This window comes from Danio aesculapii, chromosome 12, assembly GCF_903798145.1.
Source record: "Danio aesculapii chromosome 12, fDanAes4.1, whole genome shotgun sequence".
Taxonomy (NCBI): Eukaryota; Metazoa; Chordata; class Actinopteri; order Cypriniformes; family Danionidae; genus Danio; species Danio aesculapii.
In genome coordinates, this window is record NC_079446.1 from 32,209,303 (window position 1) to 32,353,481 (window position 144,179).

The window sequence follows — 144,179 nt, forward strand, 5'->3', positions numbered from 1 at the left end:
TGGAAGGGCATCCGCTGCATAAAACAGATGCTGGATAAGTTGGCGGTTCATTCCGCTGTGGCGACCCCAGATTGATGAAGGGACTAAGCCAAAAATGAATGAATGAATGAATGAAATGTCAACAATCCTGTGTTTTTCTGTCAATATGGGGTGCTGTATGTACATTGAGAAAAAAATGAACTTAAACAATTTTAACAAATGGCTGCAATATAACAAAGAATGAAAAATGTAAGGGGGTCTGAATACTTTCCCACTGTAAATATATTTGAACATATATTATAAAAGCCAGGGCGGCAAGGTGGGTAGCACTGTCACCTCACAACAAGAAGGTCGCTGGTTTGAGCCTCGGCTGGGTCAGTTCACATTTCTGTGTGGAGTTTGTAAATTGTCTGTAGTGTATGTGTGTATGTCCTGATTCTCCAGGTTGGTGGTTGATCGTTGGGCTAACGTCCCAACTTGTAAAAAGTTAGATGTTACGAAACACGAACATGGTGCTGCTAAATATTATATATATATATGTATATGTATATGTATATGTGTGTGTGTGTGTGTGTGTGTGTGTGTGTGTGTGTGTGTGTGTGTGTGTGTGTAAAATGTGCAGTTTTAGTTTTTTCCCATTATCTGTTCATTAATCTATCTAATTTTTGATGAAATTGGTATTGACATAGTTTTGCTTTAGAAACTGATTCACCTCCAGAGCAAATGTGGCTCTTGGCTATTTGTTTGAAAAATATTTTATTACAGCTAATAAAAGTTCTCCACTTTTTTCCTTTCAGTCTTCATTTATGATTAGTACCTCTGAACCAGAGCTGTGGTCAGTGCCCCAAACTCACCCTGCTATTACACACAACTGCAGAATGCCAATTTGCCGGCTCACCCTCGCTTTCAATGAGGGCTTATTCTGAAGAGTTCTTCTTTAAACACAGACATATGTTTATCTGTAAAGTGTATATTTAGAAAGTGAACTTTACATGGCAGGACTAAATCGCTGGCATGGTCTAGTGTGCTCAGAGTTATGAAGATCCTAAATTATTACAGACAATTTGCTACTTTTATGGCTTTAACCCTTTGAGTAAACGTAAAGGTTTTTCTGATTGCTTTAAAACTCTAATGACCTTTGATCCCTAACAAGCTTTCAAGTGTTTTGACAGCTCTCTCAAATTTCCCAAAGGGCCGCACACCATAAATTGGCACCACGAGGCTGGGACTACCCACGTTGCATTACTCAGGAAATCTGATCTGAGAAGTCTAAAATCATGATATTTCCTGTTTCGCTCTGTTTGCCTGTTCCCATTTAAGGATGACTTTATGTTTAATATGAGAGTGTTGTTTTCCTCTGTCTGATTATTTCCAGATAACCAACATGACTGTAGGTAGATCAAGCAACTTCATGCGGACTAACGGAAGGAGATTGAGAAGACTGACAGAGAACTGTAAGATTGACTTCTTAAAAATATCCCCAAGCAATGGTTTTTGATGTGCAAATCCTGTTTGATTGATTGTCTTACAATGCTTCACATGATAATTCAGTGATTTGAATTGCAAATGTTCTCCTGGAGCAGAATAAAAGTATGCAGGATGACTGTTTAGCATATGTCATGCAATGCGCATGCAGTCTGTCTGTCAGGGGATTTGTATTTCTGTGAATTCAACTCAGCCTCCAATTCGAGTTCAGCTGTAATAATTCTTCATTCGGCTCACTGAGAGTCTCTGTGGTCTCTGTTTTATTCATTACTGATACCGAGAGTTTGTCCCAAGCCAGAACTAGTATGCCAGCACCTTAGCCATGCATGGTACGAGGATAATTGCAAACACAGATTGTGGACTGATGTGATCCCCTTCAGAGTGTAGATGAGCCAAGCCAAATCAAACGCTTTGATATACCCAGGGTTGAAAGTCCTGAAGCATATGTAGGTCATTTTCGTTTGCCCTGGTAATAAATTGGACTGTGGAATCAAGTGCTTATGAGTTTTATGTCTTTTGTAATATCTGTCACTGTTCTTGTGTAATGTAACATAATATTTTCTTAGAGTCATTAGGCCTTATACTGCGTTTATTTCATAGCCTACCATAGTTTCAAGATGGCAACACATGATATTCTGTTCTGAGCTGTTCATGTCCTCCACATTGTTTCTTGATTCACTATCCTTATGAAAACGAACCTTTTATCAGCTGTAGAAATGACATGGCATGTATTCTTATATTCACTAATACTATGTAAACAACTATCCAAAAATTCTCTCCACCATTAGGTTAACTCCAGTATGTGTGGTACTGGTTTATGCTACATTGTCAAAACCATGCCAATTACAAGACACACACACCAAGGCCTGCAGGTTTAGTGTTTTGCCTGGGTTAGGAGAAAATGTTTGGTCAGTATATCAATAGGCTATGGCGTGACCACACAATTCACAGAAACCTGTGTTTGTGCGTGCGTGTGTGTGCACAGCAAATTATATTTTCTCACAGTTTTGTTTTGTTTCTTGTCCAAATATAAATCAGAAAACAATTTTCTAAACATGTATTCTTTTGTATTGTTTTAGAAAAAAAAGAAGCCAAAATTACGTGGGTTATTCCTTAAAACATGCAAAATAGTGTGTTGAATTATTATTTGCAGCGCATGTGTGTGTGTGTTTGATTTGGACCTATGTTCAGGCATTCTATAGTCTCTGTCAACAGCGCCTCCATCTTTGAAACGGTAAACTGGAAACATTAGATGACACCGCCAGCTGAAGCTGATTCCCAATGCCATGACATTCATTTTAAAGAATACGAGGACGACAGGTGGGAGTAATTTACACCCCTCTCATTTTAGCAAAACACGATCGAAAATACATCTTGAGGCACGTTTTAAGTTAATTTGAGGCAACTATCATGGATTATGTGAAAGAAAATAGGAAACATTGCACTGTTAACTACAGTATATAGTGCAGCATATATTTTCATTTAGCGCTGTTAGCATAACATGGTTAAATAGTCAATGGTTAGAAAATACATATGAGCTTTAAATGTAGCCCGTCAAATATGTGTAATCAATGTTTTGTAAGTATAATCAATATATATGATACAATTTACATGCTGAAAATGACAAAAAACCCTCTAAAATCAGGCTGGTCGTCCAATTAGCCTAGGCTGGTTTAAGCTGTTTTTTTCACCAGAATTAGTATCTGGTGTGTGAGATATGCAGTCTGCGTTAGTGAATGCACTTTCAACATTATAAAATTGACCTTTTTTGTATAACTTTGTTGGTTCTCAAGCATGTAGTGTATGATACTAAATTATAACGTCCTTTAACTCTTTACTGTGAAAACACACAGTCCAAACACAAATATTTGTACATTGTGAATATTTTATAAGAATTAAATAAAGATAAAAAAGTGTATCTATGTTATAAAGTAAATGTATTGCTTTTATATTTATCCAAGTTTATACTGAAATAGGTTATGTTCCAAAATTTAACTTGATATCACAAAAATTTTGGCTCACGTTAGATTTTTTTAGGCGCTATTCCAAAAAACAAAAAAAGAGTAGGATCTTTTTATATAGACACATGTATGTATTTAAGCATACAATAAAGTGCAACACAGTCTTCTATTAAAAAAGAAAAATAAACAATAAAATTCTTAGGACTTTGACTATTATATATACTTATGGCTAGGTCTTTCTGTTTGTACAAACTGCCAAACCAAGAAAGACGAACTTCACAGAAGATTTCCGGGGAGACTAGAGAGTTCCACAAGACACTGACAGGCTAATTTGAACTTATCAAGGGAACTCTTTTTGGATCAATTCTAGTTCAGTTGTCTTCATATTTCACAACACAATTGCTCTAGAGGAAAATCATTATTGCACACTATTTCCATATCGGGGCTTTAAAAAGAGCTATGTTGTGGAGATTTTCCTGACCACAGATGTTCACAGCTACTGCTGCCCTGGATGGATATTCTGGAATGTCTTAAATGGTCACTTGACAGGACAAAAGCAAACCGTGTGGACAGAACTGAGTAAGTAAAAGAAAGTCTGCTTTTGTGTGTCTATAGCTGCTGCAAATAAATCTCACCTCATTGTTTTTTTCTCACATTAACCTATTAGCCTTATTAGTGCAATTCACTCTTTCTGTGGTGTCAGAGCTTGCAATGACAGATGGATGACCCTGTCTGTGATATGTTATCCCAGTGTCAACTCCAGGATGACGCTGTATTCAGCAGAGCCAAAATGGAAAACACCTGTGGTGATCCTGGTGATGCTTTGTCTGCTAGGAAAACGTCTCAACATCTGGTTTCATCTGAAGTCCGCAGATGATTCCTCGTCCTTTTCTCTCACAATCCAGTATCCTTCATTTCTTTGCCCTCCCTTTTTTATTCAAATATCATATGGAAAATTTCTCTTCTCCCCAAAGTCCAGAAGAAAAAAACCCTACTCGTCTGGATTCTTCCACAGCAGCAGCGGTGATTGATAGAGATGTAGCTGTTTTCATCTTTTAAAGTTGGACAAAACAAATATCTATAAATCTTTCTGTGCGCAAACAGGGAGACAGTGGCCCGGGAGAAAGCAGGGAAGATCGCTGAGAGAATTTTATGGCAGCAACAACGTTAATGACAGCTCTGGATGATTCCAGAGGCCCAGCAGAATCAGACTCAAAGTGCTGATGCCAGTAAATGGTGATTTCATTCATCTCCCTTAACAGATTGATTTCTCTTTAAGTAAAAGCCGTAATTCCAGTCTGGCATACCAGAATGCTTACATATTGATATAGCGCATTCAACACATGTTTGGGTCATCATAGGATTGTTTTATTTATTTATTTCTTCTCCAGATTCAAGCAAATAAGTGTCCAGTCTAAACACGGTCTGCAGTTTATTTGGTTTGTACCATCTTAAATGTTTCAGAACAGTGTGTGAGTGATTACGTGCATGTGTGTTCCTCTGGCAAGTAGCATCTGAAGTCGGCTAAAGAGAAATGAATTTATTTCTGTGTGGAAAACATGACGCATCGCTCTCACTTCCACAGGTGCAGAACAGGATGGGGACATCTTGTATTTTTCCTCCAGCTTCCTAATATTCAAATCATCCAGTCGTCGGGATTTATCCTTCCCTTGAGAGGACACAATTGAGACACAACAAACCAGGTTTAGCTTGTCGGTCAACGTTTTTTCACCAAAATATGATGGTAGTCCACCCAGAAGATGAAATTGATCTGTTGCTGGCAGGTGGAATTTTTTTTTGATGAAATATGACCTGAGGATGATGTTATTAATGTACCATTTCGATTTGTTGGCACTTCACTTTGACAACTAATCAGATTATTATTGAAGAAAAGCAAGGTAGACTTTAAAGGGAATGTTGGAACTTTCCAAGGCTGCTCCTGGAACTCTCCGCTTCCACCGAGGGCTTTGATTTTAATGATATCTCAAGGCCTATCGTCTCCTGTGTTGTTTGGATGGAGATGAACACAGTCTTGTGAGATGACCTCACAGGTTCAGAATAAGTAGCAATCCTTTGCGATGATCCGACCCAAAGGTCCAAGAGAACGGAAAAGACCTCTAATGGTTTTTTATTTATTGTGTTAAGCTCCCACACTCAGAGACCGACACTAGAAAGATAACATTTCCTATTGTTTATATCTGACAGTAATGTCTTGCAGATGTGTATTCCATTCAATTGTGTGTTAAAAAAACTTGTGTAAAGTTAGTGAGTGGTGTATGTGCTCTGACTTTTTTGCCACTTTATTAATTCATCAGGGTCTAAACTGGCTATAAAATGATCAGTCATTTATATTTTAAGTTTTCCAGTCAGGTTGTCCATCCTAAAGTGGGTTATGCTATTATTATTATTATTATTATTTATTTATTTATTTATTTTTGGTCATTTAAAAATCTTTTCCAGGGATTTCCGGGAGCAAAAAAACCTGCTACACAAGTATATAACTCCTGAATAATGATAATGGACAACATAAGTATTATTCATTCATTAAATTTCCTTTGGCTTAGTCTTTATTTCAGACATTGCCACAGCGGAATGAACCGTCAACTATTATACAACTCAGTACTGGGAAACACCCATACGATCATTCACACACACACACACACACACACACACACACACACGCACGCACACACGCACACACTCATACACTAAGTCAAATTTATTTATAAACTAATTTCGAGAGGAGCACATGCCTATGATTGAACACAGCTGGTTTTCATTACCCACTTCATGATACACCAATCACCAATCAGACGATTCCTAAGTCAATGTAAATGCCTTAAGTTCCATATAACAGCCATCTTCATTTTGTAGAATCCCGCCCTTCCACCTCAACCCTCCACCTTTCCTAGATGGGTGGCACAGTGGCCCAGTGTCACTGTTGCCTCACAGCAAGAACGTCACTGGTTCCAGTCCTTACCAAGCCAGCCGACATTTCTGTGCGAAGTTTACACATTCTCCCCGTGTTCAAGTGGGTTTTCCCCGGGTCCCCCAGTTTCCTCCCACCACCCAAAAACTTGCAATTTAAGTTAATTGACTAAATCTGCACCATATACATGCTACTAGTTGGTAGCTATCTCTTAAGAGCAACACCCATCTGTTCATTCGCTACTACAGCAGGGGAATTTCGCGATCTACCTGAGCTCAAGCTCCCCTCTTGCCCTGCAACGGGAGCGAGCCCTGGGTTTGAGGATCTTATGAGCTCAGGGTTCTCTCCCGGGACAGCATGCCAAACATGCTTTATAATCAATCATCAGCTTGTGTGAACTCTTGAAGGCCAATTTAGTTTATTCAATTCACCTATACTGCACGTCTTTGGACTGTGGAGGAAACCGTAGCACCTGGAGGAAACCAAGCAAACACGTGGAGAACATGCTAACTCCACATAGCAATGCAAACTGGTCCAGCTGGGATTCAAACCAGCGACCTTCTTGCTGTGAGACGACATTATTTTTATTATTATTATTGAAGTATGCTTTTATTGAGGATATGGCTTGATCATCTGTATGATCTGGAACTTCACTGTGTTGTATATTTTAAGGTACAAAATAATAAATGAAGAAACTCAGTATAGATGAGCGAACTCTAATGGATACAGATATTTACATTCCACATTTAAAAATATCATAGGTGGAAATTTCAAAGCAGGCATAATAACTTTTGGCCCATACATGTTCACAGACTGAAATTATAAATATGAAGTCTACTGTATATGTGATTGAACAGCTGGATTATTTTCTTTCAAATGAGAGCTGGAAAAATATAAAAATGATAAAAATGTTTATTGTCAATAGGAACAAGATCACTGGATATGCTAAAATAAACAATAAGAGACAGATTATGCTTCGTACTACAAAGCATCAAGTTTTCATCCCAAAAGGAATCAAACCAAAAACGAGGCAATGGAGCAGAAGAAAAAAGTTGTTTTCCTGAGTCACCAATGCTTGAGTTTTGCTGTCTTGTTTCCTCCCCTGTACTGGACAAAGTGCTTTTCAAGAGGGGGTTGGACTCCCAGCATGTTAAAGTAATCATATTCTGCTGGTGGACCTCACCACAGCCTTGGGAGTTTTCTCCAGGGCTTCTCCTGAGTCACTGGATCTGGGGCAAAGTTGCAGCCGCTCGACAAGCATCTCCATCGTGCCTCTTAAACCTGTCTGCCTGTCAGCTGGAAAAAAATCCATCCTCGTGTCCTGTTGTAGAGTGTTCTGTACCTAAAACTGCATGTTTAGAGACTATCCTCCTTTAAACAACTTAAAGCTTGTATCATTTCTGAGCTCATTGAGTTTTGTTTAATGTGAAGAAACATTCTTGAAAATTATACTTTTTTCAGTATCTCAAAGACTGGAAGAGGGAATTTGCTTGAACTTTGCTCTAAAATACCTTGCAAAAATGTTGATGATTTGGCCCCTGAGAGCTGGAGAATTTGTGATCATAAAGGGACTGCCTGCAGTCTGCGAACGTGCCGACATGGCTGTCGTCCCCCGTTGGTGGAAGCTCAATTTAAAAGCAAGCCAAGCTAAATAAATGTTTATCCAGCATAAACCCTTTCTAGAATCCAAACAGATGTCAGTGCCAGCTCTAGCAGAATTATCAGCTACTGAGGATTGTTTTACACTGAATCATTCCCTTTTTTTCAAGTGTAATTTAGAAGATATTTTAATATATTAATGATTATTTCCCTTTTTATCATTCAGATTACCATTTTCATCATAGAATTGCCATTTAAAGTGACCGTTCTCCCAAAAATGTATATTTTTCTCACCATTTAGTAACCAGTGTTTCCAAACCTTCATCCATTTCTTTTTTCTGTCAAATAGAAAACAAGATATTTTGAAAAGGGTTGTAAATTGGTAACCATTGGCCTCCTATCTTGGCATATAGGCCATTTTCCTATAATGGCCAATTTTCTATATGTCACATTTATTAAAAACCTATATCAAAATCTATATTAAAACATAAATGCTTATATAGGTTTTTAAAAACATTTAGTACGGTAGCTACCATCAAATGTGATCAGGAAATATTTGAATGAGATTCACTAATTAGGTTTATGTTAGGTGTAGCATAGGTCAGCTTTCAATATTTGCCATAGTTAAATTCCATAACATGCCAATTACTTGTGACACCAATTTAAAGTGTTCACATGTTTTTTGCATTATTATTTTTTTTAGTTCTTAGTTATTGTCTTGATAATAGAAATTATGACAGTTGCCATGTATGATAGTTGCCAAAGTGAGATATGTGATATATAGAATACATATCTTGACATATCTAGAAGACCTATGTGGCCTGTATACATCTATGCACTTCAATTTTGCCTATATGTGGGGTATATGTGCATATATGCAGCATATATATTATCATATATGTGCATATATACTGCATTTAGGTTTCATATATGCGCATACATCCTCACATAGGTTCTTTCCATGTAAGCCATACTGTTGAAGGAGGAAAAAATGCATATCAATGGCAACTGGATTCCAATATTCTTCAAAAATTTCCATTGTGTTCAACAAAAATAACAAAAGGATTCAAACAAGTTTGAAGACAGAGTAATTAGAGTAAATATATGTTTTGTTTTTAGCATTTTAAAGTTAATTCTTAAAATGCACAAACAAAAAGGTAATATTAGGTACAAAGTAGAACAATTCTCAAAATGAAAACCTGCTTTTTACTGTTGTGATGCTTAAAATTGCATAAATGTGTAGCATATACATTAGATTTTCAGGTGTTGTATAGTTTGGTTATAGATGTGTCCTTTTTCATTAAATGATAAATCACAATATCAACTATTACAAGAGGATGGTGTAAGGTTTTGGGAGGAATTTGTTCAGGTCAGAGTCCCTGATTTAGTGTTTGATTACTAGAGCAACAAAATTGATTGACCAGTCAAGATGATGTTGAAAAGATGTGGAACTGGAGCCAGGGTAACCAATGAGATGATTAAAAAGTCAAAGCACATCAAACTGATTGGAAAATGGAAATGTTTTTATAAAGCTGCAGTTACGTTTCTTTGCCAGGTCTTCCTTTTGAACAAACATCTGGATGATTACATAAAAAGAGACTGAGAACAAACAGACAATGGCTAACAGTAAATCGCAAACTATCTTGTCCAGATTGTAACATGCAACACCCTTTTTTCCATTTTTTCTCCAATTTTGCTTTTTTTTTTTTTTTTTTACAGGTGTGCACCATTTCAGGATTCTCCTCTTGGACATTTACGGCGTCAGAGATAAAAGAAAAAGCTGGTAGGTCATACATTTTTCATTCTTCATGCCTCAGACCTACATTGTCTGAGAATCTCTGTAAGAGCAGTAAGAACTAGACTTGCAGATTAAGACTTGGCTTTGTCGCTCTGAAATACAAGTTTTCCAACTATCAATCATAAAAGAAGATTCTCACCAATACAGATTTATTATGTGCGTTAGTTTTAACCCAGATTACATGTGCAGTTTGACCCAAAGAGTAAACTTTTCATACAAGTATAGACTCCATCAGATACTGACAATGTCTCTTTGTTGATATTTGGACCTTTCATCGTAGGCTAATGAGCCTGTGACCTTCAGGGACCTGCTTATTTGTAAATACGCAAGCTTAAAGTATTTCTAAGCTTGTAAATCTGTTAGTAACAATTTGTGCATGCTAACAGTACCCAAATGGCTCTAGATTGCTGAACATTTGATAAGTCTGGTCTATTAATCACTTCATAAATTTAGATGTTTTGGGCTCATGAATTACAAAAACAGCCAAGTTTGAGAAAAAGTAATGAAGAGCAAATTCTTGCAACTTTAGAAGCCGTTTCAGTTGGCTTTGATGGGATTCCGAACTGCAAAAGTATTGATGGTTTTATGTAGGCTCTAAAACACAGTCCGCAAGACAGAACAGAAGGTCCCAGCCATGTTCCAATTAGGAATGCAAAGAGACGGTCTAGACACAAGGCATCCTGGAGAAGTCTGAAAAGCCGTTTTTCATTATCTTGACAGGCGCATCCCGTGGGCTGCATCACCTCCATAAGACACAACTGTCCACACATGTTCTGCAGGTTTCTGAATGTGTGACGCTCTCAGAATTCCTCACAGTTAATTTATTAGATACATTGGGGTAATTTTGGGGGTTCCTTACAGCACTGTTATAGTAGCAGGTAATATTTTGAATTAAAAAACGCAGGTCAAGATGATCTGCTGCAGTTCAAACTGAGCATCAGAATGGAGAAGAAAGGGGATTTAATTGACTTTGAACGTGGCATGGTTGTTGGTGCCAGATCGATCGGCTGGTCAGAGTATTTCAGAAATTGCTGATCTATTGAAAGTTTCCTGCACAACCATCTCTATGGTTTACAGAGAATTGTCTGAAAAAGAGAAAATATCCAGTAAGCGGCAGTTCTGTGGGCGCAAATGCCTTGTTGATGCCAGAGGTCAGAGGAGAATGGCCAAACTGGTTCGAGCTGATAAAAAAGGCAACAGTAATTCAAATAACCACTCGGTACAACTGAGGTATGCAGAAGAGCATCTCTGAATGCACAACACATCAAACCTTGAGGTGAGATGGGCTACAGCAGCAGAAGACCACACCAGGTGCTACTCCTGTCAGCTAAGAACAGGAAACTGAGGCTACAAAATTGGACAGCAGATGATTGGAAAAACATTGCCTGGTCTAATACGTCAACTACATGAAAGCAGGGATCCATCCTGCCTTGTATCAATGGTTCAGGCTGGGGGTACTGGTGTAATGGTATGGGGTATATTTTCTTGGCACACTTTGGGCCCATTAGTACCAATTGAGCATTGTGTTAATGCCACAGCCTACCTGAGTATTGTTGCTGATCATGTCCATCCCTTTATGACCACAGTGTACCCATCTTCTCACTTCCAGCAGGATAACGTGCCATGTCATAAAGTGTGAATCACCTCAGACTGGTTTCTTGAACATGACATTGAATTCACTGTACTCAAAAGGTCTCTACGGTCACCAGATCCTCAATCCAAAAGAGGACCTTTGGGATGTGGTGGAACGGGAGATTCGCATCATGGATTTGCAACTGCGTGATGCTATCATGTCAATATGGCCAAAATCTCTGAGGAATATTTCCAGTACCTTGTTTAATCTATGCCATGAAGGATTAAGGCAGTACTGTAGGCAAAAGGGGGTCCAATTCGGTACTAGTAAGGTGTACCTTATAAAGTGACCGGAGAGTGTAGCTCTAATTTGAAAGTACAGTAACACAGCAACATTCATAAATAAGTAGGTTGAATAAGTATATATTTATTTATGTCCATCAATATTTATCTTGGATACAAACTGCACAGTTTTAGCCCTGATACTGACACATTAGGGGGAATGTTGGTGTCGTATTGTATATTATCAAAGATGCAATTTACTCAAAAACAGGAGTGATACTTCCAATTTGTAACCAAAGAGGAGCCGAGGATTCGCCTACAGTTTTGTTAATAAGAGTAATCAGGCAGGCAATGGTCAATAGGTACAAATAGGAGCATAAGGGCAATCCAGAAGCACAGTCGAGATCATAGGCAAAGAGGTCAATACAGGCAGCAGACAACATAAACAAGGGAACAAGGCAAAGGTCAAACACAGAAAGACTAAACAAGAAGAATGCGTCGTAATGTTACAGGTAGAAACCAACAACAAGACTGTATGTGGGAATGTGAGCAGTGTCTGTGTAGTAAGTCTTTGATCAGCTTCCAGCAGCTGTGTGTGTGTAATCATCGGTGATCCGGAACAGGAGGTGCATGATGGGATTTGTAGTTTATAAAGTGACAGAATTGTAGCTCGGGTGATGGTGCATGTTTACCAGCGATCTGCAAGCCTGGATCGCTGGTGTTCGTGACTTTCATGATTTTTTTCACACTTTTTATGTACTTATTTGAAAGGCTATATATTGTGGATATAAGAAACCATTTTGGCCTCAGTGCGGATCTAAGTGTTGCTCTATCACAAAATAAATGTAACAACTTACGATGAATGTTATAGCGTAAACTCTACCTAATTTGATTTAGCTTTCAGCTACCAAAACCATTTCAGCCTCGTTTAACACATTATATTTAAATCCATTCCACAGAGCCTAACAGATTTTCTGCTCAATTTGCAGCCTTTTGTTTGGTTTAATGAGATTGACTTGTTGGAGAAACCCTAATGTTAGGATATTCCATTAGATAATAAGATTCCTGGTAGTGATTTAGTCGTGTCTCTCAGAGTAGAGTTCACAGCTTTCTGGCTAAGTGTGCTAAAGGGGCACATTTGCGGAACAAACCATAGAGCTGGGCCTCTGATTTCCTTTATTTGTGGTGGAGCCCTGGAGGGAGAGCTGTCACTCAAAATATGCAGAGACTTGGGTATCACCACAGGAAGCTGGTGCTGATTATGTGCAATGGAGACTGATTTCATATTTGGCCTGAGCAGACATATACTTAAGGTAGAGGCCAGAGCAAAAGGCCTCTAAAAAGTGAATGGAATATTAAAGCTCCATTGCTTGTGTCTATTTATCTACCCCTTGAGCTATATGTTTAGAACTGATGCTATCAATCATTCGATGCACGTTTAAATGTATGATCTGTTGTACCAATAACCTCTGACAGGAGGATTAAGAGCATATTGAAAATCATTTCTCTCTTGGTCTACGCAGCCGTTTTCCACTCTCTGAACGTGCCTATATGGTGGCTAGTCATTTGGGTGCGTCAGGCTGTGAAAGTCATGACTCACCATCTCCAGTGCTTCTCCACAGGAATGTTCCTCTACCTCTCCGTGAGGCTGAATTCACATCTGGATTTGGAGATGGAGCTTGATTCAATTGGATCTTAGTGAGGGAACCCTTTTCTGTGTGATCAGCTGTTAAAACCTGGTAAACCAAATGTTCACCTGTTTTTCCCCTTTTGACAGTTTAAAGGTCTCAAGAAATGGAGTGTTAACATGGGTACAGCACTTAATAAGTGGATAATTTTTTTTTCTCATCAAGGTCACACATGGAAGCATTCTTAAGTAATTGACGCTGTTTTCTGAAAAGCTTACAGTATGAATATGCCAATCAATTAGGAAAAAGATAGTATTTATACAGATTGTTATATTTTTGTGGAACACGACAGTGTTGTATGAGTTTCTTCCTTTTAAATCAAAGAAGTTGTTTTGTAAAAGTGTTGGTAACTGAAAAGTTGATGTTCACCTTTGACTGTAACATGAAATGGTCGCTGACAAAGGGAGTTAAGAATCCAGGTGCAGGGTTTATTATACAGAGATGGTCAGGTGAGCACTGGTCAACACAGAGGCAAACAAATGTGTACAGGCAATCCAGAGTCGAAGTCAAATAAACAGGCAGATGGTCAAAAGGCAGGCAGCAGACAGGAATAAACAAACAAAACAAGGCTAGAGTCTAAAACACGGCAGGACAAGGCAAGGGAAAATGCGTTGTAATGTTTACTATACAGTTTACAAGATTCAGCCCAGATATGTGTGTGAGTGCTCTATAAATAAATAAATGAATCAGTCTGTGAGCAGCATCAGCTGTGTGAGTCTAATCAACAGAGATTTGGAGTGGGTGTGTATGTGTGTGTTGCATGACTGGATGTTGTAGTCCATATAATGGTGGATTTGTAGTCTGTTGTGATCTGCATGCTTACCAGTGATCTGCACAGGCTGGATTGCTGATAATCATAACAAGTAGAATAGTAGAAAGGATGCACCAAATATTTGGCCACTGGAAATTATCGGCCTAAAATGGCATTTTCGGATTTCGTCCTAAAGAGAAAAATGGCCAAAATTATGAGCTGAAAAAAGGTTAGAAACCAGCAATGTTCAGTGTGCTGGTTTCGCTCTTTCTCCATCTTTGGTCATTGCACAGAGTGAAGCGACTTTCACACAAAATGCGGAAAGCGATGCATTATGAAAGCCATTCATTTTGTTGTGCTATGCACTATGCATAGGCAAAGTGTAAGAGCAGCAGAGCATGCGGCATGTTCAAACTTCAAAAGCTACATTTTCTGCTCTGTGGATATTCTGTACATGAACCCATACTTATATGCATCCACAATGTCTGTTCAAATAGTGTGCTGACAGGACATTTCTATGTAGTAATTATTCCTGCTGCTTGCAATAATCTCATCTCATCCACTGTCAATATAGTGAGGTTATTTTATTGTCTTGTGCTTTGTAAAGTCAGTTATAATTATTCATTCATTAATTTTCCTTCAGTTGAGTCCCTCATTTATCAACCCATCTCTGGGAAACACCCATACCTTCACACATTCACATCCACACTTGGACTGTGGGTGAAACCGGAGAACCCGGCGGAAACCCACGCGGACACGGGGAGAACATGCAAACTCCACACAGAAATACCAACTGGCCCAGCCGGAACTCGAACCAGCGACTTTCTTGCTGTAAACCGACAGTGCTAACCACTGAGCCATCGTGCCACCCTAAGTTACAATTAATTAAAGATAAAATTAAAAGGTCTTACAAAATGATATTATTTAAGAAAATAATAAATAATTATTACAAAGTATTTTCATTTTTGGTTTTCTGCCAAGTGCCTCCAGAATTTTCCAATTCAGTTTTGGCAAAATGGATTTGTGCGACTTTTTTTTTTTTTTTTTTTTTGAGTTTGAATTTCAGCTTTCTCATACAGGGTATGGTAAAAACTCACTGGGAATCACATACATTTCTGACATACAGTAAATTGTTACTTTGCTTGTATAGCATGCAATCTAGTTGTATATTTTGAGTTGGTACCTTGCTGAAATCTCACATAAGCCACACTGTATTTTTCCTTTGAAAATAGCAAGTTGTGTATGTGAGCAGCTCAATGTTATCAGTGTTATGAACCAAATTGCCATAACACTTATACTGGGTAAATGCTCTCGCAACCTTTTTGTTTCTGTTTAGACATATTTCATGTACGAGAAAAGAAATTGCCTCAGCTATATACTCTTGGGTCTGGGTTAGTAAAAGGAAAGTTGAGTATTTTATCGTTTGTGAAAAAAAAATCCTGTTTTATTTCATCTGAATTAAATCAGTCATCTAACATCAGATCAAGTGTGTGTGGAGGGATCAAAGGTTTGGCTGAAGGTCGTCAGGTTCAAATTCCTCCATGAGGACTTTGACAAATGAAACCCTGGGATAAAGCAATGACTTCTACTGACCCCATTTACCATCAGAAATCTGATCTTATCATGAAGAAATGTCTGGCTACATTTCTGACATAGAAAAAAAATATCTGACTTCAGCAATAGTTGATGTGAAGTGAGTCACTACACGCACACACAATACGCCTCGTGTATTATTGAGCAGGGTGATAACTTTAAATGAAACAAATAAATACAGAATTTCAAAATCCTCAAAACTCAGACACAAGTCTAGTAAACAGCCAGGAGCAAGTGAACCACTGAACCACTTTTGAGAAACTATTTTAGGAGCCCAAGGGTAAGGCTAGGAATGCATGCACACAGTTAGGAGGTAAAATAAGCAAAACAAGGGGTAGTACAATGTACCAGTTCGTCTGTCAGTCTCACTGCTGTTCTGAGTACCTTTGAAAAGTGGAGTGACTGCCTCTCCTGCTGTTTATCCATTTCCTTTGCTGTCTCAGTTGTTATGTGGTCCAAAAGTCTAAGACCAGATAAACAAAATTCCCAAATCTTATGGTAATAAACAGCAAAAATTCACAATTATGGTCTTATTTAAGTCATTAATCATAAAAGCAAATTCATTCATTCATTTTCTTGTCGACTTAGTCCCTTTATTAATCCGAGGTCGCCACAGCGGAATGAACCGCCAACTTATCCAGCACGCTTTACGCAGCGGATGCCCTTCCAGCTGCAACCCATCTCTGGGAAACATCCATACACAGTCAACATAAAAGCAAATTGTAACATTTATTATGCAATTTTTATATTTTTTTTGCAAAAGGTTGTGTAAATCTTTTTTTAAAGGGCCATGAAACCTCTGCATTTCTCGGTAACTTAGATGCACTCGGTAAGTGTGGAGAATAGCATCAGAAAGCCGTGTGTGTATTGACTATCCTGTCACAAATTGCGGCGAAAATCAGACACGATGGTAATCGTTTGATTAAGGTGTTTACATTCGGAGAGCAGCATTTAAAGCGGATCTTTCAGTCTATAATTTTTCCAGATATTCACCACTCACCATTTCCAGATGAGTGAGTCCAGCTGCACTCTCATAGCAGGGAACTGAAAACAAAACCTTCATTGCAGCACATTTATAAACGCAACACTGATGACCCATGTCTCCAAACAATTCTTCTTTCACTTGTTTTAATTACTATTGGCAACACAACGTGGCATCTCTCTGCCGTCTTTGAAGCTATTATGCATATTAATGAAGTTGCACCTCATACACAATAGAGGGCGCTGATTGGTTTGAACAAAGTCTATCGCTTGAATCTGATGACAAATTAATATCTCTTGAGTTAATGAAAACTCAAATATGTCACATTGTATCCGCCGATACAGACATCCAATGTCCACGCTGGAATTGACACGAGGATCTAATCGCCGTGAAGTAGCTTCAAAATTTCTTTTTAAACCGGAAGAACAAATTTGCTCGAAATAACACAAAAACAACCAATTTTCACTTTTTTTGTGAACTATATGTGTCCTTATGGTGTTTTTTTTAGCAGCGTGGGACATATATATAAGTAAATTTTTAACTCAAATTGTGCAGAATTGTGCACTGTACATTATTAAAAATAAAGGTGCCGGGAAGATCTTAAACAGGGTCTTCATGGGGATGTCACAGATTTAGGTTCCCCAAATATCCCTTTAAAGAGCAATTTCTCATAAATTTTTTTTTCTCATGGAGTCTTTTGTGGAATGAAAAGTTTCCAAAGACTGTTAATGGTTCTTTGTGAAACCATTAATGGCAATAAAGAACCTTTATTTTTAAGTATATATTAAAGCTACAGTATAATGCTTTTTACACTTTAAATGTTCTGTAGTGGTTTATGTTAGTGTTTGAGCATGAACAAATCTTGCAAAGTTAAAAAGCCCAAAGGGTACTTTGAAATTTGTGTTTTTCTCCATACAGTAATCACTGTTTCTAAATTCGCTCAAATATCTGAATTCTTGTCCTGAGTACACGTTGAAACCTGAAATAATTTTGAAAAATCAAGAGGTTTTGAGTTGTATGCTGTCGTCATGTCCAAGAGATGCTTTTTTATATATTCATTAAAACTGACGAGCCTTTAAAATACATATTGCCATTTTGTTTGTTGTTGTCGGGGCAATCGAGGCACAAGCTGTATTGGCACAGACCTCTTTTCGTAAAGGACAGGAAAAAATGATTTGCAATTGTAGAGACACCCACAGTAAAACTAAATAGTTTTTTGAAATAGGCATATACAGCATGCATTCAATAAATGATCTGTGACGTGTTTTGAGCTTGATACTGAACAGACACCACCTCAGAGTGGTTTATATTATGTTTTATAATATAGTTTAATATTCCTGCAAAAAATCCTCCAAGTCTACTTTTGCATCTTTATTTTGAAATAGCAACCTAGAGAATATCAATCCAGTATGTTTACAAGCTTATGTGGCTCATAAATAGATGTTGGCTAAAATAGAGTTAAATTAAGAATAAAAGACAACAAAACCGATCCAATCTATGAAATCATTTCAGTGGCCTACATATTTTAAAATAATCTACACTGAAAAAAATTGCTGTAAAATTTACAGTATTACTGGCAAGTTTGACTGTAAAACTACAGCACAATTGTAATTGTTAATTTACAGTGCACTTGCAAAATAACACCAACCAAAACTGCTAGTAATACTGTACATTTTACAAATATGTTTTACAGTGTAGGAATGGTTACTGGTTTATCCAAGCACTGCAGAGTAAGTTATTTTTAAGCGCTAGCTCAGATGTCTCTTTATAGCTAATAACTGCACATTTATATTTATAGAGTGCAATACATGTCCAGAGAAAATCATTTGAGTGATTAAGCGATATTTCCTAAGATTTCCTTTGATATTTATGGTTAATTTAGGGCAGGGTTTCTTAACCGCACCAGTGTTTTAAAAGCTCCTTGCTGGTCAAATCTGCAGAATTTAGAAACGTCTAAATATAAATGAATCGCCACAGGCCACACTTTTCCACTTTAGCAGGAAAACCAGATTTATCTTACCGACTGAACCAATGACATCATCTCTCTTTTCCTGACAAAGAATTATTAACCCACAAGCCTGATTTATAGATGTTGCCTGTCAGGGGACTAAAAATAAGTCAGTGCTTTCTGTTATAAACAGGAAACAGTCGGTGGTGAAGATTTGTTTACTGGACATCTCAATATTTTATATTGCTGCATAACATACTACCGTTTGACTAAAATGCAATAGTCTCCCTACTATTTAAAATAACAAAATATGCCAAGCTATTATTTGTCACACATTAAAAAATGCAGGGTTTCACACAATCCATTCATGTTGTCTCAACACAAATTTAAGGGGTGGTCTACTACGATATTATAGTTTAAACTTTAGTTCATGTGTAAAGTAGTTGTGTGAATATAAACAACATCTCTGAATGTAAGACACTCAAAGTTCAATGCAAAGGGAGACATTGGCTTTTACAGAGTTTACAGAGCTTAGCAAAGCCTAGAGTGAACGAAGTTTTAAACAATACATCCAGGCTAGTGAGATCACAAACACGCATACACTCTGCGCAGCGAAGGGACGTGGCCATAGGCACTGTAATGTTATAGCAGAGAAAGCTAAAATGCCGTCCAAATGCTACTATTTCCACAGAGCTTGCTATGTTCTGTATGTGGGCTCCCAAAGGACATGGCACAAAGAGAGAAGTGCTTACAATTTTATTTTAATTATGTTCCAGAGAATTATGAAATATACAGCTAGCATTTGACAAAGGAGAACTTTCCCAGTATCTCTCCCAGTTCAGTGCTGGATTTGGCCAAAAACTCCTCAAAGAGGGAGCAGCTCCAACCATAATAGACAAAGCTATTTTTATTTGTTTAAATCGATCTATTCCATGCATAGGGTCTAGCGTTAACGGTATGTTGTATCGAGGACATAAACAAATAAGCTCAAATAAGAAACTCACAAAAGATATGTGAATGCTTCATAGTACTTACACATGCTAATTCAGAACATATATGAAAGACACTTGTATAGATTTTAATTAAGAGAGCAGACGTGAGAGTCAGCTGTGTCCTCTTCATTTTCTGTCTGATTCAGGCTAAAACTGCTACGGTTAACAGCTACACTGATGGTATTTACACAGCAGAGGCAAAGCACGTGCTAGTAGAATGTAACGTAGATGCTGAGGTGGCGTTAGAATCCATTTGCGGAAGTTTAATGAAAGGCTTGCAGAGAGACATAAACGTGATAACAGGCAGTGTGTCAAAATCAGATAAGCAGTCCCAATCTTTTGACATACACTTCCCAGGTAGCAAAGAATTCTGGCCCAGATTTGGCATAAGATATGGCCCAGATATGGTCCATGTTTAGTCCTTGTCTGGAAGCCAGACTTGGTCCAGTCATGTACCGTAATTCACTGCGGCATGTGGGCCAAGCGAAAGATAATTGTGTGGGCCAGAGCTAGGACAGAGATATTTTGCTATGTGGGTTGGGAAATCCAAAAGGTGTGAGTAATAAGGCAATAGGTCAAGGCAATAACAAATAGTCCAAAACAAAGCAATAGGGCAAAACCATAGGAATGTATGTGAGGTAAACAGGCCAGGTCATACACAGGAAAACAGTAAGGAAGTAAAGTAAGGCTGGTGTGGTGTATCATAGATAGGCCTATATGAAAAAAATTTATTTTTTTTTTACGAATGAAGCGTGAGTACACATAAAAATAAATTCTGGACCACCGCTTTAAGTTAACTAACAAATTTGAGTGAATTGAAAATAAAACAGTTAACAGTTGTCCTAACAAATCTCAATAATTATGCCGTTTCAATGCAATTTAAAGAAGTAATTTGAACAAGCAAGAAAAAAAAAGTTTTTTGAGTGAATTTAGTTAAATAGTAAAGGGAAAAGCCAACTTTTTTTCTCCATAAACAACAACAACAGAATTAATTCAATAATTCAGAACAAAATGGAACCGTTCAGGAGAATTTGACTTCCACATCTAAGGACATTTGGTCTCTCTTTCACTTCACATCACTTCAAAAAATGAAATCACACGTGCATACCCGTTTCTGACTTTTACAAGATTGGAAACTGTGTAAATTGCTCATGCGGAAAGGAACATAAAAAATAAATTGGTAACAAAGTGAGAGAAACAAAGAAATATATTATAACAATAAAAAAAGGATTCCAGGGGATTTAGACGTAAAATGGCTAGATAAAATGGGAACTCTATGGACTTGGTCTAGCATTCCCTCATTGTTAGCTCACAGAGTGTCAGTCTGGAAGTCATTAGCTAAATGTTCCATTTTAATGACAGATATATGAATACTTTGGGAGGTGAAGAGAGGGGAAGGCGATCTGCTTATTATGTAATACGGGCATTGGATTCTGTGATGTAAGGAGGATTTTCTATAAATTTTGACTAGTTTATAAGCCGTGGTCTCTATGGAGCTGGACTTTGGATGGATAAAGAGCTATATGATTTAAAGGAATAGTTCACCTGAAAAAAAAGACTAAATTTGGTGTTAATTTACTCACCATCAGACTAAGGTTTTTTGTTTAGTAGCACATAAAGAAATAAACCATAGTCTTTAAAGGAATAGTTCACCAAAAAACTTTTTATAAATGTCTTTCCTCTGTTGAAAACAAAACAAGATATTCTGAAATTGACTTGCATATTAGGAACAAAAAATACTATAGAAGTCAATTGGTGTTTTTTCCCAACATTCTTCAGCATATGTATTCAGTATCTTCCTTTCTGGTCAACAGAAGAAAGAAACCCAAACAGGTTTGGAACAAGTGGACAATTAGTAAATGAAGACAGAATTTAGATTTTGGGGTGAACTATTCATTTATTTATTCATCCATTTATTTTCCTTCGTCTTATTCATCCAGCCGATTTGAATGTTCTCACTCGATTAAATGAGTGTTATCAGTAGTTATCAGCTGATAGATATGGGCCAGTAGAGGCCTTCTGCGCCTACTAGTAGGCTCAGAAGGCTGTTATTATCCATCCACAGGGTTAATCAGCCATAGATCACAAACAGCTGTGGCCGGAAGTTCATGAAAATTATTTATATTATTTATTAAATTTCCTAATAATTGTATTTTATTAACGTCTACCCCAACCCTAAACCCAACCATCACAGTAATGTAAAAACAGATCTGGATCTGGACTCTTCTCTATTAGTACAGCTGATTAAGCATGTGGATGGATGATTAACCATGTGGATGATAACAGCCTTCAGAGCTTACCAGTAGGGGCACAGTATAGACAAACATTTGTGAGCTTCTTCTAGTTATGACCTTTCCGTTATATAATGACATAAGTGTGGAGATCTTAAGGGGGTCGCACACCGGATGCGCCACTCAGCACACAGCGCAATGAATTTTTAAAAATTCTAAACATAAGTTTCTGTCAGTGTAGGCACACTGGCGCTGCAAGTCGGCGGCTGTCTGCAGCGCCGAGCTATGACTCAGGACACTGTTTATATTTCTGGCGCGCAACAGATCGCCATCTGAATAGTTTCAAGTTAAATAACATTCAAATGTGCGCGTTTGGTGTGTGATACTTTTAACTGTCATGTGCGTGCCATGTCGTGGCACATCTGGTGTGCGACCCGCTTTAGAGTTTGAGGATGAATAAATTATCTGCAGATTTACATTTTTTTGCATGGATTGTTAAACGCTATCTCACGGCAATTTGTAACTTTTTGATTTAGTGGCTAATTCTTATGAAATCAAATGATCTCATTCGTACAATTTAGTACGATTTGCTTATCCCCCAATGACGGTTGGGTTTAGGGGTGGGGTTGGGTGCCATGCCTCCTTTTAAAAATTGTACATTTTCATGTGACTGAACTAACCACTAAACTGACAAAACGTAAAATAGTTACTTACCTTGTAAGATCAGGCTGGATTGTTTGGAAATGTTAATCAAAATTGGTACAGGTAAAGCTTTTGAAATTAACTTAGAGATTAGAATTAACAGGAGATGCATTCTTCCTCAATTTATGTTGAACTCCTGCTCATATACAGTATATGCGATATATCGGTTTGTTTATATATATTTTTTGCATTATTTTAGTACAGGGTATCGGCGAGGTCTTAAAATTTTAGGCTTTAAAAAGTCTTAAATTGTAACATGGAGGCTGAGACAGTATTAGAATACATGTGCGGAAGTTTATTAAGGGGCTTAAGTAGACAGGCAGATAGTCTGCAACATGTCAGCAGTCCAAACCAATCAACATACACAGGGGCAAATCCAGAAGACGTAGTGATAGTGCAGGCAGAAGTTCAGTGTAACAACAATCAGTCCAAAACAGATCAAGAGGGCAAAGACAGAACGTACATGACCAAGGCAGGCAGGGTCATACACAGGTTAGCAGTCATGAAAGTCACTTGGAACAATGCTTGGTAAGGCAGGTAAACTGGCGATACTTCGCAAAGAAGCATGGCCTGAGCTCTCGCTGAAATACAGCACAAACAGGAAGTGAGTGCAGAGGGAGCGGAGCTGAGTCAGTAGTCGGGCGAGGGCTCCTTCTGCTGGCGTGGCGTTACATAACTTTGCTGAAACATTGTGTTGTAGGTCTTAAATCTTTTTTAAACAGGTCTTAATTTTCCTTTGTTCATGTATAGCTACTCAGTCTGGCCATCACTAACATTCCACCTCAATAAAACTCATAACTTTTTATTAAAATTTTTTTAAAACTCTATTCACCATAATGTTTTGATTATTTTCCTTACAATAACATTTGTTTAATAGTTCTCCATGTATTTACTGCTGAGGACACTGACCTGGACAGATATTTGTGCAAATAATTGCCCATTCTTTCTAACAGCTATTTATTGTTTGCACAAGAGGTGGTCAAAAGGCAACAGGGAAAAAAGAGACTAATGACAAAGGCTTTCCTGAAGATTTGCTTTGAAGTCTGAAATATTGGACCAAAAGCAATCCGGTAAGCTTCCCAGTCACCCCATGAGAACATACTATCAGTCAAATGTCCGTCTGGCTAAGTTTTTTGTTAGGTATAAATTACCTCCCACAGTCATCAGGATTTGTTTATCGAGCAGCTCAGAAAACGTATTTTGCAATGACATGACCTTTCCTCCACATCAAAATACTAATGAACTTAAAGAAGCCATTATAAAATTTAATGAAAGTTTTTAATGTTACAGTTGTCTTTAAAAGCAAAGCCAGGAGTGTAAGTTATAGCTAAACATAAAAAGGTAAGCTCATGATCATATGATGAATGTGCTTTGGCAGGCAACCTTGTTTTGTGTGCATTATGTAATTAACAAGGAACTTTTGTCAAGAGCTGATTATAAAACAAACATCTTGGCAAAACAGCACCAGAAACTGTTTGAAAACCTAGAACTGTAATTTAAACTCAATGGACACATCATTTCACTCAGAGGAAGGAAGAATTATTATTGTGCTCACTCTAATCAGGCACTTAAAAGAGGGCAGGACTCACGGGAATACTCTCTCATTTCAGACATACACAGGATATAATGTCATTTCCAGCATATAGTAGTGAAATATACAATGATGTCAGCCTTTAACCCTCTGCTGAGGCCAGGTTTTGCAAGAGCTTGCTCTGATTTGTTTCACCTAACGCATATTGTAAACATGTACATCATCTGTCTCATCTGCTGTAGTATATCTACACTTTATGTGCTTCTCGGAGATGTTCCCACTCAACAGACTTTGATGGAATGTCTACCTTTGTGTTTTCAGACAGGGATGGAGCATATTTTCAAAGGAATGTAACGGTCTTGAGAGAGCAGGTCAGATTAAAGTCATACATCTTATATGGTGAATGCCACGTTGTGCTGTTCATTATGACTACTCAGTAATTAAAAATGGATCTATTCATGTCTATTATGAGGCGCATTTGATATTACATAGGTAATAACATAGTTATTCTGTTTGTCTGTCTGTCTGTCTGTCTGTAATCTATCTATCTGTCTGTCTGTCTGTCCGTCCGTCCGTCCGTCCGTCCGACCGTCCGTCCGTCCGTCTATCTATCCGTCCGTCCGTTTCTCCGTCTATCTATCTATCTATCTATCTATCTATCTATCTATCTATCTATCTATCTATCTATCTATCTATCTATCTATCTATCTATCTATCTATCTATCTTTATTCTGTTTGTCTGTCTGTCTGTCTGTCTGTAATCTATCTATCTGTCTGTCTGTCTGTCTGTCTGTCTGTCCGTCCGTCCGTCCGTCCGTCCGTCCGTCCGTCCATCCATCCATCCATCCATCCGCCCTATCTGTCTATTGGTCTGTCTGTCTGTCTGTCTGTCTGTCTGTCTGTCTGTCTGTCTGTCTGTCTGTCTGTCTGTCTATCTCTAGTAGTTAATATTGGCTTATAGAAATACAGGAGGGAAATAATAATAATAATAATAATAATAATAATAATAATAATGTGATAACACTGCATAGTTAATTTTTTTCTTTTGAAGTATCTGGCACTTTTCCAACAACACTTCTTTTCTATTTCTTTTCAATATAAACTTGACCTCATTCTTAGTCTTCTCACATACCTATCCACATTTAGGTCTTCACCCTCACCCCAACAGCCCGCGGCTGCATTAGCTGATGAAAACTGTCCTGACGTGCTGTCACATCAACAACCCAAACCTCTCCAGTCCAGCGCAACCCGCCTCCAGCCTCGCCAAACCCTCCCATCTGAAACCAAATATGCGCGCCCCTCTTGATAAAATTCAAGAGAGATCAGTTATGAGGAGGGAGCCCGTGAGTCCGGCATCACCTGGATTTATCACGTAGCAGCTTTTGGAACATAAAGACATTGTTCAGTAACACCTCATGATTGACTGCAGTTCCCTGTGAACCGCGTAACCAGCTTCATGCGCGAATTTTTAAACTTCGCGCCTGGAGGACCCGTGGCATCTCCAAGTTTTACGCAATGAATTTCTGATCATTGGCGTGGGTTTACCATTGTGGAACTGACTGAGGAGTAAAGCGTCTTTTTCATCTTGTATATATATATTTATAGTTTTTCTATAATACCGGTGGGCACCTTTGATTCGGGTAAGTGGGATGCTCGTCACTTTTGCTTCTTTATGTAGAGTCAAAACCAATGTGATATTGCGTTCTGACAAATAGGTGTTATATTGTGTTCGAATAGCGTTAGAGTTTTTATTGATCGTTTTCACGACCTCAAAAGTTATATTACATTTTGTTAAGAGTGTGGCAGAGCGTTGACGAGGTAACCATAGCAGCACGTGCCGTGGATAGATTGCTCATTCTTCAGTATAGTACATTTAGCCTACAAACCATTATACTGTAAGTGATTTGCATATCACAAAAGCGTTATTAATATAAGCTGACTGAATCTAGGGTGCCAAAAGACAATTGTGGCTGTAGGATGTGAATGATGGAAGTCCTTAATATGAGAACTTTTCATTTCAATACCTTTACCTAAAACATAATGCGTATGTATTGATTTATAGCCTAACAAAGTCGTTCAGACTTTAAAGCAGAGTTCTCGATGGTGCGTGTTTGGCAATGTGATATATTATTAGTAGTGGTTGGTCTGGGGGTACGAGTAGGCTAATATTAATGTATTTTAATTGTAGGTGTTGAGCCGCCGTGATATATGTATTTTTAACGTCAAACAAACAATATTTGTGATCCACAGAAGAATGATTCTTCGAAGATGTTTCCGATTGTTGGCCCTTTTGCTTCTGTTCACCTTCTGCGTAAAATCTCAAGGTAATACTGTATGTCATTAGAAATATTTATTTGATATCGAAATCCTGTTACAATGTATGATTGTGTTGTATGTTGTATGCTATTTTTTACACCATATTTTACTATAGCAGCCCTATAATCTGGTTTAGACCAAAGTACAGATAGTTGACTAATAAAATATCAACATTAATTTACATTTTTATACAGTGCGTACAAGGAAAAGGGTGTTTTGTGTTCTGTGCACAGCTTTCAGTTCATACAGTGCTCAGCATATATAAGTACACCTCTCACAAATCTATCTTTTAAATTAATATTTTTTTAATAGGAAGCTATACAATATTATATTTGTGCAAATACATTAGATTAGTCAGTACTGAAGCCAAATCTGGAGCTTATCTAACAAAATAACTTACGATAACAGTCCAAAAACTAGAACACCCAAATGTATATGTTATAGAAAAATATTAAATACAAATTTTAAAAGAGGAAAAATCAAGAGAGACAAAAAAATTTTTTTGTAGGTTGCAATTTTTTTGCTATATTTTACTTGAATTTAATTGTATTATCTTTCAATTTCTAAATATGCTTGGTGACTAAAATATTATTTTAATAACTATATCTGTTTAATAAATCTGTTTTGTTTAAATACACCAAAACACATTGCCTATATTCACTGAGAAATGGATAAAAATATTCATTTTCAAAATGGGGTGTACTTAATTATGCCGAGCACTGTATTTAGCATCATTTTTATTAACAAATACATGTACAGTAAATATATTCTATTTAGCTCAGTAAATATAGACTCAGAGTTCATGTCATTTTCATGTACCATAATGTATACCTAGTGTCAATATAATATTTAATTACCCATGTAAATCATGTACTTTTTTTAGATGCACAATTGGAAGATGAGACCATCTTTGACTTATTTGAATCCAGTGGGATCACACGCAAGACCATCGGAGTGAAGCTTTTTAAGGGTCTGGACAGCGATGCTCCAGCATATCGCTTCATCCGGTTTGACCAGCTGCCCTCTGTCAGCTCCACAGCGCTACAACAACTTCTTTTGCAAATACAAAACAATGAAGGCTTCATCCTGACAGCCACTCTGCGTCAGGACCGTACATCTCGTGGCACCATTCTTGCACTGGAAGGCCCCGGAGAGCGCAGGCAGCTTGAGATTGTTTCAGACGGCAGAACCAACACTCTAGATTTGGTGTACTGGTGGGCCGATGGCTCACGCAACGTGATCTCCTTTGAGGAAGTAGACCTCTCGGATTCACAATGGAAGAATATAACACTCTATGTGCATGGGGAGACAGCAACATTGTACATTGGTTGTGGACTCATTGATAGCTTCATTCTTGATGAACCTTTCTATGAGTACCTGAGTGCAACGGGCGCCAGTATGTTCGTGGCCAAAGGGTCCACAAGAGAAAGCCATTTTAGGGTAGGTTTGATGTCGCATTATTCAGAAAAGTTCATGCAGTGGATTTTAAAGTCAAGCTAGAACAGTAACTAATACATTTTTGCTCAATTTTGTCAGCATTAGTTGTTGCAGAGAGTTGTTGCAGAGAGTTGCTGGAAACTGTGTATTAAATTACCACTGATCCTCTAGTGTTCTGTTAATTCAACCCAACTTCCCAGTGCTGGGAGATATATGTGAATGGTTGAAAATTGGCAAGGTTAGCCTAACAGCAGCTGTTGTTTCTTTCAGGGCTTGCTACAGAATGTACGTTTTATCTTTGACACCCAGCTTGAGGACATTCTGGAGAGCAGGGGATGTGATCTTGGAAACCCAGGTAGGAGGAGCTTTTGAGCTTTAACATTCTTTAACACTTTCAGCCAGCCAGCTAAAAAAAAAAAAAAAGATTTGTGGGATTAAGATGGAGTTCCTGTTTAATGGGAACTGCTGTACGAAATGTATAACTCACAGAAAGGGAGGGGTTCCTTCTCAGGTGAAAAAGAAGTGCTCTTGAATATATTACAAATGTACTTGAAATGTAGATAGTATATTTAAAACACGATTAGCACAATAATAACATACTTAAAGTGCATTCTAAATGTATTTGGTTGTATTTTTATGTATGTATTATAAAGTACACTACAAGTACTTATGCTTAAAAAATGCTTAATTGCACTTTTAAAAGAATATGCTATAACTCAAGCATACTATTTATGCATTTAAAACACTAATATTATTCTTTCTTAAAGTATGTTTTCTGTGTACTTTGTTTAAGAACGTTGTGAAACGGTGCCAGTTTGAGTGTGTTTAAAGTATATGCATGTTATTTATAATTGTTTTAGATAGGTACTGTATGTCCAGATCCGATCACATGATCAGAAATTGGGCCTGATCACACGGTTTCAGACTCGATAGAAATTGGACGTTATCTCCCGATCAGGACTAGAACATACAGTTGAAGTCAGAATTATTAGCCTCCCTTAGAATTCTAAATTCTTAGAATTTTTCTTTTTTAAATATTTCCTAAATGATGTTTAACAGAGCAAGGAAATTTTCACAGTATATCTGATAATGTCTTTTTCTTTTGGAGTAAGTCTTATTTGCTTTATTTCAGCTAGAATAAAAGCATTTTTTAATTAAAAAAAAAATATTTTAATGACAAAATTATTAGCCCCTTAAAGCTTTATTTTTTTCGATAGTCTACAAAACAACCACTGTTATACAATAACTTGCCTAATTACCCTATCCTGCCTAGTTAACCTAATTAACCTAGTTAAACCTTTAAATGTTACTTTAAGCTGTATAGAAGAGTCTTGAAAAATATTTAGTAAAATATTATTTTACTGTCATCATGGCAAAGATCAAATAAATCAGTTATTAGAAATGAGTTATTAAAACTATTATGTTTAGAAATGTGCTAAAAAAATCTTCTTACCGTTAAACAGAAATTGGGGATAAAAATAAACAGGGGGGCTAATAATTCTCTGACTTCAACTGTGTATATATATATATATATATATATATATATATATATATATATATATATATATATATATATATATATATATATATATATATATATATATATATATATATTCTACATTACTTTTTTAACAGTGGAGGCACAGAGTTAGATCTCTTTCTTCACTTCACACAGAAACAGCAACACGTGCGGCATGACATCATTTTGTTGCAGAGACACTATTGGTTAAATGCCGGCAAAGTAGAACACAGAAGCAGCTTGAAGTGGCAAGTGCAAGTATGTCTGTGGTCTGAAGGTAGTATAAAGTTGATGACAACATTGTCATAGCAAACTGTGAGATATGTAAACTTGGGATTGCAAGAGGTGGAAAGAAAAAGGCTACGTTTAACACAACAAACCTGATAAGGCACCACAAAAACAAACACCCGACACAATACAGCAAGTACAACCAAATACACAATACAACAATACACGCAACCCAACCAAAGACGAGTCAGCTCACGCAGCAGGAGAGTTTGAAGAGGACAGAAAAAATGACAACACGAAGGCACAGGACCTCACAGCCAAGATAGCACAAATGATCTCAATGAGTGACCTGCTATTCGCCTTTGTAGATAACCCTGGATTTCTTACGCTTATGGAGCACGTAGAACCACAATTAAAAAAAAATAATTATTATAGAAGTATCGGATCGGTTTCGGGATCGGTATCGGTAGATACTTAAGATCAAATGACTCGGACTCGAGGGCAAAAAAACCTGATCGGGACATCCCTGGTTTTAGACATAATGAAACATATTTTAAACACTGCGAATGAGCGTGTGCTTCAGCCTGTATTTCACAATATAGAAATATTTAAAATATGTTTTGCAAAGTATAATAATTCACTCAAACCATGAACATAACCTATTATTCAAAATGAAGATATATTTAAGTATTTCAGATATTTTGTAAAGTATAATAAGTCAAACATACATGTATTATAGAAGTAAAATTCATATGTAAATATATTAAGCTATTGATGTTTAGCAATGAAACTTTAAAATCAATATATTATGAAATTATACATGTGTGTACTTGGAAAAATAGATACTTTTGCACTTCAAGTAGATCAAGTCAGTTTGCCAAAAATACTATACTTATTTATATATTAGTTTATATATTAGGCAATATATCTAACATATTTCAACACTTTATAGTGCATTACAATACAGTCAGTTTGAACAATCCACTTTTAAAACTCACATCAGTTACATAAAACATAGTAATAAGGTCCTCTTTAGTCTTATGTTGCATCTAAATTCCTTTTATGCCAACAAAAATCATTCGAATATTAAAAAAAAAATCATATTTAATGAATATTTATAATATTTCCCACTGTAAGTATTTAAAAATTGTTTTGATTAGAATTATTCATTGCTAAGCACTTTATAGTGACCATTTCATTGGTGATTTTCTCAATTTAGATTTTTTGAACCCTCAGATACCAGATTTTTATAATCTCTGCCAAATATTGACCTATCCTAACTAAGTTTGTAGACGTATTCATCTAAATAAAAAATACACTTATGACTTGGTTTTGTGGTCCAGGGTCACATTTTGTGTGTAGTTCTTTTCTTTAGTGTCAGCTATATGCTGGCAGTAGAAGAGTGGGTTCTTGAACGGCAGGCTTTTGACATCCGTTGCTCAGGGGAAGGATTTTTGCCTCTTGACAGCTTTATATATAAACATGCTTTAAGGAACTTGTGCTTGTGGAGACCTGTGTGCACTCACCCAGACTAGCAGTAACCGACCTGACTAAAGAAGTTATTAGATTAGAGTTATTGCCATAGTGTGCATGTATTACAAGCTTGTTTTTGTCTAAATAGGCCATCCATCAGTCTGACCTGACTTTGTGTATGTGTTGTCAGAGCTCATTTAGTTTAAAGATTAGTATGTTTCTGTAACTAAACACGTATAGCATGGATTTAAATAAATTGACCTTATTATATGCATTGGGGTCATGTGTGTGAAAGGGAAGTTAAAGTTACACGAGTGAAATCACATACAGAAACACACTTTTATCCTCTTGAGGATTAAATTACTTCTAAAGATGTTGAAAAAAGTTCAGCGTACTACATAGTGTGTGGCATGACACAGTTACATAAGCTGCGTCCCAAATGGCACACTATACACTATGCACTTACGCACTATATACTATGTACTTATGCATTTCCACGCTCAACAGCATAGCATATGTATGCAGTGTTTACTAAGCAGATATTCAAACTGTTTCCCTGATTACGTTTGACGGTTGCCAAATTAGTGGAATAAATGACCAAACTACCAAATAATACCTGCCATGACTATAACTATGAGTGGTAAAATCACTGTCATAAGAGAACTTTGCTTTCACAATCCAAAATAAATAAAGTAATCCAACATCAGTGCCTGAAAGCTCCGCTCCTTCTTCTGCGTGAGCAAAGATGTGGCCGTTGAGTGTGTGAAGTGTCCAACAGTCCACACTTTATTTTAACAGTTGAATAAGTGCATCATACGGGTATTTAAAGTGCACTTATTATTTTTTAGAATTTCAGTGTTAATGCACTACTTGCGCTATTTATGCTACAAAATGGCGTATAATAGTGCATAAGTATGTGATTTGGGATGCACCTATAGATACATTCACCAAATAACTCTGTAAACAGTGGGATAATTAACATGTTCAAAAGTTACGTAGCTAACATTGATACTATTTGACCTTTATTATGTGTAAAAATCAAGGGAAAAATTAATGGATGCAATATGTAGAGTTTAGAAACTCTTGTTTTCAGTATTCATGCTAGCAAGATTGAACATGATTTAATATCTCAGTATACTTAGAGATAAACTATTTTTGTTCTTTGATTAGAAACAGAAATATGTGGCAAATTCTGTGACAGAAAGTTAACCAACATCGAGAACTCATCCTTGCTGTGAGAGAGCTGTTTAAATTAATAGAATAATAAGAGCTGTGGAAAAAAAAATCTTTTGAGAAATCAATGGGCTATATGCACACAGACTTTTAATTTTCAGCCAGACAACCCCAGGGCTTCTGGTGAACTTTCCATTACAAAAATGTCTTTCCATTACAAAAATGCCTGATAGATATACGATATGAAGTGGGTGTCAGATCGGACAAAAAGCACTGCATTAAATTCCATATCCCGCCGTCATGTCTTTAAAATATGACAGCTTATTTTAACCCAGTATTTTCAATGGAATTTCTGTGCTAACCTGTTGGCACTGACGGCGCTAGTGGTTACAACAGTCTTTCATCTCGTTTTACGCTTGAACAACTAAATGAATGCTTAAGTCTGTTTAACGGAATGCATTGTAATTACATTACAACATTGATGATGTAAAAACAACCTTGTGACATTGAAAATAGTCACATTAAGTTTATCGTTGACTTTAAAACTCTAGCTGTGCATAGAGCCTATTCTATGATTTTCTGTAGGCTTTTTAAACAGCCAAACAGTTACTTTTGCTTTGCATCCACTTCCTTACAAATACCACTTAAACATAAAAATGATAATTAATAAAGTTAGCAAAGGTTTAAGCGGATTACAAGCTCATAGAGTGCTGTATTTACATAAATCTTGTGACATTAAAGTCAACTTATCTACAGTAAATGCCTCAGCCAAACACACATCTCTTCCACTTGAGCATTTGAATGTGTGGGTAAAAACTAGCCTATAAAGTGCCATCTGCTATTAAAAATTAAACTCAAAATTTATTCAAGAGCGAATGGCAATGCATTTTGAAGATCTTAAAAAAAAAAAAAAAATTCACCACAGCTCAAATAAATATGTTCTGTGCACCTCTCTTTCAATAACAAAATAAAAACACGGGACAATGGTAAGAAAATTGCAGTTAAGAAAGCATTTGATTATCAAAGCTCTGCCGGGGTGAAACCATTTTGAAAACTGTATGTTTTAAATTTGATGTGAACTGACTATATGTAGAAAGTGAAATAGTTTTATGTTAGTTTCTAATAATAGTTAACTGGGGTAACTGAAGCTACTGCTCCACCCAGACATTAAAATTAAACTATATTCTTTCTGAACAACTTAAAAATAACCTCAAAAATGGTGCTTCTAAAGGATTGCTGAGGTAGGTCTGTGTGCCTAGAAATAGTTTGCTTGTGGTTACATGTGTGTTACATCACAGGAGCCTATGAAACGTTTTAATTTGGCTTCCTATTACAATCTTCAAGCGCCTGAGTGTCGTGTATAAAGAGGCTTTATTGCAAACAGGTTTAGTCGTCATGCTGTGAGATACCCAGTGTCTGCATTCTCTGTCTTCATACTTGCCTTAAAGGTGAAGTGTATCATTTTCCCAACACTGAAAGACTTTCTCTAAACCCACTGTGCTAAAACAATTAAAAGGAAGCCATTTCAAGTTGATTTCTCACAAAAGTGTAACTGTTTCTCTGGGGTAGGGCTGAACAGTTTATCATTTAAACATCGATATCGCAATGTGTGCATCTGCAAAAGTGGAAATCATGTTTTTCCAGCCTGATCTCACGAGAAAACTTAAGTATTTTATGTTTGTCAGTTAAGTGGCTAATTCGTACGAATTTGTACAAGTTCAGTCGTACGAAATTGTACGATTTTAAAAAGGAGGTGTGGCACCTAACCCCACCCCTAAACCCAACCGTCATTGGGGGATGAGCAAATTATAATAAATTGTACGAATTAGATCGTACAAATTCATATGAATTAGTCACTAAATCAAAAAGTTATGAGTTGACGGGAGATTGTGTTGGTTTTTCTGCAGGGCTAGGGCTGAACAATTTATTGTTTGAGCATCGATACCGCAATGTGTGCATCTGCAGTAGTCACATTGCAGGATTAAATTATTTATTAAAGATTAAACAATAAAGATTAAAAAAAAAATTTGTTTATGCAATGATGACCATGTTATTTTGTTATTTGACCATTTCAGTTCCCCTGAAATCCCAGAAATCCATCCACTTAGCTTTCCTGAAACTACTTTCTCCAGTTTTAACATACTCACTATTGACATTATATTGAAAATAGTGAATGCAATGAACACAACAACTTGCATTCTCGACCCAATGCCAACATCTGTTGTAAAGGGAAGTCCCTCTTCTACATGTCCACTCATTTTAAACATTGTTAATACCTCCCTTACCACTAGCACTGTCCCAAAAGCCCTCAAGGTTGCAGCTATTACACCATTCACTAAAAAGCCTGGATGTGATAAGTCAGATCTGGCTAATTACAGGCCTCAATCACAAATTTACCCTTTCTTTCTAAGGTCTTGGAGTGGGTTGTTGTGGCGCAACTCCAATAACACTTGTCACCCAACAAGCTATACGAACTTTTCCAGACAGGGTTCAGAAAGGGACACAGCACAGAGACAGCCTTGGTTCGTGTCATGAATGACCTGCTTCTCTCTGCTGACTCTGGAGCATCTACTATCTTGGTCTTACTAGATCTCACTGCAGCTTTTGACACATGCATGTCACTCTATATTGTTAAATAGGCTGGAGAAATGGTTTGGTATCACTGGGACTGTGCATAACAGGTTTAAATCTTATTTTTTGGATCATTTTCGATTAGTGGTCATGGGAAATAATCAATCTGATATCAGACGGGTCTGCCATGGTGTCCCTCAGGGGTAGGACTTAGGTCCCATACTTTTTAGCATTTACATGCTTCCACTGGAGCATATCATCATCAAATATGGACTGGGATATCACTTTTATGCTGATGATACCCAAATTTATATCAGCCCAAAATCCAATCTGTCTGTTATTGCCTCAATCCTCTCAGGGTGTGCAGGAAATTAAAATGTGAATGCACCAAATTTTCTAAAATTGAATTGTTCCAAAACAGAGCTACTCCTTATTGGCACACCAGCAGCCACTCTCAAAGATAGCGAGTTTAAATTGAATTTGGATAATGCTGCCGTCTGTCCATCTACCAAAGCACGTAACCTTGGTGTGATTTTTGATACTCATCTATCACTAGACTCACACATCAAGAGCATTACAAAATCTGCTTTTCATCATCTGAGGAATATTGCAAAAATTAGATCTTACCTCACTAAACCAGATGCTGAAAGACTCATTAATGCATTTGTCACTTCCAGGATTGACTATTGTAATGCACTCTTTGTTGGTTTACCTGCTAAATTAATCAAACGGCTGCAGTATATTCAAAACTCAGCAGCACACACTCCACCACGGCAGCACATTACTGGTGTGCTTTATAGCTTGCATTGGCTCCCAGTTCAGTCCCGTATCATTTTTAAGAGTCTCACACTTGCATATAAAGCTCTACATGGTACAGCTCCTTCCTATATCTGTGACATTGTCTCTCAGTACACACCTTCTCATTCCTTACCGTCTGCTGATACTCTCACCCTTCAACAGCCACCCTGTAGACTAAAATCAATGGGGAAGATATCCTTCTCTGTTGCTGCATCCAGGTTTTGGAATGCTCTCCCTTATTCTGTAAGAAATGCTTCAACATTAGCTAGTTTTAAGAAGATGCTAAAAACTCATCCTTTTAAGACTGCATTTTTAGATTCTTGATTATTCTGTGTTTATATTTTAAAACTTTTTTTTATCTATACTTTTTATATTTTTCTGTTTTTGTAGCGCTTTGGGTCTTAGAAAAATTGTATTATAAATAAAATGTGTTATTATTATTATTATTATTATTATTATTATTATTATTATTATTATTATTATTATTATTATTATTATTATTACTTTATCTTTTACTAAGCTGTAGCAACTGTTAGTAATATATATTTTTATATTGATGGCAGAGGTCAGAGTAGATGTTAATAACATTCATATCCATCATTAACCATATACGGTGTTCCCTGGCCTAGGTCATGTGGCGGGGATTGTGTGTTCTGAAACATGTGTGGGTCTGTAGCTAGATATATCTCACTTATCTTGGTTTATTAATCCAATTTCTACTGTAGGTTTGATTCAAATTTCTGCTGTCTTTCCCCAGTGGAGGCGAATAAAGTCAGTGAGAGCGCAGAGGTTGTGGAGGTTCCTTCTTCAATCGCCACCAATGTAATTGCCCAGAATACAGACGTTCCAGCAACCAGCTCCTCAGAACTTATGTGTGAACGCTCCTGCGAAGAACTGGCCAACCTCTTCCAGGAGCTGAAGGGTCTCAGAGTTGTCGTCAGCAACCTCATAGATGGCCTGCAGAAAGTGGTGAGTCCTCTTGTGTTTTTTTTTGATGCATCCACATATAAATCGTGCAAAATTGACTATGAAAATTTAATATTCACTCATACAGCATATCATATTGTCAATGTTAACCAATTGTGTCAGATGTTTAAAAAACTGAGCTCACTAGTGAGGCCATTTTTGTTTGTGGGCACACGAACAGGATAGTCAGACCATAATTTTGTATCTGCCCACATAACTGTGGCAGGAATGTAAGCTCTGTAAATCACTGTGTCAGACGTTTTCTCTTGGAAAACATCTAATGTTCTCAATGCATGGAGATGTATGGTTATGCTTGAATGTGTGGAAAGCCTGAATGACGCAGCATGAAGATAGACAGCTGTTTAATTCATTTCAACACATATTTTTTTAGACAGAAGAAAACACGGCAATGAAGGAGGCTCTAAACAAGATGCAGAGTCTTTCAGAGCAGAGTATGTGTTGGCAAGATGGCCGTATGTTTGAGGACAAGGAGGACTGGATTGTGGATAGCTGCACTAAATGTACCTGCCAAGAAGGAAAAGTTGTTTGTCGACAGATCACGTGTCCTCCAGTGGCATGTGCCAATCCATCCTTCATTGATGGTGAATGCTGTCCAGTTTGCCTTCGTAAGTGCATGAAAATGCTTTTGTTTTGTTTTTTTTAAACTATGTTTTGGTAACCAAAACTTAAATTATGTATTATTATAAAAACTACAAATATAATTGATAATGATAATGGTATATTTTTTAAAAAAGTTATTAAATTATCTAAGTTTCCCAGTACCGGGTTGCAGCTGGAAGGGCATCCGCTGTGTAAAACATATGCTGGATAATTGGCGGTTCATTCTGCTGGGGTGACCCCTGATGAATAAAGGAACTAAGCCAAAGCAAAATTAATGAATGAACGAATCAATAAAATACCAATGTTTTCACTTTTCAAAGTTAAGGAAGCAGAATTTTTGGGAAAAACGTAGATTTTTAATGACAACAAATGGAGAGATTTGTTATTCTCTGACATATTTTCATTAAAAAAATGACAATATTTTTTTAATTTGGAGTAACTCTTATCAGACCTTTTATAGAATAAACAACTATTAATATTTTACACAAACACATACCTAATTAATGTTGTAAATCCAGAGTAATTAAACTTTCTATTTATCAAGGAATCATTAAATGTTGTATCATGGTTTCCCCAAAAGGGGGTTTCTTTTGCATATGAATGACTTTGAAATCTTAAGCTTTTGAGATATTCTGCATTTCAAATACCAAAAAAATAAATAAATAAAAAAATTAGAAAAGTATTCTAAATAAAAAAGTCATGCCATAAGATTATGAATAACTCAGTTTTGAACAATTTCAGAAAGAACCCCATAATTCCAAGGTGACAAAAAGTTTATTTAGCAAATTAGTGTATAACAATGATCATCTGATGCTGAAAACTGTATTAATAATTCATCTTTGATCACAAGAATAGATGTATAAAATGGTGTTTAATGTTTTTATAGTCCCAAAACCAGGCAACAAGTCATTTGTACATTTCCTAATGATGTATTATAAATCTTCATGTAGCAATGGACAGTGAGGATGGCTGGTCTCCGTGGTCAGAATGGACTCAATGCACAGTCACATGTGGGAGTGGGACTCAACAGAGGGGGCGCTCTTGTGACGACACAAGCAACACATGTTCTGGACCATCGATTCAGACACGCAAGTGCAGTTTGGGAAAGTGTGACCGCAGAGGTACAAACACTTTTTTTTATGTGTGAAGGCTGGCTGTCAGTTATTGTAGCACTCTTACAGTAACTTTGTGTTTTACATTTGCAGTTCGTCAGGACGGTGGCTGGAGCTTATGGTCTCCCTGGTCATCCTGCTCAGTAACATGTGGGGAAGGACTGATCACACGTATCCGTCACTGCAATGCTCCTGTTCCACAAAGAGGTGGCAAAGACTGTGAAGGTGAAGGACGAGAGACACAGAGCTGCCACACAGAACCCTGTCCCAGTGAGTATTACTAGCCAGTGAAGAAACAGTTATCGTTGTCGAATGTTGTTGATTTAACACAGAATTCTGAAAAACCTTATTTTCAGTTTGGGTTTGGACTTTTTGGGAAACTGGTATCATATCGGTGTCAAACAGTAAGGGTCACAAAACAATGTAAGTTGATAATACAGACTGTGTTTTTATAGAGAACAAAATCTGTAAATTGAACAATGTGACAAATTACACCTAATATAAAAACATAAGTAATTAAAGAGACACAGCAAATTCACAATAATACCTAAGCCACCTAATACAATTACAATAATTTATTACTAAATAACTAATAATAATAACTAATAATTATAGTAATAAGAACGGCAAAGTATTCTTGGTATGCCTGAAACCAGATTCAAATTCAAAAAGAAATATTACCTTATTTTTCTGGCAAAATATGACACCTCGTTTGATTTATGGCATGACTTGCACAATCATAAGATTGAGCTATAAATATTACATTTTGACAGAATAGTTATAAGCATAACATCTTACCTCCTATAAGATTTTTAACATTTTAACATGTCCTAACTTGCCGTGTCTGTGCTTTTTCCCAAAAGTTGCAATTGATAAAAATGTTTTTGTACTTGTTTAAAGTATATCCATTAGTATATTCATTATTCCCACACATGCACTTGTTAGCTCATTGCATTTATGGTTATTGGTGTCTTCAGTGTTGTTGCCTGGATTAACACAGGCATCTTTGGCACAAAAACAGTAGTACATAAAAGATTCAAAACACATGTGCAAGCAGCTCTTACATTGTATGTAACAGTTAGGAAAATCAGGCTGCAAACAGTATGCAGATTTAACAATAATTGCAAATTACAGTTGTACTACTACTGGCTGCACGGTGGCGCAGTGGGTAGCATGATCGCCTCACAGCAAAAAGGTCGCTGGTTCGAGCCTCAGCTGGGTCAGTTGCCATTTCTGTGAGGAGTTTGCATGTTCTCCCCGTATTCGCGTGGGTTTCCTCCGGGTGCTTCGTTTTTCCCCCACAAGTCCAAAGACATTGGTGAATTGGTCCGTAGTGTATGTGTGTGAATAAGTGTGTATGGATGTTTCCTAGTGATGGGTTGCAGCGGGAAGGGCATCCGCTGCGTAAAACATATGCTGGTTAAGTTGGTGGTTCATTCCGCTGATTCCCAGATTAATAAAGGGACTAAGCTGAAATGAAAATGAATAAATGAATGAGTTGTACTATTTATGGATTATTAGGGCTGGGCAATAAACCTTTAGCACATGCTTTTAGATGGAACAGAATTTACTACACAGTTCAGAAAATCAGAATAATAATCAGACAATAATTACATCAAGATTATCATTCTGGGATAATGACAGCTGTTTTCATAGCTTCTCAGTGAACTACGACTCTCTGTGTAGTAATGGCTGTACATGAAAATACCATACAGTTGAAGTCCGAATTATTAGCCCCCCTTTGAATTTTTTCAAAACCAGTCTGTTGACTGGCGACAATAAATGGGTTGCTCTCACAAATGTGCATCTTCGCTTCATCTCTAATCGGATAGTCTTTGGTCGGTCAGCACTTAGATTAAAATTCTATGGTGAAGAGCTACTAAAAGCCACCCATTATTTCAGTTATTTCTTTACAGTTCTTTTACAGTTGAAGTCAGAATTATTAGCCACCCTGAATTATTAGCCCCCTGTTTATTTTTTCCCCCAATTTCTGTTTAACGGAGAGATTTTTTCAACACATTTCTAGACATAATAGTTTTAATAACTCATTTCTAATAACTGATTTATTTTATTTTGCCATGATGACAGTACAAAATATTTGACTACATATTTTTCAAGGCACTTCTCTACAGCTTAAAGTGACATTTAAAGGCTTAACTAGGTTTATTAGGTTAACTAGGCAGGTTAGGGTAATTAGGCAAGTTATTGTATAACGATGGTTTAGACTATTGAAAAAAAATTAGCTTAAAGGGACTAATAATTTTCTAGCTGAAATAAAACAAATAAGACTTTCTCCAGAAGAAAAAACATTATCAGACATACTGTGAAAATTTCCTTGCTTTGTTAAACATCATTTGGGAAATATTTAAAAAAAGAAAAAAAATTCAAAGGGGGCTAATAATTCTGACTTCAACTGTATATGAAATGTCTTACATGTTCATCAAATTCACTGAATTTAGCATCGCACTGCAAAAAACTGTGTTAATGGCATTTCAAAAAATGTAACTCTGTTTTACATTAACTTGACAGCCCTTCAAAATTTAATGCTCAACCTCAAATTGAGCCCAACCACAAACATGCTCATATAGAAACCATCTCGTCCACCCGTCTGGGAAGATGATTGGGGAAGTCCTTTCCAGGACTTATATTTTCATCAGCAATTTTACACATATTTGGTCAAGTTCTTCGTCTCAGGATTTTGCTGAATATGCTTATGACATACTCAAGGAATGCTTGGCCATTTCTGGTTTTTGAATGTTCAGGAATGTGCAGTTTCATTGAACAGCAATGCCAGAAATGGGAGAGCTACGTGCTCATTGCCTTCTTATTCCAGGCGTTTATGTGTTATTTCCACATTAGCAGAGAATGTGCTAGCACACAGATTGCGATATTGGATTGCATAACATAACATGTGGTACAAAATGAAATGCATGCTAATGCCTACCTAAAAATGGAATGTAGCTAGTCTAATTAGTTATTTTCATTACTTCACTATTAGTTCTTTGAAGTCAGCTCTACAAAATCACTGCTTTGTTTTCTCTTAAAATTGCGTAAGTCGAACAACGGCGAATATAAAAGTAAATAACAACCGGTATAATGCAAAACAAAACTAAATAACAAGCAGATGGATTTTGTCACATTAAAAACACAGACAAGTATATTTTGAAAAGTCATTTTTGAAAAGTTGTTTTGAAAAGATTTATTAACTAAAAAGTTGGGCTGGGGTATCTAACTCTATTTTGTGCCTGTTTGTCCATTTAGTTGATGGTGGCTGGGGCCCATGGTCTCCCTGGGCAGCGTGTTCAGCTACATGTGGAGGCGGCCTGAAGAGTCGTGTCAGAGAGTGCAACAGCCCTGAACCACAGCATGGAGGAAGGAAGTGTCTTGGAGACTCCATTGAAAATGAAGTATGCAACCGACTGGAGTGTCCTATTGGTAAGAAAAACATTTCCCATTAAATTTTTAGAAATGTTCTATTGTTCCTTAGTGTTAGAGATTAGATTTAAATAAGACAGAATGTTTTATTTAAAAATGAGTGCTCTTTTGGCAACACAGTGGCTAGCACTGTCGCCTCACAGCAAGAAGTTTGCTGGTTCGAGTCCCAGCTGGATCAGTTGGTATTTCTGTGTGGAGTTTGCATGTTCTCCCCGTGTTGGCGTGGGTTTCCTCCAGGTGCTCCAGTTTCCCCCACAGTACAAAGACATGTAGTAGAGGTGAATTTAATAAACTAAATTGGCTGCGGCAGGTTATTCCACTGTGGCGACCCTAGCTTATTAAAGGGACTAAGCCTAAAAGAAAATAAATGAATGAAATTGGCTATAGTGTATGTTTGTGAATGAGTATGTATGGATGTTTCCCAGTACTGGGTTGCAGCTGGAAGGGCATCCGCTGTGTAAAACATATGTTGGATAAGTTGGCGGTTCATTCCACTGTGGCGACCCCTGATGAATAAAGGAACTAAGTCGAAGGAAAATGAATGAATGAATGAATGAATGAATGAATGAATGAATGAGTGCTCTGTTGATTTTACAGATGGCTGCCTCTCCAACCCATGCTTCTCTGGAGTCGAGTGTAACACAGCTTCTGATGGATCCTGGGAATGTGGACCCTGCCCGAATGGTTATCGGGGCAATGGAACTTCCTGTGAAGATGTCAACGAGGTAACCAATCAGACTAACTAGAACGAAATATACTTTTAAACAAAGCTGTAACCCTTAAGGTTGTTTCAGACAGCAGTTCAAAACACTTAAAGGGATAGTTCACTTAAAATTTTTAAATCTTGTCATCATTTACTCACCCTCTACTTGTTGCAAACCTGTTTGTGTTTCTGGTAACAGTTTATTTTGAGGGTCCAGTATTAGTAGACTGTCTGCTTAATATCTTTTGATACTGCTGCTAAACAGACATTCAACTGGCTATAAGAAACTTTGCAAGTACATGTCAATTAACACTACCCTTAACCCTAACCTAACAGTCTACTTATAATCTAATGAGAATTAGTTGGCATGTAGATGCAATGTAACTTAAATTTAACAAACGCACTAACAAAATAAAGTGTGACCATGTTTCTTTCTTATGTTGAGCACACAAGAAGATATTTTGAAGAATGTTGGAAACCAGTAACCATTTTAATAATGTTTTTTTTTTTGGTCTGGCTACCAGTTTCCAACATTATTTTGAATATTCTCTTTTGTATTTAACACAAAAATAAACTCAATATGAGGCAAATTGACTTCATTTAAGCCACAAAAATATATGTAAGTACGCAGTGATTTTGAACAAATATAATGTAATTTAATGAAAAATGTGTGTGCTGTGGCAGGACTTTTAGATGCTGGGTGGTACACACTCATAAAAAAACCCTAAGTATTACAATTGGCATGCTAAAGTGCAGTAACATCTGAAGATAAAATAAGAACTTTTAATTATAGCCAGTAGTGTAATGATGCATGAAACAGCTCACACAAGACTCATTTAGCCACATTTTAATACCTCCTGCTTACTTATGCAGCAGACTTTATGCCATGATTAATGATGTCCCACATAGCAAAATATCTCTGGCCCAGCTCTGGCTCACACAATCAGCTTTTGCTTGGCCCACGTCGCAATGAATTACGGTACATGACTGGACCAAGTCTGGCTTCCAGACCAGGGCCAAACACCCACCATATCTGGGCCAGGTGTCAGCCAAGTTAATAAATCATAACTGGGCCAGATATGTTGATGTGTCACATCTGCAATGAAATTGATAAACCCATGAATCATTGCGCTTTAGGCATGCTATTGGCGTGCTTTTTCTCAAAGCAACCTGATTGGTAGAATTCTTTTTTTTTATTTCAAAATAATATTTAAATGTCAAGATTGGCCAAAATGACATGGCCCACATACCAAATTATTAACATCTGGGCCAAACACTACATTTTACACCTTGCCCAAGTATTGTGTGCCACCTAATAGACAGTGCCACCTCTTCCAAACCAGGGCCATATTTTGCCCACATGCTGTATGCCAGTGCCGGATGAATGCCTGCTGTGCCAGATTTATGCCAAATCTGGGCCAACATTCTTTGCTATCTGGGGTGAATCATTGTAAAAATAAATGATTTGTTCAGAAATAATTAAACAGGACACATACTAATGTACTGTATGAAACACATGTATTGTTTTTATGCCTGAAAACCTCTTATCAGGGTCTCTTAGTGCTTTATATGTTTTAATAAGTACAGGTCAGAATAAGTATCCTGTTTCATTTCACATAAACATATCTGTAAGACTGAATGACTGGATGATGAAACACTATTCATTCATTCATTTTCTATTCGGATTAGTCCCTTTATTAATCTGGGGTCGCCACAGCGGAATGAACCGCCAACTTAACCAGCATATGTTTTTGCCCAGCGGATGCCCTTCCAGCTGCAACCCATCACTAGGAAACACCCAAACACTTCATTCACACACATACACTACAGACAATTTAGCTTGCCCAATTCAACTATAGCACACCTATAACCGGAGGAAAACCCACGTGAACATGGGGAGAACATGCAAACTCCACACAGAAATGCCAACTGACCCAGCCGAGGCTCGAACCAGCGACCTTCTTGGTGTGAAGCGAGAGTGCTACCCACTGCGCCACTGTGCTGCCCAATGAAACACTACTTCACCCATATTTTGACATTTTGCTTTACACAGACACACTAAATTACACACTTCAACTGCATTTAATCAGCCTTCTATGCATAGCAAATCACTTTCCCAAATAAATCTGTTACGGACACTTAAATATTTTTGACCCGTCTGCATAGCAATGCTTGGTACCTCGGCAATGAGCTCAGCAGGAGCAAGAATGCATCAGTATGTATATTCAATCTGACAACCCTGATCTTTATACCCCTTTTCTTTTTCCCTTGTTATATTTTCGTTTGCGGTGTGCACTGTGCAGTGTAATATGGTGTCAGATCTATGTCATAAAGTGGGTGGCCTACAGCAGTGTGTGAACACAGACCCCGGATTCCACTGTCTCCCCTGCCCCCCTCTCTACAAAGGGACTCAGCCCTACGGCATGGGAGTGGAGTCAGCTAAAACCAACAAACAGGTCAGTCACACACACATCACCTCACATACCGAATAATTTACGTCTAGGTCTCCTGGTTCTGGTTCACATATATTTAAATAGACAAAGCTTCAGTATCTGTTTTTTTTTTACTCATGAATAGGTTTGTGAACCCTACAACCCCTGCAAAGACAACAGCCACAGCTGTCACAAGTTTGCCGAATGCATCTTCCTCAGTCACTTCACTGACCCGATGTACAAGTGTGAGTGCCGGATTGGTTATGCTGGAGACGGCATCATCTGTGGAGAGGATTTTGATCTGGATGGGTGGCCCAACCAGGATCTTGTGTGTGGAGCAAATGCCACCTATCACTGCAAAAAGGTACTACATTACTTTTTGGCCTAGTTTCCACATTATATTAAAATGTTTTTAGTGATCAGATCACAATCAGTCAGATGAGATGCATTTACAATTCCACCAGATATTAAAGCATTAGTTCAACCCAAAATTAAAATTCTGTTATTAATTACACCATGTCTAAAAATGTTAATCATCTGGACACAAATGAAGATATTACAGATTAAATTCAGAGATGCCAAAAGTACACACATACAGTTGAAGTCAGAATTATTAGGCCCCCTGAATTATTAGGCCCCGTTTAATTTTTTCCTCAATTTCTGTTTAAGGTAGAACACATTTCTAAACATAATAGTTTAAATAACTCATTTCTAATAAGGAAAAAAAATTCCTTGCTTTGTGAAACATTATTTGGGACATATTTGAAAAAATAAAAAAAAATAAATCAAAGAGGTGCTAATAATTCTGACTTCAACTGTACTTTACCCAAGTAGAAGTACAGAAACTCAAATTTAAAACAACTCTGGTAAAAGTTAAAGTACTGACTACGCTTTTGTACTCAAGAAAATGTAAAGAACGGCCTGAAATATGTACTTAAGTAAAAAGTATCCATTACTACTTACCGTTTTAGTTTCACACCGCCAACTAGACCTCACATCATATCGATAGATTTATACAAAATAACTTAAATTTCTGATTTTGATGTAAAAATTGTTGCTAATTTTCAACAGGAAAGTAGCCAAGCAACATCACACTCTGCAATATTGCAAAGCAACACTGCTTAAAAATCTGTGTATCATCATCCTGACACAAACTCACAGCATTTAGCATGTAGTTTTGCTGCTTTTAAATCAAGAACAACAGCCGCCATTAATGTCTATTCATATACTAAAAAATAAATTGAGGCCTATACCTTTACAAATTATAAACATCTTCAATACACACTTAATTTTGTTGACTATAATAAATACTTTATTTGACTATTTTGGGCATTTGGCTAAAGCTGCTTCTGTATCTTCAAAACTAAAATCAAAATATCCTGTGTTTTCAGTGTTTCAGTGTCTTTGTTTGTCTGAAATTTTTTTTCATGGATGTAGTCATTAATCCTGTTAATACATTTACCCAGGCGCAATTACAGCCTCCAAAACTTTTTGCATGAACTTTTATTTTCACGTGATAAATTCCTGATTTTCATAAATCACCCAGTGTGAATAATTTGATGTTAAAATATTTGTTAAACTAATTTAAATGAAGACTGAAAAGGGTTGAATAGGCACGCAGACATGCAATGAAAAAAAATAGATTTACTAAATCAAAAAGTAGTTTAATTTGCGCAATGACAAAAAAATGATATAGATCATGACACTAAACACATGAAAACTAAAGTAACGAGCGTGGGTTAAAAATTTAGAAAGTACAGATATTTGTGTAAAAATGTAAGGAGTAAAAGTAAAAAGTTGTCGTATTTGTACTTCGTTACTGTCATGATTACCAGCGATCTAACCACCAGAGATCGCTGGAAAACATTCACCCTCACATGAACTACAAATCCGCCATGTTATGGACTCCAACACCCAGTCATGCCACACACACACACACACAACCGGTTCCATATCCAGACTGATTACACTCTCAGAGCTGAAGCTGCTCACACACTTATTATTTGGACCATTTAAACCCCTCTGTTCCACACACATGTTGCTGAGTATTGTGAAGCTGTTGCTGTCCGTACGTAAGCGGTTCTCTTTGTTTCCTGTGTTTTTGATCTTGGACTGTTTATTGCGTTTTGACCCTTTGCTGCCTGCCCTGAACCTATCACCTGTTTTTGGATTTTGCTTTTAGATTTTCAACTACACTGTTTATGCTGGTATTTGACCCCTGCCTGATTGACCATTCTCATAATAAAGCTGCATTTGGAACTACCCCGGTTTGCATGGCATCCATACACAACAGTTACTTTCCATCTCAGATTAAATCTGAGAGCTCCCTCATCCTCCATAGACACCAGCAAATCCAAGACATTCAAAGTTCAGAATTTTCATAACAATAGCTCCTTTCACACAGTGATGCTGGTAAATATACAGAAAATTTCCAGAACAACTTTACTGGTAAATTTAAAAAAGCACTGTTCACACAGGCAAGGATATTCACACATCCATTCCAAAAAACAGGTAAATTCTGACATCGTTAACCAAAAAGGACCTCTAAACGGCCGCGCTTGTATTAAACATGAGGGAGGGTCAGTATTTTTGTTAATGGTTTCACTTTTATTTAAAACTTTAGCATTCATGTAGCTGCTTTGGTCCCTGAGATGGACCAAATAACCAGGGAAAAAATCTGCTAATGTTGTCAACTAAAGGCAGAAGTGCTAAAATAGCTTTGTTTACACATTTGACAACATAACTGATGGATATTGTGAACAACTTTAGTGAACATATATCGAGGAACTGACCCGGGAGAGAATACAAATTAAAATAGTTTTTTAGTGCACCAAAGCGTTTTACAGTTTAACCACTGAAGTCACATGGAATGCTTTAACCATATTTTGGTTCCTTTTTTGGACGTCTGCTGTCTGTAGAGGATGAGAGAGCTCTTGGATATCATCTACGATATCTTAATTTGGGTTCCAAAGATAGACAATGGTCTCGAGGAGTTGAAACAACATTAGTTTGAGTAATTGATAATAGAATATACGTTTTGGATGAACTAATCTTTTAACATGCAGGACGGTAACCAGAGATGTAACGTATAGTAACGAAGTAGAACTACTTCTTACTTAAGTACTAAAAGGCTGTATCTGTACTTTACTGGAGTATTGTTTTTTCTCCTACTTCTACTTTTATTTCAGTACATATTTTTGATGAGTTTATTACTTTTACTCGGTGAACAGCACTTTCATTTCTAAAGCCGATCGCAGCCCTTTCTGTTGAGCAGGTGAAGACAATAAACAATCATAGGGGTGAAAGACCTTTGTCAGTGCTCAAAAAGCAAGCGGGATAATTTTTACATTAGTTTATTTGCTATAAATGCTCATGCTGTCTTCTGTGCATGTATTGGAATTTTGTTTGATACATTCAGAAAGAGTGTTTTCTCTGAGCAGGTCAAATTATGGGTACAGTTCATAAATCTTACTGCTTAATACAACAGTAAGATTTAAGAACAAAATTGTATTACAAATAATAAATAAATATATTTAGATTTTAATAAAAAAAAATTCTTGTGCTGTGAAGAAAAAATCTAATTATGTATGGAAAGCATCGTCAGTGCACCGAGATATCAAATTGTGCCGAATTGATGGCGTGATAATTGTAAATGAACCAAACTGTGAGACCAGTGTAAAATCACACCCCTACTCGTTACATTTATAGACCTTTTTCTTGGCTACTGCATGGAGGGCACTTTGAAAGGTGTGTGTTAAAGCTGTTATAATCTGTCAGATCCGTGATTCAAGCGCGAGAGAAAAACAGTATGGTAAGCCATGTTTCTTTTTGTTCTGCTTAATCACGTGCCTCAAAAAGATATTTAAAATAAACAAAACAATATGATGTCTTTTGACTGCTTTCTTTAATAACTACATTACACAATACTTGAGTAGCAAATTTTGAAATAAACCACTTGCAATACTTAAGTACAAAAAATGTTGAATACTTTAGTACTTCCACTTAAGTATGGTGCTTAAAGAGCACTTCAACTTCTACTCAAGTCACTTTTTGATAGAGCACTTGTAATTTTACTTAAGTCTGGGTCTCTAGTACTTTATACATCTCTGACGGTAACAGGAGTGATGGTTGTGCGGTCAAGTGTTTAAGATGTATATCTCCCAATCTTGCTTCAAAACCATGGTGAAGTTACTAGTACTCATAATAAATCCATGTAAATCCAGCCTTCTCTGACTCTAACAGTGTTTCACTAAATTCAAGCCCTTTTCAATATGAAACCTATCCATATTGAAATAAATCAGCACCATTAAATTCCACTTTCTAACATGTATTGAACACATTATTGTTTTATCAAGAGACAATTACATAGTGATGATTATCGTATTCCTCACCCATTCCTAAGCAGCATCTTGCCCTCCACTTAGGACCAGATGTCAGTTTAATAGGAAAAATGTAGATAATATTCAAGTATATTGAAGTCATTATAAAATGATATATTGAAGCCTTTCTAAAGCAGTGTTCTCTGCATTGGTTTATTGATTTTTGTTTTAATTTAATGCAAGACAGACCTAAAGGTTTAGCCATTGACTGCTATGAGAAAGTTTCTAGGGCATATAAAATGGAAAGAAATATTGTTTCACCTTAATAAACCCCAAAGGACAATGGCATCAAGTCAGGCAGGGGGCCCAATGGCCGTGAACTAGAGGAATGTTTTGATTTGGCCCAGTGTTTACTGTCTATTGTGCCGTTTGGAATCGTATATTTTATATCCTTTAAATGTCTTTGTGCTGAAGTGTTTTGCCAAAGGGAGAGAGAGCAGAAGTAATAATTACATCATTCTTCTCCTGTGATGGATAATTGCTTGATTATGTCATGATACACCGTGGAGAAAAACCAGGACCAGAATCTGCAAGACATCATAGATCTGAAGCCTGAGAAGCAGAGAGAGCCATGCGAGAAGGCAATAAAGGATCAAATATGTGCGTGTAACAAATAAAGGAAAATGTCGGTAATGCACAGAATGAAGAATTGAGAACTGGAGAATTTTGGAATTTCTAAGTGCTGTATGTGGGTGATTTGATGTGGTTCATTTGATATGAATAACTATTAGTGTCAGATGGTTTCTGGAGAAAGGTCTGATTCACACTGCACACATAATGCGAAGCAGTACTGGCCCTAAAAATGATGACTTATTTCATGATATTTAATTAAGTATCTTATATAAAATCACAACAAAACGATATGTATGTATATGCTGCTGTTTAAAAGTTTAAACTGCAAGACTCCATTTAGTTTAGTTTGTTAAACCATATTACAAAATATTATCATCACAAACCGTTGACAAAAATATTAATAATATTACAAAAATATCAGTACAATTTAAACATTTGAAACAATCACAAGAATAACACAATTGATTTTGTTTTGCAGGACAACTGCCCGACTCTACCCAACTCTGGCCAGGAGGACTTTGACAACGATGGACAAGGAGATGCTTGTGATAAAGATGATGATAACGATGAAATTGTGGATGAAAGGGTGAGGCAGATTTCTGACATTTATTCTTTCATTCATTCATTTTCTTTTCGGCCTTAGTCCCTTTATTAATCTGGGGTCACCACAGCGGAGTGAACCGCCAACTTATCCAGCACATGTTTTACGCAGAGGATGCCCTTCCAGCTGCAACCCATCACTGGGAAACATCCACACACACTCATTCACACTCGTACACTACGGACAACTTAGCCAACCCAATTCACCTGCATCAAATGTCTTTGGACTGTGGGAGCACCCGGAGGAAACCCACGCGAATGCAGGGAGAACATGCAAACTCCACACAGAAATGCCAACTGACCCATCAGAGGCTCAAACCAGCGACCTTCTGCGCCACTGCATCGACTTTCTGACATTTATAGAATGTTTAAAGCTATAGATAGAAATACTGAGTGTGTGCTGTATATACTGTATAGAGCCTGAAATATGATTGATCAATTTCTTCCAGGACAACTGTCCCTTGATGTACAACCCCAGACAATATGACTATGATAAGGATGATGTTGGAGACCGCTGTGATAACTGCCCGTATGAACACAACCCCGCTCAGACAGACACCGACAACAATGGAGAAGGAGATGCCTGCTCTGTTGATATGGATGGAGATGGTACTAAGAATATTTTTATTGTCTTTATAAATCCTTTTGAGCAGGGTTTAAGATCAATGATGACTTTTAGCAAATATGGCAATAAAATGAAGAAAAGGTTAAGTTCAGTTTTTATATGTGTAATTTATATTTAATCATAAACAATTTATTGCAATTGTATTTATTAATTGTTTGTTTGTTAGCAATTAAAATTTTTCATTTATTAACCTTCATTATCATTAACGTTCAGGACTCTATTTTAATGATCTAGGCGCAAAGTCTACAGCGCATGGCGCAAAAGCATTAAGGACATGTCCGAATCCACTTTTGCTATTTTAAGGATGAAAAATTCGCTCTGCGCCCCAGCGCAAGTTCCAACAGGGTTGTGCTCATTCTCTTGATGAGTTCTGGGTGTGTTTTGAGCATAACGTTTATGAAACTAATCAGAATCTCATCTCCCATTCCCTTTGGATGGGATAAACTGAACTAGTGAGAAACAGTTAAACAGACCTTCTGCAGCGCGAGGATAAAGAACGAGCCTCCTCCATTTGGCCTCTTTACTTTCTCTTTACTTTTACTCTTTACTGCTTTACTTTCATGGATAAGTAAACAGGGTTGTGCGTACTCCACTGAAGACATCCAATCGCCTACATATTTAATTTTGTTTGTTAAGCACAAAGATTTGTTTCAAAACTATTTCTAAATTCAGTTCTAATTTCCAGCAAATGAATAAATGAACAATAATAACGAAGTGTGTTCAATTATTATATTAGTTATATTCAAACACACGTTCTGTTCTAAAACAAATATAAATATGCATATATAATACTGCTAATAATAATAACATTATACAAATGCAAATTGTCATGAATAAACTGAAAAAAGCCCCCTGAGATGAGGCATGGAGGTAGTGTTTTTTATATTTATGTAGAAAATAATAATTTTTGTAACATTTTAATCCTTTACTTTTTCATATGTAAAGATATTTTTGTATTGCTGTACATCCTGTGTGTATTAAGCAATGTATAAGTGTTTGAACCCACATAGCTGCATAACTAACTAGCACTGGACTTTAGACCTACTGTACTTTTAGTTGGTCAATGATGCAGTCTGTTTCAGTTTTTCAAAATAACTATTTCAAAATAGTTTTAGACCAGCACGCTCATCAGTCCACAAAGTGGCGCAAATAGATTTGCTATTTAAACAATGTGGTGCAAAGGGTTGCGCTGGTCTGAAAATAGCAACAAATTGCGAAAAACATGCTTTGATCCTTATTGTACCGGGTGTATGATATGATTAATGGCAAGATATGATATGTAAGAAAAATGGTGTCAATACTTCTAAAATGTTTCATTTTTTGATACAAAAATATTTAACTTAAAAAATATATTTTAAATAAAGCTAAAAGTCTATGTTTGGCTCATATTTGATAAGATAAAATTGTTTATTTCTATCGACTGTACTTTCAGATTTATAGAAATCTGAAGTAGTCAAAAAATTAAACTTATTGAGTAATTAAATTACTTTTCAGACAAAGTAATTTGAAAAGTAATTGAAATACAATTTTATAACGTAATCAGTAATTATTTACTTTTTAAAATAAACCTATCCAACACTTTCAGTATTGTATTACAATGTGACTCCATGTAGCCCAATGTATTTTTCAACAAATCTTTTTTTCTCTTTTACTCTTAGAAATTCTAAATGAGCGAGACAACTGCCCTCTCATTTATAACACTGAGCAGAAAGACACAGATTTAGATGGCGTTGGAGACCAGTGCGACAACTGCCCATTAGTCCACAACCCACAACAGGTCTGGAGGAAATGACAGACTAAATACTTCTGCGGCCTCTTAATTCATGTTTTAAAAAAAGTTATCAATTGTTCTTTTTGCAGACGGATTCAGATAATGATCTAGTTGGAGACCAGTGTGATAACAATCAGGACATAGATGAAGATGGACATCAAAATAACATGGATAACTGCCCATACATACCCAACGCTAACCAAGCTGACCACGACGGAGACGGGAAAGGAGATGCTTGTGATTTTGATGACGATAATGATGGCATTCCTGATGACCGAGATAACTGCAGACTAGTTCCCAACAAAGACCAAGTGGACTCTGATGGTAAAAACATTTACATATTTAGTACATTAAGACCGGCACTCTGATGGGATTTTATTAGTACTGAAATAATTATAATTTGTAATTTCTTATGGGGGCGACATGGTGGCTCAGTGGTTAGCACTGTCACCTCACAGCAAAAAGGTAACTGGTTCGAGTCCTGGCTGGGCCAGTTGGCATTTCTGTGTGGAGTTTGTATGTTGTTCCCATGTTCGCCTGAGTTTCCTCCAGGTGCTCCGGTTTCCCCCACAGTCCAAAGACATGCATGAAATTAAACGAAAATGGCAGAGTGTAGATGGGTGTTTCCCAGTACTGGGTTGCAGCTGGAGGGCCATCCACTGTATAAAAGATATGCTGGATAAGTTGGTGGTTTATTTCGCTGTGGTGACCCCTGATAAATAAGGGACTATGCCAAAGAAAAATGAATGGATGAATGAATATCTTATGGTCAGTTTATTCTTACTATTTTGGTGTCAGTGCATGTATTAATATTTTGGTATTCATTATATTTTAGTTTATTCAATTTAGCTTTGAGCCTATATTTAAAAAAACACAGCAAAGTTATGGTATAGTAGGTAAAATAAAATTGAGTTTAATTATAAAAGCAGCATACAATATTATATATAAAGATCAGTTTATCAGTTTTTTTAATGTATAGTTATATGTTTGAGTAAAATATCATTTTTATTTCATTCTGTAAACTGCTGATGACATTTCATCCAAATTGAAAGTAAAAATATTTTAATTTAAAGCATTTTTGTTCAGCGAACCAAAAGGCAAAAGGGGGTACAGCCGGTACTAGTAAGGTGTACCTAATAAAATGGCTGGTGAGTGTATGTGTACATGCATTTAAAAAAAGTATTTAAGTTTTGGAAGGCTACAAAAAATGTACAGTTTCACTCCAGAGTAAAGAATGTGTCGAAATAATGATGTGTCTAATTATTGATATATGGCGATGAAGCATCGATGTGAACATTTGTTCTCCAGATTATCTGAGAACTCGATAAACAACTTCCAGAACTTTCCTCTGGGCTTCTCTCGCACCTGTTTGTCTTAATACACAACCCTGCATTTAATTTTTGTGTCATGCAAGCGTCTGTTTTTTTGGACGTCGTTCATATTTCCTATGAGGGTCGTCCAAGAACCTGTCCCATAAAAAAAGAAAATCAAAGACGAGGCCTGAATAGCAGGCAGATAAGAAACGCGTAAATTTTTCACTGGCATCAGAAATGTTGAAGATTTGCATCTCGGGGTAGTACTTTGCGTCTTTTTGTGTTTTATGAGGTATTTTAAACACAGATATACGCAGCTTGACATTAAGCCTGAATGGTATAATGATGGAACGAGCTCTCTGTTGTCAGGCTATACTCGCTGCTTGGGTTTTCTTTTATAAAGTGGATTTGAAATTTAAGTGGGGTGAAATTTGCCTTGGCATTCCAACGGGTGTTCATTTCGGCGGCCCTCTGAACTCCAAGTGCTAGTTGAAGCTGTCACGGTCTACGGGGAGATTGGAGATCTTTGAGGTTTTGTTGGCTTACAGAAACAATCCTGAAGCTTTGGGAAAAGCCATTGTTTTCCAGTTTTCCAAAAGGAAAAGTACCTCTTGGCTAAGACTGCACTGTGTTGCCAGTAGTTCGCAGATCAAATGATTGAATGTTTTGAAGCTTAGATTCGAATTTTCTAGGTCAGTGGTTTTGGAGTATTTTATGATGTGATTGTACTGATAGTCTTAACACGAAGAGTGTATAATGCTTCGTATGGACTCCTAAGCTCATAATGATTTATAATGTGTCTATTTTAACTACCCTTAACCGCACAAACTACCAACATTAATGTTAAGGTGCAATTTCAATTTCAAATTGAAATTTTTTTGTCAATAGTCAATGTCTGCTGAAGAAAGCAAGATCTTTATCATAATATCCTTTTAAAGGATATAGGTTTCCCATATATCCATAACCTGTTGGCTTATATGTTGGTTTTGTCTTACAGGGTGTTACAAGATGAAAGTATCAGGTCCTTCTCAATACTACAGTCTTTATCACTGACTCCCTCATAATGGTTCACCTTTAAGTGTTTCTAAACTTTTTACACAGAAGAAGTTATTTTGAAGAAATCTGTAAGCCTGTAAGCATTGACTTCCATAATAGGACAAAGAAATACTATAGAATTCAATGGTTAGAGGTTTCCAGCTTTCTTCAATGTTTCTTCTTTTGTATTCAACTAAAGAAAGACACTCAAACAGGTTAGGAAGGGTGTAAAGGGTGAGTAAATGATGACAGAGTTTTCACCTTTGTGAAAAAATATTTTCCTCACTGTTTACTCAATCACAAGTGTTTCTGAACTTTTATGAATTTCTTTCTTCTGTTGAACACAAAACAAGGTATCTTGAAGAATGTTGTTAAAAACAACTGGGAAACACCCATACATTCTCATTCACACACACACACTACGGACAATTTTAGCTTACCCAATTCACCTATAGCGCATGTCTTTGGACTTGTGGGCGAAACCGGAGCACCCAGAGGAAACCCACACAAACACAGGGAGAACATGCAAACTCCACACAGAAACGCCAACTGACCCAGCTGAGGCTCGAACCAGCGACCTTTTTGGTGTGAGGCGAGAGTGCAACCCACTGCACCACCGTGTCGCCCAGAATAAATGATTTAATTTAAAATCCTCTGCCGTTCTAGTGTTAAAACAATGTAAATGTGACCGCACCATATACTGTATATCAACCTGTTCAACATTCTTGTGTTTTCTTGCAGGTGATGGTCGAGGTGACGCCTGCGAGAATGATTTCGACAATGACAATGTGCCAGATATCTTTGACGCCTGTCCAGAAAACAGCGGCATCAGTGTCACAGACTTCCGGAAGTTTCAGATGGTTCACCTGGACCCCAAAGGAACCACGCAGATCGATCCCAACTGGGTGGTCCGAAACCAGGGCAAAGAGCTTGTGCAGACTGCCAACTCCGACCCTGGCATTGCAGTGGGTGGGTGAGATCCAATGCAAACATCTCCATACATAAAGAGTTTAAAAAAAAAGTTCTGGATTATGATCATGTTTCTCCACAGGATTTGATGAGTTCAGCGCCGTGGATTTCAGCGGGACCTTCTACGTAAACACAGACAGGGATGATGACTATGCAGGTTTTGTGTTTGGATACCAGTCTAGTCGTCGTTTTTACGTAGTCATGTGGAAACAGATCACACAGACGTACTGGGAAGAAAAGCCGTCGAAGGCGTTTGGCATCTCTGGCGTTTCTCTGAAGGTGGTCAATTCCACCACAGGCACGGGGGAAATTCTACGCAATGCTTTATGGCACACAGGCAACACTAAGCATCAGGTGAAACTCTCTCTTCACTTTTATTAGTCCTGACGGGTTTCACTTTTCGTGCCATTGCTAACAATAAACTGCCCAATAAACGGCTTTGATTCATGGCAGCGCTGTCTGTGTTGGTGGTTAAAATGATGGATGGTTTTACTGTGCATTGTTTAGGTGCGCACTCTGTGGCATGACCCGAAGAATATTGGCTGGAAAGACTTCACTGCGTACCGCTGGCATCTCATCCACAGACCCAAGACTGGCTTCATTAGGTATACATTCTATTGAACTATTCAATTCCAAGACACACATTTTATTAATATGTACATCTTCATGGACTATAATACAATAAAATAATATAGAAATTAAAATACAGTTGAAGTCAGAATTATTAACCCCCTAATTTTGACCTTAAAATTATTTTTTTTAATTAAAAAACTGCTTTTATTCTAGCCAAAACAAAACAAATATGACTTTCTCCAGAAGAAGAGATATTGTCAGACATGCTGTGAAGATTTCCTTGCTCTGTTAAGCATAATTTGGGAAATATTAAAAAAAAAATAAAGAAATTCAAAGTGGGTTTAAAAATTCTGATTTTAGCTGTATATGTTGAAATCTGTGTATGTAATGTATGTAATTGTGTATGTGTGTGTAAACTGTGTATGTAAGTTATTTATTACATAAACAAATCTGTGTATGTATTAAATAAACGTAAAAAAATGTATATAATAATAAGATAGAATAACATTATAGCTAAAAGTAATACATATAAGGCTTTACAGCAATAAAGAAAAATATATAAATACAAATATGCAAAAGGTACAGAAGTAAAAAATAAATTAATTTGAAGAAATTATTTAAAAATAATAATAATAATAATAATAAAAAGAAGGAAAACACTCTATTCACAACTAAGCCAGGGGCAGGTAAAATAGGTAAGCTAAGAAATTTATTTATTTTTTTAATTGTGAGAGAAAGTGAAATTCTGGCAATTTTCAGTATTATTGCAGACTGTATACCTAATCTTTTCTATTTGCATAGACTGCATCAGATCATGCATGTAATGTACATAACTGCGTGGAGAAGGATTTTTCAAGTTCACTGTTATAAGCCTTTTAGCAATTATTAGACAGAAGCAAGTGCATTTGACTGTGAAGACACAATATTTTATACTTCAATATGTGAAATAATATAAATACATTGTGAACCTTTTTTATCAGTAACATTTGAATAAAAATAATTATAAAATATGTGTAAATTTGCATCAGGACCATAATAAATATAATTATGTATTTTTATGCATATGGAATTTATGCGGATATTAAAAAAACATGCAGTTGTTGCTTTAATATAATAAAATATAATATAATATAATATAATATAATATAATATAATATAATATAATATAATATAATATAATATAATGTAATATAATATAATATAATATAATATAATATAATATAATATAATATAATATAATATAATATAATATAATATTTTTGTATTGTTAATTCACGTTTTATATTACATTTATATTCCCCAGAGTTGTTGTGTATGAAGGCAAGCACATCATGGCAGACTCAGGTCCTGTTTATGACAAGACATTTGCAGGTGGACGACTCGGGTTATTTGTTTTCTCCCAGGAGGCCGTTTTCTTCTCTGACCTCAAATATGAATGCAGAGGTAAACTTCTTTACACAGCAGAAACATTTCAATATCCTGCCATCTTTCTTTTTCCATTATTGAGATTTGTCTTTCTTTTTGCAGATAACTGAGTGTAAACGAAGAACAAAGTCTCCTGTCAAGGACTTTTTTTTTATCAAAGCAGAACTGAATCAATGTAGAGCCTCAGAAAAAGAAGATTACAAGACTTTCTACAATATGGGAAAACTCAAATTGACAGACCAGAAGTGAATATACCTTCAGCTGGACATGTATGAAGAGAAACAAATGTTTGGTCAGCATTGCTTTTGATTCTCAGTTAATATTTGCACAAATAATCTTTGTAATGCTACAATAGCTATGTTTCCATCCAAAGATGCGAATTAAACTTGCGTGCAAAACTAAAATATTGCGTATAACATTTACAAATAGATCAAAATTGTCACTTCCTGATAAACTAGTACCAAATATCAAAAAGAAAATTGGAATTTGCTGTATTCAACACAGGCTCATTGGAAGTATGTGCCCAGGGCTACATTTTTGAGAACCGAAGAATATGTGCTCGCAGGTACATAATGGCTGAATTTTGTTTGTAAAACAAACGCTATGGGGTAGTACCGCTGACTGCTTACCTCAGTATGGATGGCTTTTTCAGTGTGACTGGTTTTGCTCGGTAGCTCACTGCAAATGGCATCAGATTTATAATGAGGACTGGACTGGACCAAACTGGGTTTCAAGTCTGGCGAAGGAAGGTTCCGGAAATCAGGTAAAATGAAACCAAAAATAGCAGTGTGAAATCATGGTAAAGTATGTGGCCGTAGCTTTTCTATTTTTCTAGTTTGCTTTTGAAAACACTATTGGTTGGAGAAAGCGGGTGGGTCGGTGGTTCAGTTAATATCAAGCTGATTTTATTTATTTATGTTATTTGTTTATTTGGCAGGGACGGTGTACATTAATTAGCATTGCTGAAAATACACCAGAATTATGCCGCAGTCACACTAGAGTTTTGAAATTCTGTCGTACGGCGCTGCGAAAAGGGGCGGGATTAAATAAGATGAATAGACAATAAAAAAAAACTAGCGATTGGTCCATATTTTACATTTCTGTCCAGAGCGGTCATGTTTTGATCCTCGATTGATCTCACGCAGTCAAGTGATGCGATTTCGCAGGACAGAGTTCACAAATGTTGAACTTTGCAACGCAGCAAACTGTGAAACTTGTCATACAAGCTTGCGTTTCTGGTCTGACACATTTGCGTGTATACGAATGGAAGTATATGGGGTGTAAAGTCTAGTGTGACCGGATTTTTTATCCGTTGTCCCTGGACAGATATTAAAATTGTCACCCTAAAAACAATACAAAAATTATGCAATGAATTAAGCATAACTAAGAAGCACTAAAATGGACATAGTTAAATAGATGCTAATAAATGTTATGTACATAAACAAAATAAACTAAAACACCAATAAATTAAACTCAACAACCCGACCAGCCACTTTTTTCGGACGCATGTGAGAAGAATGTTGAGATTGTCAGAAATGTACAAAGCAGCCTCTGGTGGCGAAAAATGGCATGTACAAAAAATGTGCCCCAGTAACCTATTTGTATGTACACGGCGACCTCTGGTGTACTTGTGAAAACAAAAACTGCAAGCACACTTAACCCAGGGTACATATTTCTTGGTTTTCAAAAATGTAGCCCTGGGCACATATCTCCAGTGAGCCTGGGTTGGCTATATTAGGAGAACAAAACCTGGGCCTTTTTTCTTATTTAATAATTTTCTAGTGCCTCAGAAGACGAAGAAGAAACTCAACAAATGCGTGGTGGTTCTGGGAGGTAATAATACCCAACCACTTTGATGGCGGACTTTGGACTTTTTGGGATTTTTGAATTAACAAAACAACATTTCAGATATTTTACAATGTGGTCGGTCCACTGGTTTTTTCCCCCCATGCCCAATTTTATCATCAAATGATCCGTTAAAAGATCATGTGATGATCAGTCTGGCAGCTAGCTTTCTGCAACTCTTACATGGTCGCCCACTAAAGCCAAGCAGGGCGGTGCCCGGTCAGTACCTGGATGGGAGACCACATGGGAATGGTAGGTTGCTTCCGGAAGTGGTGTTAGTGAGGCCAGCAGGGGGTGCCCAACCTGCGGTCTGTGTGGGTCCTAATGCCCCAGTATAGTGAAGGGGATTCTATACTGCTCAGCGAGGGCTGTCTTTCGGATGAGACGTTAAACCGATGTCCTGACTCTCTGTGGTCGTTAAAAATCTTAGAATGTCCTTCGAAAAAGAGTAGGGGTTTAACCCCCGGCATCCAGGCCAAATTTACCCATTGGCCTCTGTCCATCATGGCCTCCTAACCATCCCCATATCATAATTGGCTTCATCAATCTATCTTCTCTCCATCAATCAGCTGGTGTGTGGTGTGCAGTCTGACGCAATATGGCTGCTGTCGCATCATCCAGGTGGATGCTGCACACTGGTGATGGATGAGGAGATTCCCCCCAAAATGTGTAAAGCGTTTTGAGTGTCCAGAAAAGCACTTTATAAATGTAAGGAATTATTATTATTATTAATATTTCTTATTATTATTAAAATAAATTCACATTTTTATAAGGTGCATGCTGGAATATATTCAGTAATTCAGATTCCATCATATTTTATGCTTATTTCTTCTTATCAGATAAAAGGTTTGTCCTACTCAGTTTTGCGCTTAAGTTTTCATGCACTTTATGCACATCTAAGCATTTCTATTAAGCATTTTTTTATGCGATATTACAACATGTGCATAATAGTAGGTAGATGGAAACATAGCTAATGAGTCCTGCCATCTTGAAAATAAACCCAGAGACTCTTTAGTGTTCAGGGTTTCTTGTTTTCATTTCAGTTCATTTACACGTCTTTCTAGTCATTGGAAAGCATTTTTGTTGCTTTTTGTGTTTGTCGCAAGCGTTTAGGGGAGATGTATTATATTCAGACTTTTTCTACTGTCTACTGTAACTTATTTGTCTATTTTTCTCATCATTAGTTAGCATTTCTTTTGTATTGTTTCTCTTGCTGCCGAATTGTAAATACTTATTTATTTGTTTACATTGACTTTTTTTGCAAATGAGGTATAAAAAGGATGTTTTTGCATTTGTTATCAGATTGCATTTTCGTCATTGGCTGTAACTGTGTCTACACAAAGTGAATGTGACAAGAAAAGCTGTAATGTAGTATATTTCCAAAGTATCAAGGTGTTTCTTTTATTAAACTACAGAGTGTGCATGAAAGTAACCAACGTTCACCGTAAGTGAATCCAGCAGCAGAGACTTAATTTGCTTGCTCTCATACTGTAGGTACAACGGTGACAAACCAGGGTTGTGATCTCAGTAACTCAGTTTCTAGGTCACTGTAACTTGGCTACAAAACCAGCTATTTTTTACTCTACCAACAGCCTCTTTATATTCAATAGGAAGAAGTGCCATTTTGGAAATGCCAGTGAGAGATTTAATATAAATGTCACGTTTTATGAGCTGATAAGGTAATATATATACTATGCTTTCATTTACAAATATTTCATGGAGCACTTCATTAGATTCATGGTTCATTTACAGTATGTGGCTTGCTGCTAATCACATTTTTAGGTATCAAACTTGTTTGTATTAACTGACAAACAATTTTTTAAATATTTTCTCACTCATATGCATTTTCATTTGATGTAATAACTTTTGTCAATAAAATTGTATACACAGACTAGACTGATGATTTGTCATACAGTTAAAAGCTAACCTAGGTCTCAGGTCTTTTTACATTTGAAATATGGTAAACCATGTTCATACTCAACCTGGGGTATTTATGGTAAACCTCTGAACTCAAAAATTAATGTTTAATTTATTATCTCATTTTCTATAACAAGTGGTTGCATTTATAAGCAGTTTTGTTTGGTGAGTGGTGAAAAGCTTTTGCAGTTTCACAATTAACCATTCAACATCATTGGTGTGGCGCGGAGGGCTGTAAAGAGTCATGAATGACCGCCTGTACACTGGAGCTGATTCTTTCTTAGTACAGTATTTTTACCCACATAAAGATCTTCTTTTGTGCTGGGATAAAGTGGCTGTCTGTGTTTGTCAATGTCACAGTATTTTTGTGTATCAGTTTTCTTTCAGGTGAGACACTGCAGGTCAAAACATTTTTCATGCACCTGTCAGTTTTGGGATATTTCTTTGGCTTTTCATAGTATTTAATTTCTTTTGTATAATAGAAAGAAAACATTTAAAATACAATTTTAAGTGTATTTATATTTACATTTAGATATCCGATTTAAAGCCAATAAGTGATGAAAAATATATCATAAATATTCACCTGTAAAAACTCTTGATTCTGACATCAAAATGTCAACAAAATGAACTTTAAAATGGACCATCTAATGTGCAGATTCTTGTGCTAGCAAACAAAATTAGCTTAATATGCTATAAAGTAGGACCCTTTTCACAAGACTGTTATGAGGTGTTTAACAGTTATCATAATCTTCAATCCTACCAGAAACACTGCATTAAACCCCCACGCCGTGTCTTTAAAATATGGGGTAAAATATAGTTTATTTTACCCCAGTAATTTCAATGGAATTTCTGGGCTAGTCTGTTGCCACTGACGGCGCTAGTTACAGCTCTGGTTTTACGGTTGAACAACTAAATGAATGCTTAAGTCTGTTTAACTGAATGTATTTTAATTACATTACAACTTCGATGCTGTAAAAGCAACCTTGTGAAATAGAAAATACGCACATTAAGTTTTTACTAAAAGTTTATCATTGTCTTTAAAACTCTAGCTTTGCATATAGAGCCCATTGCGTCAAATTACAAAAAACGAATAACCGCTTATGCAGGTGTTAGCAATGCAGCTATGGGGCTGCTATTTTTTTCCCTTTTTCTAAATGTCTTAATAACACCATCGTGGCATTTAAAAAAATTATTTCAGCAAATAGGATTGTAAAAAAAAATTTGTTGTACTTTCCAATTCACTGCACTCTAAGTTTAACTACGACGACTTCTGCTGCGGAGAAACCATAAAATGTGAAAAAGGTTTATTTAAACAAAACTCATAACCTAATTAAGCCTTTAAATGTCACTTTAAGCTGAATAGAAGTGTCTTAAAATATCTAGTAAAATATTATACTGTCATCATGGCATGATGAAATAAATCAGTTATTAGAAATTAGTCATTAAAACTATTATGTTTAGAAATGTGTTGAAAAAAAATCTCTCTGTTAAACAGAAAATGAGGGGAAAAAAATAAACAGGGAGGGGGCTAATCTTTCAGGGGGGCTGATAAAAGTCTTGCATTACAAAAAATGTAATTTATGTAATCAGCCAGCTTGGTAATTGATATCATTACTTTTTCCCAAAAAATAATACTAATTATATACTGAGTATGGTTGCTTTTAATGCACCTGCAGTGCAGAGTGCGAATTATATTGATAATTGGGGAGGTCAACTTTTTTGTGAGAAGTTTGGTAAAACATGCTTCAGTGAATCAAATTTATGAATGTATTTAAATTATATCTCATATATTAATAAACGTATACGTTTTTGGTGTATTGAGGGATATTTGAGGTGACTGTCGGTCAGACTATATATAGTCAAATTTTTCTTTTATGCTACATGCATATATTAACACCTATTTTAGAAGAAACGTATTTTGTGAATACTTAAGATGTCTATATTTACTCTAGAAATGCCAGTTTCAGACTGTTGAATCGTATTTTTCCGAGCAATGATTGGCATTCACAATGGTATGAACCGTTATAGGGGGGTCAAATGTATATTTATATTATACTTTTTTAGTTATTGATATTTAAGACATAAATCAGAGATAAGATAATTTTTTTTGACCATTAAAGGGCTGACCCCCCCATACATCTTGTTTTGATGTCATTCAGGGGGGATCAAGCTTTAATTAGGGGGTCAATCCCCCCAAACCCACCTGTAATTCGCACCCTGCTGCAGTGTGTTTTTATTGTTTACCATAGTCTCAAGATGTCCACAATGATGTTCCACTCGGAGATTTTTATGTTTTCGGACACTATCAACGTCCATAATTAAGCCTAAATGGCATTGAACAGTCAGGTAGTAAACGGTTGCGTGTTAAAAACACGAGCTTTCTGGACGTTTTTGTTTTACATGATAGAAATTCGAGTCCTATGAGCATTGCAAGACGGAATCCAACATGGCGTGAACGTAGGTAGGCCGATATTACTGTTGCTTACTTTTTACCCAGCAAAAATCTGTGTTGCTGACCCTGCTGTATGTGTAAAAGATTTCTTTAAATGGGGTTAAAATGACGATCTCAGGGTTGGGCCAGTTTAAATGAAGTCATACATCTAATTGAATTGTTTGGGGTAAAGTTGGTTTTATATTCACACATTCATACTTTCTCCTTAATAATACAATTTCAGAAATGTATTCTTTGCAAATACTAAATAGTGAAATCATATTAGTAGGCACTGACAAGCAGAGAACAACATTGTTTACAGTCAATTAAATAGTGGTAATGTTGTTTTGAAGTCATATTTACATGTGATTTCAGACTCAGTATTCAAAGTACCATGGTAAACAATATAGAGAGCATATCACAAGTTATCACTGAACAAATGTGCGAATATAAAACCAACTTTACCTTAATATTGAATTGTACATAAATTGTTCACCCAAATTTTAATTTGGACAAGACAGTTTGAACATAAAGAAGTTGTATGTAAATTAAATGGGTCAGTTTTATAGATAAAAAAAAATAAATACATAGATATGACATAGTTTAACTGTTTTTAATCTGTTTAATTTTTTACCAAGTTTTAAATTAATTTATTTATTTATTTATTTATTTTCAAATGCATAAATGGTACGTTACGGCTCAATGAGTATTTTTCTTTAAAATAATCTTTTTATTTACTTTCTTTTCTTACATAATAAATTATCCTGGAAAAACTTGTCATATTTCTGGGAATCAACTTGGGAACAAAAATCTACTATTTTACATAAAATTTGACATTAAATTCCAGTGCATCTTTAATAAATCAGTTCAAAAATAAAAATCAATGAACTCTATGCACAAGCTGGAGTTTTAAAGCCAACTATAAACTTCCAGTGAAAGCTTAATGTGACTATTTTCAGTTTCACAAGGTTGTATTTACAGCATCAATGTTTTTACAATACATTCAGTTAAACAGGCTTAAGCATTCATTTAGTTGTGCATGCATAAAATGAGATGAAAGCTCGTTTTAACAATTAGCGCTGTCAGTAGCAACAGGCAAGCGCAGAAATTCCATTGAAAATACTGGGGTAAAATAAAGTGTCATATTTTAAGGGGGGGGGGGGGGGGGGGGGGGGGGGTTTAATGCAGTGCTTCTTGTTTGACCTGAGACCCACTTCATATCGTATATCTAACAGGCAGTGAAGATCGCAGATTTTTTTAAGAAATTAGATCTTAGTGAAATTAGTGAAAATTTTGTAATGGAAAGAAGGGCTGTCCGATTAATCGAAATTGAATCGCAATCATGATTTAAAATGTTGCGATTAGCTAATCGCCAGACACTGCGATATAAAATATAATATATATGTATTGTTTAATTTCCCCCACCACAGCATTTTCGTGACTTCCATTTGTGTGTGACAGTCTTATTAGCCAATTGATTGAGCACACTTTCGTTCTGCCCAATCAGAATAGCGCAACGGAACTATGCGGAAAGCCCAGAATAAAACAAACAAACAAACAAACAAGAAAGTGCAGACAAGTGGGATGATGGCATCTGCCGCTTCAGAAGCATTAATAGACAAACTCAAATAAAAGAAAAAAGCATGTCGGTAATATGAGAATATTTTGGTTTCACAGTCACAGACAACGAACAAAAACAGGTCATTTGTAAGAGCTGTCGTAGAATTGTTGCCACAGCTCGAGGATATACAACAACCAGCACCTAAAAAAGCACCACAGGTGGCTATATGAGGAGTGACTTGCTAAAATGTCAACTTAAAGTATTGCAGGTGACACTCAATCTATTAGCTTGCAACAGCAAATTACAATTTCAGAGTTGTTTGCAGCTGTTACACAATATGAAAAAACATCATGAAGCACCAGAAGATAACTAACACCATAACACACTAGTGTTTGCGCTAGAGAAAAACTTGTTTAATTTCTTAATATTTATAGACAAATTTGATTAAAAGTTAATTCATATCTATTCAGGTTCTTTTTTTTAAACTAACACTCACTGCATTTTAGCAGTAAGAAGCTATCATACAGAATATTGAGCTGAAGCTTGACTACAAAAATAAATTGCAAATCAAATCGAAATCGCAATATTTGTAAAAAAACTATTGCAATTAGATGTTTTCCCCAAATCGCACAGCCCTAATGGAAAGACAGTTCACCGGAAGCTCTTGGGCTGCCTGGCTGTAAATTAAAAGTCTGTGTGCATATAGCCCATTCAAAAACATTATTTGAGGCAAAGACTACTAGAAAATCTTTAAAATTATTAAACCATATCCAACTTTGATAGTGTTTTTCTTCCATCTGGTGATCCTCCAGGCTCTTTTTTTGGATCTTTAGGGGGAAAACAATATTTGGTAGAATTAAGGCAGCATGATGTCCTCCAGCAATTTGTGTCCCTGAAAGAGTGCCCATATTTCACTGCTTTCAGATGCTGCAGAATACTCTGCAAAGTTCTGTAGGTCGATGCGGTAAAGGAACGCAATCGTTCATGTGTAGCTGACACAATTAGGGAATAATTAAAGGGAATGCTGTAATGACACGGACACATAGCAACTGCAAAACAGACACGGAGACACGCACGTGAGGTACTTAAAGCAAATCCTGTTTTACTTCATGTGGAGAGTCTGTGGTTCTTAAAAGCAGACCATTATAGAGAACATCATGCAATATGTCATCCCTGTAGTTGATGCTCGTGAATGACGCTTTCTAATGCTTGCATGTTGTGTTACCGTTATTTAGTAGGCCTATAAACAGATCCAGCTGTGCTCACGGTACACTGCAAACTTAATCACACAGACTCCATTATGAAGTTAGGGCTTGTGCCGTAATTTTCAGGCAGAGGAAGCTGAGCAGAGTCTCCTGAGAAGATATCAGACGTAGTTCTTGTTCCATGGACAGGCACAGAACAGCAAGAGGGGAACAGGGAGATCTCAGAGGAAGATTCTTAGAAGTTATTAAGTCTCAGTGTCTGGAAAGTACTGTTAAAACTACAGATTTTGCAATATTTTGAACGATTGAAGCATGTAATATAATAAAACAGTAGAGGTACTGCAGGGCCACGGTGTTCTTTACAGTTTTGTACAACACTGCGTCAAGGTCCATTTATCGCTGATTAGCAATGTCTCTTTTATTTTAAATAATAATTCAATAATAGGACGTAAGAGACACACAAGGAGATATAAAAACTCAATCCAAACCAATTTTATGGCATGAGATGTTCTCATAGCTTTTGTATTGCTGATTTTGTCAAGTGAAAGCTGTAAATCTGATAACGTTTTGGGATTGGCTTTGAATTTGAGGCATCATGCCTTGACTGTTCATGTAAGTAAATTTTAAAGGATCAGGGTATTCTTTATTACCAGATTCATCATTTTGAAAAGGAACCGTAATGACAGAAGTATATAAATAACGTGATAAAATGAAAGAAATAAAGTAGGTGAAATTTATGAAACAATATAAATACATGCCAAAAATAGCAGGTTTCCTCTACTTCTAGACAAAATAGTACAGTAGGCAAAATCATATTTAAATGTACTTTACATATACAGGGATTTATAAAATTGTGTGTGTGCATGCATCTGTATAGTATACAGCTATGTATGTATTTATGTATGTATGTATGTATGTATGTATGTGTGTGTGTGTGTGTGTGTGTATGTATGCATGTATGTATGTATGTATATTGTTTTTGATGGCTAGGTAGTTCAAGTCTCGGCTGTACCATGAGTCCTTTCTGTGTGAAGTTTGCATGTCTGTATGGGTTTTTCTCTGGGTTCTTCAGTTGCCCCTACAGTCCAAAGACATGTGATATAGTTGAATTAGATCAACTAAATTGGCTGTAGCGTGTAAATGGGGGAGTGTGTGGTGCTTCAGTGCCTCAGTGCTGGGTTGTGACTGAAAAGGCATTTGCAGTGTAAAACACTTGCCAGAGTAATTGGCGATTCATTCCACTGTGGCGACCCCTGATAAAGCAGGAATTAAGATGAAGGAAAGTGACTGAGATAAATGTTTGAATAAAACATTATTTTTGCAGGGAGGCGCGGTGGCGAAGTGGGTAGCGCTGTCGCCTCACAGCAAGAAGGTTGCTGGTTCGAGCCTCGGCTGGGTCATTTCTGCGTGGAGTTAGCATGTTCTCCCCGTGTTCACGTGGGTTTCCTCCGGGTGCTCTAGTTTCTCCAACAAGTCCAAAGACATGTGGTGCAGGTGAATTGAGTAAGCTAAATTGTCCGTGGTGTATGTGTGTGAATGAGTGTGGATGGGTGTTTCCCAGTGATGGGTTGCAGCTGGAAGGGCATCCACTGCGTAAAACACTTTCCCAGCCAAATTTCCATTGCTCCTGTTTGCTTTTTTTCACATGATCTACAGAAATCATGGTGGATTTGTTCTCAAGAAAACGAAATCAAATCAATCACATTCAGCAACTTGATGCATTTAGGCATATAAACGTGCTGATGAAGATCTGCTAAAGCTCAAAGCAAGCATCATAGTGTGGACTATGGCATGATTATTTTTGCTAGACTGGCTGGTCTGAGTGTTTTACAACTGCTGAGGTGCTGGGATTTTAATACAAGACCATATTTAGGCTTTTTTTAAGTGGAAAAGGTCCAGAAATTAAAAATAATATCCAGTTATAGCAGCGGACCTGAATTTGATCTTGTTTATGGAGACAAATTTATTGTTGTAGAACTTCAGTTTCACACGATCTGTGACTGTTCAGCTGAACACCGGGCCAAACTACAGTACTGGACAGCAACAACTTCCTAAAATCCACAGTCCGACAAATCTGGGAAACTGGCCTAGAAACATGATGGCAGGTTAAAAGTGCACAGAAAGACTGATGAGGGCTCTTATCACATCTGTATGTTTCTGAAACTATTCTGTTTGCAGTTGTCACTCTTCTTCTAGCAGAAGACTAATGTTTCATGGTGAATAGAAAGTCCAGCGCTGTTTCTGAGCATTAATATGTGCCATTTGAGAACTGCATTTCCCCTCAAAACACGACCTGCAAAGTTCATTAATTGCAATATTCTCTTAAAATACCCTGTTTCGGAAGAACACAGCACAGGCCAAGCAAACGGATATGAAAACATTTTCCATTTAGTGTGTTTTCTGATTCAGAAACACAAGCCTGCCATATGCGGCAGGAAGGGCCTGTTTTTTAGTAAAAGATCTTTTATGGAAATTGGAGGATAAGGTTTAGAATTTATTGAACTACTATATCATCTGCAGTAACCACATAAAAGATGCAGGGATTGCGTAAAATAAAAGACAATTCAGTGATGTAATGTGGGCCACCCATCTGTTTGTATTGACCTCAATATTTGGGCGATGAGAAAACTAATTAGTGCATAATGCAAAAATGTTAACATCCTTTTCTTTGAGGAACACAATATCTCTATTCCTCAACAGAATAGTTCACTTATAAATGCTGTCATTGTTTACATACCATTGGTTTTAATTCAAAACGCTTGACTTTTTTTTTCTATGAAACATAGAACAAACTTTTACAATGAACGCCAGTTAGATCTTTTAACGATTTGGACCCCATTGATTGTCATTGTGAGAGATGAAATGTTTTCTTTTATCATCCAAAATCAAATAATAAAAGTTATACTGTATATACATAAAAAGCATGCTATAGGTAATAAGTGTGTATCTATTTTATTGTTTCAAATAACTTGTCAAAATTAAAATGTCAAAATATGGTTAAAAAGATATTCAGTGGAAAAGAAGTTTAAATTAAAATGAAGCAAATTTATTCTGACCTGTATACTTATTCAATTCATATAATAATAATAAGTGATCACACTGAATTTTATTATATCTAGTGATTTGCAGGACAACGTATACAAATACAACATGCCAATAATGAGAATTTTAGGTCGCACTTTGGTGCTTAAATGGAGTCCTCTAATATGCAATCAAATGATTTTGTCATTATTTTTTATATGAAAAGTCATTATATTTTATGATACATTCTTTTTTTTATGGTAGAAAATAAAGCACTTTTATTATTTTGATGCTTAAAGGTGCAGTAGGTGATTGTCTTCAGAAACATTTTTGTTGTGCTGGTTGAAAGTCTCTTCATGTTCCAATAGTAATGATTAAAATAAATGATCTAAATGTATTCGTATGTATTTTTATATTCTGGGTAAGGCATAAGAATAAAAAAATGTTCATCCAATTAAAAATTGTCGGGCTGATAATTCCCATAATTCTCACAAGTAACTGTCTGTCAACAAATGTAGATTTGTATATCTGTGCACCCGTTCACACAGATTCGTCATTTGTGTGTGCATGTGCGCCGCATTTAGGTGCACGCGAGAGAGAGAGTGACCAGTAAAAACAAATGCTGAATCAAAACCTTTTAAAATCCTTAATCAATATTGGAGTCACTTTTGCACACTGGAGGACGGATGACACTATGGCTGAAGTATTTCTTTTAGACAGGTAATGTTCTGTTTTAAAACTATTTTGTTGTCACAAATGAGTTATATGTTGTTCAGCCACTGAAATCTCCCGGCAAAAGATTGATATGACTATTTTCAGTTTCATAAGGGACCTTTTACAGCATTGATAATGTAGAATTTTATTTAGTTTTACAATAAAACATCAGTAAATATCACTATTCCCCCTAACCTGCTTAACTGAGGTAAGGTTGGTTTTACATTCACATCGATTCATTTTTAAACAAAGACAACCTGTGACGCGCTCGCTATACTGTTTTAGTTTACCATGCTACTCTGAATATTCGGTCTGAAATAGCATGGAAGTATGGTTTAGTAATAAGTGTAATTCCTGCACTCCCCGAGCCAACCACTAAAGCATGCAGTAGTCGCTTTAAGACAAAGCGCTAGACAGAATAAGACCAGCGATCCTTGTGTGCATGAAATATTGCACATTAAGACAAGTTTTGCTTGCTACACTACTGAAAACGTGCTAGATAAAATAAGTTTTCGTTTGAAATTCTAGTATTTTAAAGCATTGTAAAGTTTTCTAACTGGCGAATGATATGATCTAGTAGGTCTCTGTCATCTTTAATGTGCGTGTTTGTGATTTCAGTAGGCGTGGCTTTGGATGGCATGGGAGGGACTGTGTTTCAAAGATATTATGCTAACAGATAGCATTTTGGCAGATTACTTACTTTAATTACAGTATTCATATTTGACCGAGAACGTTTTTCAAAATATCTTTTTTTTTTCTTTTTTCAAAGTACCCCATAAGCTTTTCAGGGGTAATCAATTATCCCATGGTTTCCGCTGCATTCATTCTTCCATTACGGGGCGCACGCCAAAATTGATCCCACCACGGCTACATTACAGCTTCTCATTCAAAACATTCAGTCGTGTTTTTTTTTTTAATAGCAGGTGATAATCACACCAAAACGTATTAAAACGTGAAATAATTATAAGTGAATTATGACAGCGCAAACTTTTCTGTAACCATAGTAGTGCTGTGCTTTGTTATTTGTTTAACCATTTAAGGTTATGTGCTGACTGACTGACTGGCTGACTGGCAGGTGCATGATGCGTGAGGCCAGCAAACACAACGTAAAGCCGTTTCGCTTTACTTCAGGATGCATTAATACCGCTCTGTAGGTCTATTGGAGACATTCATAAATGTTCCTGTAAAATCTAATAAATGTTGGAGACATACTTGTTACATAAACGCACTCAATCACACTTCAGCAGCATTTATTTGAGAGCGCACAAGAAGATCTGCACTTGAGCAGCGTATATTTGACGGGGCGTGCAAGAAGTTTTGTGCACGAGCAGAGGAAATCGGCGCGCAAGCAAAGACATTGCTCGTAGGCTATTACATAAATGCGATTTCGACTTGTATTACTGCGTTTAGCCGCTCACGACATTTGTCATTGAAATAATGCCACAGTTAGTTAGTAGATCTGTGTAGAAAAGGACTGCCGCCACAGCTGGAAAATGTCCTAGAGGAAACACTGTATCCAAATATCTAATTGATGACCATTTAGCTGACTAAATGTCTTTCATGCATAGTCTGCTCCAGTATGTGACACTTTTGGTTTAGAAAATCATGTTGCATCCAAAAACAACAGCTTGTTTCTTAGACAGCTATATAGCAAGAGGAACTGAACTGTCACAACACTGATAAAGCTCTCACTAATCAAACTCAATGGTTATTTATTGTGCTAAATTACACAGGCTTACTCGTATGCTTATTTGTCCTGTACGGTTGGCATTATTTTAAGCTAAAGTATGCATGCATCCCAACAGTAATTTCGGTTTAACAAATCCCCTGACCCAGAACTGTCTAAACTAATTCATGTGTCTAAACATCTTCTTAAAAACCAAAGAAACAGGGACCGGCCATCATTAGTTACCTTCATTAATCACACTTTACTGACAGGCAGGCAAACCAGAAGGGGGAACAAGTTTAAAATAGTACAAAATTGCTTTCTCATGTTTGCATCTAAACAACACAGGCCTTCATCAAGGTTCTGTGTCAAAATACATGCCATTCCCCACTTTTTATTTTGGAGGACAGAGTGAGTTTAATTGCGATATAAAAGCACTTGTTCCAAAGAGCTCCCCAACACATTAGGGAACCACATGGGGAAAAACCCTGTCTGTTTCATTCATTCACATAAAGGTATAGGTCATCTGCAAAGGTAACACGCTCATTTTAAATGCGTTTGATGTCAGTGCAAACAACTTAATCAAAGACACCAGTCTGACTTCACTATTGGCAGGGAAATAAAGATGAATGAATGCGCGAAGGGTGCCAGTTTCAATCTTTTGAAAGTGGAGGGACCGCAAAACCGGGTATTGCTTTTTCAGAGCACATTGCAGATGCTTCTTTTCAGTTGACGTTCAGAGGCATGGCAAACTGGTGATGTATGATTCAGGGTAGATTAAGAGAATATTAACTTTGCCACATGCTGGCCATAAGATGAGCTCATGGAGGAAGTTCAGCGCATTTCAAACACTAGCCACTTTCAAATTTCTGTGTGTGTGTGTGTGTATGTGTGTACCATGCCAATCATCTGTCTGAGAGGTGTAGTTGATTAGTTCTGCACTCAAAAGTCGAAAAATAGTGTTGAGGTCATAAAGGAAGGTGGCAGATTAAATTAGGAAAGGTTTACATTAAGCAGACTCAAAATGTGGAGAGGTACTCGCTTCATGGGCAAGTTTCTGTGTGGCAATCTCTAAAAACAAGGCTCTAAATGTTTAGCAGTGAAACCATAGAATAACCATTTTTGATTCTAAAAGAACATTTAAGTGACCTGTTTTTAAAAGATCCAGTGTATTGAATATTTTACTAATATGAAAGAACCTTTTTCCATTATAAAAAACTGCAATGAATTTTAAAGGAATAGTCACCTAAAACTAAAAAGTCTGTCATTGTTTATTCAACCTTCACTTATCACAAAACTGTTTGATTTTTCTTTTTTTTCGGTTGAACTAAACAGAAGTTATTTTTTTATGTTGGAAACCTGTAACAGTTGACCTCCATTTTATTTGTTTTTCCTACCATGTAACCACTTCTAACACTTTTCAAGATATATTTTTTAGTGTTCAACAGAAAATGGAAAAAATGAAAGGTTTGGTACCACTTTAAAGGGTGAGATGTTTATGTGTCCGCTAAAACGCTCCTAAAAACACTATTAGGACCCATATATTTCACAAAGAAAGTGAAAATTGGTTGTTTTGCGTTACTTTAAGCAAATTCATTCTTCTGGTTTGAAAGTAAATTTTGAAGCGGCAATTACGTCACGGCAATTAGATCCTTGTGTGAATTCCAGCGTGGAGATTGGAGGTTGTCTGTATCGGCCTGTACAATGAGACGTTTTTTGAGTTTTCAGAATTAATTCAAGAGATAGACTTGGTCCGAACCAATCAGCGTGCTCTATTGTGTATGAGGTGCAACTTCATTAATATGCATGATAGCTTCGAAGACTGTTTTTACCTGTTACAATGTTCAGATGTCAGAGAGACGCCACGTTGTATTGCCAACCGTGATTGAAACAAGTGGAAGGAGAAGAAATATTTGGAGACATGTGTCGTCAGTGTTCTGTTTATAAGGGCTTTGTTGTAAAGATATAGGTGCAAAGTTTAAAGCACAGGGCGCAAAAGTATTAAGGACGTGTTCGAATCCACTTTTGCTATTTTAAAGATGGAAAAATATGCTCTGCACCCAGGTGCATGGTCTAACAGGGTTGAGCTTATTCTCTTAATGAGTTATGGGTGTTTTTTGAGAATAAACCAATTAGAGTCTCATCTCCCATTCCCTTTAAGAGTCAGTTGCGTCGCATCATGGCGCATTTACTATTTACATGGTGGACTTTGTACTGTAAGTGGAAAAACTAAATGCTTCACTAGTGAAATACAGTTAAACAGCATCTGCAGCAAGAGGATAAAGAATGAGCCTCCTTCAATTGGCCTTTCCTTTCACTTTCTCTTTTTCGTGGGTAAGGAAACGTTTTGTACGCACAAACATTGATTAGCCTACATAATTATGTTTGTTAAGCACAAAGATTTGTTTCAAAACTTTTTCTAAATTCTGTTCTAATTTCCAGCAAATGAATGAATGAGCAATAATAATGAAGTGTGGTCAAAAAAACTGTTATATCCAAAATACACATGCTATGCCCCATATGGTCCAAAACCTGACAGGTAGACAAATCTAAGCTTGTTTTTAATAAAGCAAGTATAAATATGCATTTAATAAATAATAAGCAAATTGTCATGAATACACAAAAAAAAAGCCTCTCGAGGTGAAGAAGGCATGGAGACGTTGGTTATTATATTTATGTAGAAAATAATATATTTTAAAATATTTTAATCCTTTAATTCTTTTTCATCTGTAAAGATATGTGCGTATTGCTGTATACCCTGCCTGTTTTGAGCAATGTGTAAGTGAGGCACATAACTAATGCGCTTTCAGCAGGTCTATTGCTCGGTCTATTTTAGGGCTGAAACAATTAACCGATTTTGCTATTAACGGCAATTTAATTTGTCACTGTTAATCATAAAGGCATCTCAACACCGAGGTTCTGCACTGCAATTAAACAAAGTTATCCCAACTGTGTGCTAGTTTAAAGTTCTGAGCTTGTACACAGAGGCTAATACGCACGCACACTGGATTAACTATGGCTAAAGCTATTAACTAAGGGCCATTTTTTGCATCTTTTGAGTGCACAAGTTCGTAAACAATTTTATAATATAGTTGATCAAAAATGCCTTTCAGACAGAAGTTCAGCAGCCTTCGACTACATTTGCTCTCTTTAAAAGGGAAATATTTAGCTAATATGCAGCTTAGATTTACATTAGATAAATACTATTTTATTTATTCATTCATTTATTTATTCGTTGTTTTGTCATGTATTTTCAGTGTAAAATTTTTACTTATGTTAAAATGCCAAAAACTTTTTTCACTTATTTTTATTTTCCACTTATATAAATTTTTTTATTTAATATTTTTATTTTTATATTTATAATTTTTTAAAATTCAATTAACACTTAAAATTCTAAGAGTTTTCATGTGATTTTCTAAACTACTAGTGTTTTGAAATAATCGTGATAACTGTGAAACCGTGATTATTCCACAGACTGTAATCGTACAACCAAAATCTATAATCGTTACATCCATCCCTAGTCTATTTTAGCTTCTCAAAATAGCAACATGCCAGCAATGCACCTTAACACACCTCTTTTTTAGACCAAAACACCCATAAGTCCACAAAGTGGCACAAATGGATTTGCTACTTAAACAACGTGGCGGAAAATGGGAAAACTAGCGTTACGTTGGTCTGAAAATAGCAACACGTCGTGAAAACATGTCTTGCACCAGGTGTATGATAAATATGCCGCAACGAAAGTTTTGTTTTCATTTCCTCGCTATGAGAGCGCAGCTGGACTCATGTGTGGATTACAGTGGTCTGCTAACACGCGACAAAAATATGTTTGTAAGGAATATTTCTACCCAAGAGCTTTTCGCATCTGCAAATATTGAGATCTAGATTTGACACTTATCTTCTTTTAAAATAGATGCGGTTCCGAATGCGGGGCGTTGGATGGCAGTGGGGTGTCGCGGATGATAGTGAAAGTGAACAGCGGACAGGCGAGGGGTGCGATTATGGAGGGAGATTGGTAAAATGAGGTGCCGGATCAGAATGTACTCAAGGGAAAGTAAAAGTACACATTTTTAAAACTACTTAGTAAATGACAATTCCTGAGAAAAACTACTCAATTACAATAGTTTGAGTATTTGTAATTTGTTACTTTACACCATTGTGTAAATCAGAGAAGTAATGCAGGCTTTATTTTCAGAGAAGTCTACAGAGCTCAGCGTGTTCATCTCAGCTCTGCATGGACTAGACCCAGTGGAAGAGCCCCTGTGGGGTGGACCTGCCGGCAGGGATGTCTTTTCCAGATGCTGGCAGCAATGTCTGTTTTTTTTTGTGTGCACTACAGCCTACATGTCCAAAGTCAACTGCAGAACTTGTCCCGCCAGGAAGCTTCAACCTAAAACACATGCACATATATGCTGCATGTGGCCCTAATCAATGACGTGCCCCAAAAAGCACAGCTGAAAACATACACAGTGAGTGGCAGCTCCTGCCAAATCACGCAACCCGGCTAACGAGCGGTGCTGCCTGGCGGGCACATGGCATCAGCCTGTCTATGCGTCACAAGAGGATGACAAACCGAGGCCAGCTGTCAGATTTGTCCTGATCTTAATTTCGGCACTGTTGCAACATAAGTCTGGGAACCGGTCAACAGCCTGCGGATGGTCAAAAACAACCCTAACAGAAGGCAGAAATGCACATGCCAACCATTGAGACTGAATGTTGACTCTGGCCGGGGAGATTTGCACGTGTTTGCTTCCTGTTTGAGAGGCAATGACATGGTTACAGCGAATAATATAAACAGCTGTGCCATGTATGAGACAAATGATAGACTAAAAACAGGGTTAGGTGGAGACTAACAACATGATCTCCTTTGATTTATGAAGTAATCTCATGTTGGACTTTTGGGAAGTTCTTGTTTTCAGCAAACAGGACATTTAATCCCTATGTGCGCATTAAAATTTCATCCGTTTTGTAAGCCAGCAACTGAAAGAAAAGGGCTTCTGTGAAGCACTAAAATGAAGGTGGAATGCTTTGAAGCATTTATACGTGCAGGTGTAGATCAGCAGAAGTGTCGACAAAGAAATCGATTAATCTTCATTTTGCATCCTTGACATGGGAAATATCATGGTTCTTTACGAGATCTGAAAAATCAAGGCACATGAGTAATGGAAATAGCACTTAAAGCACTAAGCATGTGAAAATGGCCTTGAACAGTAGGTGATAAGCTAATAGTTGCCTCGTAAAACGGAAAGTACACAACCCAGCAATTCAAATCACATAACAAACAACTTCCTCTATATTTAAGGTGATTAAACGTGGAAATCACAAGTGTTTAAAACATAACACTTATCACAGCAGGCAGAGAAGTACAGTAGGCAGCAGAACATCAAAGATCTGTGGGTCGTGAAACGGGAAGGATAAATTATAGCCAGGTGTATAGTTGACAGCATTCTAGACTCACTTTAAAGGACTATAACTGTACAGATGTGGCATGTTAAACTTCTTTCTCCTCTCATAGTAGAGGAATGTGAATATAAGTGTTCAGGTGACTGTGAGAGTTAGCTGTGCTTTCATAAACAAGTTCTGGAGAATAACCAGAGCAGGTTTTATAAACAGCCTGAATCTGACCTTTTGAAACCTTTGGAAACTTTTAAGTAAGGTCATTTTCCACCTGATTTTTGGATTCACAGTACCCTCTAGTGGTCAAAGGGAGTTTCCAAAAAAGGATGCAAGCACATATTTAGAACTAGAAAGATCAGAAGCAACTTTTTCTTGGGTCAAGTCATTGAAAACCTTTATTGCACAGTCTGAAATCTGGCAGGGTGTTATGTTTCTCAGTGTAGATCTTGATTTTGTCATCTGTTCACTACATATTCTGTAGTTTAAAGGGATGTTCAAACAGGACTAGTTTTTGAATTCTTTCTCTTTTCCAATTATTTGAAAAATATATTATTGTTGTTGTTGTTGTTATTATGGTGGCTTAAGAAAACATATTATTCTTCCGTCGTCGTCATCTTCTTCTGTTTTCTTCTTCTTCTGAGACTAATTTCTATATACATCTCCTCCTAGACAGTTCATACTACAACTACCAAACTAACTCCAAACCACACTGAATTAAGTTGCTATATCTTTTCCAACTGACAGACTTACGGTTTTCCAAAAACTGAACCGCAAAATTCAGAAAAGTCCCATTGACCTAACATTGAACCAAACTTTATGACCTCATAACTGCGCCGGACTGTCATACAGACTTACGGTTATGTGCATTCACTCAGACTACCAATCTGCCAATCACTGATGACTTTTAAACGTACTCGCCACACCTTAGCAACCACTTACGGCATCTTAGCAACTGTCCTATATACTTCCCTTGTAAAAAAACTGCCATTGACTTTACATTGGAAATACTAACAACACACCTAGCAATCGCCTGGCAGCGCCTTGGCAACCACTCAGAACACCATAGCAACTGCCTAGCAACCACTCAGAACACCCGAGCAACCACCTAGCAACATCTTAGCAACCACCTAGCAATGTCTTAACAACCGCTGAGCAACCACTCAGAACACCCTAGCAACCATCTAGCAACATCTTAGCAACCACCTAGCAATGCCTTAGCAGCTACTTAGCAACCACTCAGAACACCCTAGCAACCATCTAGCAACACCTTTGCAACGACCTAGCAACCACTCAGAACACCTTAGCAGCCAGTAGGCATGGGCCGGTATGAAAAAATTCTGACGGTATGATAACCTTGGATAAAAATATCACGGTTTTGCGGTATTGTGATTACTGCTCTAAAATATATTCTTTTTAAATGTCTAGGTAAAAAACAAAAACTTCTTTCCCATTTGAACACAATATATTTTATTTTGAGAAGCATTAAAAGTATTTTGCAGCAGTAGCTAAAAATGTCGGGCTAAATAATTCAAATGAATCATTGATTTCTGTTGTCTTTATTTTATTTCAAAAACACAGATTTCTTTACAATTTAAAATGACATCTTCGGATATTTTTTCCGCTGGAGATACTGTTGTCCTAAAAAAAACTGTAAATAAAAAATAGTTCACATACCTTAGCACGGTATAGCAGAAATTTGTACGGTTTTAAAACCTTGACTTTTCCAAACCGCGATATAGCTTGAAAACTGTTATCATCCCATGCCTAGCAACCACCTAGCAACGCCTTGGAAACCACTCAGAACACTGTTGCAACACCTTAGCAACCACATAGAGCTCCCTAGCAATGCCTTAGCAACCACTCAGAATATCGTAGGAAGCACCTAGCAACAACTACCTGGAACACCCTAGCAATGCCTTAGCAACCACAGAGCAACCACTCAGAACACCTTAGCAACTGCCTAGCAACACCTAAACAACTACCTAGTAAGAAACATGCCAATCCTTACTAGAAACCTGCTAATCTATGTGTAGTTATCTATCTATGCCAACTTCATCAAACTTAAAATATTGCTAGAGTGCCCTCATGTGGTGTACTTTGAGCTGCAGACATATGTATCGTACATAGACATAAAGGGCTAAAACAAAAAGGGATGTATTAGTTCATATTTCAGTTCAGTAAAAGTGTCAACCAAATACTGTGTCCTCTGGCCTTTATTGGGAAAACTGGGCTGCGAATCCATACCACATCATCAGCAGAGAACCTAAAGAAAGAGTCTTTGACACTTCATCAATTCTGACTTATACTCGCAACTCTGACTTAAAAACTCGGAATTCTGACTCAAACACTCGGAATTGTGACTTTATAACTCTGAATTCTAACTTTCTAACTCGGAATTCTGACTTTATAACTCAGAATTCTGACTTTATAACTCAGAATTCTGACTTAAATACTCGGAATTGCGACTTTCTAACTCGGAATTCTGACTTTCTAACTGGGAGTTCTGACTTTCTACCTCAGAATTCTGGCTTAGATACTCGGAATTGCGACTTAATAACTCGAAGTTATGACTTTCTAACTCGGAATTCTGACTTTCTAATTCGGAATTATGACTTTTTAACTCGGAATTCTGACTTTATAACTCGGAATTATGACTTTATAACTCGGAATTCTGACTTTAGAATTTTTTTTTTTTTACATTTTTACATTTTTTACATTTTTACAATAGCATAAAACTACTATATATAGTAAAAAAAGAAAAAATATATGGTGTTTTGCTTATGGTTTAAATAGAAAAATAATGGGATAGGGTCATGGAATGGGAAAACACATTCTATGTGAAAACTCCCGTATGCATTAAAAACAAACAAAACAAGGGAGTTCATATGCAAAAGCCTCTAAGTGGCACCTGAATTTAGTTTTTCTAAAATGAGCATTTTTCTTAGCCATTTATGTTTATGTTCAGTTATTTCACATGAAAGGCAATAAAAGGAATTTATATGTTTATTGGCATAAAAGTGGAATTACTGAACATAAACAGGAACCGGAGAAAAAAATGCTGATTTAGAAGAAAATTTCAGATGGCACTTAAAGGCTTTTAGATATGAACTCTTCATATTAACATACACATTTAGCTTTTTTAAAGTAAAAAGTTGATCTTTTAAAAAAAAACTCCCGTTTTCTTTTCCTCTTCCTTTTAAACTACAAATTCTGTGAAATTTTTACGATTTTCACATCTGTCTTTCATCCAGAATTAATAGCTTATTTCAAACAACATAGTGGATATCTGGTATTTTGTCCTCTAGAATAAAAGTTTAAATTCATCTTATTATCAGTGACATTTATGTCAGTAATTGTCACATTAGATTAGTTTTAACATGTCGTTAGTATAACAGTAACACTGTCTCAATAACACTGGCTCAGTGTGCAAGTTGTCCACGCCTGTGTGTGTGACAGCAACAACCTTGACTACTGGCCCTCAGGTCTGGCCAGAGGTCTCACATTTCACTCGATCATCCAGAAATAACCCAAAGGAGCAGAGCGGAAAATAAAAAGGCTCTCTCAGGTTGACTTGTGTTCAGTATGAAGAATGAAGTGTACTGTCATAGTGATGCAGCAAAAGATGCATGAGGAAGTAATAGCTACCACTATAAGCTGTCCACTCATCTGGCACTAAAAACAGCCACTAAAATGACTATGAAATATCTATCAGAAATGTGTAAAATACAACGAGGACCGAGTCTGTGTATGCCACTGAATTTGTGAGCAGTCTGATGATCTCAGCTGTATTAGCTGATGCTATTGTTTTACCTGCAGAATGAGCAAAGGCATGTTTACTGAGATTATCATCTCTTGCTGTGTAATGCCTGCTAAACTGGGTGGAGTGCCACTTTGACACTGAGTTTACACATTTTTTTCAATTTTTAAGAGATTCACTTATCAAAAAGAGGCAGATCTTTAATATTTAATTACTGTAATTATTGTGCTAATTCGGGGCACGGAAGCGCAGTGGGCCTCACAGTAAGAAGGTCGCTGGTTTGAGCCTCGGCTGGGTTAGTTGGCATTTCTGTGTGGAATCTGCATGTTCTTCCCGTGTTTGTGTATGTGTGTGAATGAGAGTTGCAGCTAGAAGGGTATCCGCTGCGTAAAACATATGCTGGATAGGTTGGCGGTTCATTCTGCTGTGGCAACCCCAGATTAATAAATCCGAAAAGAAAATTAATGAATTGTGCCAATTTATTTTAAGTAATTCTTAATTTATACTGCCATGACTAGAAAGCCCCTTTACCATTATACATTTATTCCTAATGTGGTTAAAGCGGTAGTTCACTCAAAAATTAAAATCCTGTCATTGTTTACGCTCCCTTCACTTGTTCCAAACTTGTTTGAGCTACCTTCTACCTGCCAACAGTTCTGTTTTTCCTGGGAGTCTCCTGTATTTCAGACCCATTTCCCATTTCCCAGACTCATTGAACAGCATTGGACACAGACACATCCCCCCCCCACCCTCCATCTCACGGATTTTAAGAGACAAATGTTTGCAGGTATGCTTTCTTCTGTTGAACACAAAAGAAGATATTTCGAAGAAAGCTGGAAACCTGTAACCATTGACTTCCATAGTATTTGTTTTTCCTACTGTGCAAGTCAACGGTTACAGGATTTCAACTTTCTTCGAAATATCTTTTTTTGTGTTCAACAGAAGAAACTTATAAAGGTAAAAAGTGAGTAAATGTTTATTTTTTTTTGGTGAACTCTTCTTTTAATGCAAACTATTCCATATATTGCCCAAAAAGTCATAAAAATATCTACTTGTGGTTAAAGGCCCAATTTCTGTTATTCAGTTAAAATTATAATCTTTCTAGAATGTTCATGATTTATTAAGTTGCTGTGATGGTTTAAATAAATAATTTGAAAGTATACTCAATGGTTAATTTCAGAGTCAAACTTTTTTCCAGATTTTTAAGTTTAGGGGAGCGCGGGGCACAAAGTGTCACGAGGTAAAATGTAACACAGCATTTTTAGGTATTTGCTCAGGGTTAACCATGGCATGCTTCTGAGATTTTCACCACAGTGTCAGCAGACGTCTATCTGCCAATTATTGAAAAAGTTTGGCAAAATTTGGATGAGAAACACAGGAGAAACCATTTTTGCAGCATAAAAGTATTTTCTATTATACTTGATATTTGTTTAAGTATGTAAATAAAATCTTGTATTGTTGTGATTACCGTCTTCTAGGCTAAAAGATGGAACCATTTTGAAAAGTGTATAAAACACACAGTGACTGCTAGGTAGTTTTGAGGAAAACATGATACAGCGGGGTTAGTTGTAACAGGGTGTTACAAATAAGCCACACACTGTTGGACACCAATTTATCAAACTAAATAATTGTTGAATTTTTTAGTCTAATGTTGAGAACTTTTTATATAAAAAATGTTTTTAATAGAAAATATTATTTTTAATAGAAAAAAATATTTCATTGCTAATAATGCAAATAAATGCTGGGCTATATAGCATTAAAAAATGAGTTTAATTATTTAAAGTAAACTGAATTCAAAAATAATTGTGTGAAATCTGACTTTTTCAGCACGTTACAACTAACCCTCTGTCTGTTATACCTTGCCCCGCAGGTGGGGTAAATAGTAACATTTTTATTCCTGGCACTTTTAGCAATACTGCACAGAAACCATAGGTCCAGCAATCGTATAACCAGTGCTCATTTGTAGGAGAGGCTTGTGTGTTGTCAAAATATGGTTTGTCTAACCTCATTACTTTGTTCATTATTTGGCCACAACCAAAAAGTGTTACTTTGTGCCCCTCTCTTCCCTAAACAGTATCATTAATGACTTTTAAATTTAGTTGTTTGTACCATTTATATGGTACTTTTGTACTCCAGCTTAATTTACACATTGATCAGATGATAGACTGGAAAAGTCTACTTAAGCCTCCTCACAACTTAAACCCACATATGATGTTGGCTATACAGAGATATGGCTACAAATAAAAGCTTTTGGATACAGAAACAGGGTGGTCTAGTAACACTCGTTTGAGTCCGCTTTTGTTTTTCCATGAGACCATCCAGTACACACCTGGTCAAACCTGCTTTTCCAGGTAACACAATAGTTGCTGACTATAATGGAACTTCACGTACAGTATCGCCTCTTTAAGACAGCCTCTTCGCTATCTGTCCTCTGAACGCAAATGGGTGCGCCTGCTGTGATAAATACGATGAATAGAGCTAACCTGCGTAAGGTGAGGCGTGGAGGAACGAGGCGTCATGTATTTGACGCAAAATACGAATCATACTACGGCGAAGGACATCTCATGAATATTAAATTAGTAATACTGACGCTCACCGACAAACGTCCAATGTCGACTGATGGACTCGTGAATATGAATTAGGTAACGTAGACGTTGCGTTTTTAACTCATGAATATGTAAACACCCTTGCCATAGTACGATTAGTAAAAACGCGGCTCGATATCGTCTCTGTCACATCAGCTCCGCAATACAGGCAGAAGACGAACAGGAAATTATAACTCAAAGACAGCTCTAAGAGTGTTTGCTCACGTTTGTTTATAACAAACAAGTGTTTTTCTGTTGGCTACCTGTCTTAATTATCCCACCTATCTTTTTCCAGCAGAGACAATGCTTCAGTGTCTGTCGGGAAGTTCGTGTATGCGTGTCATAGACGGTTACAGGTCTACGTGGTATTTCTTAGTTTTGGTGCTGGCGTATGTTTTATACCTCATCTTCGGGGCTTTGGTGTTTTCCGCAGTGGAGCTGCCGTATGAAGAGCAGCTTCGACAGGAGCTTCGGACAGTGAAACAGCAGTTTCTGGAGGACAACGAATGTCTGTCCAATGACAGACTGGAGGAGTTTCTGATCAAAGCCTTAGAAGCGAGTAATTACGGTGTGTCGGTTCTCAATAATGCCTCCAGTAACTGGAACTGGGATTTCACTTCAGCGTTATTCTTCGCCAGCACTGTGCTTTCCACGACAGGTAAGAAGAACACACTTTCTTTAAATCTTGAGTGTTAAACAGCATACAATGCACGATATAGGCTTTGCATATTAGCCCAGTTGTTGATTTATATGATATAGGCTATCTTATAACGTGTCATCAGTAAGTCTACAATCATTTACACAAGACCAATGACAAGGGGTCAGTGTGTGATGATGTCATCTGCGAGGTCGATCTGTCCTCTCTGAGACCTCCGGTTAAAGCATCCGTTCAGCATACGGACGACAAGCTTGGATAGTCTTGTTATATACCAGAACAAAGGCAACATTATTTTATATTTGCACAAGCTCTAAATGTGCTTTAAACAAGGATATAACTTTAGTAAAGAGAGCTGCATTTAAACAAAGAGCTCCCTCCCTCCATAAAGAGTTATAAGTCAACAAAGCTTTATGGTCTGTTTGTTAGCAGTTGTAAGATACAATAAAGCACTTGTACTAAATACAGGAAATAAAAGTGAGGTGAAGAAAGTACTTGCATATCCTGCTAACTGGGCAAGGTAAAAAAAAAAGACTTCAAACAAATTGTATATTGTCATATACTCTTGGTATTTATTTATTAATTAAATATTTTACAGTAAGAAACTAATAACACTTAAATGTAATGATACTGTTATTCTACGTGGACCATGTTGCTCTAATTGGCTTCATTATTTTGTGAACAGTATTAAAAAAAAACAAAAATCACATTTTGTTAAGTGACTAACAGTGTAATTGTAATTGAGTTAATATTCAAAATATCAATGTTAAAATATCAACATTAAACTCGTTCTCATAAGCATACCTAAAATATGGTGGGTGGTGTATTTTTATAATTCCTAATTTTAATAATTTACATGACTTGTACAGATCTAGGAATCACAATTAAAAAAAAAAACATTTGGTCCTATACGCAATTTTCTGTTTGTCATAATTGTTCTGTATATATAATATTTTTTTTAAAATAATGATAAAAAGCTGTTTATACCCAATAAAATCTTTAGAGCTTTTTTAAAAATAAAATAATAATGATGATAATAATAATAATAATAATAATTGTTGTTATTATTATTAATAATAAACTTTAATAATTATTTTGACTTTTCCAGGTCTATGAATCACTCTTAAGAAAAAGTCTCACATCATCAAAATGAGCTGTTTTCCATAATAGGCTAATTTTACATAACCTTTTTATCTTTTTTATTCAAACAAGATTTTATGTTGTTTTAAAATTGTTTTAACCCATTTTATTCCGGGTTGACAACCACTGATATAGGCAAAACATAACTAAAATGAAAGTATTATTATTATAAGGCAATTCAAGTGCATTCCCACATATGCATAGTCCCTATAGAGCCCTTGTGCTTTTGTAATTAATTGAGTGTGTTTTGTGATTAACCACTGTGAGTGATTTGAAGGGTGTCTGAAGGATATCCAGCCAGTGTGTGTAGTGCTTCCAAGGATTATGCAACTTAATCCAGCAGGATTTAGGTTTTACAACGGGCAACACCCTTGACATTCCTGCATGGTGACTTTTCATTAAATGATTAAAGGGATAGATTACTGCACAATTAAAATTCAGCCATAATTTATTGCCCTCCAAATAGGGTTGTACAATGTGACGATATATATCATATTAACAAAAAAAAAGTCTACTCTTTCATATTATTCTCTATTGTTTATTTTGTGGTGTCACAAAGCACATTGTTTATGGTAATACTTTTTCATCATTTCTATGAAAGCAATATTTTGCCAACATTGAGATGTAGAAATCTGCATAACAGCATGGTGAGAAAGCTGCAATCTTGAAAGTAGTGTTTAGATTTTTGTGTTTTATTTAGCAATATTGTATGTTGCCTTGTAATTTTATAATATTTAAGTACTTTTGAAAAGTGTTTATTTCATTAATATTTATTTTATATTTCTACAATCAAATTTTGCCCTGAAGTTATTAAAAAGTGAATAAAAATCATATATGAATGAGGACATTTTTAGGTACACACTTTAAAATGTAAAAAATAAATAATTTGTACAATTCCAAAATGTAAACTATTTGTTGAAATTACAGAGTACTATATTGTGATATACACTCACCGGATACTTTATTAGGTATACCTGTCCAACTGCTCATTATTGCAAATTAGTCAAGACTATCTGCTGCAGTTCAAACTGAGCCTCAGGATGGGGAAGAAAGGTCATTTAAGTGACTTTAAATGTGGCATGGTTGTTGGTGCCAGACAGGCTGGTCTGAGTATTTCAGAAACTGCTGATCTACTGGGATTTTCACGTACAACCATCTCCAGGGTTTACAAAGAATGGTCATAAAAAAGAAAATATCCAGTGAGCGGCAGTTCTGTGGGAGCAAATGCCTTATTGATGCCAGAGGTCGAAGGAGAATGGCCAGACTGGTTCAAGCTGATAGAAAGGCAACAGTAACTCAAATAACCACTCGTTACAACCGAGATATGCAGAAGAGCATTTCTGAATGCGCAACATGTCCAACCTTGAAGCGGATGGGCTACAGCAGCAGAAGATCACACTGGGTGCCACTCCTGTCAGCTAAGAACAGGAAACTGAGGCTACAATTCACACCGGCTCACCAAAATTGGACAATAGAAGATTGGAAAATTGTTGCCTTGACTGAGTGTCGATTTCTGCTGTGACATTCTGATGGTAGGATCAGAATTTGGCGTCAACAACATGAAAGCATGGATCCATCCTGCCTTGTATTGACTGGTCAGGCTGGTGGTGGTGTAATGGTGTGGGGGATATTTTCTTGGCACATTTTATACCCATTAGTACCAACTGAGCATTGTGTCATCACCACAGCCTACCTGAGTATTGTTGCTGACCTGACCACCCCTTTATAACCACAGTGTTGGTTTTTGGCCCTTCATACCAAAAAGTTTGGGCACCCCTGCTCTAGAGGGTGAATATTTGACAAGTTAATTGTCATTTTGATGTAAATTATCCCTTTAAGCATGCATTTAATTTTGGGTAAATTGCTAAATGTGATTGTCTCAATATAGAGGAAACCCTTTAAATAACCTTAATATATATTTTTATTTTCCAGGATATGGGCACACTGTTCCTCTATCAGACGGAGGTAAGGCCTTCTGCATCATTTACTCAGTGGTGGGAATCCCATTCACTCTGTTGTTCTTGACGGCGGTGGTCCAGAGGATCATGGAGTTCAGCACACGCAGGCCCATAGAGTTCCTGCACCGGCGCTGGGGCACCTCCAAACCTCTGCTGGCCGCCATGCACGCAACACTACTGGCCATTATAACTGTCTCCTGCTTCTTCCTTATACCTGCCATCATCTTCTCAGTGCTGGAGGAGGAGTGGAACTTCCTGGAGTCCTTCTATTTCTGCTTTATCTCTCTTAGTACCATTGGCTTAGGCGACTATGTGCCAGGAGAGGGTTACCATCAGAGGTTCCGAGAACTTTATAAACTGGGCATTACCTGTAAGTATACAATCAGATGTATTATTACTGATGTCCAGAGCTATACAGCTATGGGAAACTTAAGACACAATCTCAGTTTCTCTGAATTTAAATGATAAATTCATACATTATACAGTGCTCAGCATAATTGAGTACACCCCATTTTGAAAATGAATATTTTTATCCATTTCTCAGTGAATATGGGTAATGTATTTTGGTGCATTTGAACAAAACAGATTTATTACATATATATTTATGAAAATAATATTTTAGTCACAGAACATCTTTAGAAATGGAAAGATAATACATTTAAATTCATACAAAATATTGGGGGAAAAAATTTCAACAATTTTATATCCTTTTTGTTTCTTTATTTTTGAAAATGATATTTAATATTTTTCTATAACATATACATTTGGGTGTACTAGTTTTTGGACTGTTATCGTAAGTTATTTTATTAGATAAGCTCCAGATTTGGTTTTAGCACTGACTAAACTAATGTATATGCACTAATATAATATTGTAAAACATCCTATAGAAAATATGAATTTAAATTAGGGTTTTGTGAGGCGTGTACTTGTATATGCTAAGCACTGTATGTGTGTGCATGTATGTGCATTTGTATGTATATGTGTGTGTGTGTGTGAATTTAATTTTGTAAGGTCTGACATTTTTTTTTCAGTTTAAATAATTTAATTCAGAGTGCTTTTGTTATTTTCTTCAAGAAAAAGAAACATTCTCAAATGTTGAAAATCAGGATTATTCCACCAAATATTGATTTCTAAACTTTTCTAATGTTAAAACTTTATAATGAATATAAACATGTCTAATCTTTAAATGACAACATGTTTATTTTTAATTGGAAATAAATGCAATCAGTAGTTTACAGATATTACCCCCCAAGTCTAGGGGAAAACAACATGAGCATAATAAATTAAATAAGGTTGTGGATGGTGGATTTCCCAAGGGAAATAAACAAAAAAAAAACGTATGCAAAAGATCCCCTTTGGTTGGACACTCAGTTGAGAGTAATTGAACAGATTTATTGTAGAAAAAAAAGTAGCAATTTAAATAAGCATCTCTTCAGGGTGGCCACTGGCCAAAAAACAAACAAAATAATCTGCAAAGTAAATCATCTAAATAACCTGTAAGTCTTTAAAGAAAAATACAGGAAGCTTACCTTTTTCCCTAAACATAAACAAAGTCAAAAGTAGTCAAAATAAATAGGCAGGCCACTCCTACAAGCTGAAACTCTCAAAAAGTTGCAAGAATACGTGGACATTTCGACAAGAATAAAGTTAAAGGCTGGACAAAGGAAAAGACACAATACAGTGTGAAACAAAAATAACTAATTAAACTTTAATCGTAACTACAGAATAAAATTTTAAAAATATATATTCAAGCATAACTATAAATGCTAAATGCAGAGAATTTAGTTGAATTGTTTTTTATATTTCTGAGAGATCTTATTTTCACCAATGTTAATTTTTGATAGAAAATACAGTAAAAGCAGAATAATTTTGCAGTTTTATTACAATAAAAAGCAATTAATCTATTGGAATAATAAACTGGATAACTCATTTGGACACTAGTGTACGCGGTCAGGTCAATTAAAATGATCATTAACTTTGAACCTAACTTCTTTAATTTTGCTTGCACTTTAGCTTAGGTTACCTTACAAACTTAGCATTTGACTATTTATTTCCCCCCTAACAAAAACTCAACATTACTCTCTTTAACTCTATCCGTCTCTCTCACTTACAGTCTACCTGATATTGGGCTTGATCGCTATGTTGGTGGTTCTGGAAACCTTCTGTGAGCTTCAGCAGCTGAAAAAGCTCAGGAAGATGTTCTACCTGAGGAAACAAAAAACAGAGGACCAGCTTAATATCGTAGATCACGATCACCTCTCCTTTGCCTCTGTGTCCGACCAGGCAGCCTCATTCAGAGAGGATAAGACTGAACTGTTTCCTGATGATATTGTCTCCAGCTCACCTATTGCTAACTCGAATGGATCATTGGAGCGATGAGGCTTCCTTCATTTCCGTGTCTGGAACCTCGACACATTAACTTTTCAAAAACATGTCCATAAAGAGCATAATGTATTGTTAGTGTACTCTGCTGTCAAGTTAACTGAGATCTACTATAGATATGAATACCTGAAATACCGACTGAAGGTAATTTATTGCAAAACATTTGTATATCACACAATGGCCACATACTCACTGTAGCTAAATTAAGTTGTTTATGAGAGTGGCAAGCATATTCAGCAATCAGATTAACAGTAAATTAGATTGTAACAAATGCATTTACAGAAATTTTACTAGGGTTGAGACGATAAGTCAAATCAAAAACTCATTACGCGTCAGCTGTTTTCAGATCTTTCAGAATGCATCGCAATTGTTTCTGGAATTTATTGTCCCAGTGATAAATTTTACACAGTGTGTAGAACTAAACTGAACAACTAGTTGTTAAAGCAACATTATGTAGCTTCTTTAACCTCAAAATAATGAATCAAATTATTTCAGCAATAATGCTTCACCAAAAATGATTATTCTGTTGTCATCTACATTTCTGGGGAGTTTCTTCTCCTGTTAAACAAAAAAGAAGATATCTTGAGGGAAAGCTGGAAACCTGTAACCACTGATATAGTGTATTGGCCTTTCCTACTATGGATACAGGTTTCCAGCTTTCTTAAAGAGTCCGGATTTTGACTGCGTTCAGCGCAAGATAGAGAGAAATGCCCACCACGGCTATGAAGTTGCAGCCAGAGAGTATGTGGAGAGCCCAATGCAGGAATGCAAGAAAGCAATGCAGTTAAACACCAGCATATTACTCTACTGTTAACGCTAACCCCAAGTAATAACAACGACACATATTCAGTATTAATCCACACAGTGGCAAGAGTTGAACTATTTTGTGAATTAACCACGCATTGTAAATTGTAAATTAACCACTGCAACTTATCTTTGCGTGTGTGAGGAACAGCTGATGGTGGCCATAGCAAGGATGAACGCCAGAGGATTGCAAGTTCAGAAACACATTTAAATCGTTAAAGAAGAAGCATGCGTCACGTTTTCATTGTGGTTTTGGGCACAATATGTGAATAGCCATAAATGTTTAGCCTAAGAGAGACAATACAAGCACTGATCTATAATAGATACATGATTACAAGCCGTGCAGGGCGATTACAACTTATAACACACAATTAAACCCATATTTTGCAAACTACAGAAAACGAGGCAACAATATTAATTACACTTACATGTTATGCTCTGGAGATAGAAGAAACTGGTCCATGTGAACTGCAAGAGTTACTGACAAAGTCACTGTCAAAGTCTGACAAAGTCCCATACATAATAGTCTCTGCTGCTCCTTGCGTTAATAGCAAATAGCCAGCGAATCCCACGTCGCAGCGTAGGTTATTGTATCAAAAATCTGAAAAACGACAGGAACATCCCCACATTCTGTCAGTGATCGTCATCTTTGCGTCATGATCAGTCCTGTGATCCCCGTGCTCCTAGTGTCTAAAGGGAAAGTGCGTTCACATTGTACCCGATCTGGAACTACATATTTTATTAATGTACAGTATCGACGTTGATGCATTCAAGCAAAAGATCCAAACCTAACTCGATTCATTCATTCGACTCTGAGTCGACTATTTCCGTTAAGAATCAATAGTTTTAAACGCGGCGCACTTTCAGATTTAAGCCTCAGCTGGATGTTTTCATTCACTTAGTGCTGTGTTACACACTGCATCAAAAGTCATTTTCAAAAACCCATAATAGGGGCTCTTTAAAAATATTTTCTTTTGTGTTCAACAAAAAAACCCATAAAGGTCAATTTTTCATTTTTTGGGTGAACTATTATTGCTGAAATAACTTTCGAGTCATACCTGAACAGCCTCCTGTCTCCTAAAACCACACTTGCCACTTTGGGTACTTGGGCGATTATAAACCCCTTCAGCTAAACCATAGAAATATATAGAAATGTCTGAGTGGAATAGTGTGATCTGCTATATGGCATACGTCATATATTTACTGTTCTTGGATGTTCTTGGATCAACATCCATGTTAGCCCTGAAACATTCCAATGAGCAAATCAGATTTCAGGGATACGTTTACAGTTTATGTTAAAATAAGGCTTACTGTTAGGATTATGTGATTCTACATCACTGTTATCCAACTATTTATCCCCTAAGATTTGGGGAAAAATAGTGGGTAGGTTTATGGTTGGGATTAGGTATGGATTACATTTTCAAACAGGAATGATGTTCCAGGATCAACATAGATGTTAATCCAGGATCTTCATCCTATTTGACTGCTCAGCTCATGGCCGAGGTGGAGTTAAGTAACAGCTACAGTTAGTATAAGTTGAAATGATCTAATTATGCAAGTTCCAAAACCAACACAATGGCAAAGCCAGCAAAGAGGGAATGTGATCAGACACAAGCCCAAACAAGAATCAATGTGAGATGAGCATACACTCAGTCACATCTGAACAGTTATTCAAATAAGGAGGATTTTACTTTACAGCATTATAAACCTATGGCAATGCCCTGTGTATAGGCTATTAGGACATTACGTGTAACATGCTACTTTACCTTGTCAGTTGAAATGGTTTCCAAATGAGGTTTCTGCATTCAAGAAAATGCAAGATGCAACGCAAGAAAAGTTACATAGTGTTGCTTAATTGACATATATAAACATGGATTAAATGCACCATGCATAAACCCTGGAGTTATGTGTCTCTTGTTTATGTATGGTGCAAGAAATTACAGGGAATGAGCTACAGTAGGTCTTGACTATTAATGTTGGCAGATCTTATCAAAATAACCACCTGTCATATTACTAAAGTTTAAAATAGTGAAGGGCGTCACGGTGGTGCCGTGGGTAGCATGATTGCCTCACAGCAGGAAGGTCGCTGGTTCGAGCCTCGGCTGGATTAGTTGGTTATTTCTGTGTGGAGTTTGCATGTTCTGCTCGTGGGTTTCCTCCGGGTTCTCCGGTTTTCCCCACAGTCCATGACATGCGGTATAGGTGAATTGGGTAGGCTAAGTTGTCCGTAGTTTATGTGTGTGAATGGAGGTGTATGGATGTTTCCCAGTTATGGGTTGCAGTTGAAAGGGTATCCGCTGCGTAAAACATATGCTGGATAAGTTGGCGGTTCATTCCGCTGTGGCAGTCACTAGGGGATTCAACGTACACTGTAAAAATTCCACACAATTCCTTAATATTGTCTCAAGTTAACTGTTTTGTGTTTAATCCAATTAAACAATTTTACTTAAGTAGTTTGAACCACCAGCAAAAAAGTATACAAGTTTTTTGATGTATTAAAAGGAATAGTTCACCCAAAAATGTATATTCTATCATCATTTTCTCACCCTCCACTTGTTCCAAACCTGTTCCAAACACTAAAGAAGAGATTTTGAAGACTTTACTACTATGAATATCAATAGTCTTCAAAATATCCTTTTTGTTTGTTTGTTTGTTTGTGTGTTCAACAGAAGAAGGAGTTTAAACTGGTTTGGTTGGTGTAGTGTGAGTAAACGTACACTTTTGGTTAAACAGTACATTTTGGGTAAACCTTTAATTAGCAATTCAATTAGCTTAAAACTTTACAGTGTGTATGTGGCCAAAATCACATTATATGCCATTGTTCATGAAGCTACTGAACTGAGAAACATCTTGTCATCAGGGTTTGTGTGTGTATGTAACAGAATCCATCCATCCTGTCTGAAAATAAGTAGTTAACTGGTAAGTGGTCCTAGTCTAGCTTTACATATTCCATATACTGTTCTTCTTAAGTGACTTCAATGGGATCACGTATTACTGATTTACACTTTGTATTAGCGTAAATGCTAATCTTTTCAGGTTACTTACAGGTTAAGTTTGTAGATATTGCTTAGTGTTGGAAAACATTCCATCCAATTGAAGGAAATCAGGCATGTTTTATTTTAAAGGCCATGTTTGAATGCAAGGGCATCTTTCTGCAAGTTTTTTGTTGTTCGGAATTACTTGAAAGTCTGATTAATCCATGTTTTTTTTTTATCTTTGTCATGAATTATATCTGCCTTATATTTTTCCTCTACTAGGTTCTTTTTGAAAAGACAGGGGCAGGTCCCTGGTGACAATATTTGTAAATGCTTTCCTTAATTAACACATAAAGGGAATTTAAATCTATTTTCGGTAGAGGCATCAGACAATCAACAATCTGCTTTATACATTTTTTTCTAGGGCATTTATGTCTTGCGGGGGCATGTTGGCTCCTTTGAAGCAGTGGCGTTTGTTGCATTAGACATTATTCACCATCGCTAGGTGCTGTTGTGCATTGAGTGAGTTACTGTACTGTTGTATTGCACAGCAAAGAGCATCAAGTTACATTGTGACTTGGTGTATCCTGAAGGAAATGCATATTATTTAATCATTCATTTGTAGTTTTTAGTTCTATATTTTAATATTATTGCACATGCCTAAAGATGCTGAAATTGTTGTTTCAGAATTGTTTCACATGCTGAAAGGATGTTTTGAGTCGCACTTTAAAAAAATAAACTGGAGAATATAGTTTGGCTGTGTTTTTGAACATTTTTCAACCTATAAACAGTGGTGTAAAGTAACAAATTACAAATACTCAAACTACTGTATTGGAGTAGTTTTTCTCAGAAATAATAGTAATTATTTCTTTTAGTAATTTACTTAGTAGTTTTAAAAATTAGTACTTTTACTTTGCCTTGAGTACATTTTTAGTGTTGTATCGGTACTTTTACTCCACTACTTTCCTTCAACCTGCAGTCACTACTTTATTATTTCTTGTCTATGGGGATTGGAAAAATCTGTCCTGTGATGTCCAATCAAATTGCACATAGAAGGTAAATAACATCATAATGAACTACCTAAAGAAATGGGCGATTTATAATTGGAGCAAACTGTTTGGAAGCATTAAAAGTGGCCAAGATGATGTCCAAAGTCATTACATGCAATGACCCAGAGACTGTTTAGATGCATGTCGCTGATGAGAAGATGACGGATGTTTACTGTATCATGACCCGAAATGGCCTTAAACACCCAGCATTTATAAACTTTAACACATTATAAATGCAATCTAAACACATCTCCTCCACCCCTCAGAGATGTTTACTCGTTTAATTTTGCTAGGCCAAAACAGCTTTGTGGACCTGAGCAGCTGTAGAGTCTGTTGACAGTCTATCAGGATGCTTGCTCAGCGCTGTTTAAAGGGTTATTTACTTTGCTATTTGGGAGTAAATGTGATGCCGTCCTGCAATAGTGGTGCTGAAATTGAGCCGAGGTTATGTTAACAAGGCCCTGCAGCTGTGCTCACCTTGTTAAACTTGAACAGGGCAGATTTCAATAAGTTGCTAAGGGTGTGTGAAACTGTAAAAGACATTCTTGAGTTGCTCTAGGCATTCATTTGAATGTAATACTTATTACTAGGTAAACTGAGCTTGGTCATTTTGCTTGTAAAGCTTTTATTTCAGGGCTTTTTCTTACATAAATGAATAATTCCCTCAAGTCATGAGAAATCTTTTATTTTAGATGCACTACTTACCAGCAAATGGTAATTTTTCATTTTTTTCATACCTCAGGAGGTCTCGGTAATGCATAATTTATTGTAGTTACTCTTCTAAAATTCCCCAGGAGACTACATGTCCACAAATAAGACAATTGTTTACAAACAGTAAAAATGCAAAGTATTAAAGGGATAGTTCGCCTCGAGATTTACTAAAGAATGGCGGTAACCAGCAGCCATTGACATCTATAGTAGGAACACATGATATGGAATTCAATGGCTGCAGCTTTCCAACATTCTTCAGTATATCTTCATTTGTGTTCAACAGTAAAAAGAAACTCAAACACTTTTGGAACAAATGGAGGATAAGTAAATCATGACAATCACATTTTTTGGGTGAACTACCCCTTTAATGTGAATATGAAGTTTATACTCTTATCAACCACTTTATTAGGTGTACCTGTTAAACTAGGTATTAGGCCAATAATATTTAATCAACCAATCAAATGGCAGCAACTCAAAAGCATTTTAGGCATGTAGGTCAAGATTCGAAGCAAGCGTCAAAAAGGGAAGAATTAACCACTCTGTACAAACAAAGTCTGCAGAAGAGTATCTGTAAATACACAAGACATTGAACCTTGAAGCAGATAAGCTACAGCAGCAGAAGATGCTCCTGTCAGGTTGAAAAAATGTTGCTTGATATGATAAGATTTGCACTGCATTCCATTTGAAAGGGCTCATCTTTATACCCTAATCTCTTCGGTTTTAGCCTTTAGAGTTGAAACTTTGAAGGGATTAGGGCATAGGCCCTTCTGAAAGAAAATAAACATCCTGCGCAAAGGATCATGGAGTGTCTATCAGTTAAACTCTGCAAAATCCTTCATTCTAAAAGTTTCTTCAAAGTGACCAGTTTGTGCACTTCGATTTGGAATGACACTTCAAAATGGCAGATAAATATAATTGTTTTCACTTGGAAGTGCCCTTCAGAGGATAATAAACCTCAGTTGGAATGCACCACTGATTTCTGATGCAACATTCAGATGGTAGAATAAGAATGTGGAGTAAAAAAACTAGCATGAACTAGTCCTATGTTGTTTTAAAGGCACAGGCTGCTGCTGGTCGTGTAATGGTGTAGTGGGTAACTCATTTCTTGGCTATTTTGGATACCAAGTTAGCATCTTTTAAAGTACAAATGAATTCAAAACTAGCCATATGATTTTGTTAGCTCACATTGTTAGTTTTGAAGGTGAACAATTCATCTGTGCATGTCATTAAGATAAAAACGTTTGCCCTTGCTGTTTGTTTTCAGTGAATTTCTCAGATTACGTCTATCTGAGGTATTGTCCAACTGTCAGTTTTGACAAGAAACATAAATTGTGAGGAGGAGGTGTCTGTTTGGTTGCAATAACTCTTCCAAAACCCTTTTGCTGATCTTTCCAAATCTACTTTACTACATCCAATCAGCTCGCGGTAGAAAAAACAAGGCACATCCACCATTTTCTCATTTCATATTCGCTTTCTCTAACTGCGTCACAATACAGAAAAACAAAATGGTCACAGCTTCCATGCGGACTTTAACTGCCACAATCTACTATCCAAAATTATGACAACATTCTACCCACCTTGTAAATTTGAGGAAGGAAATTGAGTCTCTCATTTGTTTGGGCTCACCAAAATTGGACAAAACTAAATGTATGCTGCTTCATTTGATGGCTACATTGTCATTGTCAAGCTCAAATCATCTCAAGCTGGTTCTCTGAACATGACAGTGAGTCAACTAAACTCAAATGGTTTCCACAGTCACCAGATCTCAATCCAAAAGAGCAGATTTGGGATGTGAACAGCTAAAGAGCTGTGTTTTCAGCTGCTACATTGGAAGATGTGATGCTTTCAGCAGTTTGAGTGGAGGTTGGCAGCTCATTCCACCAGAGGGTGTACATTTTGGGATGCTGTTCATTCTGAGTTGGTGGCACGTGGAAGGATACATTTGTTGTGAATTAGCAAGTAGTTTATTAAATTTAATTCTGGCTACAACCAGGAGCCAGTGGAGTGAGATCAGAAAGAGTGTGATTTGTGCTTGCTTTGACTAATTAAAGAATATGACGTGCTGTTGAGTTCTGGATCATCTGCAAATGCTTAACCACACTGTTTGCAAAGCATTGCAGTGGTAAAGTCTTTAGATAAACATTTGAACAAATAGCTTTAAGTTCCTATTGAAATTTGATTATTATTATTATTATTTTAGAATATTTAAATATCTTAAATGATATATCAGGATGTATGTTTGTATATTTTACATGTACAAAAGACAAAACATGAGATTTGATTCACAAGGACAAGACGAGACCAGATTTTATTTTATCTTCAATGATGAAATATGTGAATGAAAAATAGTCTTTTATTCAACAACAACAAAAAAAAAATCACAAATTGCAAAACTATTTGGGTGCTTCTTTAAAATCAACTTGTAATGAATGTCATTTTACTTCTATTTTAATAAACGCAATGCAGAGGACATGATAAACACTGCTAAATATTTTTACTAATATGTGAATGGCAAATAGTTTTTTATTATACAGTTGAAGTCAGAAAGTCAGCACCCCTGTTTATTTTTTCCCCCAATTTCTGTTTAACAGAGGGAAGATTTTTTGATTTCTAAACATAATAGTTTTAATAACTCATTTTTAATAACTGATTTATTTTATCTTTGCCATGATGACAGTAAATAATATTTGACTAGATATTTTTGAGACACTTCTATACAGCCTAAAGTAACATTTAAAGGCTTAATTAGGTTAACTAGGCAAGTTAGGGTAATTAGGCAAGTTATTGTATAATGATGGTTTGTTCTTTAGTCTATCGATAAAATATATAGCTTAAAGGGGCTAATAATTGTCCTTAAAGTGTTTTTAAAAAATTAAAAACTGCTTTTGTTCTAGCCAAAATAAAACAAATAAGACTTTCTCCTGAAGAAAAAAATATTATCAGACATACTGTGAACATTTCCTTGCTCTGTAAACATCATTCAGGAAATATATAAAAAAAAGAAAAAACAATTCAAAGGGGGGCTAATATAAAAATTGTAAATATTAGCTAAATATTTGCTGATATATGAATAGAAAATAAACTTAAATGCAAAACAATTTAGGTGTTTTAAAACAATTGTAACGAAAGTCATTTTATTTGTATTAATTCGATTTGTGTTTACAATGATTGACTTTCAGCATGTCTAAATGCATGTCCATCACATGGTTATGAACCATGGTTAATGTGTGTGGCTGCAGTTGTAGCCTCTGTTGGACGCGACAGTAGCTAAACTCCGATTAAAAAAAATAAAAAAAGTTACGTCACACCCGCCTGCCCAACCAATTGACATGCAACTCCAAATCTATCCTGGGTTGCCAGGTTTGTGTTAAGCACTTGATTTGCAGTTCAAATGTTCACTTGCAATCCTGGTACCAGTCTTCAATGCTAATTTTACCCACACGCTCCATCATAACATCACAACTCACGAGACAACTTTTCACCTCGACGTGATTTAATCGAGAATTATAAACTAGATCTTGTCACATCCCTATACTACAGTAATACAACCATGTTTAAATGTATAAATCTAAAGCATGATTATCCACAAATAAATATATTTTATTATATATTTTTTTTATTATAATTTTTTTAAGGGATAGTTTCTGGGAAAATTCTGTGATTATTCATCATACACTTGTTCCCAGCCTATTTGAGTTTCAAAGGAAGATACTTCAAAGAATGTTGAAAAAACTGCCATTGACTTCCTAATATGGATAAGTGGCTGCTTTTTCCGACATTGTTCAGATTATCTTGCTTTGTGTTCAACAGAAGAAAGAAATGTTTGATTAGAACCACCTGAATGTGAGTAAATCATGAGGATTCTTTTATTTTTGGGTGAACTATTATTTAACGAGGTGTCACGGTGGTGCCGTGGGTAGCACGATTGCCTCAGAGCAAGAAGGTTCCTGGTTCGAGCCTCGGATGGGTCAGTTGGCATTTCTGTGTGGAGTTCGCATGTTCTCTGTATGTTCGTGTGGGTTTCCTCCGAGTGGTCCGGTTTCCCCCACAAGTCCAAAGACATGTGGTATAGGTGAATTGGGTAAGCTAAATTGTCCGTATTGTATGTGTGTGGATGAGTGTGTATGGATGTTTCCCAGTGATGAGTTGCAGCTGGAAGAGCATTCGCTGCGTAAAACATATGCTGGATAAGTTGGCGGTTCATTCCGCTGTGGCGACCCCAGATTATTAAAGGGACTAAGCTGAAAAGAAAATGCTAGTATGTTCTATTAACAAAATGTAAGTCATGGATTACTATGTTCAGAGACACAAATGTAGCTCTTTTAAGATCAAAACTGTAACAAAAAATGACTACAGTAAATCCCACAAATATTGAGATGACAAAACTAGCAAGACCGCCTCCATTCATTAAATATGCCGAGATGAGATTTGGTGCCACCTGCGGTCATCTTACCCTCCAGCTCCCCTTCAAGTGAACCAACTATTGAATACCGCAGGTGTTATATATAAACGTCTCCCTTTGCCTTTGCCTTTGGATCGTCCTTGATAAATGTGAATAATCTCCACCAGAGTGCTTCGACAGTTCTCACCCAAGATTTTTCAATTAAACTCCCTCTCCCATGGCCTGTGTTTATCCAAGCTTCATTAGATGTCAGGTCTCGCTACAGTGTGTGCCAAGCTCAATTTGGAGTTAAGCATATGCAGGGCAGACCTCATGGCTTCTCCCCACGGTGTTCTCCAATGGGAGGGTATTGACGGCGCTGTCAGAAGTTTTTGCTTAGCTAAGCTCAGGTCCAGACTGAGGCTTGTGCTGGGGTGGAGACGCTGCTTCCGATCGATAGGTGCCAACCAGTTACAATGAAGTCCTGTTCGCTCACCACACACACACATACAGACTGTGGCTCACACCCCCACTGCTAGCCATCTTTCAAAAACTGGCTGTGGAGCGTGAAGCTGCCACACTGCAGGGATAAATCCCCACACATGATGTGCCGGCGCAATGCAGAAAGAGGACGAGACTCCACTACAGCTACAGGGTCCTCAGAAAGACAGGTACAACTTTTATTTTCATTACAGTAATCTGAGTGGCACTTTAATGACTAACTGGCAAAATTATTCTGTGACTGAATTTTATTAAGACAAGTTTAATTAGCCAGGGATGGGCAGTATTTATGATACAGGCATTTCAAATATGTATTTTAAATACAAAATAGTATTATGTAACTTGTATTTGATAGGGTTAATGGAAATGCCTTAATACTTTGTATCAAAATACTTTACTGTCTTGTATTTTTGTATTTAAAAAATACTGTAAAATACTTTGTAGGAAGTCTACACGATGACATCATATAAATGCACCCTCTGATTGGTGCTTTGGACATTATTAACTCTTCCATTTAAAGAATAACTAAAAAAATATATAAACTATTCAAAGAAACAGTATAATGTACAAATAATAGAATGGATTGTTGATGCTAAATGTTTGTCTTTAAAACAAACAACATAAAAATACAGTGCCTACAGTGGCAATTCCTACAATACTTCATTGGCTGTTTTAAATGCCAGTAGTTAAACAGCAGGTATAGATGCACTGTATAGTAAATGAAGAGGAAAGATGTCTGCCTAAAGATTTCAATGTGAGACAATTTTTTTGCAAAAATGGATAACAATTTTTTGAAATCATGTTTTTACATTGAGTATTGAAGCATTAGTTTAATGGTAAAGGGACTGATGTCATGCTCCTTAACAAAAGTATTTTGCAGTATTTTGAAAATACAAAAATACTGTATTTTATTTCGATACAATTTGTGACTGCTGTATTTTGTAGTTTATTTTGATACACTTAAACTTCAGGTATTTGTTTTAAAATACATTTCAATGTAGTTTTGCCCAACCACTAGCAAATGTAGGCTTTTAATATTCCGGACTGCAGTCTAAATTAGCAAGGGTTTTCTGAATTTTGTGAAGAGTGTTTTAGACAAAACAGTAGTTTTTGTGTCAAAGTCAAAAGGGGGTTTGCTACACTGAAAAAAAAAATTCATTGAATTTACTTTTTTTTTTAAGGTAACTGCCTGGAAACAATTTATATGGGCTGAATTTAAATAAACAAATTGATGTACTTTTTAAAAATATAATAAATTAAATGAATCATTTTATGAAACAAAACAAATGTAATAATTGATTTGATTGTATATATTATTAAATACAATTATGTATAATTTATTAGAATCTGTTCTATTCTATTTTATTTTTTGTTGACCAAAAAAAAAAAAGGACTTTAATACATTGTGACGCAGTTAAAATTCAATTAAACAGTCATTTAAATATAAAAAATAGCCATATTTTGAATGGGAATCATTTGATGACACATTCAAAGACTTCCAAAATGCTACTTAATTATCATTTTAAACATTTGCTCTTCGGAACTTGTGCTAATTTCACCCATTTGTCAGCAAGAAGCTTTGCAATGATTAAAGGTCTATAAAATTATGTATGATCAATTATTCTATCATCTATTTTAATGAGTACAGGTCAGAATGAGCATGCGATTTTAAATTATATGTATATTATTCACTTATTAATTACTAAATTATTATTATTAGTAGTAGTAGTATTAGTAGTATCTGATACACAAATTCGTTAAAGGATGATGGAATCTTATTTCATCCATATTTTATTTTTCCTAAATATATTTGAAAGTAGACACCTTACAGTATTTGCAAGTTTTATGTCCTAAACTTTTAATTAAAGCACTAGAGTGGAAGAGGTCAATGTTGAATCATAAATGCTTTGATTGCATTTTTTTCTTCCTGGGTATCTTACCACCTTCCAAGAGCTTCTTCCTTCCTCATCTACTTATGGCCAGATTCCTTCTTTTCCTCCTGCCATGCACTGCCATCTCTGCTGTGCCAGACAGATGGGCTGTGCTGGGCTGCTGTGTTTGCTGCAATTTACCTGTTCACCGAAGAAATAAAAAACAAATTAATGTGCATCTAAAAAGCATATGCTTTGAAAATTAATATAAACATCATCAGACCTTTTTGGTATTTTAAGCAAAAAAAAAAAAAAAATCTTTACATTTGGAAGAAATGTCAGTAGTGTACAGAATAAAACAAAGTTATATGTTACAAAACTTTAGACCTGAAATTGTAAATCCAGAGAGATTTTTCATTTCCTTCCATAGGTATAAGTGGAAATTTGGATGTTTTGTAAAAATGTAGACAGTACTTCTACCGTCTTTGAGACTACTACATAAATATTTCATAGAATTAAATGAATATGTTTAAGCTCAATTACCAAATATTAAGATCAAATATTATACCACGTGGATAAGAAAATGCCATCAAAAGATGTAGAATATGGATGTATTGGAAGCTTACATTAACTAGGGGAATGAAGTTTTTTGTCAGCGCAGGCGCATTGGGTTCACAGGTGGTCGTGTCTTCGTGTCTCCATCCGCCTCAGCGTTCTGGATGTCCTTCTGACTTTGTACAATTTATAAACGCTTGATTCTTAAGTCACTTCTTAAAATGGGCTCATCAGAGTGTCGACTGAAGCAGAACATCTCTGTGTCAGAGTGAGTTGCTAGCAAAAAAAATCAACAAACTAGGCTACAGTTGCACCAAAATGAGCGCGCACGAGCAGCTCGTTGAATTAAAATACATCTTTTTAGTGCTTTTTAAATGCAATTATCTACAATGCAGTAGTGCCATGCCGCAGCGTGGACGGTTTGTTTACATGCATTTTGGTATCTCCAACGTGTACTTTACTGCTAACATGCTGTTTTGATGCGTCTTCTTCAACTTCAGGGGAATGAGAAAGCCATCGGACATGAGTCCGCGCCGCCTGTCAGATATCAGTCCTCAGATCAGACAGCTGAAATCCCTCGTCCTTGATGAAGATCTGAATGAAGAGTTAAAGTCGTCGAGATCCGTCGAGTACATCCAAAACGCCTCGATAGAAGAGCGGATACTGAGGATCACTGGCTACTATGGCTATGAGCCGTGGAGCGCATCTGTCAGAGGTACTGCGCTTGATTTATGATGTTTATACGCGAAAATTACATGAGAACCCTTAAAGAAAAAGTCAATCTAAATGTTTTCTATCATCATTTAAAGTACTAATCCTAATGTCATTAAAAAAGAAGTTATTTTTAAGAATGTTAACTAAACAGTTTTGTTTCCTATTGGTTATTGTGTGTACAAAGAAATAATACAAAATAAAATGCAGGTTAATAGGAAGTAAGTTGAATGGTTATTAAAATATACAGTTGTATTAAATTTAGCAGACTATACAAAAGTGCAAAAAAAACACCACCAAGAACAACAGTCTGATCAGTCCCACAGTATTTAGTGTAGTATTGCAGTTATCAGAACAGAAACTTCTGTAAAATCAGAAATGTGGTCAAACGTGGTAATCATGAATGTCTCTCTCATCTACTTGTGATCTAATCCACCAGTACACATGTTAAAGGGATAGTTCACAACAAAGACAACATTTAGAAGAATGTTACAAACCCGTAACCATTGACTTTCATTGTTGGAAAAAAACAAATGTTATGCAAGTCAATGGTTACAGGTTTACATCTTTTGTGTTTAATAGGGAAAAAAGAAGATAAAAGGTTTGTGACGAGTAAATGGTAAGGAAGTGACAACAGAATTTTCAGTTTTGGATGAACTATTTCTTTAATATGTGTAAACAGGGACTTTTGTAGATGTTATGTGAGATGTTGAATGTCTCTGCTGTATTTTGTAAACACATCGATCATAGACTAACTTCACACCTCTGCATCAGTCTGAGCTCCACCACATCCCCACGCACAATCTCTCTCTCTCTGTAACATTTTGTTTGTGGCCACACTGAAGAATACTGTTGACAGAGGCACAAATGGCCAAATCTATCATCTGTTTTATAAACCGTCGAGTCAGATCATTTGTAGACGAAGAGACTTTGCAGTTACTTTATTTATGTATATACTGTGCAGTACTAAATAAACAAGAACATTTTGCACACTCTGAAAATATGTGTTTAGGAAATGGGACTCCTGATGTATCTGTTGTTGTATTTGAGCGATGCAGCCTGAGTTATGATGTGCAGCTCTGGCAGTGACTCTACTATGCATGAGAAGGTAACTGAGTCTGAGCTGTTTTTGCTGAATCATCAGGGGCAGACGAGGTCTCTCTCAATTCTCATTTTCATTCCTCCACTGAATGCATCTTAGCATGAAGAACATGCACATTCAGGGTCTTTGCAAAAATCCGAAGTATATAGCAGAGAGGATAAAAAATTCATACATTATAATGTCTATAGGTGTAAAGAGTAGGATACTACAGTATATATATATATACAGTGGGTACAGAAAGAATTCAGACCCCCTTAAATTTGTCACTCTTTGTTAAATTGCAGCCATTTGCTAAAATCATCAAGTTCATTTTTTCCTCATTAATGTACACACAGCACCCCATATTGACAGAAACACACCGAATTGTTAACATTTTTGCAGCTTTATTAAAAATAAAAAACTAAATATCACATAGTCCTAAATATTACAATACATTACAATATTGATACTCATAGCCGGTGATAAAATATTTGGCGATACTTCAAAAAATTGTGCCGTACAATTTCAGTTCAGTGAAATATTAATCAATCTATATTTTTATTAACTCAAACATGCAACCAAAGTATAATGCGAACATTAAAATGCTCTGTGAAATTCGCACTTTCATAAATAAAAGTGTATGGGGCCATCAATATTTTATGCAAATAATTGATACATCATATTGTTAGTCATTCGATCTGTATATAACAGAAGACTGTCAAAGCTGTGGCTGTCAAGTTGGATATTAATATTGAACTCATTGAAGTTTAAACAGTACATAAGCTCCTTAAAGGGATAGTTCACCCAAAAATGGGAATTTCCTCCCCATTTACCCCAAGTTGTTTTCAGACTTTTATAAATATTTCTTTCTTCAGGATATTCTAAAGAATGTTGGAAACTGTTAGCCTTTGACATCTACACTGTAAAAACTTATATGTGCAATTAATCATGCCAACATATGTTTTTAGTTTATTGTAACTTATTAAGCTAAGTTAATCATGTTCTAACTTAATTTTATAAGTCGTGCACGTTGTTTTTAGGTCAGTTTAACAGAATATAAGTTCAATGAACTCATAAGGTTAAGTTGATTCAGCTTAAAAATTTAAGGCAACCAGGATTTTTTTACAGTGTACAGTAAGAACAAAAAATATGGAAGTCGTGCTGTTTTCTGACAAAATCCTTCAGTATATCTTTATTTTGTGTTCAACAGAAGAAAGAAACTCAAACAGATATGTAAATGATGGCAGAATTTTCATATTTTTGTGAACTGTCCCTTTAAATAAGGTTTTTGAGTATTAAGAGCAATAAAGGTGATCACCAATAGATATTATTGGTTTGTTTGTATTTGCTGTTACATATTTCCTCTAATAACTATTTAAAAGTAGTAGTGTATCTAAGTTTTTTTTTGTTTGTTTCAATTTAAAGATGTTTGCACGGTATGCATGGTATATATAGTAATAATATTGTAATATTTAATTTATATAATTTATATAAAGTCTTTTTAAGTGCCCAAGTGTGGGCAGTTCAGCTTATTTTTATTAATGGATAGATGTACTATAATAGATCATATTTAATTACAGTATAGGCTTTAAAGGCCAAATCTTTAACCACTGAAGCATCACCTTCTGATATTCGGGTCAATGTCTGCAGCACTCGGATTGCATTAACCATCAGACCACAGTCTATGATAATGAGACATTCGTTCTGTTGACTGACTGTTGTTTGGTGACAGTCTGTCTGCCTCCTTGTCCTCCTTGTACTGACAGTTCTGTCCTTCAGGTTCAGGTCTGTACATACTGAATGTCCATCTATAAGCCATGAAGATAAAAAAGACAAAAAGAAGGAGTAATGAACGGCCTTAAAGAAACTATTTTACAGTTCAGTGTCTTCAGTGCCATGCACAGCTGATTGCTAAAATTTTTGTATCTTAATTTATTTTAAAGTCATATTCATTCATTCATTTTCTTTTAGGCTTAGTCCCTTTATTAATCTGGGGTCGCTACAGCGGAATGAACCGCCAACTTATCCAGCACATGTTTTACGCAGCGGATGCCCTTCCAGCTGCAACCCATCTCTGGGAAACACATACACACTCATTCACACTCATACGCTACGGACAATTTAACCTACCTAGTTCACCTGTACCGAATGTCTTTGGACTGTGGGGGAAACCGGAGCACCCAGAGGAAACCCACGCAAATGCAGGGAGAACATGCAAACTCCACACAGCCAAGGCTCGACCCAGTGACCTTCTTGCTGTGAGGCGACAGCACTACCTACTGCGCCATTGCGTCGCCTAAAGTCATATTTCTTGTCAAAAATTGTAATAATTATTGAGGGCTTTTTTTCTATCTTTTTATAGTTTGTTTTATATCTGGCAGTAAATATTATATTGCTCAACTGAATAGTTATGCTCTTTCAGCATTGTGACTTTCAAGCACATGCTAATTTATAGTTTAAGGCTTTATTTTTTGGCATTAAATATTGCAATTCTGAGAACACAGTAAATGTCAAAATTGTGAAATAAAGTATGTGTATATATATATATATATATATATATATATATATATAGATAGATAGATAGATAGATAGATAGATAGATAGATAGATAGATAGATAGATAGATAGATAGATAGATAGATAGATAGATAGATAGATATATCCATGGTGGAAGCTTCCATGTGTCTTTAATATGTGCCCTATGTGGTTCCTTTCCTTTGAAGTGGTGCACTTTTTGCCCTTCCTTGAAAGCTTAAGTTAAAAATTAGTCAAAAGGTATAACATGACAATTAAAATGCATTCTACAATAGGGCATGGCTTTTATAAAACAACGGACATAGAGTTATCACATGTGCGTCAAACCATTACGAGAACAGGTGTGTTTCCAAAGTGTCTCAGTGTGTATACGAATTGACAGAAAACAGATAAGTATACAAAGAACTTTTGATTGTGAATCATGGATGTGTGTTGTAAGATCATAATATACAGTTTACACATAATATACAATTCAGAATTATTAAACCCCCTTTTAATTTTTTTTTTATTTTTTTTTAATTTTTTATATTTCTCAAATGATGTCTAACAAAGCAAGGAAATTTTCACAGTATCTCTGATAATATTTTTTTCCTCTGGAGAAAGTCTTATTTGTTTTATTTTGGCAAGAATAAAAACAGTTTTTAATTTTTAAACAACCATTTTAAGGTCAAAATTATTAGCCCCTTTAAGCTATTTTTTTTTTCGTCTGTCTACAGAGCAAACCATCGTTATACAATAACTTGCCTAATTACTCTAACCTGCCTAGTTAACCTTATTAACCTAGTTAAGCCCTTAAATGTCACTTTAAGCTGTATAGAAGTGTCTTGAAAAATATCTAGTCAAATATTATTTACTGTCATCATGGCACAGATAAAATAAATGAGTTATTAAAACTATTATATTTAGAAATGTGCTGAACTTTTTCTGAAAAATCTTCTCTCTGTTAAACAGAAATTGGCAAAAAAAAAAATGAACAGGAGGGCTAATAATTTAGCGGGGCTAATAGTTCTGACTTCAACTGTATGTATATATTTTGGGAAGATCACCCAGCCCTATGTATATCACTTTCAACTTAAAGATCACTGGCCGGTAGGTGAGAGGTATTTCTGTAAATAATAAAAAAACAAAACTAAATTGTCTAAACCTGAACTATATATAATATTCATATATCACCTATAATTTAAATGTTTATTTAATCTAATATTATTTAAAAAGTCTTATAGTATTATAGTATTTAAAAAAAACTTTTATTCTGCAGTTTGTTACAAAAAAATCAATGTTCAAGTTTTACATGAAGAGATTACAAAGGTACTTTAATTGCTCATGTACTGGATTTCAGCTTTGTCAGCATCAGATTTGTTATGCAGATTTATCCAGTAGCACTGCATGAAAGTTTTTATCTGAAAGAAGCGATGCGTTTGAATGCGTTGAATGACTTTGTATTATGCAATATTGTGTGTATCTGCAGGGGAGGAGCAGTCCAGCAGTGAGAAGGTGGAAGTGAAGGTGGATGGTCATTCTGCTACAGGGACAGCCTTATCAGATTGTGCAGACAGGTTGCAGAGGCTCCGCTGCTGTTTGCATTTGACTGCGGTGCATCTGCGCGGAGCACTGTGGGGTGTCGCTATGGTCATCTGCATCTGCATGTCTTGGTCAGGAAGCACTCAGTTGGCCAAAATAACTGTTAGACGCTTGAATATCCCATTCACCCTCACTTGGTTCTCCACCTCCTGGAACTGTGCCATCTTCCCCGTCTACTACCTGGGTCACCTGTGCTGGAGCAAGGACAGACAGACCCCCAGACAGCGCTTCAGGTGAGATGGGTTGCGTTTCAGTCTATACAAGGAGATTTATTTTTTCTGATTCTATACTGAAATTCACTGCATGCCAATATGAGAAGTTTTTTGCAAAAGTGCTGCACTTTGTAATAGTCTGGATTTATGCAGACACCTCAATTTGGCTTGCAGAACTGTGACTGTTGACTTTGCAGTTTTGTTGCGCTGTGCTGCTCAGATAGAGGACTTGACCCCAGCCTCATTTTCTTAACAATGTCCCATGGCATTTTGCCTTTTCATGAGGTCAGCGCAGCATACTTATTTTAAAGGTTGTCTTTTAGTGCTAAGCATCACTTCTGAAGTAGGTGTAGTTTAACAAAATTATGATTTCACTGGTTTGGGTTCAAATTGGATGATTTTATTGAGTTTAAATAGTGAATATCTCTCAAAGTTCTTGTTTTCCATCTGTGTTTTCAATGATGTTTTCATCTAGTATTGACATGCAATCAAATGTCTCTTTTGTGTCCACTTGTGTTCAGATTTCACTGAGACCCTTCCCTCATTTTGTCACCTTTTACAGCACTTTTACTGGAGTGCTAATGTGCAAGCATTATTGAATGAGCGAACCCATGTTGTTGCACGACTTTAAGAAAGCAAGCAATTTAATTGGAGGTGGATATACAGATACAATTTTCATAGTGTGTATGTTTTAGTACAACGCAGAAAAGTATAGAAACATTGTTTCAGTGCACTTTCTCAAAACATATTCCAAAACACAAGGTCAGATGGAAAGTCTTTTGTAATTGTTCGAATGTATTCAGTGCTAATCTTTGTTTTCCTTTAAAAAAAGCAAACCAGGTGAGTTATTTTTTTGTCTGCCTCTGGAAATGGTTGAATGTGGACACATTTGAAATATTTTAGACCCCGTCTTGACATGCCATTTTCAATAATTCAATATATTATGATATCAAACATGCACAAAAATGATATCATGGGCACTTCAAAATTCTGTGAATAATTGTTTATTATTTAAATATTTAGTGTGCCCTTCAAGAATAGACAGAGTGTTTTATTTCACAGCAGCAAATGATGAAGACTTCACAGATGCTTTATTTTCTAGCATAATCATTATTTAATGATCATAAGTTAATCTGGCCTACAATATTGAAAATTCTGACTATTTATAGGCTTTTGTTTATTAACTGAACTGTTTATTAACTTAACTGTAACATAGCAGTTGTTAGTGTCATGCAAATAGCATTTTCCACTTGTGATAGGGACAAAGCCCCCTGAGAATCCATTTGCTGCACTAATTCATGTTTTAGGTCTTATGCGCATCTCTAATTAGAGGATTTCATGTCTAAGGGGAAAAAGTTCTTATCTGCATGTGTGTGGATTCACAACAGAGAGTGTTGTCAGTTTCTGGGAGAAGACGGCTTGTCACTGAAGATGCTGCTCTCTCGTGTGGCTCCGTTTGGAGTCTTGTGGACTCTCACCAGCTACTTATACCTGCAAGGCCTTCGCAGAATCCCTGCCACTGATGCCTGTGCGCTGTTCTGCTGCAGTCGTGCCTTGTCTTCCTCATATCTTGGATTGTCCTGCGGGATCGCTTCATGGGAGTGCGGGTGAGAATATGTCAAAATTCTTTTATTGTGGTTCAGTTTTATTTTAGTATCATTTAGTATTATTTTAGTAGTAACAAATATTTCATTCATTCATTTTCTTTTCGGCATAGTCCCTTTATTAATCTGGGGTCGCCACAGCGGAATGAACCGCCAACTTATCCAGCATATGTTTTACGCAGTGGATGCCCTTCCAGCTGCAACACATCACTGGGAAACATCCATACACACTCATTCACACTCATACACTACGGACAATTTAGCAACTCAATTCACCTATACCACATGTCTTTGGACTGTGGGGGATACCAGAGCACTTGGAAGAAAACCCACACAAACACGGGGAGAACATGCAAACTCCTAACAAAAAGTTGCATTTTAAAACATTGATTTGTAGCTTAATATATTGTTATGATTGTCAATATGTTATAAATATAACAAGTTGCTAACAAGATATAAAGGTTACATTAGAAAGATCATATGGGTGACACCAAGTCATAGTTGTAAGTGGGAAACTTGCCAGTTTCTGAGTTGGAGCTTGCCTGTAAGAAAATGAACAAAATGGAATAAGCATCTTTATTGATGGTAAATTTGTTAAATTGAATCACAACAACAATAAATTTATATAGTATTAGTTTTATACTTAATTGTTTCACACAAAAATAAAACACAAAACAAATACAAAATACATAGAAATACACTGATGCACGCTGCCTTTTGATAGATATAGAATAAAAAATTAAACAATTGTATGTATTTAATATACATCCTCATCATCATCCTGTTTTGACCGTAACAAGCATGCTTGTAGCATGATTTAACACATTGCCAACATTAGCATGTTGGTGGCATGTTTTAACACTAGCCTCGATCAACAGATGTCAACATGTTTCAAACTTTGCTAGCATGTATTGCCTCATGGATAACATATTTTAGCATGTATATAACGGGCATGTTGATAAGCAGGCTTTAGCATATAGCTAGCATGTTTTAGTTTGTTTTAGCATGTATAATTATAAGGAGGAGGTGGCACGGTGGCGGAGTGGGTAGCGCTGTCGCCTCACAGCAAGAAGGTCACTGGTTCTAGCCTCTGCTGGGCCAGTTGGCATTTCTGTGTTACCTCCGGGTGCTCCAGTTTCCCCCACAAGTCCAAAGACATGCGATGGTGAGTTGGGTAAGCTAAATTGTCCATAGTGTATATGTGGGAATGAGAGTGTATGGATGTTTTCCAGTGATGGGTTGCAGCTGGAAGGGCATCCACTGCGTAAAAAATGAGCTTTCTAAAAAAAGAACTGTTGATATAACTCCTATTGAAATTATTCTTCCATGCTGAAGTGCCCTCGTTTTTGCCATTGTTTTAGAACATTCAATTCAGCTTCTTATGGGAGAAATAACTAGGAACAATAAACTGCAGAAAACAGTCAAACTACTCGCGCATGATTATACAGACAAAGTAGAATAATATAATGAGAAAATATCAGTTCACAACATCAAGCAGCTGAATGAGCTGTTTTTAACGTCTAAAAATGAATGAAGTGAATGAGACCAAAAGTCTTGAGCCAAAAAAAATTCAAATGGCTGCGCCTGCTCATAGACGAAGAATAAGGTGAATGGAATTGAATTGAATTAAAATAAGAAGTATTCCTTGGGATCTTTTTTTTTAGCATTACCATTTTATTACAATTAAAACAAATTTTAAATTTGTTTTGTTTTTTGGAGTTAAACTAATCTATTAGATTTTCCGGTCATGAAACCTTTTTAATCATGACATGACACGTCATGAACGTGAATGAGATTTTATTCATGCTTATGACAACTTAAGTGTCATTTGCTCAGTTATGTAATTTTAAATGCAAAGATGACAGTTATGACAACTTGACACACTTTAAACAAATACATGACGACTGATCTTATCTTTGTCATGAAAACTTGACCTTAACAGCTTGTCATAAATCTGTCAAAAACATGATTGTTATGAAGCCATTATAATTGTGTCATGTATATTTTTCTGATCACTTTTTCAGAGCAACAAACTATTTGCCATTAAAAATGTCTTATTAAAAGTGTCAATACTCCATCAAAAAATTTTTTCGTCATTAATATCAATATAGTAACAATATTTTAGTGACAAATTCAGCTTGTATGTATCAACATTTAAGAAAATAATAAGGCTGTTATAAAATAACATTTATAATGGCCTTATGACATTCATGTTTATGACAGATTTATGACAAGTTTTGTTGTCTTGGTATTGTCAAGTTGTCATAACAAACAATGTAATTTTTGCATTGAAAATGTCACAACTGAGTGAATGACATCATTCGTACAGTATGTATTCTATCTCAACACAGATTGTGGCGGCCGTTTTAGCCATCGGTGGGATTGTGATGATGACATATGCAGATGGTTTCCACAGTTACTCTGTGATTGGCATCTCTCTTGTGGTTGGGTCTGCATCAACAGCAGCTATTTACAAAGTAAGGGAGCTTATTAAGCCCAACAAACACATTTAGAGTGTAATACAACTCTGACCAAATGAGTATTCAATTATGTGTTTCTTCAGGTCCTTTTCAAAGCTTGTTCTGGGTAGTGCGAAGCTGGGTGAAGCAGCGGTGTATCTTACCATTCTCGGCGGAGCTAATTTGGGTCTTCATTAGCGCTGTACCTCTCATCCTGCTGCTCACAGGGGCCGAGGACTTCATTTCACCCAGAGATTTACCGTGGCCAAGCATCTGTGGCATGTCCGCTTTACTGCTGGGTAAGAGGATGGGCACAAATACACAAACACAAACTTGGTACATTCTGTAAACTTGGTATCTTCTCTTCTAATGTCATTGTTTAATTACCCATGCTTCTTTGGTTGCACTCCTAGTGTTCAACTTCCTGTTGAATTGTGGTGTTTTAATAACACTTCCTACTCTGATTTCTCTGGGTGTTGTCCTCAGTGTGCCTGTCAATGCTGGTGAGTCATACTGGAACCAGTTGCTGATTTTAAAGTGAAAGCTCCATCAAAAATGTTTTGATCATCATTGACTAAGCTTTATGTTGTTACATATAAAAGCATATAAGTGCTGCTCTTTTCTATTAAATGGAAGTGGTGACTAGGAGCTATCAATCTGCAAATATAGCAACAAAAAAATGAACAAATGAATAAATAAAACATGACATTTACTATAAATGTGCAGAAAATTAAACTACTGTGTTTTTACAGAAAAGTTCAAATGCATTTTTTAAACACTTAATGCATTTTGTCATCAATCAAATAGGAGAATTTTAGTGGAATGTGAAGATGTGGAGCTCTGGATTTAGACAACTTTGGTCACCATTCAAGTTCACTGAATTGAAGAAAAAAAAGCTAACAAAAAAATCTAACATTTAAAACATACAAACTGAAATGTTCTAAAATGAGCATTTTCACTTTTATGGCAACGAATACATTTTTTTCATGGTCTTCAGAGTGAAATAACTCAACATAAACAAAGGAGGCTGATAATATGCTCATTTTGAGGGAAAATGTCAGATGGCACTTCTCATTCCTCTTTTTTAATTACATTTTACTCATTTAACCCCACAATAAATACAACTGTTTAAAGTAGTTTCAAGTCAGTAATTTGTTTGTTTATTTATTTTTTTCTTGGTGTTTTTGAAAAAAAAAATGTTCAAAACTAGTTCAAAGCTACATTTATAAAATACAGTTGATCATACTTTACTGTAAGGTTTCATTAGTTAATGTGTTAACATGCCATGAATTAATTATGAACTATACACCATTTATAAATCATATTTATTGTTTTATAAACTTTTTTTTGTGTGAAGTTTATTTATAAACTAATTTCAAGAGGATGACATGCTTATGATGGACCACAACTGGACCCACATTCGCAAATACATGATGCTCCAATCAGATGATTCCCAAATCACTATAAATAACCATAGTCTTCATATCACAGTCATCTTCATCTTGAAGAATCCCCGCTTCCTTCCCTATTCCTCCCTTTTTTTTCCTAATCCTTACCAGGCCAGTCAACATTTCTGTGTGGAGTTGACATGTTCTACACATGCTTGTGTGGGTTTCCGCCGGATTCCCCGGTATCCTCCCACTGTCCAAAGACATGTGTCATACGTAAATGGACTAAACTAAATTGCCACCATAGTCAAGGTCCTAGCCAGTATTATTATTACAGTATAACAGTATTTTTCCATCATAAAGCAATTCATCATTAGCCACAAATAAATGGGAGAGTTCTCGAGATCTACCTGAGCTCAATCTCCCCTCTCTCCCTGCAAACCCAGGGGGAGCCCAGGACAGCATGCCAAACAAGCTTATAATCAATGATCAGCTAAGTGTGAACTCTTGAATTAATTAAATTATATCAATCAACATTTACCATGCATTATTAACATCCAAATTCATGCTTGTTAACGTTGAACTTTGAGCATCTGCATTTTCTTTAACTAGTGTTAACTAACATGAAGAAATACTGTAATAAATGTATTGATCATTGTTTGTTCATGTTAGTAAATGCATTATTTAAAATGACCTAATACAACCTTATTATAAAGTGTTACCATACGGATATTGACTGTTTTACTACTATGATGGTGAAGCAGCATGTTTTTGGCAGCAATAATGCATTTGACAGCATCACTTGATCTTTAAAAAATATTTTAATATGATGATTTACTTTTACAATGTTAACGTATTAATCATACCAACAATTACTAATCCTAGACTTTTTGAATGGTAGTGCAAATAAATCTCTTTTTTTTAAATGGTCATTAATTAATTATTCAAACGTAACGTACTTTATCTACTCCATCTTCTAGTTATAGATCGCTACATGTATGAGATCCAGCTCAACAGCGTGCGCGTCATTGCGGTGTCCATCATCTGTTTGGGCTTCCTTTTGCTCCTGCTGCCCGAGGACTGGGACCAGTGCCTGCCGCAATTGCGATCAATCCTGTACAACCGAGGACAACCACAAGAGAGCGCCAGAGACAAACACTCAGAGACGCTTCACATACGAACCAGAGAGGCCAAAAAGTGCAACTCCAAAACTACCGGTGTCCGTTGAATCCGCGTTTGATTCGTACCACGAGCATCGTATTGGTAAATGACTTCTTAAATGACTCTCTTGGACATACATGATGCGCATCAGGTAATTGAATAGGAATAACTACGCAGAGAGGTAAAATGTCAATAAAGGAAGGTGCTACAGTATACCTAGAATAGATCAGAAAACACTGACTAATTCTATGCAAAGCTTTAGGATTTGAGTATTTCTGTACAGTCATTGATGAGTAAGTTATTTTTTTAAGCACCACCATGTGAGTTTGGGAATATACGTATTTAATTGTCGCTTGAAGTATATTTGGTAACACTTTAGTTTAGGTCACAATTCACGGTATTAACAAACCATGAACTAACAAGCTTAATAAATGACCAATTAGCTGCTTATTAATAGTAAGGTAGAAATTGGGTTTAGGTTTTGGGATTAGGAATGCAGAATAATATCATACTTTATAACTACTAATGAACTGTTAATATTTTAATAATAGACAGGTAATCAGCCAGTAGTGTGAATTGCGACCTAAACTAAAGTGTTACCGTATATATTTGCCAATATATTCACAGCAAAAAGTACTATTTCTAATGAATAAACCCAGCTGTACTCTCACACTGGTTCTATATATCATTAATATGTATCTGCCAGTGTTTTTGCCTCTTGTGTAATCTGTAGAAAGGCTATTGCTATTGATTTATCATCAGATTAATATCCTACAGTACGTTGTATCTTTATCAGTGGCAATATTAAGTTCAAATATTCCTGTGGAATTAAGGCTTGATGTAAACCTTTGTAAGGATTTTTGTTACTTCTCAATAGCAATAATAATCAAGAATCTATTTATAAGCCCATCTCATGCATACCGTCACATGAAAAAATATTGTATAAAGATTCTATTAAAACAATTCTATATTATGTCAATTGTATAAAGTAACAAATGGTTTTAATTGTTGTGATTTTTTTTTTTTTTTATCTACCAAATGTTGATTTCCTAACGGTTCTTAAATGGTATTGTGTGTCTAAAAAAATAAATAGAAATAGAAAAGTTAAAAACTGGATTTTCATTCTTTATCAATATCTAACTTGGTATCTATCTAACAGTCCACTTTATCAAATAAAATGAGTGTAGTTAACTCAAAATTAACTGAAAGTTAATTCTACTCATTTGAAAGAGTTTTGAGCTCAGTGTTAAAGGTAATGAGTTAATTAAATACCTCATTACTTCAACGAAGTTCACAGTACTCATGTAGATTAGTTGTTTTTTTTTAACTCAAATGGTTTGTTGCTATCGGTTTTCTCAAACAGTTTGAGTTGCCTTGAGTTTTCCAGTACTCAGTTGGTTTGAGTTCTCTTCATTTATCAGGTTTTACTGTGCTCAAATTGCTTCGTTTACTCAAATAGATTAAATTGACAGTACTCATTAGGATTAGCTTTTAAACTTAAATGGTTTGTTACCTTAACTTTTGGGGTTTTACGGTGTACTTTTGTCCCTGCTCACCCCTATCAAGTAGCACAATTTAATTTTATATACTGTTTTTAATCATTATTATTATTATTAGTTATATATTTACTATAAGTTAAATATGAAAATAAAAGAAGATTTTTTTTTACATTTGAAAATTACTTAATATTGTTGTATTTGTATATATTTTAAATGATAAATGCAGCCTTGGTGAGTGTAAGAGACCCTTTAGAAAACAAATGAAAAAAGTACATTTAATAAAAAATTTGCTACAATTGTACATAAAATACATAAACACAACATCTCACATAATTTTACACATCAACTCAGAGCATACAGGTTTTTCATATCTGGAATGTGCCTTACAGAAGCAGACATGAACAAATGATTACTTTAACTTTTCTGTTACATTGTGGTATTACAAAACATATGGTGAAACAAACTGACAGAAAACAAGCATGCAATGACTTAAAATGGCCTCACATTTTTCAATTCATCAAAAATGTGCTATGCTGAAATTACATGTTTAAAGATTGATACCCAGTGATTCATTTGAACAAAGCAAAAAAGATTTATGACAACGACAACAAACTGGCATCAAGATGTGTGCTTTTCTTTGCATAAATTGGGAGACCTTCGTTTCAGATTAAACGCACACAATACATCCAATGTCAGTGCACTTTTCGTTTGAAGGAAGCTCAGCAACCCTTTTCCACCCAGTCCCCAAAAGCTAAAACCTGACTTGATTTTTAAGAACATTTAAAGTGGTCACAAAGAAATGGGCAAAGAGTTTAATGTCCCTTCAGCTGCGGTGGAACTAGAAACCCATTTTTCTCCTAAAACCTGCTTGTCCTTCACATGAGGTACGGATTCTTTGAAATGTAAAACCGTTCGGACAAAGTAATCTATTAATATTCTGCAGAGATTAAAAACAAATCCAAGAGATCACAGCACAGTATTTCTGTCTAAATAATGTCTTTCTGGGCTGTTTTAGTAGAGCGACGGAAATACAAGTAGGCCATAATGATGAGGACGAGTATTAGAAGTGAGAAGAGGAGCATAAATGTGACGTATCCACCATGAGGCATCAGTGGCTTGTCTGGATCTTCAGCCGGGATCATGTTGGTCAGGTTAAGCATGTAACCTAAAGTCCAGCCTGCATCGCTGTCTCCAATCTGCACAGAAAGAGTCACAGTCAGTGACAAATATGGCAAGCTGTTATAACATTTAATCTAAAACTAAGCTATTATTTGTTTATTACAGTATATACCTGTTTTATATACTTTCTTTTTTATTATTATGTATTTTTATTTAGCTTTTTTTTTTAAAAAAGTTAACAATACAGAACAGCATCAAAACTAAGCAACAAACAAACTAAAGTAATACACACAGTAGTTACAGCAGGGAAAATAAGTATTGAACATCTCATGTTTTTTTCCTGGGAATAATATTTCTAAAGGAGCTGTTGACATGGAATTGAACCAGATTTTGGTAAATACTCAAACAATACAAGCATAAATATAAACAAAACAAAAAAAAATCTGAAAAATTAGTTATGTGTAATTACAATGAACTGACAAGGAGAAAGTACTGAACTACTGAAATGTATTAAATACTTTATATAAAAGGCTTTTTATTGGTGATGGCAGCTTAAAGACACCTCTCATATGGAGAATGAAGTCACATGGGTTGCTCAGGTGTGAGTTTTTCACAGACGTCAACAGTGTAAAAATCTTGATGGTTCTGTGGGTCTCGTCTATCAAATCAGATTTTTAACTTGTATAAAGTAGCAATTTAAATAAGCATCTTTCAGGGTGGCCACTGGCCAAAAAAACAAACAAAATAATCTGCAAAGTAAATCATCTAAATAACCTGTAAGTCTTTAAAGAAAAATACAGGAAGCTTACCTTTTTCCCTAAACATAAACAAAGTCAAAAGTAGTCAAAATAAATAGGCAGGCCACTCCTACAAGCTGAAACTCTCAAAAAGTTGCAAGAATACGTGGACATTTCGACAAGAATAAAGTTAAAGGCTGGACAAAGGAAAAGACACAATACAGTGTGAAACAAAAATAACTAATTAAACTTTAATCGTAACTACAGAATAAAATTTTAAAAATATATATTCAAGCATAACTATAAATGCTAAATGCAGAGAATTTAGTTGAATTGTTTTTATATTTCTGAGAGATCTTATTTTCACCAATGTTAATTTTTGATAGAAAATACAGTAAAAGCAGAATAATTTTGCAGTTTTATTACAATAAAAAGCAATTAATCTATTGGAATAATAAACTGGAAACTCATTTGGACACTAGTGTACGCGGTCAGGTCAATTAAAATGATCATTAACTTTGAACCTAACTTCTTTAATTTGCTTGCACTTTAGCTTAGGTTACCTTACAAACTTAGCATTTGACTATTTATTTCCCCCCTAACAAAAACTCAACATTACTCTCTTTAACTCTATCCGTCTCTCTCACTTACAGTCTACCTGATATTGGGCTTGATCGCTATGTTGGTGGTTCTGGAAACCTTCTGTGAGCTTCAGCAGCTGAAAAAGCTCAGGAAGATGTTCTACCTGAGGAAACAAAAAACAGAGGACCAGCTTAATATCGTAGATCACGATCACCTCTCCTTTGCCTCTGTGTCCGACCAGGCAGCCTCATTCAGAGAGGATAAGACTGAACTGTTTCCTGATGATATTGTCTCCAGCTCACCTATTGCTAACTCGAATGGATCATTGGAGCGATGAGGCTTCCTTCATTTCCGTGTCTGGAACCTCGACACATTAACTTTTCAAAAACATGTCCATAAAGAGCATAATGTATTGTTAGTGTACTCTGCTGTCAAGTTAACTGAGATCTACTATAGATATGAATACCTGAAATACCGACTGAAGGTAATTTATTGCAAAACATTTGTATATCACACAATGGCCACATACTCACTGTAGCTAAATTAAGTTGTTTATGAGAGTGGCAAGCATATTCAGCAATCAGATTAACAGTAAATTAGATTGTAACAAATGCATTTACAGAAATTTTACTAGGGTTGAGACGATAAGTCAAATCAAAAACTCATTACGCGTCAGCTGTTTTCAGATCTTTCAGAATGCATCGCAATTGTTTCTGGAATTTATTGTCCCAGTGATAAATTTTACACAGTGTGTAGAACTAAACTGAACAACTAGTTGTTAAAGCAACATTATGTAGCTTCTTTAACCTCAAAATAATGAATCAAATTATTTCAGCAATAATGCTTCACCAAAAATGATTATTCTGTTGTCATCTACATTCTGGGGAGTTTCTTCTCCTGTTAAACAAAAAAGAAGATATCTTGAGGAAAGCTGGAAACCTGTAACCACTGATATAGTGTATTGGCCTTTCCTACTATGGATACAGGTTTCCAGCTTTCTTAAAGAGTCCGGATTTTGACTGCGTTCAGCGCAAGATAGAGAGAAATGCCCACCACGGCTATGAAGTTGCAGCCAGAGAGTATGTGGAGAGCCCAATGCAGGAATGCAAGAAAGCAATGCAGTTAAACACCAGCATATTACTCTACTGTTAACGCTAACCCCAAGTAATAACAACGACACATATTCAGTATTAATCCACACAGTGGCAAGAGTTGAACTATTTTGTGAATTAACCACGCATTGTAAATTGTAAATTAACCACTGCAACTTATCTTTGCGTGTGTGAGGAACAGCTGATGGTGGCCATAGCAAGGATGAACGCCAGAGGATTGCAAGTTCAGAAACACATTTAAATCGTTAAAAGAAGAAGCATGCGTCACGTTTTCATTGTGGTTTTGGGCACAATATGTGAATAGCCATAAATGTTTAGCCTAAGAGAGACAATACAAGCACTGATCTATAATAGATACATGATTACAAGCCGTGCAGGGCGATTACAACTTATAACACACAATTAAACCCATATTTTGCAAACTACAGAAAACGAGGCAACAATATTAATTACACTTACATGTTATGCTCTGGAGATAGAAGAAACTGGTCCATGTGAACTGCAAGAGTTACTGACAAAGTCACTGTCAAAGTCTGACAAAGTCCCATACATAATAGTCTCTGCTGCTCCTTGCGTTAATAGCAAATAGCCAGCGAATCCCACGTCGCAGCGTAGGTTATTGTATCAAAAATCTGAAAAACGACAGGAACATCCCCACATTCTGTCAGTGATCGTCATCTTTGCGTCATGATCAGTCCTGTGATCCCCGTGCTCCTAGTGTCTAAAGGGAAAGTGCGTTCACATTGTACCCGATCTGGAACTACATATTTTATTAATGTACAGTATCGACGTTGATGCATTCAAGCAAAAGATCCAAACCTAACTCGATTCATTCATTCGACTCTGAGTCGACTATTTCCGTTAAGAATCAATAGTTTTAAACGCGGCGCACTTTCAGATTTAAGCCTCAGCTGGATGTTTTCATTCACTTAGTGCTGTGTTACACACTGCATCAAAAGTCATTTTCAAAAACCCATAATAGGGGCTCTTTAAAAATATTTTCTTTTGTGTTCAAAAAAAAACCCATAAAGGTCAATTTTTCATTTTTTGGGTGAACTATTATTGCTGAAATAACTTTCGAGTCATACCTGAACAGCCTCCTGTCTCCTAAAACCACACTTGCCACTTTGGGTACTTGGGCGATTATAAACCCTTCAGCTAAACCATAGAAATATATAGAAATGTCTGAGTGGAATAGTGTGATCTGCTATATGGCATACGTCATATATTTACTGTTCTTGGATGTTCTTGGATCAACATCCATGTTAGCCCTGAAACATTCCAATGAGCAAATCAGATTTCAGGGATACGTTTACAGTTTATGTTAAAATAAGGCTTACTGTTAGGATTATGTGATTCTACATCACTGTTATCCAACTATTTATCCCCTAAGATTTGGGGAAAAATAGTGGGTAGGTTTATGGTTGGGATTAGGTATGGATTACATTTTCAAACAGGAATGATGTTCCAGGATCAACATAGATGTTAATCCAGGATCTTCATCCTATTTGACTGCTCAGCTCATGGCCGAGGTGGAGTTAAGTAACAGCTACAGTTAGTATAAGTTGAAATGATCTAATTATGCAAGTTCCAAAACCAACACAATGGCAAAGCCAGCAAAGAGGGAATGTGATCAGACACAAGCCCAAACAAGAATCAATGTGAGATGAGCATACACTCAGTCACATCTGAACAGTTATTCAAATAAGGAGGATTTTACTTTACAGCATTATAAACCTATGGCAATGCCCTGTGTATAGGCTATTAGGACATTACGTGTAACATGCTACTTTACCTTGTCAGTTGAAATGGTTTCCAAATGAGGTTTCTGCATTCAAGAAAATGCAAGATGCAACGCAAGAAAAGTTACATAGTGTTGCTTAATTGACATATATAAACATGGATTAAATGCACCATGCATAAACCCTGGAGTTATGTGTCTCTTGTTTATGTATGGTGCAAGAAATTACAGGGAATGAGCTACAGTAGGTCTTGACTATTAATGTTGGCAGATCTTATCAAAATAACCACCTGTCATATTACTAAAGTTTAAAATAGTGAAGGGCGTCACGGTGGTGCCGTGGGTAGCATGATTGCCTCACAGCAGGAAGGTCGCTGGTTCGAGCCTCGGCTGGATTAGTTGGTTATTTCTGTGTGGAGTTTGCATGTTCTGCTCGTGGGTTTCCTCCGGGTTCTCCGGTTTTCCCCACAGTCCATGACATGCGGTATAGGTGAATTGGGTAGGCTAAGTTGTCCGTAGTTTATGTGTGTGAATGGAGGTGTATGGATGTTTCCCAGTTATGGGTTGCAGTTGAAAGGGTATCCGCTGCGTAAAACATATGCTGGATAAGTTGGCGGTTCATTCCGCTGTGGCAGTCACTAGGGGATTCAACGTACACTGTAAAAATTCCACACAATTCCTTAATATTGTCTCAAGTTAACTGTTTTGTGTTTAATCCAATTAAACAATTTTACTTAAGTAGTTTGAACCACCAGCAAAAAAGTATACAAGTTTTTTGATGTATTAAAAGGAATAGTTCACCCAAAAATGTATATTCTATCATCATTTTCTCACCCTCCACTTGTTCCAAACCTGTTCCAAACACTAAAGAAGAGATTTTGAAGACTTTACTACTATGAATATCAATAGTCTTCAAAATATCCTTTTTGTTTGTTGTTGTTTGTGTGTTCAACAGAAGAAGGAGTTTAAACTGGTTTGGTTGGTGTAGTGTGAGTAAACGTACACTTTTGGTTAAACAGTACATTTTGGGTAAACCTTTAATTAGCAATTCAATTAGCTTAAAACTTTACAGTGTGTATGTGGCCAAAATCACATTATATGCCATTGTTCATGAAGCTACTGAACTGAGAAACATCTTGTCATCAGGGTTTGTGTGTGTATGTAACAGAATCCATCCATCCTGTCTGAAAATAAGTAGTTAACTGGTAAGTGGTCCTAGTCTAGCTTTACATATTCCATATATGTTCTCTTAAGTGACTTCAATGGGATCACGTATTACTGATTTACACTTTGTATTAGCGTAAATGCTAATCTTTTCAGGTTACTTACAGGTTAAGTTTGTAGATATTGCTTAGTGTTGGAAAACATTCCATCCAATTGAAGGAAATCAGGCATGTTTTATTTTAAAGGCCATGTTTGAATGCAAGGGCATCTTTCTGCAAGTTTTTTGTTGTTCGGAATTACTTGAAAGTCTGATTAATCCATGTTTTTTTTTTATCTTTGTCATGAATTATATCTGCCTTATTATTTTTCCTCTACTAGGTTCTTTTTGAAAAGACAGGGGCAGGTCCCTGGTGACAATATTTGTAAATGCTTCCTTAATTAACACATAAAGGGAATTTAAATCTATTTTCGGTAGAGGCATCAGACAATCAACAATCTGCTTTATACATTTTTTTCTAGGGCATTATGTCTTGCGGGGGCATGTTGGCTCCTTTGAAGCAGTGGCGTTTGTTGCATTAGACATTATTCACCATCGCTAGGTGCTGTTGTGCATTGAGTGAGTTACTGTACTGTTGTATTGCACAGCAAAGAGCATCAAGTTACATTGTGACTTGGTGTATCCTGAAGGAATGCATATTATTTAATCATTCATTTGTAGTTTTTAGTTCTATATTTTAATATTATTGCACATGCCTAAAGATGCTGAAATTGTTGTTTCAGAATTGTTTCACATGCTGAAAGGATGTTTTGAGTCGCACTTTAAAAAAATAAACTGGAGAATATAGTTTGGCTGTGTTTTTGAACATTTTTCAACCTATAAACAGGTGGTGTAAAGTAACAATTACAAATACTCAAAACTACTGTATTGGAGTAGTTTTTCTCAGAAATAATAGTAATTATTTCTTTAGTAATTTACTTAGTAGTTTTAAAATTAGTACTTTTACTTTGCCTTGAGTACATTTTTAGTGTTGTATCGGTACTTTACTCCACTACTTTCCTTCAACATGCAGTCACTACTTTATTATTTCTTGTCTATGGGGATTGGAAAAATCTGTCCTGGATGTCCAATCAAATTGCACATAGAAGGTAAATAACATCATAATGAACTACCTAAAGAATGGGCGATTTATAATTGGAGCAAACTGTTTGGAAGCCATAAAAGTGGCCAAGATGATGTCAAAGTCATACATGCAATGACCCAGAGACTGTTTAGATGCATGTCGCTGATGAGAAGTATGACGGCTGTTTACTGGTATCATGACCCGAAATGGCCCTTAAACACCCAGCATTTATAAACTTTAACACATTATAAATGCAATCTAAAACACATCTCTCCACCCCTCAGAGAGTTTACTCGTTAATTTTGCTAGGCCAAAACAGCTTTGTGGACCTGAGCAGCTGTAGAGTCTGTTGACAGTCTATCAGGATGCTGCTCAGCGCTGGTTTAAAGGGTTATTTACTTTGCTATTTGGAGTAAATGTGATGCCGTCTGCAATAGTGGTGCTGAAATTGAGCCGAGGTTATGTTAAACAAGGCCCTGCAGCTGTGCTCACCTTGTAAACTTGAACAGGGCAGATTTCAATAAGTTGCTAAGGGTGTGTGAAACTGTAAAAGACATTCTTGAGTTGCTCTAGGCATTCATTTGAAGTGTAATACTTATTACTAGGTAAACTGAGCTTGGTCCTTTTGCTGTAAGCTTTACTTTTCAGGGCTTTTTCTTACATAAATGAATAATTCCCTCAAGTCATGAGAAATCTTTTATTTTAGATGCACTACTTACCAGCAAATGGTAATTTTTGCATTTTTTTCATACCTCAGGAGGTCTCGGTAATGCATAATTTATTGTAGTTACTCTTCTAAAATTCCCCAGGAGACTACATGGTCCACAAATAAGACAATTGTTTACAAACAGTAAAATGCAAAGTATTAAAGGGATAGTTCGCCTCGAGATTTACTAAAGAATGGCGGTAACCAGCAGCCCATTGACATCTATAGTAGGTAACACATGATATGGAATTCAATGGCTGCAGCTTTCCAACATTCTTCAGTATATCTTCATTGTGTTCAACAGTAAAAAGAAACTCAAACACTTTTGGAACAAATGGAGGATACGTAACTCATGACAATCACATTTTTTGGGTGAACTACCCCTTTAATGTGAATATGAAGTTTTAGTACTCTTATCAACCACTTATTAGGTGTACCTGTTAAAACTAGGTATTAGGCCAATAATTTTAATCAACCAATCAAATGGCAGCAACTCAAAGCATTTTAGGCATGTAGGTCAGATTCGAAGCAAGCGTCAAAAAGGGAAGAATTAACCACTCTGTACAAACAAAGTCTGCCAGAAGAGTATCTGTAAATACACAAGACATTGACCTTGAAGCAGATAAGCTACAGCAGCCGAAGATGCTCCTGTCAGGTTGAAAAATGTTGCTTGATATGATAAGATTGCACTGCATTCCATTGAAAGGGCTCATCTTATACCCTTAATCTCTTCGGTTTTAGCCTTTAGAGTTGAAACTTTGAAGGGATTAGGGCATAGGCCCTTCTGAAAGAAAATAAACATCCTGCGCAAAGGATCATGAGTGTATATCAGTTAACTCTGCAAAATCCTTCATTCTAAAGTTTCTTCAAAGTGACCAGTTTGTGCACTTCGATTGGAATGACACTTCAAAATGGCAGATAAATATAATTGTTTTCACTTGGAAGTGCCCTTCAGAGGATAATAAACCTCAGTTGGAATGCACCACTGATTTCTGATGCAACATTCAGATGGTAGAATAAGAATGTGGAGTAAAAAACTAGCATGAACTAGTCCTATGTTGTTTTAAAGGCACAGGCTTGCTGGCTGGTCGTGTAATGGTGTAGTGGTGTAACTCATTTCTGGCTATTTTTGGATACCAAGTTAGCATCTTTTAAAGTACAAATGAATTCAAACTAGCCATATGATTTTGTTAGCTCACATTGTTAGTTTTTGAAGGTGAACAATTCATCTGTGCATGTCATTAGATAAAAACGTTTGCCCTTGCTGTTTGTTTTCAGTGAATTTCTCAGATTAGTCTATCTGAGGTATTGTCCAACTGTCAGTTTGACAAGAAACATAAATTGTGAGGAGGAGGGTGTCTGTTTGGTTGCAATAACTCTTCCAAAACCCCTTTGCTGATCTTTCCAAAATCTACTTTATACATCCAATCAGCTCGCGGTAGAAAAAACAAGGCAATCCACCATTTTTCTCATTCATATTCGCTTTCTCTAAATGCGTCACAATACAGACAAACAAACTGGTCACAGCTTCCATGCGGACTTTAACTGCCACAATTACCTATCCAAAATTATGACAACATTCTACCCACCTTGTAAATTTGAGGAAGGAAATTGAGTCTCTCATTTGTTTGGGCTCACCAAAATTGGACAAAACTAAATGTATGCTGCTTCATTTGATGGCTACATTGTCATTGTCAAGCTCAAATCATCTCAAGCTGGTTCTCTCTGAACATGACAGGAGTCAACTAAACTCAAATGGTTTCCACAGTCACCAGATCTCAATCCAAAAGAGCAGATTTGGGATGTGAACAGCTAAAGAGCTGTGTTTTCAGCTGCTACATTGGAAGATGTGATGCTGTTCAGCAGTTTGAGTGGAGGTTGGCCAGCTCATTCCACCAGAGGGTGTACATTTTGGGATGCTGTTTCATTCTGAGTTGGTGGCACGTGGAAGGATACATTTGTTGTGAATTAGCAAGTAGTTTATTAAATTTAATTCTGGCTACAACCAGGAGCCAGTGGAGTGAGATCAGAAAGAGTGTGATTTGTGCTTGCTTTGACTAATTAAAGAATATGACGTGCTGTTGAGCTTCTGGATCATCTGCAAATGCTTAACCACACTGTTTGCAAAGCATTGCAGTGGTAAAGTCTTTAGATAAACATTTGAACAATAGCTTTAAGTTCCTATTGAAATTTGATTATTATTATTATTATTTTAGAATATTTAAATATCTTAAATGATATATCAGGATGTATGTTTGTATATTTTACATGTACAAAAGACAAACATGAGATTTGATTCACAAGGACAAGACGAGACCAGATTTTATTTATCTTCAATGATGAAATATGTGAATGAAAAATAGTCTTTTATTCAACAACAACAAAAAAAAAATCACAAATTGCCAAAACTATTTGGGGCTTCTTTAAAATCAACTTGTAATGAATGTCATTTTACTTCTATTTTAATAAACGCAATGCAGAGGACATGATAAACACTGCTAAATATTTTTACTAATAGTGAATGGCAAATAGTTTTTTTATTATACCGTTGAAGTCAGAAAGTCAGCACCCCTGTTATTTTTTCCCCCAATTTCTGTTTTAACAGAGGGAAGATTTTTTGATTTCTAAACATAATAGTTTTAATAACTCATTTTTAATAACTGATTTATTTTATCTTTGCCATGATGACAGTAAATAATATTTGACTAGATATTTTTGAGACACTTCTATACAGCCTAAAGTAACATTTAAAGGCTTTAATTAGGTTAACTAGGCAAGTTAGGGTAATTAGGCAAGTTATTGTATAATGATGGTTTGTTCTTTAGTCTATCGATAAAATATATAGCTTAAAGGGGCTAATAATTGTCCTTAAAGTGTTTTTAAAAAATTAAAAACTGCTTTTGTTCTAGCCAAAATAAAACAAATAAGACTTTCTCCTGAAGAAAAAAATATTATCAGACATACTGTGAACATTTCCTTGCTCTGTAAACATCATTCAGGAAATATATAAAAAAAGAAAAAAAAACCATTCAAAGGGGGCTAATATAAAAATTGTAAATATTAGCTAAATATTTGCTGATATATGAATAGAAAATAAACTTAAATGCAAACAATTAGGTGTTTTAAAACAATTGTAACGAAAGTCATTTTATTTGTATTAATTCGATTTGTGTTTACAATGATTGACTTTCAGCATGTCTAAATGCATGTCCATCACATGTTATGAACATGGTTAATGTGTGTGGCTGCAGTTGTAGCCTCTGTGGACGCGACCAGTAGTAGCTAAACTCGATTAAAAAAATAAAAAAGTTACGTCACACCGCCTGCCCAACCCAATTGACATGCAACTCCAAATCTATCCTGGGTTGCCAGGTTTGTGTTAAGCACTTGATTTGCAGTTCAAATGTTCACTTGCAATCCTGGTACAGTCTTCAATGCTAATTTTACCCACACGCTCCATCATAACATCACAACTCACGAGACAACTTTTCACCTCGACGTGATTTAATCGAGAATTATAAACTAGATCTGTCACATCCCTATACTACAGTAATACAACCATGTTTAAATGTATAAATCTAAAGCATGATTATCCACAAATAAATATATTTTATTATATATTTTTTTTTATTATAATTTTTTTAAGGGATAGTTTCTGGGAAAATTCTGTGATTATTCATCATACACTTGTTCCCAGCCTATTTGAGTTTCAAAGGAAGATTACTTCAAAGAATGTTGAAAAAACTGCCATTGACTTCTAATATGGATAAGTGGCTGCTTTTTCCGACATTGTTCAGATTATCTTGCCTTTGTGTCAACAGAAGAAAGAAATGTTTGATTAGAACCACCTGAATGTGAGTAAATCATGAGGATTCTTTTATTTTGGGTGAACTATTATTTAACGAGGTGTCACGGTGGTGCCGTGGGTAGCACGATTGCTCAGAGCAAGAAGGTTCCTGGTTCGAGCCCTCGGATGGGTCAGTTGGCATTTCTGTGTGGAGTTTCGCATGTTCTCTGTATGTTCGTGTGGGTTTCCTCCGAGTGGTCCGGTTTCCCCCACAAGTCCAAAGACATGTGGTATAGGTGAATTGGGTAAGCTAAATTGTCCGTATGTATGTGTGTGGATGAGTGTGTATGGATGTTTCCCAGTGATGAGTTGCAGCTGGAAGAGCATTCGCTGCGTAAAACATATGCTGGATAAGTTGGCGGTTCATTCCGCTGTGGCGACCCCAGATTATTAAAGGGACTAAGCTGAAAAGAAAATGCTAGTATGTTCTATTAACAAAATGTAAGTCATGGATTACTATGTTCAGAGACACAAATGTAGCTCTTTTAAGATCAAAACTGTAACAAAAAATGACTACAGTAAATCCCACAAATATTGAGATGACAAACTAGCAAGACCGCCTCCATTCATTAAATATGCCGAGATGAGATTTGGTGCCACCTGCGGTCATCTTACCCTCCAGCTCCCTTCAAGTGAACCAACTATTGAATACCGCAGGTGTTATATATAAACGTCTCCCTTTGCCTTTGCCTTTGGATCGTCCTTGATAAATGTGAATAATCTCCACCAGAGTGCTTCGACAGTTCTCACCCAAGATTTTTCAATTAAACTCCCTCTCCCATGGCCTGTGTTTATCCAAGCTTCATTAGATGTCAGGTCTCGCTACAGTGTGTGCCAAGCTCAATTGGAGTTAAGCATATGCAGGGCAGACCTCATGGCTTCTCCCCACGGTGTTCTCCAATGGGAGGGTATTGACGGCGCTGTCAGAAGTTTTTTGCTTAGCTAAGCTCAGGTCCAGACTGAGGCTTGTGCTGGGGTGGAGACGCTGCTTCCGCTCGATAGGTGCCAACCAGTTACAATGAAGTCCTGTTCGCTCACCACACACACACATACAGACTGTGGCTCACACCCCCACTGCTAGCCATCTTTCAAAAACTGGCTGTGGAGCGTGAAGCTGCCACACTGCAGGGATAAATCCCCACACATGATGTGCCGGCGCAATGCAGAAATGAGGACGAGACTCCACTACAGCTACAGGGTCCTCAGAAAGACAGGTACAACTTTTATTTTCATTACAGTAATCTGAGTGGCACTTTAATGACTAACTGGCAAAATATTCTGTGACTGAATTTATTAAGACAAGTTTAATTAGCCAGGGATGGGCAGTATTATGATACAGGCATTTCAAATATGTATTTTAAATACAAAATAGTATTATGTAACTTGTATTTGATAGGGTTAATGGAAATGCCTTAATACTTTGTATCAAAATACTTTACTGTCTTGTATTTTGTATTTAAAAAATACTGTAAATACTTTGTAGGAAGTCTACACGATGACATCATATAAATGCACCCTCTGATTGGTGCTTTGGACATTATTAACTCTTCCATTTAAAGAATAACTAAAAAATATATAAACTATTCAAAGAAACAGTATAATGTACAAATAATAGAATGGATTGTTGATGCTAAATGTTTGTCTTTAAAACAAAACAACATAAAAATACAGTGCCTACAGTGGCAATTCCTACAATACTTCATTGGCTGTTTTAAATGCCAGTAGTTAAACAGCAGGTATAGATGCACTGTATAGTAAATGAAGAGGAAAGATGTCTGCCTAACGATTTCAATGTGAGACAATTTTTTTTGCAAAAATGGATAACAATTTTTTGAAATCATGTTTTTACATTGAGTATTGAAGCATTAGTTTAATGGTAAAGGGACTGATGTCATGCTCCTTAACAAAAGTATTTTGCAGTATTTTGAAAATACAAAAATACTGTATTTTATTTCGATACAATTGTGACTGCTGTATTTTGTAGTTTATTTGATACACTTAAACTTCAGGTATTTGTTTTAAAATACATTTCAATGTAGTTTTGCCCAACCACTAGCAAATGTAGGCTTTTAATATTCCGGACTGCAGTCTAAATTAGCAAGGGTTTTCTGAATTTTGTGAAGAGTGTTTTAGACAAAACAGTAGTTTTTGTGTCAAAGTCAAAAGGGGGTTTGCTACACTGAAAAAAAAATTCATTGAATTTACTTTTTTTTTTTTTAAGGTAACTGCCTGGAAACAATTTATATGGGCTGAATTTAAATAAACAAATTGATGTACTTTTTAAAAATATAATAAATTAAATGAATCATTTTATGAAACAAAACAAATGTAATAATTGATTTGATTGTATATATTATTAAATACAATTATGTATAATTTATTAGAATCTGTTCTATTCTATTTTATTTTTTGTTGACCAAAAAAAAAAGGACTTTAATACATTGTGACGCAGTTAAAATTCAATTAAACAGTCATTTAAATATAAAAAATAGCATATTTTGAATGGGAATCATTTGATGACACATTCAAAGACTTCCAAAATGCTACTAATTATCATTTTAAACATTTGCTCTTCGGAACTTGTGCTAATTTCACCCATTTGTCAGCAAGAAGCTTTGCAATGATTAAAGGTCTATAAAATTATGTATGATCAATTATTCTATCATCTATTTTAATGAGTACAGGTCAGAATGAGCATGCGATTTTAAATTATATGTATATTATTCACTTATTAATTACTAAATTATTATTATTAGTAGTAGTAGTATTAGTAGTATCTGATACACAAATTCGTTAAAGGATGATGGAATCTTATTTCATCCATATTTTATTTTCCTAAATATATTTGAAAGTAGACACCTTACAGTATTTGCAAGTTTTATGTCCTAAACTTTTAATTAAAGCACTAGAGTGGAAGAGGTCAATGTTGAATCATAAATGCTTTGATTGCATTTTTTTCTTCCTGGGTATCTTACCACCTTCCAAGAGCTTCTTCCTTCCTCATCTACTTATGGCCAGATTCCTTCTTTTCCTCCTGCCCTGCACTGCCATCTCTGCTGTGCCAGACAGATGGGCTGTGCTGGGCTGCTGTGTTTGCTGCAATTTACCTGTTTCACCGAAGAAATAAAAAACAAATTAATGTGCATCTAAAAAGCATATGCTTTGAAAATTAATATAAACATCATCAGACCTTTTTGGTATTTTAAGCAAAAAAAAAAAAAATCTTTACATTTGGAAGAAATGTCAGTAGTGTACAGAATAAACAAAGTTATATGTTACAAAACTTTAGACCTGAAATTGTAAATCCAGAGAGATTTTTCATTTCCTTCCATAGGTATAAGTGGAAATTTGGATGTTTTGTAAAATGTAGACAGTACTTCTTACCGTCTTTGAGACTACTACATAAATATTTCATAGAATTAATGAATATGTTTAAGCTCAATTACCAAATATTTAAGATCAAATATTATACCACGTGGATAAGAAAATGCCATCAAAAGATTGTAGAATATGGATGTATTGGAAGCTTACATTAACTAGGGGAATGAAGTTTTTTGTCAGCGCAGGCGCATTGGGTTCACAGGTGGTCGTGTCTTCGTGTCTCCATCCGCTCAGCGTTCTGGATGTCCTTCTGACTTTGTACAATTTATAAACGCTTGATTCTTAAGTCACTTCTTAAAACTGGGCTCATCAGAGTGTCGACTGAAGCAGAACATCTCTGTGTCAGAGTGAGTTGCTAGCAAAAAAATCAACAAACTAGGCTACAGTTGCACCCAAAATGAGCGCGCACGAGCAGCTCGTTGAATTAAATACATCTTTTGAGTTGCTTTTTAAATGCAATTATCTACAATGCAGTAGTGCCATGCCGCAGCGTGGACGGTTTGTTTACATGCATTTTGGTATCTCCAACGTGTACTTTTACTGCTAACATGCTGTTTTGATGCGTCTTCTTCAACTTCAGGGGAATGAGAAAGCCATCGGACATGAGTCCGCGCCGCCTGTCAGATATCAGTCCTCAGATCAGACAGCTGAAATCCCTCGTCCTTGATGAAGATCTGAATGAAGAGTTAAAGTCGTCGAGATCCGTCGAGTACATCCAAAACGCCTCGATAGAAGAGCGGATACTGAGGATCACTGGCTACTATGGCTATGAGCCGTGGAGCGCATCTGTCAGAGGTACTGCGCTTGATTTATGATGTTTATACGCGAAAATTACATGAGAACCCTTAAAGAAAAAGTCAATCTAAATGTTTTCTATCATCATTTAAAGTACTAATCCTAATGTCATTAAAAAGAAGTTATTTTTAAGAATGTTAACTAAACAGTTTTGTTTCCTATGGTTATTGTGTGTACAAAGAAATAATACAAAATAAAATGCAGGTTAATAGGAAGTAAGTTGACATGGTATTAAAATATACAGTGTATTAAATTTAGCAGACTATACAAAAGTGCCAAAAAAACACCACCACGAACAACAGTCTGATCAGTCCCACAGTATTTAGTGTAGTATTGCAGTTATCAGAACAGAAACTTCTGTAAATCAGAATGTGGTCAAACGTGGTAATCATGAATGTCTCTCATCTACTTGTGATCTAATCCACCAGTACACATGTGTTAAAGGGATAGTTCACACAAAGACAACATTTAGAAGAATGTACAAACCGTAACCATGACTTTCATTGTTGAAAAAAACAAATGTTATGCAAGTCAATGGTTACAGGTTTACATCTTTTGTGTTTAATAGGGAAAAAGAAGATAAAAGGTTGGACGAGTAAATGGTAAGGAAGTCAGTACAACAGAATTTTCAGTTTTGGATGAACTCTTCTTTACTATGTGTAAACAGGGACCTTTTGTAGATGTTATGTGAGATGTTGAATGTCTCTGCTGTATTTTTGTAACACATCGATCATAGACTAACTTCACACCTCTGCATCAGTCTGAGCTCCACACATCCCCACGCACAATCTCTCTCTCTCTGTAACATTTTGTTTGTGGCCACACTGAAGAATACTGTTGACAGAGGCACAAATGGCCAAATCTATCATCTGTTTTATAAACCGTCGAGTCAGATCATTTGTAGACGAAGAGACTTTGCAGTTACTTTATTTATGTATATACTGTGCAGTACTAAATAAACAAGAACATTTTGCACACTCTGAAAATATGTGTTTAGGAATGGGACTCCTGATGTATCTGTTGTTGTATTTGAGCGATGCAGCCTGAGTATGATGTGCAGCTCTGGCAGTGGACTTTACTATGCATGAGAAGGTAACTGAGTCTGAGCTGTTTTTGCTGAATCATCAGGGGCAGACGAGGTCTCTCTCAATTCTCATTTTCATTCCTCCACTGAATGCATCTTAGCATGAAGAACATGCACATCAGGGTCTTTGCAAAAATCCGAAGTTATATAGCAGATGAGGATAAAAAATTCATACATTATAATGTCCTATAGTGTGTAAAGAGTAGGATACTACAGTATATATATATATACAGTGGGTACAGAAAGAATTCAGACCCCCTTAATTTGTCACTCTTTGTTAAATTGCAGCCATTTGCTAAAATCATCAAGTTCATTTTTTCCTCATTAATGTACACACAGCACCCCATATTGACAGAAACACACGAATTGTTAACATTTTTGCAGCTTTATTAAAAATAAAAACTAAATATCACATAGTCCTAAATATTACATACATTACAATATTGATACTCATAGCGGTGATTAAATATTTGGCGATACTTCAAAAAATTGTGCCGTACAATTTCAGTTCAGTGAAATATTAATCAATCTATATTTATTAACTCAATACATGCAACCAAAGTATAATGCGAACATTAAAATGCTCTGTGAAATTCGCCACTGTCATAAATAAAGTGTATGGGGCCATCAATATTTATGCAAATAATGATACATCATATTGTTAGTCATTCGATCTGTATATAACAGAAGACTGTCAAAGCTGTGGCTGTCAAGTTGGATATTAATATGAACTCATTGAAGGTTTTAAACAGTACATAAAGCTCCTTAAAGGGATAGTTCACCCAAAAAATGGGAATTTTCCTCCCCATTTACCCCAAGTTGTTTTCAGACTTTTATAAATATTTCTTTCTTCAGGATATTCTAAAGAATGTTGGAAAACTGTTAGCCTTTGACATCTACACTGTAAAAACTTATATGTGCAATTAATCATGCAACATATGTTTTAGTTTATTGTAACTTATTAAGCCTAAGTAATCATGTTCTACCTTAATTTATAAGTCGTTGCACGTTGTTTTTAGGTCAGTTAACAGAATTATAAGTTCAATGAACTCATAAGGTTAAGTTGATCAGCTTAAAAATTAAGGCAACCAGGATTTTTTACCGTGTACAGTAAGAACAAAAAAATATGGAAGTCGTGCTGTTTTCTGACAAAATCCTTCAGTATATCTTTATTTTGTGTTCAACAGAAGAAAGAAACTCAAACAGATATGTAATGATGGCAGAATTTTCATATTTTTGTGAACTGTCCCTTTAAATAGGTTTTTGAGTATTAAGAGCAATAAAGGTGATCACCAATAGATATTATTGGTTTGTTTGTATTTGCTGTTACATATTTCCTCTAATAACTATTAAAAGTAGTAGTGTATCTAAGTTTTTTTTTGTTTGTTTCAATTTAAAGATGTTTGCACGTATGCATGGTATATATAGTAATAATATTGTAATATTTAATTTATATAATTATATAAGTCTTTTTAAGTGCCCAAGTGTGGCAGTTCAGCTTATTTTTATTAATGGATAGATGTACTATAATAGATCATATTTAATTACAGTATAGGCTTTAAAGGCCAAATCTTTAACCACTGAAGCATCACCTTCTGATATTCGGGTCAATGTCTGCAGCACTCGGATTGCATTAACCATCAGACCACAGTCTATGATAATGAGACATTCGTTCTGTTGACTGACTGTGTTTGGTGACAGTCTGTCTGCCTCCTTGTCCTCCTTGTACTGACAGTTCTGTCCTTCAGGTTCAGGTCTGTACATACTGAATGTCCATCTATAAGCCATGAAGATAAAAAAGACAAAAAGAAGGAGTAATGAACGGCCTTAAAGAAACTATTTTACAGTTCAGTGTCTTCAGTGCCAGCACAGCTGATTGCTAAAATTTTTGTATCTTAATTTATTTAAAGTCATATTCATTCATTCATTTTCTTTTAGGCTTAGTCCCTTTATTAATCTGGGGGTCGCTACAGCGGAATGAACCGCCAACTTATCCAGCACATGTTTTACGCAGCGGATGCCCTTCCAGCTGCAACCCATCTCTGGGAAACACATACACACTCATTCACACTCATACGCTAGGACAATTTAACCTACCTAGTTCACCTGTACCGAATGTCTTTGGACTGTGGGGGAAACCGGAGCACCCAGAGGAAACCCACGCAAATGCAGGGAGAACATGCAAACTCCACACAGCCAAGGCTCGACCCAGTGACCTTCTTGCTGTGAGGCGACAGCACTACCTACTGCGCCATTGCGTCGCCTAAAGTCATTATTTCTTGTCAAAAATTGTAATAATTATTGAGGGCTTTTTTTCTATCTTTTTATAGTTTGTTTTATATCTGGCAGTAAATATATATTGCTCAACTGAATAGTTATGCTCTTTCAGCATTGTGACTTTCAAGCACATGCTAATTTATAGTTTAAGGCTTTATTTTTTGGCATTAAATATTGCAATTCTGAGAACACAGTAAATGTCAAAATTGTGAAATAAAGTATGTGTATATATATATATATATATATATATATATTATATATATAGATAGATAGATAGATAGATAGATAGATAGATAGATAGATAGATAGTAGATAGATAGATATAGATAGATAGATAGATAGATATATCCATGGTGGAAGCTTCCATGTGTCTTTAATATGTGCCCTATGTGGTTCCTTTCCTTTGAAGTGGTGCACTTTTTGCCCTTCCTTGAAAGCTTAAGTTAAAAATTAGTCAAAAGGTATAACATGACAATTAAAATGCATTCTACAATAGGGCATGGCTTTTATAAAACAACGGACATAGAGTTATCACATGTGGTCAAACCCATTACGAGAACAGGTGTGTTTCCAAAGTGTCTCAGTGTGTATACGAATTGACAGAAAACAGATAAGTATACAAAGAACTTTTGATTGTGAATCATGGATTGTGTGTTGTAAGATCATAATATACAGTTACACATAATATACAATCAGAATTATTAAACCCCCTTTTAATTTTTTTTTTATTTTTTTTTAATTTTTTATATTTCTCAAATGATGTCTAACAAAGCAAGGAAATTTTCACAGTATCTCTGATAATATTTTTTCCTCTGGAGAAAGTCTTATTTGTTTTATTTTGGCAAGAATAAAACAGTTTTTTAATTTTTAAACAACCATTTTAAGGTCAAATTATTAGCCCCTTTAAGCTATTTTTTTTTTCGTCTGTCTACAGAGCAAACCATCGTTATACAATAACTTGCCTAATTACTCTAACCTGCCTAGTTAACCTTATTACCTAGTTAAGCCCTTAAATGTCACTTTAAGCTGTATAGAAGTGTTCTTGAAAAATATCTAGTCAATATATTTACTGTCATCATGGCACAGATAAAATAAATGAGTTATTAAACTATTATATTTAGAAATGTGCTGAACTTTTTCTGAAAAATCTTCTCTCTGTTAAACAGAAATTGGCAAAAAAAAAATATGAACAGGAGGGTCTAATAATTTAGCGGGGCTAATAGTTCTGACTTCAACTGTATGTATATATTTGGGAAGATCACCCAGCCCTATGTATATCACTTTCAACTTAAAGATCACTGGCCGGTAGGTGAGAGGTATTTCTGTAAATAATAAAAAAACAAAACTAAATTGTCTAAACCTGAACTATATATAATATTCATATATCCCTATAATTTAAATGTTTATTTAATCTAATATTATTTAAAAAGTCTTATAGTATTATAGTATTTAAAAAAACTTTATTCTGCAGTTTGTTACAAAAAAATCAATGTTCAAGTTTTACATGAAGAGATTACAAGGTACTTTAATTGCTCATGTACTGGATTTCAGCTTTGTCAGCATCAGATTGTTATGCAGATTTATCCAGTAGCACTGCATGAAAGTTTTATCTGAAAGAAGCGATGCGTTGAATGCGTTGAATGACTTTGTATTATGCAATATTGTGTGTATCTGCAGGGGAGGAGCAGTCCAGCAGTGAGAAGGTGGAAGTGAAGGTGGATGGTCATTCTGCTACAGGGACAGCCTTATCAGATTGTGCAGACAGGTTGCAGAGGCTCCGCTGCTGTTTGCATTTGACTGCGGTGCATCTGCGCGGAGCACTGTGGGGTGTCGCTATGGTCATCTGCATCTGCATGTCTTGGTCAGGAAGCACTCAGTTGGCCAAAATAACTGTTAGACGCTTGAATATCCCATTCACCCTCACTTGGTTCTCCACCTCCTGGAACTGTGCCATCTTCCCCGTCTACTACCTGGGTCACCTGTGCTGGAGCAAGGACAGACCAGACCCCCAGACAGCGCTTCAGGTGAGATGGGTTGCGTTTCAGTCTATACAAGGAGATTTATTTTTTCTGATTCTATACTGAAATTCACTGCATGCCAATATGAGAAGTTTTTTGCAAAAGTGCTGCACTTTGTAATAGTCTGGATTTATGCAGACACCTCAATTTGGCTTGCAGAACTGTGACTGTTGACTTTGCAGTTTTGTTGCGCTGTGCTGCTCAGATAGAGGACTTGACCCCAGCCTCATTTTCTTAACAATGTCCCATGGCATTTTGCCTTTTCATGAGGTCAGCGCAGCATACTTATTTTAAAGGTTGTCTTTTTAGTGCTAAGCATCACTTCTGAAGTAGGTGTAGTTTAACAAAATTATGATTTCACTGGTTTGGGTTCAAATTGGATGATTTTATTGAGTTTAAATAGTGAATATCTCTCAAAGTTCTTGTTTTCCATCTGTGTTTTCAATGATGTTTTCATCTAGTATTGACATGCAATCAAATGTCTCTTTTGTGTCCACTTGTGTTCAGATTTCACTGAGACCCTTCCCTCATTTTGTCACCCTTTTACAGCACTTTTACTGGAGTGCTAATGTGCAAGCATTATTGAATGAGCGAACCCATGTTGTTGCACGACTTTAAGAAAGCAAGCAATTTAATGGAGGTGGATATACAGATACAATTTTCATAGTGTGTATGTTTTAGTACAACGCAGAAAAGTATAGAAACATTGTTTCAGTGCACTTTCTCAAAACATATTCCAAAACACAAGGTCAGATGGAAAGTCTTTTGTAATTGTTCGAATGTATTCAGTGCTAATCTTTGTTTTCCTTTAAAAAAGCAAACCAGGTGAGTTATTTTTTTGTCTGCCTCTGGAAATGGTTGAATGTGGACACATTTGAAATATTTTAGACCCCGTCTTGACATGCCATTTTCAATAATTCAATATATTATGATATCAAACATGCACAAAAATGATATCATGGGCACTTCAAAATTCTGTGAATAATTGTTTATTATTTAAATATTTAGTGTGCCCTTCAAGAATAGACAGAGTGTTTTATTTCACAGCAGCAAATGATGAAGACTTCACAGATGCTTTATTTTTCTAGCATAATCATTATTTAATGATCATAAGTTAATCTGGCCTACAATATTGAAAATTCTGACTATTATAGGCTTTTGTTTATTAACTGAACTGTTTATTAACTTAACTGTAACATAGCAGTTGTTAGTGTCATGCAAATAGCATTTTCCACTTGTGATAGGGACAAAGCCCCCTGAGAATCCATTTGCTGCACTAATTCATGTTTTAGGTCTTATGCGCATCTCTAATTAGAGGATTTCATGTCTAAGGGGAAAAGTTCTTATCTGCATGTGTGTGGATTCACAACAGAGAGTGTTGTCAGTTTCTGGGAGAAGACGGCTTGTCACTGAAGATGCTGCTCTCTCGTGTGGCTCCGTTTGGAGTCTTGTGGACTCTCACCAGCTACTTATACCTGCAAGGCCTTCGCAGAATCCCTGCCACTGATGCCTGTGCGCTGTTCTGCTGCAGTCGTGCCTTTGTCTTCCTCATATCTTGGATTGTCCTGCGGGATCGCTTCATGGGAGTGCGGGTGAGAATATGTCAAAATTCTTTTATTGTGGTTCAGTTTTATTTTAGTATCATTTAGTATTATTTTAGTAGTAACAAATATTTCATTCATTCATTTCTTTTCGGCATAGTCCCTTTATTAATCTGGGGTCGCCACAGCGGAATGAACCGCCAACTTATCCAGCATATGTTTTACGCAGTGGATGCCCTTCCAGCTGCAACACATCACTGGGAAACATCCATACACACTCATTCACACTCATACACTACGGACAATTTAGCAACTCAATTCACCTATACCACATGTCTTTGGACTGTGGGGGATACCAGAGCACTTGGAAGAAAACCCACACAAACACGGGGAGAACATGCAAACTCCTAACAAAAGTTGCATTTTAAAACATTGATTTGTAGCTTAATATATGTTATGATTGTCAATATGTTATAAATATAACAAGTTGCTAACAAGATATAAAGGTTACATTAGAAAGATCATATGGGTGACACCAAGTCATAGTTGTAAGTGGGAAACTTGCCAGTTTCTGAGTTGGAGCTTGCCTGTAAGAAAATGAACAAAATGGAATAAGCATCTTTATTGATGGTAAATTTGTTAAATTTGAATCACAACAACAATAAATTTATATAGTATTAGTTTTATACTTAATTGTTTCACACAAAAATAAAACACAAAACAAATACAAAATACATAGAAATACACTGATGCACGCTGCCTTTTGATAGATATAGAATAAAAAATTAAACAATTGTATGTATTTAATATACATCCTCATCATCATCCTGTTTTGACCGTAACAAGCATGCTTGTAGCATGATTTAACACATTGCCAACATTAGCATGTTGGTGGCATGTTTTAACACTAGCCTCGATCAACAGATGTCAACATGTTTCAAACTTTGCTAGCATGTATTGCCTCATGGATAACATATTTTAGCATGTATATAACGGGCATGTTGATAAGCAGGCTTTAGCATATAGCTAGCATGTTTTAGTTTGTTTTAGCATGTATAATTATAAGGAGGAGGTGGCACGGTGGCGGAGTGGGTAGCGCTGTCGCCTCACAGCAAGAAGGTCACTGGTTCTAGCCTCTGCTGGGCCAGTTGGCATTTCTGTGTTACCTCCGGGTGCTCCAGTTTCCCCCACAAGTCCAAAGACATGCGATGGTGAGTTGGGTAAGCTAAATTGTCCATAGTGTATATGTGGGAATGAGAGTGTATGGATGTTTTCCAGTGATGGGTTGCAGCTGGAAGGGCATCCACTGCGTAAAAAATGAGCTTTCTAAAAAAAGAACTGTTGATATAACTCCTATTGAAATTATTCTTCCATGCTGAAGTGCCCTCGTTTTTGCCATTGTTTTAGAACATTCAATTCAGCTTCTTATGGGAGAAATAACTAGGAACAATAAACTGCAGAAAACAGTCAAACTACTCGCGCATGATTATACAGACAAAGTAGAATAATATAATGAGAAAATATCAGTTCACAACATCAAGCAGCTGAATGAGCTGTTTTTAACGTCTAAAAATGAATGGAAGTGAATGAGACCAAAAGTCTTGAGCCAAAAAAAATTCAAATGGCTGCGCCTGCTCATAGACGAAGAATAAGGTGAATGGAATTGAATTGAATTAAAATAAGAAGTATTCCTTGGGATCTTTTTTTTTAGCATTTACCATTTTATTACAATTAAAACAAATTTTAAATTTGTTTTGTTTTTTGGAGTTAAAACTAATCTATTAGATTTTCCGGTCATGAAACCTTTTTAATCATGACATGACACGTCATGAACGTGAATGAGATTTTATTCATGCTTATGACAACTTAAGTGTCATTTGCTCAGTTATGTAATTTTAAATGCAAAGATGACAGTTATGACAACTTGACACACTTTAAACAAATACATGACGACTGATCTTTATCTTTGTCATGAAAACTTGACCTTAACAGCTTGTCATAAATCTGTCAAAAACATGATTGTTATGAAGCCATTATAATTGTGTCATGTATATTTTTCTGATCACTTTTTCAGAGCAACAAACTATTTGCCATTAAAAATGTCTTATTAAAAGTGTCAATACTCCATCAAAAAATTTTTCGTCATTAATATCAATATAGTAACAATATTTTAGTGACAAATTCAGCTTGTATGTATCAACATTTAAGAAAATAATAAGGCTGTTATAAAATAACATTTATAATGGCCTTATGACATTCATGTTTATGACAGATTTATGACAAGTTTTGTTGTCTTGGTATTGTCAAGTTGTCATAACAAACAATGTAATTTTTGCATTGAAAATGTCACAACTGAGTGAATGACATCATTCGTACAGTATGTATTCTATCTCAACACAGATTGTGGCGGCCGTTTTAGCCATCGGTGGGATTGTGATGATGACATATGCAGATGGTTTCCACAGTTACTCTGTGATTGGCATCTCTCTTGTGGTTGGGTCTGCATCAACAGCAGCTATTTACAAAGTAAGGGAGGCTTATTAAGCCCAACAAACACATTTAGAGTGTAATACAACTCTGACCAAATGAGTATTCAATTATGTGTTTCTTCAGGTCCTTTTCAAGCTTGTTCTGGGTAGTGCGAAGCTGGGTGAAGCAGCGGTGTATCTTACCATTCTCGGCGGAGCTAATTTGGTCTTCATTAGCGCTGTACCTCTCATCCTGCTGCTCACAGGGGCCGAGGACTTCATTTCACCCAGAGATTTACCGTGGCCAAGCATCTGTGGCATGTCCGCTTTACTGCTGGGTAAGAGGATGGGCACAAATACACAAACACAAACTTGGTACATTCTGTAAACTTGGTATCTTCTCTTCTAATGTCATTGTTTAATACCATGCTTCTTTGGTTGCACTCCTAGTGTTCAACTTCCTGTTGAATTGTGGTGTTTTAATAACACTTCCTACTCTGATTTCTCTGGGTGTTGTCCTCAGTGTGCCTGTCAATGCTGGTGAGTCATACTGGAACCAGTTGCTGATTTTAAAGTGAAAGCTCCATCAAAAATGTTTTGATCATCATTGACTAAGCTTTATGTTGTTACATATAAAAGCATATAAGTGCTGCTCTTTTCTATTAAATGGAAGTGGTGACTAGGAGCTATCAATCTGCAAATATAGCAACAAAAAAATGAACAAATGAATAAATAAAACATGACATTTACTATAAATGTGCAGAAAATTAAACTACTGTGTTTTACAGAAAAGTTCAAATGCATTTTTTAAACACTTAATGCATTTTTGTCATCAATCAAATAGGAGAATTTTAGTGGAATGTGAAGATGTGGAGCTCTGGATTTAGACAACTTTTGGTCACCATTCAAGTTCACTGAATTGAAGAAAAAAAAGCTAACAAAAAATCTAACATTTAAAACATACAAACTGAAATGTTCTAAAATGAGCATTTTCACTTTTATGGCAACGAATACATTTTTTTCATGGTCTTCAGAGTGAAATAACTCAACATAAACAAAGGAGGCTGATAATAATGCTCATTTTGAGGGAAATGTCAGATGGCA

General features: G+C 36.1%; 2 protein-coding genes and 2 pseudogenes across 2 annotated transcripts; all 4 read left to right on the plus strand.

Annotated features, from left to right (window-relative positions):
- The first annotated feature begins 25,331 nt into the window (after positions 1-25,331).
- Positions 25,332-61,806, plus strand: thbs2b (thrombospondin 2b). Its single transcript, XM_056469932.1, has 21 exons — positions 25,332-25,663; positions 26,274-26,347; positions 27,223-27,779; positions 28,047-28,131; positions 36,296-36,507; positions 36,896-37,130; positions 38,076-38,246; positions 38,331-38,507; positions 41,499-41,672; positions 42,270-42,397; positions 44,679-44,831; positions 44,953-45,171; positions 50,238-50,345; positions 50,809-50,968; positions 52,643-52,761; positions 52,845-53,079; positions 55,845-56,072; positions 56,155-56,426; positions 56,580-56,677; positions 57,949-58,088; positions 58,173-61,806. Exons 2-21 carry the CDS (start codon positions 26,278-26,280, stop codon positions 58,178-58,180), a joined length of 3,549 nt encoding a protein of 1,182 aa, XP_056325907.1. The 5' UTR covers positions 25,332-25,663; positions 26,274-26,277; the 3' UTR covers positions 58,181-61,806.
- Positions 61,807-84,281: 22,475 nt separating this feature from the next.
- kcnk1a (potassium channel, subfamily K, member 1a) lies at positions 84,282-91,307 on the plus strand. Its single transcript, XM_056469701.1, has 3 exons — positions 84,282-84,827; positions 87,897-88,292; positions 90,036-91,307. Exons 1-3 carry the CDS (start codon positions 84,473-84,475, stop codon positions 90,299-90,301), a joined length of 1,017 nt encoding a protein of 338 aa, XP_056325676.1. The 5' UTR covers positions 84,282-84,472; the 3' UTR covers positions 90,302-91,307.
- A 9,535-nt stretch (positions 91,308-100,842) lies between these two features.
- LOC130238687 (solute carrier family 35 member F3-like) lies at positions 100,843-116,548 on the plus strand (annotated as a pseudogene).
- A 16,928-nt stretch (positions 116,549-133,476) lies between these two features.
- LOC130238483 (solute carrier family 35 member F3-like) overlaps positions 133,477-144,179 on the plus strand; it is a 12,674-nt pseudogene continuing 1,971 nt past the window's right edge.

Excerpts from the sequence above, each read along its gene's own strand:
- kcnk1a (XM_056469701.1), top strand. The coding sequence starts at position 84,473 with ATGCTTCAGTGTCTGTCGGGAAGTTCGTGTATGCGTGTCATAGACGGT. Across the intron at positions 84,828-87,896 it reads CACTGTGCTTTCCACGACAG|GATATGGGCACACTGTTCCT; the intron begins GTAAGAAGAACA and ends TTTATTTTCCAG. Across the intron at positions 88,293-90,035 it reads TTATAAACTGGGCATTACCT|TCTACCTGATATTGGGCTTG; the intron begins GTAAGTATACAA and ends TCTCACTTACAG.
- thbs2b (XM_056469932.1), top strand. The coding sequence starts at position 26,278 with ATGATTCTTCGAAGATGTTTCCGATTGTTGGCCCTTTTGCTTCTGTTC. Across the intron at positions 56,073-56,154 it reads CGACCCTGGCATTGCAGTGG|GATTTGATGAGTTCAGCGCC; the intron begins GTGGGTGAGATC and ends GTTTCTCCACAG. Across the intron at positions 56,678-57,948 it reads CCCAAGACTGGCTTCATTAG|AGTTGTTGTGTATGAAGGCA; the intron begins GTATACATTCTA and ends TATATTCCCCAG.